The sequence below is a fragment of the Fusarium coffeatum genome, assembly GCF_003316985.1.
Source record: "Fusarium coffeatum strain FIESC_28 chromosome Unknown BRIP53273_contig_55, whole genome shotgun sequence".
NCBI lineage: Eukaryota > Fungi > Ascomycota > Sordariomycetes > Hypocreales > Nectriaceae > Fusarium > Fusarium coffeatum.
In genome coordinates this window covers 1-136,939 of record NW_022157852.1, presented here as the reverse complement: position 1 = coordinate 136,939, position 136,939 = coordinate 1, and the positions used below count along the sequence as shown (strand labels likewise).

The 136,939-nt window shown below is 49.1% G+C and overlaps 40 protein-coding genes across 40 annotated transcripts in view; 21 read left to right on the top strand and 19 right to left on the bottom strand.

Moving 5' to 3' along the window:
• FIESC28_02566 (uncharacterized protein) overlaps positions 1-334 on the bottom strand; it is a gene marked incomplete at both ends in the record, with an annotated part of 2,997 nt that extends 2,663 nt beyond the window's left edge. The window contains 2 exons of the mRNA XM_031156715.1: positions 1-121; positions 209-334. The exon at positions 1-121 is cut by the window's left edge and continues 2,663 nt beyond it. Coding sequence (XP_031019224.1) covers positions 1-121; positions 209-334 — 247 coding nt within the window. The remainder of the gene's footprint in view (positions 122-208) is intronic.
• An 852-nt stretch (positions 335-1,186) lies between these two features.
• Positions 1,187-2,977, bottom strand: FIESC28_02565 (uncharacterized protein; the record flags this gene model as incomplete). Its single annotated transcript, XM_031156714.1, has 1 exon — positions 1,187-2,977. The coding sequence occupies one exon, from the start codon at positions 2,975-2,977 to the stop codon at positions 1,187-1,189; it is 1,791 nt and encodes a 596-aa protein (XP_031019223.1).
• Positions 2,978-4,756: 1,779 nt separating this feature from the next.
• Positions 4,757-6,667, top strand: FIESC28_02564 (uncharacterized protein; the record flags this gene model as incomplete). Its single annotated transcript, XM_031156713.1, has 7 exons — positions 4,757-4,949; positions 5,003-5,195; positions 5,247-5,370; positions 5,422-5,512; positions 5,563-5,623; positions 5,676-6,036; positions 6,086-6,667. 7 exons carry the CDS (start codon positions 4,757-4,759, stop codon positions 6,665-6,667), a joined length of 1,605 nt encoding a protein of 534 aa, XP_031019222.1.
• A 2,261-nt stretch (positions 6,668-8,928) lies between these two features.
• Positions 8,929-9,806, top strand: FIESC28_02563 (uncharacterized protein; the record flags this gene model as incomplete). Its single annotated transcript, XM_031156712.1, has 2 exons — positions 8,929-9,105; positions 9,153-9,806. The coding sequence occupies 2 exons, from the start codon at positions 8,929-8,931 to the stop codon at positions 9,804-9,806; spliced, it is 831 nt and encodes a 276-aa protein (XP_031019221.1).
• Positions 9,807-10,551: 745 nt separating this feature from the next.
• On the bottom strand, positions 10,552-12,262 carry FIESC28_02562 (uncharacterized protein; the record flags this gene model as incomplete). Its single annotated transcript, XM_031156711.1, has 2 exons — positions 10,552-11,547; positions 11,636-12,262. 2 exons carry the CDS (start codon positions 12,260-12,262, stop codon positions 10,552-10,554), a joined length of 1,623 nt encoding a protein of 540 aa, XP_031019220.1.
• Positions 12,263-13,735: 1,473 nt separating this feature from the next.
• FIESC28_02561 (uncharacterized protein) lies at positions 13,736-15,322 on the bottom strand (the record flags this gene model as incomplete). Its single annotated transcript, XM_031156710.1, has 1 exon — positions 13,736-15,322. One exon carries the CDS (start codon positions 15,320-15,322, stop codon positions 13,736-13,738), a length of 1,587 nt encoding a protein of 528 aa, XP_031019219.1.
• Positions 15,323-16,597: 1,275 nt separating this feature from the next.
• FIESC28_02560 (uncharacterized protein) lies at positions 16,598-17,954 on the top strand (the record flags this gene model as incomplete). The annotated part of the gene is made up of 3 exons (XM_031156709.1): positions 16,598-16,651; positions 16,828-16,945; positions 17,116-17,954. The coding sequence occupies 3 exons, from the start codon at positions 16,598-16,600 to the stop codon at positions 17,952-17,954; spliced, it is 1,011 nt and encodes a 336-aa protein (XP_031019218.1).
• A 14,067-nt stretch (positions 17,955-32,021) lies between these two features.
• FIESC28_02559 (uncharacterized protein) lies at positions 32,022-34,548 on the top strand (the record flags this gene model as incomplete). Its single annotated transcript, XM_031156708.1, has 3 exons — positions 32,022-32,066; positions 32,260-32,449; positions 32,588-34,548. The coding sequence occupies 3 exons, from the start codon at positions 32,022-32,024 to the stop codon at positions 34,546-34,548; spliced, it is 2,196 nt and encodes a 731-aa protein (XP_031019217.1).
• Positions 34,549-37,556: 3,008 nt separating this feature from the next.
• On the top strand, positions 37,557-40,549 carry FIESC28_02558 (uncharacterized protein; the record flags this gene model as incomplete). Its single annotated transcript, XM_031156707.1, has 3 exons — positions 37,557-37,840; positions 37,908-40,377; positions 40,433-40,549. 3 exons carry the CDS (start codon positions 37,557-37,559, stop codon positions 40,547-40,549), a joined length of 2,871 nt encoding a protein of 956 aa, XP_031019216.1.
• A 1,147-nt stretch (positions 40,550-41,696) lies between these two features.
• FIESC28_02557 (uncharacterized protein) lies at positions 41,697-45,501 on the bottom strand (the record flags this gene model as incomplete). The annotated part of the gene is made up of 3 exons (XM_031156706.1): positions 41,697-44,746; positions 44,801-45,293; positions 45,442-45,501. 3 exons carry the CDS (start codon positions 45,499-45,501, stop codon positions 41,697-41,699), a joined length of 3,603 nt encoding a protein of 1,200 aa, XP_031019215.1.
• A 1,372-nt stretch (positions 45,502-46,873) lies between these two features.
• FIESC28_02556 (uncharacterized protein) lies at positions 46,874-47,547 on the bottom strand (the record flags this gene model as incomplete). Its single annotated transcript, XM_031156705.1, has 5 exons — positions 46,874-46,899; positions 46,961-47,026; positions 47,085-47,235; positions 47,409-47,423; positions 47,500-47,547. 5 exons carry the CDS (start codon positions 47,545-47,547, stop codon positions 46,874-46,876), a joined length of 306 nt encoding a protein of 101 aa, XP_031019214.1.
• Positions 47,548-47,863: 316 nt separating this feature from the next.
• Positions 47,864-48,587, top strand: FIESC28_02555 (uncharacterized protein; the record flags this gene model as incomplete). Its single annotated transcript, XM_031156704.1, has 3 exons — positions 47,864-48,042; positions 48,107-48,211; positions 48,278-48,587. 3 exons carry the CDS (start codon positions 47,864-47,866, stop codon positions 48,585-48,587), a joined length of 594 nt encoding a protein of 197 aa, XP_031019213.1.
• A 349-nt stretch (positions 48,588-48,936) lies between these two features.
• On the bottom strand, positions 48,937-49,757 carry FIESC28_02554 (uncharacterized protein; the record flags this gene model as incomplete). Its single annotated transcript, XM_031156703.1, has 2 exons — positions 48,937-49,416; positions 49,596-49,757. 2 exons carry the CDS (start codon positions 49,755-49,757, stop codon positions 48,937-48,939), a joined length of 642 nt encoding a protein of 213 aa, XP_031019212.1.
• A 1,906-nt stretch (positions 49,758-51,663) lies between these two features.
• On the top strand, positions 51,664-53,574 carry FIESC28_02553 (uncharacterized protein; the record flags this gene model as incomplete). The annotated part of the gene is made up of 10 exons (XM_031156702.1): positions 51,664-51,849; positions 51,920-51,997; positions 52,066-52,115; positions 52,186-52,330; positions 52,388-52,430; positions 52,487-52,572; positions 52,622-52,691; positions 52,740-52,971; positions 53,021-53,488; positions 53,532-53,574. The coding sequence occupies 10 exons, from the start codon at positions 51,664-51,666 to the stop codon at positions 53,572-53,574; spliced, it is 1,401 nt and encodes a 466-aa protein (XP_031019211.1).
• Positions 53,575-54,400: 826 nt separating this feature from the next.
• On the top strand, positions 54,401-56,485 carry FIESC28_02552 (uncharacterized protein; the record flags this gene model as incomplete). Its single annotated transcript, XM_031156701.1, has 1 exon — positions 54,401-56,485. One exon carries the CDS (start codon positions 54,401-54,403, stop codon positions 56,483-56,485), a length of 2,085 nt encoding a protein of 694 aa, XP_031019210.1.
• Positions 56,486-56,770: 285 nt separating this feature from the next.
• FIESC28_02551 (uncharacterized protein) lies at positions 56,771-58,140 on the bottom strand (the record flags this gene model as incomplete). The annotated part of the gene is made up of 2 exons (XM_031156700.1): positions 56,771-57,935; positions 57,986-58,140. The coding sequence occupies 2 exons, from the start codon at positions 58,138-58,140 to the stop codon at positions 56,771-56,773; spliced, it is 1,320 nt and encodes a 439-aa protein (XP_031019209.1).
• Positions 58,141-58,658: 518 nt separating this feature from the next.
• On the top strand, positions 58,659-59,593 carry FIESC28_02550 (uncharacterized protein; the record flags this gene model as incomplete). Its single annotated transcript, XM_031156699.1, has 6 exons — positions 58,659-58,705; positions 58,757-58,782; positions 58,841-58,929; positions 58,980-59,109; positions 59,209-59,487; positions 59,538-59,593. 6 exons carry the CDS (start codon positions 58,659-58,661, stop codon positions 59,591-59,593), a joined length of 627 nt encoding a protein of 208 aa, XP_031019208.1.
• Positions 59,594-59,992: 399 nt separating this feature from the next.
• Positions 59,993-60,898, bottom strand: FIESC28_02549 (uncharacterized protein; the record flags this gene model as incomplete). The annotated part of the gene is made up of 2 exons (XM_031156698.1): positions 59,993-60,438; positions 60,496-60,898. 2 exons carry the CDS (start codon positions 60,896-60,898, stop codon positions 59,993-59,995), a joined length of 849 nt encoding a protein of 282 aa, XP_031019207.1.
• A 1,008-nt stretch (positions 60,899-61,906) lies between these two features.
• Positions 61,907-62,766, top strand: FIESC28_02548 (uncharacterized protein; the record flags this gene model as incomplete). Its single annotated transcript, XM_031156697.1, has 2 exons — positions 61,907-61,948; positions 62,029-62,766. The coding sequence occupies 2 exons, from the start codon at positions 61,907-61,909 to the stop codon at positions 62,764-62,766; spliced, it is 780 nt and encodes a 259-aa protein (XP_031019206.1).
• A 2,055-nt stretch (positions 62,767-64,821) lies between these two features.
• FIESC28_02547 (uncharacterized protein) lies at positions 64,822-69,889 on the top strand (the record flags this gene model as incomplete). Its single annotated transcript, XM_031156696.1, has 4 exons — positions 64,822-64,867; positions 65,066-65,214; positions 65,422-69,807; positions 69,863-69,889. The coding sequence occupies 4 exons, from the start codon at positions 64,822-64,824 to the stop codon at positions 69,887-69,889; spliced, it is 4,608 nt and encodes a 1,535-aa protein (XP_031019205.1).
• Positions 69,890-70,534: 645 nt separating this feature from the next.
• On the bottom strand, positions 70,535-74,172 carry FIESC28_02546 (uncharacterized protein; the record flags this gene model as incomplete). The annotated part of the gene is made up of 2 exons (XM_031156695.1): positions 70,535-71,700; positions 71,751-74,172. 2 exons carry the CDS (start codon positions 74,170-74,172, stop codon positions 70,535-70,537), a joined length of 3,588 nt encoding a protein of 1,195 aa, XP_031019204.1.
• A 2,271-nt stretch (positions 74,173-76,443) lies between these two features.
• FIESC28_02545 (uncharacterized protein) lies at positions 76,444-79,325 on the top strand (the record flags this gene model as incomplete). Its single annotated transcript, XM_031156694.1, has 2 exons — positions 76,444-77,622; positions 77,673-79,325. The coding sequence occupies 2 exons, from the start codon at positions 76,444-76,446 to the stop codon at positions 79,323-79,325; spliced, it is 2,832 nt and encodes a 943-aa protein (XP_031019203.1).
• Positions 79,326-79,717: 392 nt separating this feature from the next.
• On the top strand, positions 79,718-80,636 carry FIESC28_02544 (uncharacterized protein; the record flags this gene model as incomplete). Its single annotated transcript, XM_031156693.1, has 2 exons — positions 79,718-79,760; positions 79,816-80,636. The coding sequence occupies 2 exons, from the start codon at positions 79,718-79,720 to the stop codon at positions 80,634-80,636; spliced, it is 864 nt and encodes a 287-aa protein (XP_031019202.1).
• A 679-nt stretch (positions 80,637-81,315) lies between these two features.
• On the top strand, positions 81,316-82,225 carry FIESC28_02543 (uncharacterized protein; the record flags this gene model as incomplete). The annotated part of the gene is made up of 2 exons (XM_031156692.1): positions 81,316-81,637; positions 81,693-82,225. 2 exons carry the CDS (start codon positions 81,316-81,318, stop codon positions 82,223-82,225), a joined length of 855 nt encoding a protein of 284 aa, XP_031019201.1.
• A 1,050-nt stretch (positions 82,226-83,275) lies between these two features.
• Positions 83,276-84,727, bottom strand: FIESC28_02542 (uncharacterized protein; the record flags this gene model as incomplete). The annotated part of the gene is made up of 1 exon (XM_031156691.1): positions 83,276-84,727. The coding sequence occupies one exon, from the start codon at positions 84,725-84,727 to the stop codon at positions 83,276-83,278; it is 1,452 nt and encodes a 483-aa protein (XP_031019200.1).
• Positions 84,728-87,623: 2,896 nt separating this feature from the next.
• Positions 87,624-89,057, bottom strand: FIESC28_02541 (uncharacterized protein; the record flags this gene model as incomplete). The annotated part of the gene is made up of 1 exon (XM_031156690.1): positions 87,624-89,057. The coding sequence occupies one exon, from the start codon at positions 89,055-89,057 to the stop codon at positions 87,624-87,626; it is 1,434 nt and encodes a 477-aa protein (XP_031019199.1).
• Positions 89,058-96,774: 7,717 nt separating this feature from the next.
• On the bottom strand, positions 96,775-98,067 carry FIESC28_02540 (uncharacterized protein; the record flags this gene model as incomplete). Its single annotated transcript, XM_031156689.1, has 2 exons — positions 96,775-97,629; positions 97,675-98,067. The coding sequence occupies 2 exons, from the start codon at positions 98,065-98,067 to the stop codon at positions 96,775-96,777; spliced, it is 1,248 nt and encodes a 415-aa protein (XP_031019198.1).
• Positions 98,068-99,273: 1,206 nt separating this feature from the next.
• Positions 99,274-100,738, top strand: FIESC28_02539 (uncharacterized protein; the record flags this gene model as incomplete). The annotated part of the gene is made up of 3 exons (XM_031156688.1): positions 99,274-99,300; positions 99,353-99,947; positions 100,005-100,738. The coding sequence occupies 3 exons, from the start codon at positions 99,274-99,276 to the stop codon at positions 100,736-100,738; spliced, it is 1,356 nt and encodes a 451-aa protein (XP_031019197.1).
• Positions 100,739-103,789: 3,051 nt separating this feature from the next.
• Positions 103,790-105,018, top strand: FIESC28_02538 (uncharacterized protein; the record flags this gene model as incomplete). The annotated part of the gene is made up of 3 exons (XM_031156687.1): positions 103,790-104,084; positions 104,146-104,510; positions 104,566-105,018. 3 exons carry the CDS (start codon positions 103,790-103,792, stop codon positions 105,016-105,018), a joined length of 1,113 nt encoding a protein of 370 aa, XP_031019196.1.
• Positions 105,019-107,016: 1,998 nt separating this feature from the next.
• Positions 107,017-108,376, top strand: FIESC28_02537 (uncharacterized protein; the record flags this gene model as incomplete). The annotated part of the gene is made up of 2 exons (XM_031156686.1): positions 107,017-107,113; positions 107,169-108,376. The coding sequence occupies 2 exons, from the start codon at positions 107,017-107,019 to the stop codon at positions 108,374-108,376; spliced, it is 1,305 nt and encodes a 434-aa protein (XP_031019195.1).
• Positions 108,377-110,376: 2,000 nt separating this feature from the next.
• FIESC28_02536 (uncharacterized protein) lies at positions 110,377-111,396 on the top strand (the record flags this gene model as incomplete). Its single annotated transcript, XM_031156685.1, has 1 exon — positions 110,377-111,396. One exon carries the CDS (start codon positions 110,377-110,379, stop codon positions 111,394-111,396), a length of 1,020 nt encoding a protein of 339 aa, XP_031019194.1.
• A 620-nt stretch (positions 111,397-112,016) lies between these two features.
• FIESC28_02535 (uncharacterized protein) lies at positions 112,017-112,807 on the top strand (the record flags this gene model as incomplete). Its single annotated transcript, XM_031156684.1, has 3 exons — positions 112,017-112,049; positions 112,335-112,398; positions 112,452-112,807. The coding sequence occupies 3 exons, from the start codon at positions 112,017-112,019 to the stop codon at positions 112,805-112,807; spliced, it is 453 nt and encodes a 150-aa protein (XP_031019193.1).
• A 905-nt stretch (positions 112,808-113,712) lies between these two features.
• On the top strand, positions 113,713-115,101 carry FIESC28_02534 (uncharacterized protein; the record flags this gene model as incomplete). The annotated part of the gene is made up of 1 exon (XM_031156683.1): positions 113,713-115,101. One exon carries the CDS (start codon positions 113,713-113,715, stop codon positions 115,099-115,101), a length of 1,389 nt encoding a protein of 462 aa, XP_031019192.1.
• Positions 115,102-115,455: 354 nt separating this feature from the next.
• FIESC28_02533 (uncharacterized protein) lies at positions 115,456-117,641 on the bottom strand (the record flags this gene model as incomplete). Its single annotated transcript, XM_031156682.1, has 2 exons — positions 115,456-116,857; positions 116,908-117,641. 2 exons carry the CDS (start codon positions 117,639-117,641, stop codon positions 115,456-115,458), a joined length of 2,136 nt encoding a protein of 711 aa, XP_031019191.1.
• A 749-nt stretch (positions 117,642-118,390) lies between these two features.
• Positions 118,391-121,201, bottom strand: FIESC28_02532 (uncharacterized protein; the record flags this gene model as incomplete). The annotated part of the gene is made up of 2 exons (XM_031156681.1): positions 118,391-121,021; positions 121,082-121,201. The coding sequence occupies 2 exons, from the start codon at positions 121,199-121,201 to the stop codon at positions 118,391-118,393; spliced, it is 2,751 nt and encodes a 916-aa protein (XP_031019190.1).
• A 3,976-nt stretch (positions 121,202-125,177) lies between these two features.
• Positions 125,178-126,252, bottom strand: FIESC28_02531 (uncharacterized protein; the record flags this gene model as incomplete). The annotated part of the gene is made up of 2 exons (XM_031156680.1): positions 125,178-126,172; positions 126,225-126,252. 2 exons carry the CDS (start codon positions 126,250-126,252, stop codon positions 125,178-125,180), a joined length of 1,023 nt encoding a protein of 340 aa, XP_031019189.1.
• Positions 126,253-127,161: 909 nt separating this feature from the next.
• FIESC28_02530 (uncharacterized protein) lies at positions 127,162-127,497 on the bottom strand (the record flags this gene model as incomplete). The annotated part of the gene is made up of 2 exons (XM_031156679.1): positions 127,162-127,193; positions 127,248-127,497. The coding sequence occupies 2 exons, from the start codon at positions 127,495-127,497 to the stop codon at positions 127,162-127,164; spliced, it is 282 nt and encodes a 93-aa protein (XP_031019188.1).
• A 342-nt stretch (positions 127,498-127,839) lies between these two features.
• Positions 127,840-131,052, bottom strand: FIESC28_02529 (uncharacterized protein; the record flags this gene model as incomplete). Its single annotated transcript, XM_031156678.1, has 10 exons — positions 127,840-128,106; positions 128,161-129,354; positions 129,404-129,835; positions 129,885-130,304; positions 130,361-130,438; positions 130,508-130,585; positions 130,634-130,783; positions 130,834-130,905; positions 130,954-130,998; positions 131,050-131,052. The coding sequence occupies 10 exons, from the start codon at positions 131,050-131,052 to the stop codon at positions 127,840-127,842; spliced, it is 2,739 nt and encodes a 912-aa protein (XP_031019187.1).
• A 1,267-nt stretch (positions 131,053-132,319) lies between these two features.
• Positions 132,320-133,843, top strand: FIESC28_02528 (uncharacterized protein; the record flags this gene model as incomplete). The annotated part of the gene is made up of 4 exons (XM_031156677.1): positions 132,320-132,434; positions 132,483-132,555; positions 132,617-133,127; positions 133,175-133,843. The coding sequence occupies 4 exons, from the start codon at positions 132,320-132,322 to the stop codon at positions 133,841-133,843; spliced, it is 1,368 nt and encodes a 455-aa protein (XP_031019186.1).
• Positions 133,844-134,042: 199 nt separating this feature from the next.
• FIESC28_02527 (uncharacterized protein) lies at positions 134,043-134,891 on the bottom strand (the record flags this gene model as incomplete). The annotated part of the gene is made up of 3 exons (XM_031156676.1): positions 134,043-134,086; positions 134,141-134,393; positions 134,445-134,891. 3 exons carry the CDS (start codon positions 134,889-134,891, stop codon positions 134,043-134,045), a joined length of 744 nt encoding a protein of 247 aa, XP_031019185.1.
• Between the last annotated feature and the right edge of the window lie 2,048 nt (positions 134,892-136,939).

Here is a 136,939-nt window from a genome sequence, read left to right as displayed (position 1 = left end):
GGCGAGCTTCCGAGTCAGATGTTTTGTCATCGGTGGTTCCTTCAAGCAGACGCGCCTGCTGTGTTGCCGCGTCGAATTGTGCACTGATTAACGAGTAAAGACCGTTCTCGGAACGAAAATCCTAGAACGATTAGCTACCCAACCGACGATTGCGTATACCAAAAGCATCTCCATAACGCAGGCTGGAGTGCCCATCGAGAAAGCTCACAGGAATGCCCGAATTCGTGCTGATACCAGCACCAGTCACAACGATAACCTTGCGCGCCTTGAGTAGTCCATTGGCGATTTCCCTTAACTCGTCCTGGGACTCGGGAGAAACGTGTGTGGTCGGCATTGTTGAGGAGGAAAGGGTGTCGGCCGCGTCGCGGTATCGTAGCGGGCGGGTGTAAGCCGCGATCGCGTGGAGCCGACTGCGATATTGACGAGCTTACAATACTGATAATTGAATATGGCCTGTTGTCATTGTAGTACGGATATGTGTCGTCGATGAAGCGTAGGGAGCACTGAAGGCGAGGTCGTTCGTGGTGTGAGGTTCAAGTTTCTTAACTTAGTAAGGTTGTGGCGGGCGAGAGGTGACTTAGATTTGGAGTTAAGATTCGAGACTGGGGTCGCGAAGCGGGAGGGCACCAAGCTGCCGAGAAAGTGATTCAAGCGACGGCCAATAGAAATAGTGATTGAATAGATAGCAGGGCAACGTCTCGAAAGGTCAGAGAGTCATCTAGAATGATTGATTGATGTTGATTCAATATCCCTTTGTAGAGAAGAATTGAGTGGTCCCAAAACAAACCCATGCATGAACGCGCTCCAAGTCTGGACCTCTAAAGTGCAAGTGCCCGCTCCTGTAATGTCGGACGCGCTTTTCAGAGGCTGGGTAAGGATTCTACAGCGGGCAGGCACCTATCGATATGGAAGGGGCCCGGGCGGGACCAAAGCGCCTTGCGAAGAACCACTGGCAGTTACCCAGTAAGGTAGGTAGGGACGGGAGCTGTAGGGACAAACCGCTAAATTACCCGCTGGCTGTCAACTCCCCACTCAGTTAAGGTGACTTTAAACATCACCTTACATCGTCCCACCCTCAGATGTCCAAGCTGAGCCATCGCAACACGTGAGTGTTTACTCGTATTATAGTATTAACAGCTTTAAGATAGTATACATTTTAGAATGATAGACGAACAACTAATCTAAATTAAACAGCAACCAGCACATCAAAGAGCTTCTGGAAGTCAGCTGGAACTCCCAGACCGGTAATCGCATCCCAACCCTTTGCTGCTGGCCAGCCTGCAGGGCTATGGCCCTTTTCGAAATCGCATGCTCTGCTCTCTCCTACAGAAACGTCTGAGAGCACTGCCTGAACCTCATCAGAGTACAGGACCTCGTTGATCCAGCCCAACACATCCTTGCCCTTACGCACGCGCGCATCGTTGATGAGCGCAATCATGGCTGCGACCACGGGTGTACTGGCACTAGTACCTCGGAGAGCGACTTGCTGGCCCTTAAGACGGGTAACGAAGCTAGTCGCGGTGATAGAGATGTCAGGAACTCCTCGGTTGCTGGCGTTGAAGTGGCCCTCGAGGTGACCGTCGAGCGTCTTAATATAGTTCTCAACGGAAGCATCCTGCCACTTCTCACGAGGGAAATACTGAGAGAAACCACCTCCACTGAACTCTGCACCTTCAAAGGGCTCAACACCAGCTGCAATACCACCGATGCTAGTGACCCAAGGGCAAGTTGCAGGGAAAACAGCCATGGTGACATCCTTGTTGGTACCATCGTTGGTGCGGCAAGTTGAATTAGAACTTCCCTTTGCACCTCCATCGCCGGAAGCGGCCAGGACGGTTGTACCACGGGCTGTCAGAAGACCAAACAATGAGCAAACACGCTCAGCGTACTTGCGGGGGACTGAAACCTCGTTATCACCATAAGAGACGGAGAGCACGTGAGGGACCTCGTCATCAGAAAGGTCAAGGAGGTAGTCGAGGAACTCCAGGTAAGGCTCGTTATCGTTGTACTCCTCAGGAACTTGCTCGCCGTCATCGCCCAATTGAGGGCCACGACCGTCGGCGAGATAGTAAGTGATGTTGGTAGGATAACCAAGTGCCATGGCGTACTGGACATCCAAGGCCGCCTCATTACCCGAGTCAAAGAGATCCTGCGAGTTCTTGGCACCATTGATCAACTGGGTTGAGAAGTTGTAACGGGCTTCATAGAGAGGCTTTGCATAGATTCTCAAGAAATCCTCGGCGTCTGCGTAGTTGGCGTACTCTTCAAGGAAACCGGCAATACCGAAGCGGATTGGCGAGGTACCGTTGTAGGCAGGATAGCTGATATTGAACTGCTCTCGAAGGCAGTCGGGTTTGACAGCTCTGGTGCAAGGAATGCTGGCGCGCTTGTCCAGCTGCAAGCTTTTGAGCATATCGGGAGTGAAATCCGGGTCGGGAGTGGTAAGTTCCCTCGTAGGTCGCATGAAGTTGGCGATGGGATGGATGAAGTGGACGGAATCGGCCAAAGACTCAGGTACCGAGTAGTCTCTTGTTCGAAGAACGGGCTCTTGATCTCCGAACTGGTAGAAGCCAATCTTGGCGTCAAGGAGATCTTGAGCCTCTTCCACGGTAGTCTTGACATGAATCCAATCCTTGTCAGACGTAGCCTTCGCCGCTACACCTTTGCTCTTCAACCATGACAACACTTGGTCGACGTCCTTGTCGTCTGGGTTTCGGAGAGCGAGTGCTTCCTTCTGGCTGAGGTGTCGCTGGATGTATTTTCCACAGGTAGCGTCGCGCTTTCGCAGTCCGGTCTCGAGGTTCTTGATATCGGGCTGCCGCATAGCAATAGAGAGTCGCAGGACATGACTAGGATCAACAGCCTGGTCGATCTTTTCCCAGCCATTCGGGAGGACGGGGGTCTCTTCGACCTTGATGTTCTTGGCGGTACCAAGACCAGCCAAAGCCAGGGTGGTGAGGAAAATGGTGGATATCATGATTGCTGCTATTCAGAGACCAGTGTGCAACAAGAAGATGAAATGAATTAAAGGGAGGGAATCTTGAGCGAATGCAGAGGACCTCTCAGAGGTTAAATGAATGTAAAAACGGAAAGTGCCGATTGTCAAGTTTCAACCGATGGTTCCTTCCTTCACGAATAGTAACACCCGATCGCTTGACAGAACCGACGTGACCAGTCCATCAAAAGCGCGGCGATGATGTTTATAATGTACCGACTGTCCTACGGTTGACTCCACAACCCAAAGGGGGATCATCTCTATTATGCCGTCATATTAACGGGGTCCAATGGCTAAAAATGGCGGATCTGAAACCTCATTCAATCTCGCACGATAAAGCGGGTTTAAAGGGAGCATTTTTTTCTCGTGTTGATGGTTGCGCATCGCAATTAGACCGGCGGAAGCGGCAGAAAAAAGTGGTCACCTGTTGTAAGCGAGCAGAACAGAGTTTGATATGAGTCGCGTAAGGTAAATAGCTGCCAGCTACTGATTCCAGATGAGGCCTTTTGCAAAGAAGGTTTGTTGAGTTTTTGATAGTGTCTGCTTGTTTTGTATAAATGATGCCATTTGTTAGTCGATATGGAGTCTTGAAAACGGACGGATGTCAATGCTTAACGCCATCCGGCGCCGGCTCCACCCGTGAAAGCCTCACTTCGAGAAACAAAGGAGCACGTGAGTCTCCACGTGATGATCTTTGCCGACTCCCCGGCTGCAAGTGTAACCTGAGGTTTCAACGGCAAGAGATGGACCGATCAACTCCCCGTAGTACAGCATCACACCTCTCAATGTTCTGATTTTATTCTCCACTCGGAGACTTGTCTAGCATTACATTGCATTACCATTACAAGATGACAACGGCGACACAATCCATGTCGTACTTGATATCGGGCTTAATGGTTTCACAAACGCCGAACACTGAAAATCCCACTCTGATCTTTGCCGAGCTTGAATAGAGACAAGCTACTTCAGTCATCCGCTTGGATCTCAGTGCAGTACATGCATTGAACTTGACGAGCTAGACGAGGCGAATTGTTTCCTCCTTCCTAGCCAAGACTCAAGAGTCAAGACGCACAAGAACCTCCGCTTATTTGCCGCTAGCACTCAAGTGAGAGCTCTCTGATTTGTTCTCTTACAAGTTCAAGACTTTGACTGTTCATTCAGACCCGTTTGTGCGCAGTAAAAACTCCACTACGTTGCATGACTGGATATCCACAGCCGATGGTCCGAAGGGACCAGGACTCATGACGACGACCCGAAAGAACGCTACTGCATTGGAACAATAAGAAATCTTGAAATTTTACTAACAAGTCCCATGGGGTTCGCAATTGGTCAAAAGAATCTGCCATACCCATACCGCAATTTATGTGCATTTTGCCTGGCATTCTTATTCGATCTCACATGCGGTCTACACTTTGGACTCACCAATCAAGGTATCACTCGGTTCAATAGACTTGTTCCCCGGAGTTATTCACGGACTGAGACTTGTTCTTTCAGCCCATCATACGGCCTGTGGATGTGATACTAGGATTCGCACCTCCGCTATTGACCCAGAGAAACGTGGGTGCAGTTACTGTCCAGCGGGGGTTTGACTTGGTTAACTCGCCTCGAGAATAAATATTCAATCCCTTTAAAACTTGGATCTAGTCGATTCAGTTTTTCTTTCTTCTTTCCCTCTATCGTCTGTGCCTCTTGTGTGTTTTTGTCTAGTTGTCTTCATAATTCACTTGAAACTTTGATCTTTACAAGCAATACGTAACCAATATGACAGGCTCCGAACATCTCAATGTCTTCAAGGGTCCTGAATCCGTTCGCAACTATTTCGACCCTGAGCAATCACCTCCTTTGCCTCTAGTTGAGATTCCCGATTGTCTCAACCCTTACCGTCAGGATGGCGTTCGCATCTACGCCAAGATGATGACCATGCACCCTGCCACCAATGTCAAGGTGATGCCCGGTTAGTCTGCAAAACTACAACAACCACTGGGCATGCAGCTAATCATCGTGCAGCTATGAACTTGTTGGAGAACGGTGTTGAGCCTGGCAAGACAAAGACCATCGTCGAGAGCAGTTCCGGTTCAACTGTCATTTCCATGGCCATGGTTGCCCGTGCTTTTCACGGTATTAACGATGTTCACGCCTATCTCAGCAACAAGACAAGTGAGACCAAGCTGCGCATGATGCAGTTCTTTGGCCTCAATGTGTAAGTCACACTTACCCTCTTACAAGGGAATGCTTGCTAACTGCTGTGAAGTACCCTTTTTGGTGGCCCTGCTCAACCTACGCCGGTTGATGAGCGAGGTGGTATCAGAGCCGCAGCCCGAAAAGATGCCCAGTCTGAATCTGTGTGCAGTCCTAACCAGTACATCAATGACGATGTAAGTCTCCCATTATGCAAACCCCCACACTCATTTACTAACGAACCGCAGAACTGGAAGTCACATGTGCGATGGACTGGTCCTCAAATCCACCGCCAACTCCCAGAGATCAATGTGATTGTAGCCTCCATGGGAACTTCTGGTAAGATATGCTCATCAATTACAAGTATTATGCGCACTAACTCAATTCAGGCACCATGACTGGTCTCGGTACCTACTTCAAGGAGGCCAAGCCTGATGTGTACAGAATTGCGTATGTTCTATTGACATCCTCAACACCCTCGAGTAATTCCTAACCTTGATAGTGTATGTACCAACGCAGGAGAGCGTGTCCCTGGACCTCGCGAGTACTCCTTGATGAGCGAGGTGGGGTTCCCATACCTAGCCTCTCACGATGCCCTCGAGGAAGTCGGCGCACCAGACTCATACTCCCTCTCATTGGACCTTACTCGCCAGGGTATCGTCTGCGGTCCTTCCTCGGGTTTCACTCTGAAGGGTCTGTTCCAGCGCCTTGAGAAGCTGAAGCAAGAGGGAAAGCTATCGGAGCTTGCTGGATCTGATGGCGAGATCCACTGTGTGTTCATGTGCTGCGATCTCCCCTTCCAGTACTTGAACGAGTACTTCTCTAACCTAGGTCCTGAGAAGTTTAGCCCTCTTCGTAATGAGGTATGTAAAATTCAGAACCTGGTAATGGGACAATACTAACATAACCCAGCGCTTGAGGAACGTCGATCTCTACCGTTATGATGACGCCTGGGAGCTCAACTCTCTGACTGCCCTATCAAACTACTTCACCATTCACCCCCTAGGAACACATGACACCGTCCTCTCCCTCGCAGACCAAATCGACAAGGCCCTCACTCCCTCTATCAACACCCAAATCCTGGACTTCCGCCGCTCATCAGACTACGACGCTTTCCACCTCCCCAACTCTGTCAACATTCCCCTCGAGGCTCTTCGCAACGGACCCGACAGTGGCAGCCCCTTCTCCAACCCCGCCGACGAGTGCGCCATGCTCGAGGAAGTCTGGCTTGAGCTGGAGAGCCTCTTCAGCGTCAAGGACAAGAGCGGTAACCGAAATGCTAGCGCTGAAGCGCTCATGTCTATGCTCCGTGGCAAGAAGGTCTTGACTCTATGCTACGACGGTGATAGCTCTCGTGTTGCCAACAGTGTCCTTCGTGCCAAGGGCGTTGAGGCAGAGTGTGTTCGTGGAGGTTACGGTGCATTGGCTAAGTTGCAGATGCCTTGCAACAACACCTGCGAGGTTGTCTCTATCCCCGTTCCTGTGGAAGTCTAAACACAAAAGCTGTTCTTGATGGCTTTAAGCTACAAGTTTGTGCACTTTCATTGGTAGCCATAAGCTACAATACTGTCCTTTTCGCATTGAAACCGGCCGGAAGTGCAGTGGGCATCCGGGGTCGGTCGATATTTTACACATTCGGAGTTTTCTTTTTTCTATTGATACGACTTATGACTTGAACACGAAGAGATTGGCTTCAACAAAAACGTATGGGGAGGGAAGGCCTAAGCCGGAAGTGCAGTTGGTTTCTGGGTTTGAGGCAAGGGTGATAAAATTTGGTACAGAATATACGAGTTTCCAAACTAAATGTCCTTCATCGCAAAGTTATGAACCTTGAGGAGTGAAACTTAGGTGTACAATCTCAATTCAGCGGATGCAACACGTACCATCTGTTCCTGGTTCCGGGATTCTGGAATTTCTTCAGAAGCAAACAAGACAATAGAAGCATTCCACGGTAGCCCTCCGGCTCATTCCTCTGGTATCAGTTCCCATTGGAAGACGGGTATTTAAACTTCTATGGACGTGGCTCTAGTCTGGATGCTGCCAACTAACACGGCAATTCGGGAATTCGGGAATAGCATGCTGAGATAGGAATGTGAATGTCAAACTTCTTTTGTGCCGAGACCCTGAAACCCTTCATCCCCTGTTGATCACCGATCGACGACGTTTCTAGTCTCAAGTTGCAGTATCACGACATGTTACAGAATATGCGATCCGGTATATCCATCCACCTCGGGCCCGTTGATCTTCTTCAGTAAAAATGACGAAAGAGGCATCGAAGCTGAAGAGAATCCTATCGAACCTCGGTGCCGCTCTTGTCACAAACCCACCTACAAAATCCAGACCGGGCGATGGTAAAAGGTTATTGACACAAGGAATGCGGAGCGGTTAGACTAGTACGCCCTAGATTCCCATACCACGGACAGTTACCAAGTCCACGGTACAGTAGAAGATCAGTTGAGGCTCATGTGACAACTCTTGACGCCGCATGTTGAGCTTATGGAGAAATCAAGGCTGTGATTGAGCGAGACGCCTTGCGTAACAAGATGGGAGAAGTAGTGGATGGTAAGTTGTTCGGTACCGAGAGGAAGAAGCTTAGTATCATGGTTGGTTGGCAGGTTGGTAGACAGATGTTTGGGTTGAAAGAGAGAATAGCGCTTCTGCAGGAACAAAACTTAACGGTCGGTTGACCTGCATAAGAATTCCGAGTCGGTAGACTAACTACCTACTAATTGCTGTACCTGCAAGGAACGTTGAAGAATGTCTCGGGAAGAATCCTTGGCGCTTCGAGAAGAAGTTTGACAGGTCTCTCTCGCATGTCTTGAACTTATTTAGCAGCCTACTTGATTGCATCTCGATCAACAGGTAAATCTTAATGATAATTCTAGTCTTGAGAATATACATTTTGTCCAGTTGTGTTTGATTGTTGGCCTCGGAAAGTGTCCATCCGTATCCGCATTCGACAAAGCTGGTCCCAAGGGCGTTTAAGTTTCTCCCATCCATATCCATAGCGCTGGTACCAACCACTACCCTATGCTCTGCCCAGCATCACCCTTCTAATCATACGTTTTGACAAGACCAGACTACGCTAGAACACGCATAAATCCCCTCGGACGTCAGACCAATCTATTCACACACGTGTTCAGGAAGGTTGTAAACTCGAGACGAGATGAAAAAGCCAAAAATAGGACAAAAAATACTCTGTTGTAAGACATAGATCAGCGTCTCGTCCAGTCAGGGGTCTACGTCCAAGCGGCAAAAACGAACCAACAAGGCGTGACTATAAGTCGATACCCGAAACAAAGTGGCATTCACTTTGTACATTGAATCATGCCAATTCGTTGTCATTAACGAGAGGCGCACGTCTACACACCACTATAAAATCCAATGTTTCATTTTCTAGACGGGCGCTGTAGCAAACAATTCATCCAGTGGCGTTCTTCGGTCGGGGCCGTATCACACATCCAAGTTCCAACAGGCGTCTAATCACTTAGTCCAAAAGCTTACGTCCATTGACCCAACTATTGAAAAGTAACGTTAGTCTACCCCATACTTGAGACTCTTGTGGATATATATATAAACCTGTGAAGCTTAACCCCCCCGTCCGGAGTTGCCTTCGAAGTGAAGCGAAACGCCGTCTCACTTTGATACATTCATTCCACTTTTAAGCATTCATTTATTACTTCTGTCTGTCTTTTCCAACTCAAGCCTTCAGACATTCTCTCTTCCCTCTTTTGAAACATCTTCGGCTTGCAAACATGAAGTCTCTTCGAACTCATCGCTCCAAATCCCTCCCAAGCAACAACTCATCCAAAAAGTCTCTCTTTTCCAAAATCTCCCGTCGTCTATCTCTCAGTTCTCGTAAACGCTCCGACTCCGTTCGTCTATACGACGAGAGCGACAATGAAAGCACAATCCAAGTGATTCCTCAAGAGGTAAGCCCCCAGATGCCCTCTTCAAACTCCTGACTTACAAGAGATAGTTTCAACAGCCGCCCACACAATCTCGCTTTGCTCGACGAGCTTCCCGATTCTGGTCTGTTTCCTCAGCAAACCAATTCGACGACGAGTACTCTATGCCTCAATCGCCGACGTACCCTTCACATGGAGGCGCTTACGTACCACGCCATGCAGCAAGCGACTTTTCAAAGACTGCTACCAACCGTCTGACCATAATGGTCGAGGCCGATGAGACGACGCTTTGTTCATACAACTGCCGCGCCGACAGGATGGGCAGAAACCACAGTATTACGGACAGCGAGCCCGACGTTGATCATCGCGAGCGAGCGCTTCGAGCGTTGACTGCAACACGCAGTAGCACCCTCTCAAGTCAAGCAAGCAGCGACGACTACACTCTCTTCCTGGCCGACGCCGCAACAAGTACAGATGCTCGACGCAGAAGATCAGCAGCAGCTTGGGCTGAGCTCGAGCACAGAGCATCAATGATGAACATGAACCACAGAACCAGTGGCACTGATCATCTTATCCCTCGACAGAACCGCGCGCAGAGCGCTTATCTGGGTGTTCCTAACAGCCCATATGAATCGCCAAGACCTGTGAGCTCCAGACCTGGAAGCTCAGTGGCTATGAGCATCCATGAGTATGTTAGGCCCGCGCAGGTTGGCAGGGCTTGGTAGCCAATAGCTGCCGTGTAAAAATAGCGAGTTTCAGATGTGATATGATTGGGATTTCCGAATAGGCGTTCAGGGCAGGCGTTTATACAATATCAGAGTGTAAATACAACTCTCAAGTCAAGAGTATGAGGCCTGGACTGCTTCAAATCACAACAAGCGTAGTTGCGCATAACAAATAAACCACTGTTTTGTTGACCTGTCTGCATTTCCAACCCTGATATCAACGTGACCAGTATTTCCAGGCGCTACCAGGCCCCCGACCTTGATGGAATATACAGTAGATCAGACAATATCGTTGAATGCACTAATGGAATGGTGGTATTGACAAACAGCCACAGTCGTATATATAAACTGAAGCAATAGCCCAAACGCCAATTTTCTCCACGCGACCGATCATATCGCGGAACACATGGCTCGTCTCGTATCTTCATGCAAGAGAAACCGCCTTTCCGTTACGCTCAAATCAGAAACCCCTGCCCGATGCACCGTAGTAAAACAATTCTGTCCGCAGACTGATATAAACCAACGAGATATCCAAAGCATACCATGCTTAATCAACCGACGCCAAATCACTGGCTGTTCTTGCATCATCTCTCCTGGCAAAAACGATTTGCAAACAAGACTCCAACAACGCTGTTGAGAAAGATCATTGTACTGCAGATGCATCGTCTGCAGGCTTTTATAGCTGCCCGGATGACCCAAAATAACCAATGTTCATTACCAATGTAAACAGAACACAAACGCCACTTTATGACTGCATGACTCCGGCGACTGGCCTTCTTGCCGGTATTAGAATCTCCTCGTCGTCCGAGCTATCGCCTGTCTCTGCGCTGGCCTGGTCAAGCATCCTCTCGATGTCTTCATCGCGTAATGTTTTTCTTGTCTTTCCATTCCCTATGCCAATACCACTGGGTAGTGAAAGTGTCCCTCGTAGTTGACTTCGACCACCAATCGTACGTCTTCTGGGCATGGCTCTATGTTGGCCACCATATTGTTGCTGCGGTGAATCTAGATCCATTGGTGAACCAGGAGGCGGACCCATGGATGCGTTTTCGTAAGGAGATCTTCGAACTTGCTGTGTCTGGCGCTGTGAGGGTAGTGGCTTTCTAGGTCCCGAAGGCAATGCGTGACGCGGAGCTTGGGGTCTGCCCATGACATTAGGTGCTGATGAGCTTGGGGGAGAGAATGCATGTTTCAAGTTGGCCGAGTTTCCCGGACTACTCATAAAGAGCAAGGTCTCAATAGCATCTTGTTCCCTCACATTTTGATGTGGTGACATGAGAACTGGGTCGCCCGAGATACGAGACCTGGCCCCATGATGCAAGGCAGACGGTTGGCCAGGTGTATGAGGTGAGGCGGAATGTGAGTGTGATAGCATACCCGGCGTTCGATGGGGATGAGAATTACGACGCGGGTTCACGTTTGGTGCAGGTAACGCAGAAGGTCGAATAGGTGCTGGCGGTGCGAGAGAAGGCTTGGACCAGATCGTTTCCGGTGGTGTGTGTGACTTCCGTCGTTCAGTAGCAGAAGCTTGTGGTAATGGAGCTGAGGACGAGGGTGGCTTGCTCATGGCCATTCGAGGGCTTGCGGATGAGCCTTGTCGGCGATGTACAGTGGATGTACTTGAAACGGGAGAAGCAGCTTGCGATGCCATGTTTTCAACTTCTTCGAGCGAATTTGACTGCCAGCCGTTGTTGACTTTGACCATGGCATACGAGAGACGCGTTCGTAATTCGTTGGACAACTAAAGCGGGCGTGTTAGTCGTCATCCCACGCAGACCAGATAGCAACTAGAGCAAAGACGCGGTCTTCTACCGTCGCGGTTGACATACCTCTCCAATATGACCACCCGCTGATGTTCTGCTCACAGCACTCGGTGTTCTTGAATGGCCTTTAACGGGACTTTGGCTTTCTGTACGGCTTTTAACCACACCGTCGGCCATTCGTTTCCGTGTGTTCGAGTAAATCCTGTCCTGTGCAGCAGCAATCTCGGAGAGCTGTAATAGTTGGCTATCCTGGCTAGACGGTCCAGGTGCACAGTTACTGGCGTCGCTCGCTGGCGGCGTGAATGTGGGATCTGTTGTAACGGTCATGGTGGTGTCTTGCGACCCGGTATTCGAACGAGGATGGCTCTGTGTAGAACCATCGTCGCGGTCGGTAGAAGGTTTGCGCTGCATTTTGGCGATAGCAGCGACAACAACTGCATGTGCTGTTGTAGTTCTGGTCGTTGAATCAACAGCAGCACCGTCGTCGGGCGCAGCAGTTATCGACGCAATCGGGTGGGAGGCTCGCGAGAGCGCGTCGGCCGGGATTGGCAGTGGTACCGCGGTATCCCCACCTTGTCGCGCTCCCGTTGCTATCGCTGTACCAGCAGTAGCGTCGACTGTCTTGAACGGCGGAGGAGGCGCGATACGGTTGTTGTTCAGCGCAATCTCATGTAGAGGCTGGTTTGGACTCATGACGGATCGTATTGAAGCCTCCAGAGAGGAGTTGTGAGAGTTGTTAGGGTGAAGTTCCAGGACCACAATTGGAGGGATTCCAGAACGTATAAGCCTCCGCTGTACAGGTGAACCCTCACTTTAACTTAGGCGCTGTAGACCGACAACTGTCCGGGAGTGGAGGTACACGTTAGAGGCCCCAGAACGAAGGGTCTAGGGTCTAGACGAAACAGCGCGGTGGGAAATCCGGGCTATCTCAAGGGAGCTAGAGAAAGAACAGAGACAAGGGAAATAATTGGATTTGACCAGGGCGCGAGGGCGATGATATTTATTGATTGTTTTCTGTTTATTTGTGGTTGTTGGCCATTATGAATTCAAGATGAGATGGGTGATCCACGTCGAATATATTTAATTTTAAACACGGAGCCACAAGAGACCCAAACGGCAGGTAAGGTTAAAGTCGTTCCTGTTTTGAACAGAATTTGAGGCTGCAATGGATCGGGTTTGTGGGAAAGAAGATACAGATTCAACGCGATCTGATACGCGACGTTTACGACTTGACTCGGTCAGTGCAAAATACCTTAAAGTGTGCGCCTGCATGGAAACGTTCTGTGCTCACAAGGTTGACCGAGCCGAAATCTGCTAAAGATACACTAAAGTTTTAGTGGCTGCAGGGTGGTTCCGGGGTCTCTTCCAGGGCGTTCGTCCGCTGGAGGTTTAATTGATGTGCTGAACCGTGGACAGACTCTCCTGGTGAACCGTCAACGGGGATACAAGTCATTCGTGTCGCATGAACGTTACCTTGAGGCGAATTTGAGCTTATGAATAGGACACCTCTTTGGTGAGGTGCAGATACACCCCGGTCATGATCTGAGGTGTCAGTAAAACACTCATTCTCGGTCATGCAGCTCGAAAATATTAAAAGCCGCGTGGCGCTGCAAGGTTTTGTGAGGGCTCGACTTACGAGCTTGCGCAAAACACATAGGCATCAGTACAAGATGGTTCAAGTATCTAGATGCCTAGAATCACGCATCAAAAGGTCGCAGACTTGCAGCGAATTCGTTATCATAAATCAACCCTCAATGAATGAGTGCAACGGGAATGACCTCACCCCTGTAATCCCAAATTGCTTTTCCCCCTCCTTCCGTGGATCGTGGGTGACAACCAGACCCATGACACGCTTGGGCCAGAAAAAGTCAGTAAAGCGTTGATGACGCGAGATCACGTGCGGCACAAGCCGCAGCTATCGATTGTAAACAATTGGAGATTGATAAGACAAGGATGTAGGGATTCCTGATAAATGATAAATTCATAGATACTAGTCTTTGTGGTTATTGCAGTGAATCAAAATCTTAGATCATTCTGAATCTTTTTGGCCGGTTTTCTATTAATGATGCTCATAATACATGGTCTATATCGCTTCAAGAAGTCGTCTATCTTATCATGATCTCAACACCATAGTTACGCTGCGAAGCTAGCTTGCTATAGAACAACTCATCCACATGCTGGCTCATCATTTCCAGCATGTCCATAGACACCGCCATCCAAGATGACTCCCTCGTTGTTATCAAGATCATGCTGAACGCGCTGCCATCCCTTCTTTTTTCGTGCCTCCCGTCCCTCTACCTCAGCACCCTTGCCCTTGGCATCAAAGACAGGCTTAATTAATGATCCAAGCAGAGGATTGCCACTGAAAGCGCCTCCATTTCCTTCACTACCCTTATTCGTAGATGAGTCCTCAAAGCCACCGTTGTTGGCCTCATCAACGATCTCATCTTCGGACTCGGGTGTAACGGGACGTTCGACAGCCGCCATCTTGCGGACGACCTTGCCTCCCACTACATCAATGCTAACAACTTGCTTACGCTTCTCGTAGTCTGGTCGTGCGTTCCATTCCATCTCTCGCAGGACCTTTTGTTGTCTCTTCAATTCGCGTGCTCGCTCTTCAGGAGTCGCCCACATGCTGCCCGTTCCTGTAAGTGCTCCGCCCACGTCGAAGTCAGCCGCCTCATCGCGGACGGTAGTTCGCTTTGCGTTCTGGGCTTGGAAGTTGAGAAGCTTGTCACGATGAGCACGAGCCTTGGCTTCGGCTTCGCTAAGTGAAGGGCCGTCGTTACCGCGGGGTTGAGTAAACGGTGCCGGTGTCTTGGCTACGTCAGCGCGACGATTGGCATCGCGGTTAGCGGCCTGTCGTTCACGCCCTCGCTCATCCTTAAGCTCTCGTATCATCATTTGAACATCATCCGGTGTTAGGAGAGGACTGCCGCAGAAAGTACAAGGTCCCAACCCCTCTTTCATGCATATCACCTTGCCACAAGAGAGACAGTTTGGTGCTGCGCCTTGCAGAGGATGTCTCGTAGCAACACAATTACACTTTCTAGACTTGGAGTTTTCCAGTGTGGGGTTTGTGGAGATCTCAAGCGCACGGATAGCAGCATCAAGATCAGATATGGCAGTTGAGGCGCCAGCCATGGGCATGCCTCCAGCTATTGAAATCTTGGTAGTGGTTGCAGCTGGCTTTGGTGTGGAACTGCGCGAAGCGGGAGTCGACTTGGATTTTGACTTGGGTGGTCCCTCACCAAGCATGTAACCGGCTGAAGCATGTTGTTTAGGAGGAGGCTTCGCGACAGGCTTAGGATCGGGTTTCGGAGTCGATGATCTCGAAGCATGGTTACTGCTAGGAGCGCTCGACCGCTGAGGAATGTAATCAAGACTCAAATCCTTCTTGCTGTACGTCGTACCAGCAGGCGCAGCATATTCGCTAACTTGTCTAGCCTGTGGTGTGTGTATGTTTGCCTTCTTCTTTTTCGGTTGGCGTTTCGCCTTGGGTACGGCCTCGATATTCTGCGACTCGGGTTCTGGCGGTGCAGCAGCATTGGAGTACGAGGAGCTACCGGGCGCCGATGTTTGTCTCCGGGAGTTGAACGACGATATAAACTCGATCGCTTGAGGAGAGTCTCCTAGTAGATTTCCAAAGTGATCCGCCGCTTCGGCTGTGGAGAGAGTAGAGGCGTAATCGAGGACCTGCTTGAGCTCCTCATCAGGAAGCGGTAACAGCTGCGAGAGCTGCGCGATGGACATGATGGGCGTTTTTCGCTGCAAATAAGATTTTTTTTCCTGGTGTCCTGATAGATCCTGGGCCGTGAATATTTCTTCTTGGGGGTTTTAAGGTCGAAAAAGTCGAGATCGGATTGTTGACGTCGTTGAAAGAGACAGCTTGGAGCTTCCCCCACCAAGCCGCCTTAGCCCCTCCAAAATCTACATTCTATGCTGACTCACTCGCCGACCTTGACCTGTTCAGGCTGCACCCCGTGTTTGATCAGCCATGAGCGATGAGTTATAACAGTTTTAAAACGAAACTTGGTTCCAAGTTATCGGTGATAGACTACCTACCTAGGTACTAGAAAGTGATCAGTGGCAGTGAGGGATGTGCCATGAAGGGTCCACTGTGTGGCTGAAGCATGAAGGACCCTGTGTATGATCTGTCCCGTCTGCAAAGAGAATCAATAGGTGTGGTGCTCGGGTTATCTTTCCGTTCTCCGTACACGTGCTTCCAGCATGGGAACTTCAATTCTTCCCGAGGTATCCCGTACTTATGATGTGCAAATATTCACAGATTTCTTTGCGATGTTTGGATACAAGGTGGAACTACCGGATGAATGGATAAGTCAACAGCTTTGAAGCGAGCCAACCACGAACAGCGACAGCTCTGGGGACTTGACGATGATACGGACATCTCCCATTCTCCACAAGATCGAGAGATAAGATGAAGGGAAATCCACTAGAATAGCCAGTGTGAAATGGTAGACTACGGTTGCAGTAGTGCTTGGCAAAATGTGGTTACTTTGGGGTTGTGCAGGTTGTCATACAACACCTGATCAAACATTTTCGGGATGGAAGCTTAGTAGGTAAGTAGGTTGGATCTTGAAGCTGGTTGTGAGCGGGCAGTATGAACGCAATACTTGTAAAGCACACGGAAGACTATTGTTTCAATTGAGAGTCTTGAACGTCAAGGCACTCAATGTTTCCAATATATCGTAACTACATTCATGTTCATGCCTTACAGTTGCTACCTATTTCATCATCATTGCTTGAACTTAAACCCCCCGTTGCTCCGTGCTTTCAAAATACCGAGTGTCCTCCGTGCTGGCCAGTCAGCTCGATGCGCTAAACCCGATAGAGTCTAACCCGGCGTTGACTTGCCTTGCGTTGGATGGAGCTTCCCCATCCTGTCCTCCTCCTTCCGGTTATTCCTCCCCGTATTTAAAGTGCTCATCGCCAACTTCTTCTTTCTTCCACCCCCATCCCGTCCTTTTTTACCCTTTTCACCAATTGAACACTTTATCAATCGCAAAAATGTTCGCCGCTTCTCGCATTCAGCGCCGTGCTTTCTCCGCCACCGCCCGGGACGTAAGTCAATACCCCTCTTGCATTGCGCAATGCTTTGTGCCGCTTGATCTTTTTTTCCTCTTCACCGATCGAGACCGGCCCGGTCGTTGAGAGGCCATCATGAAGCCCAAGAACGACTTCATGATCGCCAATTCAGCTTCAGTTCTCTGTAGACATGTACTAACTGTCATGTATAGCTTTCCAAGGTCACCGTTCTCGGTGCTGCTGGTGGTATCGGCCAGCCTCTCTCTCTTCTCCTCAAGATGAACCCCCGCGTCACTGACCTCGCTCTCTACGATATCCGTGGCGGACCCGGTACGTAACAACATTCGCTCCTTATGCTTTGGAAAGGTTATCCTGGGTTGCGAACGCCTCGCTTGCGATGAATCGAGGAACAACAGCCTCGGTCGAGCTATCCCGAAACCCGACCAAGCTATGATGCCACCTCAACCAGTTCAGAATCGACCGGCTAACAATTCTGCTAGGTGTTGCTGCTGATATCTCTCACGTCAACACCAAGTCCTCCGTCAAGGGTTACGAGCCCAACGCTGCCGGTCTCAAGGAGGCTCTCTCCGGCGCTGAGGTTGTCCTCATCCCCGCTGGTGTTCCCCGCAAGCCCGGTATGACCCGTGACGATCTCTTCAACACCAACGCCTCCATCGTCCGTGACCTCGCCAAGGCCGCTGCTCAGGCTGCCCCCAAGGCCAAGCTCTTGATCATCTCCAACCCCGTCAACTCCACCGTCCCTATCGTCAAGGAGGTTTTCAAGGCTGAGGGTGTCTACAACCCCAAGACCCTCTTCGGTGTCACCACCCTCGACGTTGTCCGTGCTTCCCGATTCGTCTCCGAGATCAAGGGAACCGACCCCAAGGACGAGAACATCACCGTCGTTGGTGGCCACTCCGGTGTCACCATCGTCCCTCTCTTCTCTCAGTCTAACCACCCCGACCTTTCCTCCGACGCTGAGCTCGTCAAGCGTGTCCAGTTCGGTGGTGACGAGGTCGTCAAGGCCAAGGACGGTGCTGGCTCTGCCACTCTCTCCATGGCCATGGCTGGTGCCCGCATGGCTGACTCCGTCCTCCGCGCCGTCCAGGGCGAGAAGGGTGTCAAGGAGCCCGCTTTCGTCGAGTCTCCTCTCTACAAGGACCAGGGTATTGAGTTCTTCTCCTCTCAGGTCGAGCTCGGCCCCGAGGGTGTTGAGAAGATCCACCCTATCGGCAAGGTCGACGCCAACGAGGAGAAGCTCATTGACGCCTGTCTCACCGACCTCAAGAAGAACATTGAGAAGGGTGTTGCCTTCGTTGCCTCCAACCCTCCCAAATAAATCATCTAAGCTCTCTTCGAGCTAATGGAGGATCTTCTAGCTTAAACACTAGACGACGTGGTGAAAAGGGGAAAATTAAAAGACGGAAGCTCTGTCATGACACGGGTTCCTTGCTTGTGAAGATTGGGTAAGAAGACGAAGGCGTATAAGCGATTGATATACCTATGTTTCCTTTCCCACTGTTCTACCACCTCCATAGACTTGGAAATCCAGTCTCTGTACCATAGCCATAATGAAAAAAATACCCAACATAAACTTCGCTCTTTGACATGTTCTTACGTGAATCATCAGGTGACGGAAACCCATTCATTATCAACAATGTCTATGAACTTGAAGGTACTGGGAGTAGCCGCCTCGAATATTGCGAAGCCTTAATACCAAGACCTTTAGGGGATATATTTGTTATAGCAGGAAGTTATGATCGGTACCTTAGTTCTTCGTATTATTCTGCTCCTCTGACGGGCTGTCGATGATCACACACCGAGCCAAATATTGTTCAGACCCAAACTGCTTTATCATAGAAGCTCTCTAATTAATTCCTACAAAGTAAGCATAGCCTGGAATTTGGATGCCGGCCACCCAAAGACCGAGCGCGATCTCGAGTAACCTTCCTGCACATGCTCGTCCATTGTTTCAAGCCCTACAAGTAGTATTGTTTGTCCTTCTCCAAGTAAACACTCTAGCACATGATTCACTCATGATAGCTCTTCCTCAGTCCCAGTGCCTAATTGCCGCGTGTTGTATTGATGCCAAACTCATATACTTCCTACAATATCGGGTCCGTCGCGAAGACGCAACTTGCCATCATGGACGTTATGATATTCTTCTCATGAACCCCAAGGCAATTTCAACTATCTCAACTCCTATCATGCCGTACATCGGATGTAAGGACGAGCAGCGACATCGGAACCGCAGTCACCTTTCCATGGACGACAACACCATCGCCCGCGCCTCTCAATCAACTTCGACACTTTTGAGGAGAGGTAGATCCGCATCTAGCGTGACAGATATATGGTCCACGTTTTGTCTTCTACTTTCGAACTTAAGAGAAAGTTGCCAAATGGCGAAAGGTACGCTCCTACAAGAACAAATAGGGCGTATCCATCATTGTAGTATGGCTCTGTAGAGCAGACCATGTCTACAAGGCACGTGAACTAACCCACAAGTTTACCAGAATACAGCTGAAGACACTCCAGTAAGTGCAATTATCCCAGTATCACGAAGATGAACAACTCTTTAGAAGAGAAGTAGGCTAATGAGACCACACAATCTTTACTATTCAGTGGAGATGGTCCCGATAGGAACGAGTGACTTCCCCTCTGGATATTGACAACGAGAAGAACCTTTACAGCTTGATGATTCCAAACCACTCCTTCCACTTGGGGACTAGGATACCATCTCAACTGACACCTGGTGTCCATACGAGGAGCTGAGGAATCTCACGTGGCATAGAAATGCTCTCAACCTATCTGCCTTAATACTTGTGATCTGCGCCCATCCCATTGCCAGTACTGGAAGGCGTGATCTGACCTGGCATCGGGTTGATCATTGTAACTTAGATGCCAACCTCCATTGCTCATATTAACTATAGTTAGTTTATTAAACTGAAGTTATCATAGCGATGATGCGAAGTGGTTATAAGCCAGTGCACCCTTCACTTGCTTTGCTCAGGGGTTTCAATACGCTATGTCTAAGCCTTGGAGGCCATCCGCACGCTTGTTCCGCTGTCGAAATGGTATCAAAGAGGCTCATAAGTTATGAGCCCATGTTCTCCTTCTATAATTCTTATCTGACTCCAATACATAAGCACATGGCTGGTTGTATGGCCGAAGTGTGAGCGTTCCGAGTAGGTATTCTTTATCCTCACTTTCATTTGAGATGCCAGGGATCATTTTGGAAACACGATCAATTTTTTTGAGGAAAAGATATAGTCACTACACATTTACGGAGTCACCCTAGCCTATTACTCCTTCTTTGTCTGTTCCATATCTTCTGGTAGATATATCTCGTCAAGAAGTCGTACACCAACGATGCTCAATGCTATCACCACCACTCCGTAACAACAATACTATATATATTGAGACATCCCTTTTTCGTGTAAATAATCATGCCAGCCCACCCCTCTCAGTTATTTCAGGTCCCTATGAAAGGAACACGCCACATGTCTTCTATCGTCAAGACTGTTCAGCCTACCCTATGCCATAGCATTTGACCCCTTCCTTCTGTGACATTGCGCTTGAGCAGCCCACGTAGACGTCTGATGCCTCGATCCAATCATTGATACTATCACGCTTGTGACGCTAGGGTCTTTAGATGAAGTTTGGAGTGAATTACGCTGTGCGTAGGGTAGTTGTCACTGGGCATCAAGAGATCCAAAAGCGCTTTGAATAAAAGGCCGTAAAGGGGCACAAAGGAGAATTGTAACATGTTCACTATCATCAGTACTCAAATTTTGGACTTCTTCTGTAAGTTAATTCTATTGGCATAAGTTACATGTGCTAATTGGGGGCTCTATCTCCCATTACTCACGATTGTCAACATCGCGAGCTACGAAGACACCCGAAGTCGTACTGCACCCAGCTCACGATCAAATGTGAACTCTCCCATAGTAAGATCGAAACTTGTCGCTCATTTCTGCAGTCCCGATATCATACGGTAGCAGAGAAGTGCTTGCCATACAACTGATGCCCCGTGTCAAGCGACTACGGCTCCCTTACGGCAAAGTCGAGACGACTTCACAAGGTACATGCCTCGAAGCATCTCGCCGCATTCGTCTTTCACAAGATATCAAGTGACCTGAACTGCGGTATCGAAACAACAAATACATTCCAACAACTTGACCGTAACAGCACAGGTCTCACCGCCAAAGAGCCTCAACATAGCATCCCGATAGACGAATAAGCGACAGACAGATCTGTAACACTTGCATTGCATTCTACAGATGTCTTGCCTCAACCATTTCACACTGCTTCAGATCTTACGTTCGAGACTCATCATATATGAGCGGTGAAGATCCTGATAGTCTCATGAGCAACCACGTCTGTAAAGAAGATGCAATGTTCTCTGAAACTGGAAGGCTGGAGTAGCATCGCTTGTTCTAAAATATGGGAATATACATGTGCATGTCGACTCCTCCTCTTTTCATCCCTATTTAGTGATTGTGCGTATGCAAATTGGGGTAGCTAAGGTGAGGCCATATCAACGAACAGGATGCCCTCAATTGCGAGGCGGTGAGCAGTAGGATGCAGCATATGAAGAGCGATATCCAATCATGTACGCGAACGCGTTATGCCTCACAAGAGGTTAGATTTACGAAGATTAATTCTGGAGGCGAAAAAAGAGCCTCTGATGTACATGGTAGGGAACTGGGATCCAAAGTTGGGGACCTGATAAAGCAACGTCCATGGCCTAATTGAGAAGTGTAGACAAACCAACACCACTCCGGCAGGGAGGTAGACATGACGAGATGAGACGAAATGCAAGTCTTACGATGCAGCCTCATTTTTGCAGATCAGGGCAGATCGAGCATTGCATTCGAAGGGCCCATGCGTGCAGTAGTAATAATACAGACGATTCAGAGTTACAGTACATGATGGCCCAGGATAGGGATGCGATATTGGGCATATCATTATGGCAGTAAGAATGTGCTGTAAGCAGCACAGTTGGCAGTCAGACTTGGCCATTCACTAGTCTAGATCATTGCCAGTCTTGTTAATTAGAGCAAGGCAAGTCAAGTCAAGTCAAGTCAAGTCCTGGCCCGATCTCGACTTAACTTAGTAGAGAACGAGAACCCCGGTTGACACTCCCGTGTCTCACTTTGGGGGTAGATGCTGATGCTCACAAGGCAAGACAAAGTCCAGACAAAAGGGGAAACGGAGCATTAGCCTCTGCCAAGATCCCCTCGGCCTCATTTCCCTTGATCCCCGTGGACACTAGTTATATCCGTGACTTTCACCATTTTTTTCGATGCGCAGCATGGATGAGGGGATGGATATGCAGTCGGCTTAAAACAGAAATACCCCCAAAGGGGATCATCTTCCCGTCCACGGGATAGATCATAGACCCAGACCACATGGCTTAGTCTGGAAGAGAGAGGGAAAAAAGATGGCGCCTCACCTGAGCCCAGCCTTGTTCTGTGTCAAAGCGCGTAGCGTCCGGTGGGAGTTGACCACCCAATAAGAGCTAAAATGTGATATATTTTTGGGTAGCAATTGTTCGCTACTAAAACAAAAGAGACAACAGCAGGGCTTAAATCCCCTCCACTGCTTCAAAGGGAGAGAGATCGGCGTAGTCCTTCCCCCCACGCCCTTCATCCGGCAATATCCATGACTGTTCCTTGCAAGTACAGTATGCAGACCATAACTTTACCCAGATGAACGTCCATTGGTTGCATATTTGCTTTTTATTTCACAATGCCCAGAGAACCACCAACTTTGCTTTTTCGATGAGCGCGCTCAGGCCGCCCGCCTTTTGCAGTTGACCTTCAGTCCAGTTTCCGAAAATATATGGATTAAACTGTACGCATACAGGTGTTGACTCGTGTGTAATGTCGGTCTGGAGATGCCATGCCGGAACATGATTCATATTTCCAGTCTCTGATAGGACCGATGCCTATCTTTTCGAGCTTGGACTGTCCGTCTATCTGTAAGCACAGTATCCGTATCCGCGTTTGGTTGTCCAGTGCTATTGGATATTGGAGCCTTACACAGGTTCAAGGCTGAGAATCGACCGTGATCAACCGGACTAGACTGCTGAACTTGCAATCGTGGCCCAATCATCAGCTGCCCTTGTCTTTATAAACAGCTGAGTATTGCAGGAGACTGTAGATCTGGCGAGCAGCTAGCCCTACAGATTCTAGAATATCATCTGCGTACCATATCCCGTGGCAATGCATATCAACGACCCGATATACAGTCGCAACATTTTCTTTGAAAATATCAAGGCGGTGCAAACTGAAGATGTCATGGCGACTTGGTTAAACCTGCCCCTAGAGTATCTTCGAAGACACAAAATTCGAATGACTTGACAAACAGGTCATTCAGCCATGTTTGAGTTGCACATGCAGTTATGATAGATGTGAGCCCTGTCATAACTCATCATATAGATTGAAAACTGCCATCGAATCATATTTCATTCTCGATTCACGGTTCCTCGCCAGTCCTTGACGCATTTAGAGGTCGCCTTTCTCCACGAACCTTGGTAGTAATTTCATCTTTATCATGCTGTAGACCGAGTGATCTTCAAGATTGCCGAGGAGCGAAGGTAAAGTGTTTCTGATACTTGTCTCGTCGAGACTTCGGATACAGTTTCAGATCATGTCTTTCTCCAAATTCGGTACCGTTAATACGTCATTTGGAGAGGTCCCTGTTTTGAATGTGCAGAAGCAAATGCACGACACTTGGAGTCAAGTGTTGTTTGCTTTTTTCTGCGTTGTTACGGTGTGCGAGGAAAACCCTTGCCATCAGCCTCACTCAAAACCCACTGCGAAAAACCCACCTTAATACGGTTGCTATATGTCGATAATTTCGACATATCAGAATGACAAGTTGCTGGTCCCGGCGATCCATATAGCCACGCGATAATGGACATTTTGGTGGTTCATGGAAGATTCATTGGGCTTAACTGCTATTGGATCATGAACGCGGCTTGAAGCCCAGCATGTCGCTAGTCCAACAGGGATCGGCCTAGCCATACACATAGGCTTGTCGAGCCGGGACTATCGAGCCAGCTGAGGATAATTCCGTCAGATCATTGCTGCCTCATTGTCCGGCTCCCCGAGTCCCTGACTTGAGATTTTATCATCCGTCTTAGTTATTTTATCAGCCAGTTCGAAGCGGGAGGCTACATATCCGACGAACCAGGGGTCGCGATCCGGATGACTGTAAAGTTCGAACAGTGCCTGAAGTGCAATAGTCGGTCCCAGGCCTATGGTCGCGCAACTCACTCCTTGTTAGCGGCTGCAAGGAGACATTGTACCGATCCGTTCTTGAGTCCCATTTACCAGTCATCCGTGGATGCAAGTGCGCGAGGACTATTCCCCTCCATCGTCGGTAAGGGAGTAATGAGGAATAGCTTTGTTGATTTAGCGATTGAAGCGCAAAGGCCACAATAAAAAAAAAGCTTGAGTGGTCATCGCCGAACTAGAAGCACTCCCCTTCGGCCTTGTGTAACACATCTCCATCTCATCGTCTTGGAAAACGCTTCCTTGCACTTGTTGTACGATATAGTACGACGTGAAGAAGCACTGCTGCGTTACCGTACCCTGTAGAAGGGGCGTGTATTCTGTATCGTAGTACAGAGTAGCGAGCTTTTGCTCCAATGTGGGCGGTTACAGGATGTAGAGCTAGGATCTGGATCTTGAAAATCACACATCGCCCCTTCACGGGATGCTACATGTATAATGCGTGTACAACCAATCAACAAGACCCGGCATGGCCGACCGGCGGATCATAGATAGGTACATACCCAATCGCTTCTTTAATAATTCTTGGGCTGTCATTTTTCTCTTTTCTTTTTCCTTCGCCGACTGGATTGCGGGTTAGAAGCTCACCGATGAGGAGAAGTCGAGGGGAGAACTTTGTCGTTCTTGGCTTGGCCGGGTCAGGACAGAGCTGGGCCTGTTGCAGGTCAATACCGAATCGTGTTGAAACTCCAAAATACAGTATTAGTACTAACCATAGATTGGTTTCACCACCGTTGTCATTCGCCATTACCGCAGTGCAAGGCCAATATTGGGGCAGTATCCCCTCTCACAGCGTAGGCAGTAGAGGTAACGCAGTGAGGACTCGAGCCAGAGGTTTAGGGTAGCATCTATGCATGGCAAGAATACATGAGGTGGTCTGTTATGAGTTGCTTCGCGGCAAGATCCTCACTTGGAAGTGGCTGTTTCTATGGCGAGCATTGCAAATTTCTTCCCCAAGTTTACACATAACTTAGGTAAGTCAGTTCCATGTGAAGAACTGCACAATACCTGATTTCATCTTACACTGCGTCGCATCTCTGGGCATGAGCTGTTTTCTCCACTAATCACTTTGGTAAACGTTGGCGGTTGCATTTGTGAAAGGTACCGTAACAGCTCGAATCTTTGGTCGTGATAGAAATATGACATTGAGCGATATTTATCTTGAAATAATAACTACCCATACAGAAAACTTAATGAGTGGAAGGAGTATTCCTTCTCCACGCACCTGCCGATTGACATTGGATGTACAAAACAGAGAGAAGGAACTGTCGAACGCAAACGGACTGGAAGTGGGGCGGCCTCTCTTGCCTCAACCGTATACTCTACCAACGACACCAGAATTAGAGAAATATTTTTGCTTCCATTCGCAACAACAAACAAATGTATTCGGACTTGATAAACGCGTCTGAACATCAATCATTCAACTGTCGATTTCTTAATGCTGTTAGATGACACATCACACACGAATAAACAGTCGCAAACGCGTCCCCAAACAGACCTATTAGCGAACTTCAGACTTTCAACAAAGGCTCGTTAATTCGACTTTTTCACCACCATTGACGGCAATGATTGTACGGGCCAAGTGTCGTATAACTCAAGTTCCTCCTTGTTGATCAGAATGAAGACCTATGAGCTTTTGCACCAAGCATCAGCCTGCAACGCTGGTAATACGCGAACCATGACGTCTCATTGGCAGCTTCACCAACACAAGCACGCACTTCTTCAGAGGCGCAGCTTTGTGCCACCGCACCACGCTGTCCATAACGAGGGATGCCGTGCGATAGGACAAGAAAAGACGACGTTAGGGAAAGTGCCAGATCTATAATGTGCAATGTGCGATGCTTGTGCAACACGGCCTGCATGATCTCAGAAAACCAACAACCTCATCGGCGCCAGCCCTCGCTCGCTTGTTTTCCGCCTGCAATGCACGCTTCCTCAACTCATCGCCTCAGGATTACGACAGCGGGAAACGTGAGGCTTTTGTTACTCTCCGAATACCTTTCACGTTACGCCGAGAGACGGATAATCAGCTCGCAGTGCGGCTACACCAAATCTTTGCTTTTTCTTTTCTCTTGGGTAAGAAGCTCAAACACATTGATAAGACTTTAAACTTACCGGTAACAGGATATCACATAAGCTGCCCCCTGTGCGCCTGTCTCAGCTTACTTGCCCAGTCTTTTGCGTGGGGTTGAGTTTTCTTTCGGCCTGGACCGAACAACTGCGACAAACCATAGCAGTTATACAAGCATCGTGCAATACCGTTCCCACGGAACCTGTAATTTGCATGCGCTCAGGTAAAAAGGATGAGCTTTAATACCCCTGACCAGATTCACAACATGGTGTTCTTCGCTGCTCGCATACAAGCCTTCAATTTGGTCCAAGCATAGCCCCAGAAGCCATGGGCTTAGCCAGCCATCGCTTGGCTGTTCCATATTCTTCTATCATTACCAGCTGATACTCAACAGATCTCTGCATCAACGGGATCCCGGGTCTATTGTTGCAGGCCTATTACATGGCATTGCTATCTAAAACTTTGACCATAACGATCAATTTCTGACAACAAACACGGGCCCCTAACAGCATTTCGTTGATTCAACGCTCTGTTAAATCTATTCAACGCTGCCAAGTGGATTCCATTGGCCTGTACGGATACGTCAAGACACTCACTGAAACATGCACGTGTCGAGTCCCTGGAACATGCTCTCGCTGTCTAACCCTGGTAGTCGGGATGGTCTCCAGTGAGCACCACATACAAATCTCAACAGTTTAAGCTGATCCCGCCGAACATATTTTAATAGAGTGATGGCGGACACCTGGCCTAAGAAACCTCAATTTACATACTGGAAATGGAGAATGTGCAACCTTGGTTGCGGTAGAGACAAGTGAATCTGTGAACCGTCGCTGAAGATGTCTCACAGGCTACTGTGCAACAACTCTCAAGCGAAGCAATGGGCGACAGTTCACATAGACTTGTGAACTCGCCCACCCCGGGCGGGTTGCTTGGTACATCGAGGTCTCTCAACCAACCACTGCCGTGTATGAGCCAGCGAGAACAAGGCGGGGTAGGAGAACGAGATGTGTTTCGCCTCCACGAGTGTCGAGTTGAACAGATTACTTCCTGGTTTCGCTTCGGGTAACCGCCTCATCTCGTCAAAACCCAAGCCAGAGGTTTGGATCAAGGCATCCAGAACCACCCTGACGGACTTTTGCCACATGACTTTATTATCATCCTGAGACTGAGTGCAGTGAGTATTCTCTGGGAAAATTGTCGAAACTCTTATTATGAGAAGCCATCCTTGTGTTGCACCAAGATATACACCTTCGACCTCGAATTTCTCTATTGACCGACGAGATTCGGCCTTGAGTGGGTGGTGGGGAGGTTAGGCAGGGAATAATGCGCTAATCAATATCAAACTTCGCTGCCTCGAAAGGGTTGCGACAACAGAACAAAAGCCCTCCGTCAAATGTTTAACTGGTCTCCATGATCCAATCTTTGGATTAGTACAAGCTCACCAGAAACTTTGCGCTGTAGGGCGGCTCCCTTGCGAGCGGCCCGCGCGCCATCTTTTTCGCTAGTATCCCAATAGCAACTGCAGGATCTTAGAACCTAGTCTTGCTTGGTCGCTCGGTTGATCAGCAGGCCTGAGCTATTAAACGCTACAAGCATGGGCGATCCCTACAGCTTTTGGTACACCCCTGAAGGGAGGATCCTGGTCCCCTGTGCAGATCGCATGTCCGCACCTTTTCACAAAGCCGACTCGTCCTTTGTCCAGAAGGCTCGTACTGTGAGTTATGATAAACATCTGGCACGATATGCAGCGTGATATTCCCTTGGCTTTCCCGTTGAATGTCTGGGAGCCCTTCAAGAGCCGAGGTGGCGTTCTCTCAAATATTCTGTTGAACCGAACCCTAGAAGTATCATCATCCTCATCATCGCGACCCACCCCCTAGCTACTGGCGTACCAAGCGGTTGGAAGGCAATACATACTGCACTGTACATCTATGTTCTTCACCACTGGGAGCCGTTATTCTACGTACTGAGTCCCCCTATGACTTCTCGGGTAGAGCCATGAAATGGCTCGCAAGCCACTCCGTTCTCTTATCAGATGTTTAGCTGGATGCTGAGTACATGGCTCGTACAGAACATCCCTGTCTGTATCGCTGCGCGATGCTTGACAACAGCTACGGTCGGCCATGCAATCGCATTCTTATATGCAAATTGCTATGATGGGAACACAAAGCCAATGCCTCTTGTTGGAAAGCGAGAAGATCATATAAGTTAAGTGACACTCCCGCCCGAGTATTAATGAATATTCTTCGATCCGAATAAAGAAACAACTTGACAAGGAGTTCCGACACAGCCATCTTCATCCAAACAAGGCCTATACTTACGACTCTCGCCCTCGCATCGAACCTATTCGTGTGAGGACCCATCGCTTGTGTCAGTGCATACCGAGACAGGGCAACTCGGACTCAGGAATCCTAGACTCAGACTTAGAGTTACCACAATCTGTCAAATCAAGGTATGCTTATTATAACCTCATTCTTAGTGCTTGTCCATTATTGTTATTCTCTGGCTATTTATTCCTTCCTTCACCTCAATCCGCACGGCGTAATGGAGAGCACTTTTCGATCCCAATCCATTCTGTCGCCCGAGAGTCGACGGGAGTGGCGTCTTGATGTGCAGCCAAACTTGTCGACTGCGAGGGGTTTTGACGCCAGTGTGAGAAACTTCAACAACCATCTGCAACCTATGTGCCTCATTCGCCCTTGCATTATTTGATCTTTCCGGTCGTTCCTCCGTACCTTTTCCCGAACGAGGAAAAGTTGCTCAAAAACGCCGGTGGGCGTTGAGTCGGTTATGAGAGATTTGTGAAGATTGAAAAGTCATTATTGTCATAACACGGAAGCATCCCCGGAGGCGGCCAAAAGCTACTTGCAGTTGCGACCAGAAAAAGCAAAAAGGAGATGAAGTAATTGACATGGAGTTGACAGATTTGACTCAGAAGAGTGCCGGGAAGGCGATCATTGATCATCCTACGACAGAAGACCGGGATCTCATTTTAATTAGGCTTAACCCTTGCTCAGCGACACGGAACTTCAGCACTCCCGAGGCACCAGTATCTTGCTTGGTACAGATTTGCTGACGATTACAAACCTATTCAGGCTTGTTGGGGCATTTTCACCTTGGCGAAGCGACCGAAGTGGTGGCCTACAAAGTTGGGTCGTTGACGCGAATACGGTCGATTAATGTACGTGGTGGTTGTTTGATACAGAGAAGTTACTCTTTCGGCAGACTGATCATCGGGACATTGCTGTTGGAGACCAAGCTGCACGTCGAGCCCCATCGCAATCTCGTTCTACGGTGATCTGGAATTTCGGTGGTTCGGTACCCGAAGATCTCTTTTTCGGACTTGCTTTTGGAGGTGAGTGAGTACGACTTGTTCTGATCTCCTTCTGCATATACACCTTGACCCGGTGCGGACAGAACATTCTTTGCACAAGTCGGAGACGAGTTAGGACTCTGATCTGGCCTGTGCTACTGCACAGGACAAGCAAGGCACCCTAGCCGCCCTTATTAGAGGAGCTTTCAAAAGAGAAAACAAATGGAGACGGGAAGACGGGAGCGGACCCAGTACGGTTAGAACCGCGACCTTTCTTGGACTGGACCCTCACTTAGGCCTTTGCTCCCTTGAGGTCCATAACTGTTACTGGGTAAAGCTCTTCAGCCCTTAGAACGATCTTGGCTTGCCCTGGATACCCAGCTGATGCCGCCTGCGCCGTGCACCGCGCACTACCGGCACCCCTGCACACCACTATTGATTTCCTTTTCGAAAGACAACCAATCACTGGCTTACATGGCTAACGACACACCCCTCCCTAGGCCTCCCGATAGACTACCGCACGCGCATTACGCACACATCCATATTATTCAGGCACGTTTACAAACCGTTCTTTTTTTGTTATTTTTGCTTGGGCTCCCAAATTGTTCCTTTTTCTTTTTTTCGGTGTGCTCCAGCTGAGCCGGGGCATGCTTCCAAGAGAGATGTCCATTTGAGGCTAGTATGCCTCTTCTCCTTACTTCTGATTCCTGCTCTCAAGCCTCCTTGCCCCAGGTCTCTTGTTCATGAGTGGCCTGCGACGTCTTGTCGAAGAGGGGTGTACCCTGGCTTGCCATAGTGCCTTCTACCACGGATGTACGGTGTCTGTCTATACCACCTTGCATCGCGGCAGGGCTCTGAAGACTTCGGGATGTGTGTGGGTGAATGGTGAGGAAGCAAAGATCTTGTTTGTGTAGCAGATGATGGAGTCTTTCATTCAGTCTTCAAGTCATGCCTCCTGCGGATGGGTTAGCACCTGGCACACAGAAACAACTTAGATCAAGCTTCTCCACCATTTCCCGAACCCATGATGTCTCCTCCCCACCAGTTGACGCTGCCGTCACCCTTGCAGGAGGCTTTGAGACAGTCGAGGATCTGGCATAACGGCCAAAGGTGGTTGATTCCTAGCCTCCGCAGGTCACATCCATGACCTTTCCCTCAAGCATTGCGTTTACCTTGCCTAGCTTAGCCCCATCTGCACTGCACTACTCTGCGCTGCGCGGACAACGCTATTGCTATCTGACTCCAAATGTATCCGTATGCACATTGTTCTTCCCTCGCCTCTGAGCTACTTTTTTAGATAGGCGAGTGGGGGTGGGATCGTCAAAAGCAAGGGTTGAACAGACTCGAGTTGACAATGTCCAAGGCCAAAAGCAGCCAGGCGACGCACTTTCTCTCTTCCTCCCCTACCCTGGCACCTCGTCCCCATTTCTCTCCTAGCTGAAGGCTTCTTCATCTTCATTGGCTTATTGTAATGGAAGGGATGGAATAGATACCTACCTCAATCCATAAGCTCTAGCTACTGGTTTTGTTTCGCCCTTTTTCCCTTGCCTCCCTGCCCTTTGGCCGAATACTTTCACAAGAGACATCTGAATCATCATTATCTCCTCTTGACGCAGGGCAAATATCTTGCATGCACTGTCCAGTCCTCCCAAAAGGAAATGGTCTTTCGTACTTCGTCTCCCTCTTCTGCCACCAACACTCACATCGGCATTCACGGCCAGTGCTTTCTCCAAGTCTAAACCGACTCACACCCGCATTGAATCATCTACCCGTTTGTCTGTCTTTCCTCCACGCCTTATCCACTCCAAGTCAAGCCAGATCCATAGGTTTACGGGATCTCGCGAGTCTAACACCCTTAAGCATCGCTTAGTGAAGTTGTTCTGACCATAAACAGGCTCAAGCGCCCTTGCAGTTGTATATCTCGTACAACGGCTTTGGAGACATCAGCTTGACCCTTAGTCTCACCCTGTTCCTGTTGATCACTTATTGGAACTCAAGTCTGCAAGGTACGAATTTCTTGATTTCATGAACTGGTGTTTCTTCAAGCCAGTAACTTTCGTGGCAAAACAACGCCATCGTTGCCGTTGATGTGCAACTAAGAATATGACCTGACAACGGTTTCCAGAACCCTCATCAAGACTAACACAACATTCTTCAGGCACAACATTACATGTCTCTGTAACCTATCTTCTGTTATTATTCCTCGGCGTGTTTTGATCCAAATTTACCACGCATACCTGAGCACTTCTTCCCGCGTCAAAGAGTTCACTTCCCCAGCTTATCGTCCTCCCTTTGCCCAGGAAACCCTTTGCTTCCAAGGGCAACATATTCCGCCCTTTTCTTGGAATGCAAGTGTCTCTGGACTGGATTGGAACCCACGACTACCCCTCTCAGATTCGCCAGTAGGATCCCCGCCATCCACTTCATCTGTTTCAAAGCGCCACCTCCAGCACGCAAAAGCAATTTAAGGGAGAGCCTGACCGACAATACCAAGCATTCAACAACATCATTACTGCATACTGCTGCATGCCCTGTGTTAGATCAAATCTCCGAGAGTCAAGACCTGTACAGAGATCACTGTCTTGGTAGACCCATAAGACCTCGTCCAGACCTGGTTTTAACTACGACTGCGACCACTTTCTGTCCAAGACAACCGACCTACATTCTCGAGTCGCCCTGAATAGACCCAATTCCCATCATCCTCCCTTGTTGACAGCTTGGATGTCTACTGCCAAGTTCCAGTGTCCTCCCTACAAGCTTTTCGAGGTGAGTCGCAACTTAGACCTTGTTCCAGCACTCCCGTGACACGACAGATCCCTTTTGTTCTTCGCCGCCGCCCATAGGCCTGCACAGCGTTTCTCTTTTGTCTCCCTCTATCGACATCTGCTTGTCTTTCAACAAACGTCTCGTCTCCATAGTGTTTCGGGACTTCAAACACTGACATCAAGAACTCCAATAGCCCGACTACCATCCGCAAAAGCCCATTATCGTCGGAGTTGACGACAGGCTTGAATCGCCTGACACTATCGCGCTTCGCTACGAGGAAGCAGCCCGAGCAGAGACCGGAGGAGGAGACCCAAGAGGGGACTCCCCTCCTAGGCTTTTGGAGATGGCAACCTACACTAAGGCCCAGCTGCCTTCTATGCATGGTAAGTTGAAGGTTGTACTTGACTCCTACGAGATATGACGAGTTGCCGCGCGCCGAACAGTGTTTATGCTGGACTTGACTCACTGGAAAATGGCCTCTGATACAATTCTTGAACCGAGTCTCACTAACACTACAACAGCTGGCTACGATGTGGCAAGATACCAAGATGCAGGCTACGAACAATACCCAGCACAGAACTACCCAACTCAACAACAGTCCGACAAGTTTGCTCAGCTGAACCAGCAGTCTTTCGCCAACAACAATGCAGCCGTAGCATATGCTATGCCTACGGGCATTGCTCCAGCACCAACTGTTCTATCATGCCAACCACCAACAGGTGTCTTTGGCACCAAGGTTTATGTCAAGCTTTCATCACAATATGACCTTTTCTCGTTATCGACACCGATGCCACAATTCTCCTTACTGTTTGGATCTGAAAAGTGCTCTGCCCAAGATGTCTCTCGAGACCTGCAAGACAGTACTGGCTTTATCTACAGCTGCAGCGGAGACGCACCTCAATTTTTGGTCACAAACTGTCAAAGCAGCAATGTGCCATTGTCACTCGTCCTGGACGGCCCTTCAGGGGACGAAATTTCTCGCATTCCCGTTGGTACTTTTCAGTATCTTGAAGGGTCCGGGGATGACATCACGAGGTCAACCAAGATGCCTAAGCATGAGGACACAGCACCTGCCCCTACTATTGATCAGCCGAGTACCTCACCTAAAAGTGAGCCTCAACTACCAGCAGAGCCCGGTACAAATACCTATGGATATCCTCCGCAGCAGGGACAATATGCCAGTACCTTCCCGCAAGCAAACAACGACATGATCAGCACTTATAGCCGAAGCACAAGCTTCACGGACCCTCACTACCATCGCCGCCCGACGGCAGGATGGAGTCCTTATCCGAGTACACTGGGCAGCACAGGGAGAGGACCGGCAGGCTTGGATGCTTCAATGGTTGGACGTCCACCTTTGACGCCTCTCGGCATGTCATCACCGTCTCACTCTAACGGCGCCCCCCAACTAGTTCGAACAAGCACTATCGCTGCTAACCCTGGCAACAACTCCAACTATCACCCTATCTCTCTCTATTCCGGTAAAGCAATTTTGAAGATTGCTGGTAAGCTGGAGACGATGGCTGAGAACTGGACCTCAGAGGAATGGGCCAATCGTCGCCGGATCGTCCTCTTCCGCAAGACACAAAAGGGATCAACCGTCAACGCCACCTGTCAATCGGTAAGCGTCAACGACCGACCACCTAACAGCATCTGCATTTCTTGCATATGGTGGGCTGAAAAGGGCGAGTGTTATGTCACATCGGTCGACACTATCTATCTTCTCGAGCAGCTTGTTGCCGCGCCAGCCCGTTTCAGTGTCGAGGAGAAGAACCGTATCCGCCGTAACCTGGAAGGATTCCACCCCCAGACGGTGTCCAAGGCTAAGCCCGACAGCGAGGAGTTCTTCAAGATCATCATGGGCTTCCCCAACCCCAAACCCCGCAATATCGAGAAGGACGTCAAGGTGTTTCCCTGGAAGATTCTGGAGTCTGCCCTCAAGAAGATTATTGGAAAGTACAGTGTCAGCCCCAGCAGTACTGTAGGACCGCCCAGCATGATCAGCCAGCCTAACGGACATTATGCACCTTTGCCAACGCCTCCAGGACAGGGCATGGCCCCAATACACCCTGACGCCCACCCACAATACTCTCTTCCTCAGCATCACGACTCGATACCCTCACCACGATCACTTTCCGGCTCACAGCCTAGCTGGACACCATACACAACGGCACCTCCAGGATACTCTGCAGCAGCCTCTCGCACATTAAGTCCCGGACTCCGTCACCACAGCCCTCAACAACCGCCTTTACGTATCAACACAACACCTCTGCCAGCAGTTTCAAGCTACGACACTCGAAGCGGAGGTTATGGAACAAGTGGTCTACACACGCCTCTGAGCCATCATCCACCGACCGCGACTCCTCCACGATGGGATCCCACACCAGCGACATACCCAGACAGTTACCCCAGCCTGACATCACAAACGGCCCAGCCAGTGTACGGCGCAACGGCATATGGTGAACCTGCCCCCAGAGCATGAAGAGGCTGTGGCGCTCTGTCGCCTAGGTCATAATCGGATGACCACTGGAAGCTCGTGTTGACGCCTTGGTTGTGTCTGACGGTCGTATTGGGCAGCCTCGTGAACATGGGGAGGAGGGTCGTGGGGCAGAGTCAGGTGTTGTGGCGCATACCAATGACAGACGTCAGCAAGACACCATGTTCCCTCGAGGCAGCCCTTTCAGCTCCATGTTTGCTTCAAAGCTCCCGTTGATGATGGCGCCATTGGACGTGCAGATGGTGGCTGTGAGCTGCGACGATGCTCTAGGCGCCGCACCCTGTCTCTGTCATGGAGTTGAGCTCACAACAATCAACAGGATCTACGGCTCGGGCCCTTTTCTCGGGGATTATCGCGACTCTTTGGTCTTGGACCCCCATCTTCTTTTTTCTAGCGTGTGCCTCGAGAATGGTCATGCGCACAGAGTATGGAGACTCTACAGTATCATTCCACCACCCCCTCCTCGAGGTCATGGATCAATTGGAGCTAAGCGGCCTAGGGCCCAACCATGACTTGGCGGGTAGATCCGTCGAGCGCAAAGCAGGGATCACCTGTCGACCTATGGCCGTTTGCCCAATCACGAGACGCTTCACTTCACCACCACCAACATATACGCCACCTACGCTACACTTTGTCTTCGAGCTTGCGCACGACGTTTCTAGGCGTCCTTCTCCAGCTTCTCTTTCATGATGCTTGAGCTTTTTTGTCAATCTTGGGTCATTGTTGTTGTCGCCCTCACGAGGCACGCACACCATGGCATTTATTTATCTTATGTCTCTATCAAGACGGTTGCCCCATTTCGCCCAATAGGCTATTTACGGTAGTATAGACTTTGGCGCCTACTTTTTTCCTTTATTCCCTGTTTCTCTTATCTTTTACGGACACGCGTTTGTTGTACTGGGTCTACACGATAGACTTTTATTGGCTTGTTATTGGCTTGCTATTGTTTTTTATCTTCAATGTTTACAGGATAGATGGGATGACCTGACCTGGATTATGGATACGAATGGAATGCCAAAGTAGTTGGCACGGCACTTTTTTAACGAAGGGATGTCAGGAGACTGTATGGGGCCTCTACTTATTATTTACGTCGAGTTTACACCCTAGCCCGCTGGGATATATCTGGTTTGGATGGATTTTGGTCAATAGGCATTATACCCTTTGTGTGCATTCCGATGCCCTTGTTCTGTATGGCTCTCTCACTCTTCACATCGTCTGTAGACAGGCAGGCGTTTTACTTTTTTGCATATAGGTTAAAGGTTAGGGTAGGGTAGGGTAGGAATGTATATCATTCTTGCAGACTAGGCAGGCTAGAATAACGGATAATTATAATCTTGGAAAGCCATGACCTGATTGTGTCCCATTCCGTAGATAGTGACCAAGAAACGGACGGGTTGTTGCCGTGGGTGACTTCAGTTATTGATCATCGTTGGCCCGGTAGATAGTCATAGTGATGGAGCTTCGGCATGCGTTAAGATTACATGTGGACAGTTGGGGGGCGTGAGTGTCACAAGGACCCTGCATTAGAATCATGTTGAGAGGGATGACTCACTCTTATTGCTGACTGGAGCGCTATGATGTTTGTGTTGTATTGCATTGCATGTTTTGTATCAGAGGATCTGCTAGCGTATGTTACGTAGGTAGGTAGGTATGTTTCAACCGCTGCCGTTGAGATAGGGTTCGGGCATGGCTGGCCGTTACCTGCAACGGTGAACTTTTTATCTTCTTACTTTCTTACTTGCTTTTCTAGCTTGGTCGTACCTGGAGCTTGGAAAGTTAAGATTTGATCAGTACAGTACATCCACATTAGAGTTGCTTGTGCCGTGGTTATTGCCGAGTTCGCTTGAGTTTGGATATGTGGGCCAGAGGGGAGCCTGCAGCATGACGAGGTCTTCTCCCACTGTCAGCACCTTGACTAAGTAGATGTAGTTCGTATTTAGTACAAGCAATTATGTGTCTGCATCCAGGTAAAGTTTATGGATGTAACAATAATACCTAATAAAAAGAACTTGATGGATTATGTGTTTCTTTGAGGCAGGCCCCTGCCCTACACATCCCACACCTCCAATTAATTGTCTAGCCAAGCAGATACTTGCTAGATAAAATCAGATACTTTGTATACTAAGAAACTACTAATATGTGAATAGGTAGTTACAAATACCTGATGATGGAGTGCAGGTTGGTCTGTTAAGAGAAACAAGCAACTTTATTCGCATCAAATATGAGAAACTGGAAACCGTTGCTGTTTAGACGTTGCAGTATGTATCTTTGTTCCCCTACAATTCATCATAATTGATCGAATCCACTGTTCAATCAACATCCAGTTACAACGCAATAGCCAGCGATCCTTGCAGCGTTTTGAACTGTGTTGAAATTCTAGCTTTATGTCTGCATCGCATGTGCTTGCCTATTATCTAACCTCCATTATGCACCATAACTGAACACTGTAATAAAGGCTCATATACTTGGCCTCGAAGATCCATCTATCATTTTGAGTTCTACAACTATGGCGGTATAAGGTTGAGGCTATCCCGAGTGAACATGGAAGATATTGTTGGACACAGATTCACATATTGCAATTCTTCACTAGATAAGCTGCAAGTTACTGGAGAACACTAAACATACTCGTATCCTTAGTATTCGAATCAATCAATTGGTGATACCGAATTCATGTATAACCCGAGATTCCAAGAATGACACCTCATTGGATGATATTTAAATGCAATCAATTAAAGTCGCGACACGTTGATAACCCCTCGACGCGTCAGAGCGCGTCGCCCTGTAATAAGCAGTAGTGCCATTGCTAACCCCACAAAGTGCCCGTGCCTTTGCCCTGGCAACTAAAATCTCCCCCTCGATAGGTGCAGTACTATACAGTATTCAACAATCAACCAACCACCAAAAGAGTCAATCATTCAACCCAAACAAGTGCATCGTCACCTCTCTCCTTTCGATACCCCTATACCAGACGATCACTTCAACAATCTGCCGCAATGGCTACTCCTTCGAGCGATGCCGGCTTCATGATGTCGGATGCCCCCTCCCGGGCTCCTGCCACCTCCAGACGCAATTATGGCTTCCCCTCGTCTTCTGCATCGCGCCCACGAGGTCCTCCTTCGGAGAGTATGGGAGGCGCACCCAGTGATGATGAGGGTGATCAATTTGCAGACGATCAGGTTCCTAGGAGTTCAAGGATTAACAATACTGCTGAGATTAGCCGTGTCGAGGACAGAATTGGCCTGCTGGTTCAGGAGCACTTCGAGTCCTTCATCGAGAAGTATGTCCCCGGTGCTGCATCAGCAACATCAGAAAACCACCAACTAATACTTCTACTCGAACGATAGCTTTCAAGAGGATCCCATCAGCGCTCCTACACCGAGTGCCCCTACACCCAGCGCAGTCACTACTGACAAACACTACGTTGCCATGATCAAGGGCATGCGCATCAACTCCCTCTCAACCTTCTACGTTGACTATAGACATCTGGCTTCATATGAAAATGGCAGTTTGGCAGACGGTGTGATGCGACAGTACTATCGATTCTTACCCTTCCTCACCGCTGCTTTACACAACATGATCGCCAAATACGAACCTCTATACTTCCGTGAGCATCGCCAGCCTACCGCTTCGAGCAACCTCACAACCTCTGCAGCCAGTCATCTGGGCTCCGCCGACCAAACTGAGTCGTCTCACCGAAAGAACGAGCATCAGCAAACCGATAAGCTCTTCTCAATTGCTTTCTACAATTTACCCCTAGTGTCAAGAGTCCGTGCTCTTCGAGCTACCAACATTGGCCAACTCCTTTCCATCTCTGGAACCGTCACCCGAACATCAGAAGTCCGACCCGAGTTGTCTTTGGCCACTTTCACCTGCGAGGCCTGTCGCACAGTCGTGCCCAACGTTGAGCAGACTTTCCGATACACTGAACCTACACAATGTCCCAATTCGACATGTCAAAACCGCATGGCCTGGGCGCTCGATATCCGACGTAGTACTTTTGTCGATTGGCAAAAGGTGCGAATTCAGGAGAACAGCTCCGAAATTCCCACAGGTAGCATGCCTCGAACCATGGACGTTATTCTGCGAGGTGAAATTGTCGATCGCGCCAAGGCCGGAGAGAAGTGTATCTTTACAGGTGCCTTGATCGTCGTCCCCGATGTCAGCCAACTCGGTCTTCCTGGTACACGACCAACTGCCATGCGCGATGATCGCAATGCGCCTCGAGGAGCGGACGCTGGTGGAAGTGGAGTCAGTGGTCTCAAGGCACTTGGTGTTCGTGACTTGACATATCGCCTTGCTTTCCTTGCCTGCATGGTCAATCCAGACACATCTTCAACTGGCCAGTCTGCCACCAGCGGTGCTGCCGATATAGTCAACTCGTTGGTACAGAACTCCGCCAACGATGGTGAGCAATCTGTAGAAGAAGCCCAGGCTGCTGTTCTGGCATCCATGAACCCATCTGAAATCGAGGACCTTCGAGCTATGGTGCACGGCGATCACATCTATTCGAGGCTCGTGCAATCCATTGCCCCCATGGTCTATGGGCACGAGGTTGTGAAGAAGGGTCTACTCCTTCAACTAATGTCCGGTGTTCACAAGAGTACTGCTGAGGGCATGCAGCTTCGAGGCGACATCAACATTTGCATTGTCGGTGATCCGTCCACTTCCAAGTCTCAGTTTTTGAAGTATATCTGCTCCTTTGCGCCTCGTGCTGTTTACACCAGTGGTAAGGCTTCATCTGCCGCCGGTCTCACGGCAGCGGTTGTCAAGGACGAGGAGACAGGAGAGTTCACCATTGAGGCTGGTGCTCTGATGTTGGCAGACAACGGTGTTTGTGCCATTGACGAGTTTGACAAGATGGACATTGCCGATCAGGTTGCTATTCACGAAGCTATGGAACAGCAGACTATCTCCATCGCCAAGGCTGGTATCCAAGCCACGCTCAACGCTCGAACAAGTATTCTCGCTGCTGCCAACCCCGTTGGAGGTCGTTACAACCGCAAGACAACTCTTCGTTCCAACATCAACATGTCCGCTCCTATCATGTCTCGTTTCGATCTTTTCTTCGTCGTTCTCGATGAGTGCAACGAGCAGATCGACCGTCACTTGGCAGAGCATATCGTCGGCATTCACCAACTTCGTGACGAGGCTGTCGAGCCTGAGTTCAGCACTGAACAGCTTCAGCGGTATATCCGTTTCGCCAGGACCTTCCGCCCCGAATTCACTGAGGCTGCCAAGGAGGTCCTCGTGGAGAAATACAAGGAAATCCGAGCTGATGATGCTCAGGGAGGCGTTGGCAAGAACTCTTACCGAATTACCGTGCGTCAACTGGAGAGTATGATCCGTCTTTCAGAAGCCATCGCCAAGGTCAACTGTGTTGAGGAGATCAGCACTGAAATGGTTGTGGAGGCCTATAATCTTCTGCGCCAGAGTATCATCTCCGTCGAACACGATGATGTTGAAGTTTACGATGAAGAGCCTGTCGAAGACTCTGAAACGCTGCTCCGCGCCGCAAGTGCCGCTCATGGCGAGGATCTCGAGGGCGATGCCTCCATGGCGGAGGACGACCAGCCTGGCCGCAGCAGCGTCGCTCCTGAAAGGAAGAAGCAAACCATCACCTACGATAACTACATCAAGATGGTTAACCTGTTCGTTCAGCGTATCAACGAGGACGAGGCCACTATTGCCGAGGGCGTCGAGGGCGAGGAGCTGATCAACTGGTACCTCGAGCAGAAGGAGGATGAACTTGAGGGCGAGGAAGACTACCATCGTGAAAAGGCCCTGGCCAACATGGTACTCAAGAAGATGGTCAAGGTAAGTTTGACATACATCCCTACTTATTTGAACAGCAAGACTAAATTGGCTCCAGGAAAATATTCTCATGGCTCTACGAGGCGAGGGTCTTACAGATGGCGAAGCAAGCTCTTCAACAGCTGGCCAAGTCGTCTACGTTCTACATCCCAACTGTGCCCTGGAGGAAGTCTAGTTCCCTGTCATTGATTTGAAAAGAGTATAGAATTTTGTGTGGTTAATGCGCTTGTCATGACTAACGCCTTGAAGGAAGGGCGTTTTTGGAGTTTATGATAGTACACCGTCGATGATCTTGCTGTGAGCGACTGTACATATCATGGTCTGGATGGGACTTTTAGAATGGATGTTGTTTACGAGGATGTTAAATGATAGATACCTAGGCATTAATGTATGGGCATGCAGTAATAGAACGTCGCACTCCTATCCGTATATACGATCTCATTCATAACTCTTGCATGGTTGAATCAAGTTGCTGCATACATTCACACTCATCTGGCACATAACATTCGCTTAAATTTGTATGATTGATCAATTATCTGTCTGTCTGTCAAAGCCTCGTACGCACCCATTTCAGTCTGCGTCGAAACTCTCATCATTTCCCCATCCATCATCATGAGTCTCTCCATAAGTCCATAGTGGTCGTTTCTGAATTGCGGCTGTGCATCCGATCCAGGTCCTTTCATACAAGAAGAATAAAAATAAAGTAAGAATTTGATAAAAAAAAGGCCTCAACACATCAATTATCGCGAAAAGCACCCAGTCCCGGACCCAGAGTCATTTGTATTTTTGTTACTCAGACGCCATCTCTATCATTGAGAACATGGCGTATGTTCTTCCATTCGGTAGGGGTTATTGTAGGTAGTAGTAGGCCTTCAGAGGAGGGGGGTCTTGTTAAAATTCCCGGTTCCGCGGTATTGTCATCGTTTCCATTAATAGCTAAGCTCGCCCATGTATGCTGATAATGTGAACGAACAGACCGCCGTTTGCTATAGAAGGGAAAAGAAGAACAAAAAGTAGAAAGGGCGTATCGCGTGTTTGGCCTAAGCATAAGATAAAACAAGTGCCAACACGATGTATGAAGCCTGTATGCAGTATTTGAATACACAGGCGGTATAGGTGAAAGCTCGTTCCAGTGGTATGCCGGGGCGATCATCGATTGGAGATTTCGTGAGTTGGTATGTACTGACTGAGCAAGGAGGCCCAAACGTCCACAGAACATGGGTAAACTACAAGATGCTCTGCTCTTGTTGCGTGGCAGAATCACTTTATTGTGATACTATGCAGGGCATCTCGATGGGGGTCCTCCAGCACGTACTGATTTCCTAAGCAGTCAACGAGGCCGAGTTGCTACGGCCCCAATCAGAGCCTCGACCACGGTAACTGCCACGACCTCCTCGGCTTGAGGTTGGTGCGGGATGCTCGCCTCGCGAGCTTGACACATCTCGTTTTCCACCTCGACGTTCATAACCGGGGCCTCGACTCCTAGGGCCACCTCGATTGGACGAGCCTCGGCCGCCTCTAGTTGCGGAAAAGGGTACGGTGACAATCTTGGTCTCCTTCATTTCAGGTAAACGAATTCTCATGGCATTACCTCCACCTACTACTTCAGCAGCGAAGTAGTATGGTTCCATAACAGTTGGTTGAACCGTAAACTTCTTCGGCAACGGCTTGTTCTGTGCCGGCGCTGGCTGCCAAGCGGCTTCAGGAGCTTTGTGAGGTAGTCGGATTTGGGGGAGGGATCCCATTTCCTGTTCTTCGAAACACTCCTCAGCCATAGGCTTGCTGACTGGTGACGATTTACCCTTAGCAAAGTGAGCTGGGGCATTGTTGCCAGGCAAAGACACTGTGGCAGAGTCGTGGTGGGCAACCTGATCTAAAGCGCTCTTGCTAGCAGGGTCGACGCCAATTGACCTTTGAGGTGGTGATCTCGAACTTCCAAGCAAGCTGTTGATTCGATTCTGCCATTTCTCTTGCGATGTCTCGCCGGCTGCCAAGGGGAGACGGTTAGGGCTGACAGGGCCGCGTGCAACATCTTTAAAGCTAGGAGGTTGAGCCCAGCCGAATTGCACGCGACTTGCAGGAGTTTGCGAGGCTGCCAGAGATGGTGGCAGTCTTACTACTGGCTGTGGTCGGGGAAGTGATACATGAGGTCGATCTGCATTACCCTCGTAGGCCGGGTGGCCCTCCATGGTGGGTGGCGGAGGGGTTGGTGATTTCGATCGTGATGGCTCGTTCTCATTGATCCTGTCATAAGAGTCCCTTGTAGGGAAGAATCGTGAAGTGCGACCTTGCGAGGCCGCTGCTCCAGGCATTCCACCAACCGCACCAATACTAGCAGGGTCCTCGTGTATTTCATCGCCAGCAGTCCTCCAGGGACCAGCAGACTGTGAATCTTGAGGACCAACAGATTGACGAGTACCATCTCCAGGAGCATGAACCTGGCGCCAGGTATTCTTGATAACCGGTTGAGCATCTTCGAGGGTTAGACCGCGCTCAGCGAGTTGCCGATCACGCTCAACCTTCTCAGCTAATCGCTCAGCGCTCATCTTTCTATCATTCTCACTAACAGCGTTGATCCCCCATTTGCTCGCCACGTCAGAGCCTTGTGGGGGGCGAGGGCCGGAGGCACCGTACCGGGAAGGTCCGGAGCCAATAGGTGCCGGAGGCTGTTGTCGACCTTGTGGGGGCTGTTGTGAAGCATGAGGAGGAGCAATAGGTGACGGTCCCTTGCTTCCTTGGGAGCCTGGGCGATCATCCAAAGGCAAGCGGCCAATATCCGTGTTAAATGTACCGTTGCCAAGGCCTCGGTCGTTGTTAGGGGAGCCCCAGACATTACGAGCCACTGGCTGCGAACCTGTACCCCAGGTCGAAACGGCTCGGTCCTGTCTTGAAGCTGCAGCTGCTCCCCAAAGCTCAGTAGGCTTAGCTTCCTGGCTATGTGATACGCGCCTGGCAGCGGCTCCGGGGCCTTGGGGAGAGTGTCCTATCTTACCATCGGGGTCCTGTGGTTGCTGTATAGTAGCTGAGTGATCGCCATCCGTTTGGGCCTGGGCCGAGGTTTGTGTCGGCACTCCGGGACTCTCTCGCTGTTGAATATGTGTAGGATGCACAACCTCCTCGGACTTATCTACAGACTCCTTCTTCTCAGTCTTCTTCTCAGGTGCAGGTCCCATGGCATCCAGCTTCTTTTGAATGCGCTCTCTACGCTCAGCTTCTTCACGAGCTTCTTCCTCCTGTCGTCGCTTTCTAGCCAACTCAACGCGTTCTCGCATGAGCTTCTTCTGATATTCGACCTCGTCGCCGGCAGGGTGAACTGGAGGGGGCGGTCCAGCAACCTGCTCTGGGAGAGGCCCGTTGTTGTGTGGTTGCGCAAAAGCGGGATTGGGGGAAGCGCGGGGAGGCATCCAATTAGGTTGATGCTGTCCCCTTGTCGGTCCATGTGCTGAGTTTGAGAGGTTTGGCGATAAAGGACTGTCAACAGAGCCAACAAAAGACGGTCTGCGAGCATCATGTAGTTCTGGAGGAGGAAGCGACCCGTCGCCTCCTTTGTTCATGCGCGCGAACGAGCCACTTCCACCGCTGACATTAGAAGATCCTCGTCGTCTACCAAAAGGAGGTTCCTGGGTGTTTCTGTTCGTTTGGAACGCGCCAGAGGGCTCAGCTGGGTAATCCGGTTGAGGTGGTCGTTGTAACAAAGATGGATGGTGCCTGGGATGCTGCTCCATTCTCATCGAACCACGTCGATTGTCTTGCACAGGCTCATAGCGTCCAGAGTGGGAGTTATACAACTCTCGGTTTCCGTGGGGTGCGCTATCTCTCCATGCATGTCGGTTAAAGTCATCGGCTGCGATCTCCTTGGGTGGAGGAGGCGTCATGCCTTTGTTGAAAGGTGGTCTAGCAAGGCTGGCGTTCTCCGTAATCGGTGACGCTTTTTCAACAGGAGGCAATGTCGCCCACGGGGATTTGACCGGTGCCGGAGGTGCTGGGGGTTTGGCAACAAGAGTTGGCTTATCCTGAGAGCCGCTCTTCAGCACAAGTCCCTTACCTTGGGCAAGATTACTCGATTTCGTTAATGGGGAGCTGACAGATATCGGAGGAGCTGGAGATCGTGGTTTCTCGAAGGTCTTGCCTTTCGAGGCAACAGATCCACTGTCGGATGGTGGTGGGGGATGTTCATCTGGGTGAGGAAGGGTTGTCTTCGTGCCATCACCCCAGGTGATAGCTTCAGGGGCCCAATCATCATCATCATCGTCAATGTCCGCCCACTTGTTTTGTCCTTGCGCATCATCTTCATTCAGGCGACTGGCCATATGAATGCCATATTTCTTTAGCTCCTCATCAGTAAACTTTTTGGGTTCAGGGGGAGGTACAGCTAAATATGAGTTAGTACATCAGGGGTAAAGTTAGTAATGGGAAAACCACATACGTCGATTTTTGTTCCACACTGCACTTGCATCTGGCACACTACCAGGCTTCCCGCCATTAACACCACCGGAAAGCCGAGGTGATGAGTCTCGCGTGCTGCTACCCGTCTTGGCTATAAGTCGAGGTCGCGAGGAAGACAGGGTGGCCGAGCTTGTTGGGGGGGTACTAGAGCCGGCAGGCTGCTTCTCGGCGACCTTGGCTGAAGCGCTGTTGGCAGCCGCTTTCGTCGCGAGGAAGGTCTTGTTGACAGAGACAGATTTAAATGTGGCGGGTTTCTTAACCGTTGAGCCTGCGCGACCATGCCCTTTGTCTTCATCCTTGCTCTTTGAACCATCGGCACGCGATGCCTCCGTATCTGACCCTCCGCTGGCACTAGCATCGGCGGAAGTGAGTTGATCTTCGACACTCGTAATGTGCTTGTTCTCAATATCATCGTTGCCGGCACTGCCATTCAAATTCGAGCGGACGGGGTCGACATTATGAGCGTCGGGCGCCTAAGTTCATGAGAAAGTATGTTAGTAAGGTTCCATAGCTCTGGTAGCTCGAGCTCTCAGCCCAAATAAACAACAAAGAGCCAAAGTTTGAGGTCAAACTCCGACCGTTGCAAACGGCCATGAACATAACGGACAAGATGAAACGTACAGGCTGGGACTGAGAGGCAGTGGCATCGGCAGCTTTATCAACGGCAGCCTCTGTTGCCATCATACGTCGTAAGAATGCGCCGGTCGTGTGGTAAGCGAAAGAAGCCCTCAAAATGAGTTTCTCCGCCTAGTCTCGTTATACTTCGGTCGGACTAGCGTTTAAAAAAGTGAACGAAATGTCGTATCTCGAAGTCAGGATCAGCTGCGACAAGTCACCGCGGGGCGGGGAGAGAGAGATGTCGAGTTGCGGGGGAGACGAGGGGATATTTCGGATATAAAGGGCCGATCGTCGTTCGGGCGCAATGTAGCGAGAATGGTGCTCGATCCGAAGTCGCGAGAGAGGAGATATGAGTGAGGAAGGGAATCACCAAACTGCGATGCGTGTCAGTTACGAGGTGTAAGGTGAGGTTTCAATGTACCCGGAGTAACTGCGGCTGAAGGCGTTGTGATGTGGAAGGTAGAGGGACGGCCAGTTTTCAGCACGATGTTGGGGGCTGGGATAGGTCTAGCGCTCGAATGACAGGGGGCTGACATTGGCCAGCAGGTCCCGTTAATCCATTAAAGTCGCTCCCGGTCCCTGGCAGCCAGTGGCAGGGCTGTCACAGCTGCCAGCTGTAAGGCCCTGGAGCTTAGGGGATTCTCCAGGGCTTCCATGTCTAAGTTACGATTGGATTATCATCAAGCATGGAGCCGTATGACTCGACCGGCAATGCAGCCTGACCAAAACGAGTCAGATTGACATGATCCTGAACTAGCAAAAGCAATGTGAATAGGTAACATTCAGGAGACTCACTGAACTTGTTCATTAGCGTAGCCCATTTGTTCGCTCGACCATCATTTGCGCCATCTGTGAAGGTAGGTAAGACAAAAGCTCTGGTTTGAGTCAACTACAAGTGTCCTGTATAACTTTGGTGGCTTCCACCAGACCAGACGTCATATAACGGTTCCCGAGCTCAGAATGAAAGTCTGGTTCCAGCCTGGTATGTGCTTTCCAAACTGCTTCAACAGGGATGCTAGAACAGTTGAGTTCGTATTGCTGATGTCACATCTCTGTTCATAAGATGGTCATGACTGAACACAAGGACAAAACATCGGTGTCGTCTTCTTCACCTTTTCAGGTGAGTTTGTGGCCAGAAACTTCCCTGTCAAACACCAACGAGTATCACAAACAAGTGTTGCTGAAAACGCTCACAGATCGCATCAGACCATGCACACAGGGGGAAGCTTCCCTAAGCACAGCCAGCTTCATGGGTTCATATAGAGACCAGCACATAACCAAAACGTGATAGTAGTGTCACTTCACTTGCTTGTTAGAGATACATAGGGAAGCTAAGTCGCGTATTCGACCGCGAAGTTTCCGGAGTTTATATGTACACGACCCCCGCTCCCTCTCACACAATGATCCGTCTAAGGTATCGAAAAGCCACTATTGCTTAGTGGGCGTTGTTCTTGTGGTGGCCTAGGTGATTCCTGCGTTAGCAAACGATATTCATTCCCCGTTTCATCCTAGAGATACTCACGAAGGTGGAAGTAGTAGTTCTGGACGTAACCAATGCTGACAAGGAAGACAATCAGATGAATGATAGCTATACAATAAAGTCAGAATCCGTGAATCATGTTCGTCTTGAGTTTGGGTATCCGTACGCTTGGCAGTAGGGTTCTTGCCGAAGTGCTTGGCCTGGTATCGGCCGAGGAGACCCTTAGCCTTGACCTCGGGGGCGGCACCTCGGGGAAGCTTCTCGTAGAAGCTGACGACACGCTGCATGCGGATGGCATCAGGAGCGGCGCCAATGGCCTGTGGTGAATCGAACTCGGTCAGCCTTCCAAATCTTCGTCATGGTGGATTTTCCCTCGCATCGATATCGATCGTCCAGTAAAAAAGTCCTCATCATATCTCGCCCATCCAAAAAGTCGTCGGGATCGAAATCGAAGCTCCAGAAGAAAATAATATTATCGTGTGTTGCGTACCTTGGGAGAAGCGACCTGGATTTTTGATGTTAGCAACGGAATCAATCGGAGCACCGGGCGTTTGCGCCCATAACCGAAGGGGCTCGCTCACCTTGGGGGGGATGAGCGTCGAGAGCGCTCGGCGGGTGACGAAGCTCATGATGTCGGTGTTTCGGGGGATTCGAGACTCGGGAATTTGTCAATTGCCGCGTTGGGTCCGTCGAGGATCTGGATGACGCTCAATTAAAGGCTGGAGAATGAGGTTCTGTCGAGATGGATCTTGTCCCGCCCAGATTCAGGTTCTTGCCGAAAAGCACTCGTTCCGCGACCTCGGCGAAACTACTGATCCGCTCCACCCAATCAGCAACCCGCTGTTCAAGCTTGCTTCAACCTCAGAATATCGCCGCAGCCCACCATCACTCATTCTAGAAACGTTACGCCCACCATCGCCAATTGAAAGCTGAAGCCTTGCAATTATGGCCGCCCTCCGATCCCAGAGTGCGGCTCGCATGCTGCGAAGCGCTACCGCTCCCCGAGTCGCCCTCGCCGCCGCACCTCGACGATTCCAGAGCAACGTCACACAGGCCAGCGGCACCATCACTGGTCCCGTTACCAGCGAGCCCGACTACAACATTCAGGCTGACAAGGCTACTTCGTACGACTCCTCGATACGCGATTGAATATTGCCAAATGGAATTGGAGTACTGACATACCGCCAGTACCTACACCCCCGTCCCTCGAAATATCCAGGATGGCAGCGAGGAGATCCTTCCCGCCGCTATTATCTCAGGCGCTCCCATGGAGCTCCAGGCCCGAACAGTTCGGTTCGTCAATACCATCTGAGAATTCGATGTCGCCGTAAAAGTACTCGGAGCTGACAACAACGATAGCATCTACCAGGAGGCCAAACCCGCTACACAGTCTGGTGACTGGCGCGGTCGACGCTGGCGAATGGACTGGGACATTCTCCCCAAGGGACACCGATGGGAGAACCCTTTGATCGGCTGGCAATCTTCGGGCGATTTTATGCAGGGCACTCACATCAACTTCGCGAGCAAGGAGGACGCCATTCACTTCGCCGAGAAGCAGGGCTACGAATACTTTGTTCAGGAACCCAACTCTCGCAAGTTTGCTCCCAAGGCGTATGCCAACAACTTCCTGTACTCTGCCAGGAAGCTCAAGCACATCAGGACGAAATAGACGGCTTGGACAGCCTGGCTCTCATGTAAATATGTTTTATTTTTAAAGGCTCATTTTCGTTGTGTTTCAGGATCGAAGTCCGTTATATGATTGCATAGAAATCACCGTTGTATAACACCATGTATCAGCTCATGATTCATTGTTTTCCCGAATGCTATGGATTCTAACGGTGCGGTAGACGACAACTATCAAGTCGCTCCAAACACCAGTGCCTGATACTGGTTTTGCACTCTAATCCTTACCAGGATAAAAACATTAACCCAAACGCCGAGCTAAGAACTGTTACGATAACCAGCGCTTTACCACTTAACCAGACTAGTCTGACCATATTTTCAGGTCGGGTATTATGTCACGTTGTAATCATGGGGTCATGGCCATTGCCTGCCTGGGAAGTCATTCTACCATGCCCAGACAGGTCGGTGTTCAAGCCAAGTTCCAGATACTCTGGGATACTTTTGCCCTTGTCGCGAGCAATATTTTCGGCCCAGACGCGCATTCTCACTAGCTGGCGGATTGCCGATTCGCGTCTTTGCGATTGGCGTTCCAGGATCGCACGGTTGACGTTATCAGCTACTTCTAAACGGAGTTCTGGCTTCAACAAAGCTGCTAGTTCCGGCTCAAGATTGTCAGAGGGGAACATAAGCAATGACATGGTTTTCTCGAGATCTCCGAGAAATTTCTGGTTTGTTGGTGCTCTGGGGCCCAGTTGCTCAGTGGCAAACTTGAGCGCAGGCCCAATGTCGCTACCAGGCGTATTACAGGTACGAATGAGTTCGACAAGTTGAAGTCGTAGCAGCGAAAAATGCAGTGCTTTGTCTTCATCTAGAATCTTTTTGTTGAGTCAGCGACGGCTTGGTCAAGAATGGGTGATAAAAGAGTGGAAACAAAGGACAATCATAAAAAAGTGGTTGTTCCTCATCAAAGGCCCGAAGGCTCTATGAGTGGTGCATGTAAAACTCGAGTTCTAATCATATAGGCAAAAGGTGTCGCTTGCTGGAAAGTTCTTACCTCTGGATCAAAATCATTCAGTGTTTCAATAGCTGTTTGAATGTTGCCGCTATGTATACAATTTTGGATCTCCTGTCTGGCAATGATAGACGGGGTCTCCTGGTGAGGGGCCAGGTTGGCCTCCTTGGAGAAATTGGCTGCTGCGTTAGGATAGCCCTCCATAGTGAGATAATCCAGGATTAAGGCATTGATATCACTGTTGAAATCGTTAGCAACTGTTGATATAACACAAGTGCAAAAACGAGATGTATGTTGGTGATTTCAGACAAGAAGATTGATATCGTATCTCCGCATTATATATTCTAGGAGAGATTCCCATTGATAGTGCGATCATCACTTCACCAGGGGGCATAGTGTTGGAGTAGTAGGGGGATTGTATCGTACCTTTTAGGAGATTTCACATCTTCAACACGCCTGTCAAAGGCATGCTTGGATGGAGTAGCTGTAGAAGCAGATGACGTCTGATTCTCGAGTCAGCGCCCAGCTTTACAGAAAGCTTGGGCTGAAGCTCGGCTTGCCAACAATAAAGCTCACCATTTTGATCAAGTATCCCAACCACACGACACGTTTCGTTTCGACTCGAAGCTTGAACAGAAACTGTTAATCGACGGTACGATGGAGAAGCAATAGCCGAATAGAGGCTGGTCAGCGATTCAGCGCATGGAGAATCGAGCCCAAAGATCTTTTGTTAAGATCTTAATAATGCTGGCAGAAAACTTTTCTGAGCGATGTAAAGAAAAGAAACAGAGAAGAAAGTTTGATGGAAGATGGGAAGAGAAGAAAAGATGATTGGGGGCTGGAGGAAAAGAAGCCCCGAGTCGTGGGTCAAAAACCTGCAGCCTCATTACAGGGTTTGGCAGCCAATCACAAGGCCGTCATGATCCACCAGATCTCATGCCCTGTGTGCCTCAGGTCTCCATCGATGACCGCCCCGCCAGAGACGAAAGCAGTAGCAGCGCTGCGGGGGAGGCTTGGGTTAAGGTGCGCCGAAAGCACAAGAGACGAAATAATATGGTCATCTTAAGCTAGCTTGGCATGGCATCCAGACTACTTTATTTTGACTTCACAAGCTTCGATGAACAGCTTTTCTGTTACCCACCTGGCTTGGTCCCTGAAGATGAGCTACCCATACAGTTCGTGGGCGGTTGATGCCGCGGCTTAGCATCCATCCATCTCGTCGCACGGCTTTTACCAATATCAACGTGGGTTGTTCAAGCATTACTTCCCATGATATGACCCTCATGACAACCTAGATGTGACAGTTCTCAACTCAATAGCCAGAGAAATACCGATAAAGCTACCAGGTTGCAATCAAAACACACGTTGTCATGGTCATGGTACCGTAACCCAGACAGGGCGAATGTCTGGAGCCAAGCCACGCTGCCTTCAACAGAGGTCACCATGACATTGAGCTAGAGGCGTGATGGCTACGGACACGGTAGAGCAGGACAGGACTAGACCTAGCTTATCTCTTGACTCTTGTGCAGTAGCACTTTGGATCGTGCGGAGAATGCAATGCGCCTTCGGCCATCGCCGTCTTTCGACAGATACCAGCCAGATATGAGGAGAACCCTGAACAGGTCAGGTCGATCGTCAAAACCGAGAGCAGGGCCTGCTTGAGCTTAGCTGATCATCCCTCTTTCACTCTTGATTTACCGCCAACTTTATCTATATATCTCTATCCACTTACTTGTTTTATATATCGTCAACAGCTGCACCAACAACTACTCATCCTCGACCTCGAGCATTTCACTGAAGCTCTGTCCTGTCTCTGTTCCCGCTTCTTGCTGGCCCTCTGTGGATCACACACGCGACAGGGCCGTGCTCAGGCTGCTCCACCAAAGAACGGGCGAGAACCAAACCCTCAAAATCGAAGTTTGAAGACGCTGCACTGCCCATACAGCTCGTGGACATTGCAGGGCTAGTTTTCGGAGAGAGGAGAGTTTTTGTAGCTCTTCTGCTGTCGAACCGTCCATCGGCCCTTTGTTTATCCAAAGCCTCTCTACTTTTTTAACTTCACAGCCAAAGTCAGGGTGACGGTGACCTCATCGAGAACTAGCCCACCGCAATGTCCGCCTCTCCAATCCCTGAAACCAATGGCGGCGGACTTGAAAGTCATGTCACGGTTCAGAAGCGAGCCTACTATTCACCTCCTTGGGCCGATGTCAGCATTATCGGTGTCGCGGGTAGCTCTGGTTCGGGCAAGTCGACCTTGTCCCAGGCTATCGTCAAGAAGCTGAACCTACCCTGGGTCGTTATTTTGTCCATGGCATGAAACCCTTGAAAACTCTATATGTTAAACAATATGCTTATTATATGTCTAGGACTCTTTCTATAAGACCTTGACTCCCGCGCAGTCTAAGCTGGCTTTTGCCAATGAATATGACTTTGACTCTCCTGATGTATGCTTTTTGTCTTGCATGTGAAGATATGAAATCTTGGGGCAGTAACTGATGGTCTGCTTATATAGGCCATCGACTTCGATGTTCTGGTTGAGAAGCTAAGGGATCTCAAAGCTGGGTACGTCTAGCTGCCAACAGCTCTGTCCGCGGCACCAAGAAACTCAACTGACGTCTCATCATACTCACAGAAGGCGAGCTGAGATCCCCGTCTATTCTTTTGCGAAGCACGCACGACTGGAACATACAACATCCATCTACTCACCTCACGTACTTGTCCTAGAGGGTATCTTTGCTCTATATGACCCCCGAGTAATTGAGTTGCTTGACATGGGTGTAAGTTCAAGCTGCTGCAAATCCTTGTAAGGTGGTCTGGCTCTGACCATTGATAAGATCTACTGTGAAGCTGATGCCGACACATGTTTATCACGAAGACGTAAGTTCTAGATCTATTGCGGTTGACATGAAAAGATCGCTGATCAATCATGATAGTTGTGCGTGATGTACGAGAACGTGGTCGAGATATCGAGGGTATCATCAAGCAATGGTTCGGCTTTGTCAAGCCCAACTTTGAAAAGGTACATCTGCCGCCTCAGAAATGTCAGCATTTCGCTAAAAACTTCCCAGTTTGTTGAGCCACAGCGTAAGGTGGCCGACTTGATCGTGCCGAGAGGTATCGAGAACAGAGTTGCCCTTGGTGAGTATTGTCCTTGATTTTAAGGTGTCCCATGGCTTACTTTTGTAGATATGATGGTTCAGTTTGTCGAGAAGAAGCTGTTCGAAAAGTCGAGACATCACCGAGAGGCCCTGTCCAGACTTGAGGTCGCAAGTAAGGATTCGCCTCTGTCTGATCGGGTTGTGGTTTTGAACGACACACGGCAACTCAAGTTTATGAACACCATCCTCCAGGATATCGACACGGACCCTGAGGACTTTATTTTCTACTTTGATAGACTGGCTAGCCTGATCATCGAACAGTAAGAAACCGATGAAACGTGAAACTGGGCAATTACTAACGTAGTAAAGGGCTCTTAACAACGCCCACTTCGAGGCCAAGAAGATCGTTACACCCCAAGGATACGAATACAAGGGTCTCGTGTCAACAGGCGAAGTCTGCGCCGTTATCGTACTCCGAGGAGGATCAGCATTCGAGCCGGCACTACGAAAGACAATTCCGGACTGCCGAACAGGCCGACTTCTCATTCAGTCTGATTACTCAACGGGAGAGCCGGAACTTCACTACTTGCGATTGCCCGATGATATCGCAAGCCAAGAGAGCGTCTTGTTGCTCGACACCCAAATGGCTACCGGTGGTGCTGCCTTGATGGCGGTGCAGGTCTTGGTCGACCACGGTGTGCAGCAGGATCGCATCGTCTTGGCGACATACTCGGCAGGCAAGGTCGGTCTTCACAGATTGACATCTGTATTCCCGGAGATTACTGTGGTGGTATGCAATATGCTCGACTACCAACAGGAACGATGGGTAGAGAAGAGGTATTTCCGTTGCTAGTCTAGTACTGTTACATGAATAGTATAGTATATATCTTTCCACAACGAAAGAGCTCAAAGGCAAGGCATGAGGAACATACCACAACATAGTCACTACCCTAGATTGAGTCAGTATTGACGGGGAAGTCTGTAGTGGAAAGGCCGATGGCTAAATTGCCAGAATATACGTAAAGCATAAGAAATAAATGGATAACAGTTGCTACGTCAGTTATCATGTCCCGAGATCCACCATCTGTCATCTCATCAGTAATCGATTGATAACAAGGATCCATGGGACAGAAATGGCAGTGCCGCAGCTAACAGCAGAGCTTGGAAAAAAGAATCCACTCGGTGATACTATTTATTACTTGACGCAATGTCGGCCGAAGCGGCAGCCGAGTTATCCGGATGAACAGGTAACCCAATAATTGAAATGCCAATTAGTATTGTATGAATTCTCTTTGTGATCATGTTTATTAATGACGAGAAAAAAGAGTGAAATATTGATGTTTAAAGTGGTATTCTTCAGTGGAGTAATTAGCGTATCATGGATCGATTGCCATGGATGGATCGCCAAGAACTGGCTTTGTGATGAGCGACAGCTCTAACCATGACGTAGCTGAACAATCGTGGAGGTACACCACAGTACAGTACCTGGACTTTCAGCTGCCAGCCCACGCTATCCCTGGTTGAACAGCTCCGTAAACGGGAAGATCCATTGAATGCATTACACAATACCATAGTAATATTCATCGAAACCAAAAGACACTGATTTTCCTTTCTCTCTTTTCTCTTTACCATCTTGCACACTCCATTGAGTGCTTTCTCTCTCATCTGTTTCCATCGTCTCATGAACCAAGCGTCCAAACGCTCTCTATCTTTCCTTCCCAACGAATAATTCCAGCTTGGGCATAAATCATGCCTGTATCTTCCATGATGGCCGCGCGACTGGCTCGCGCTGGTCAAAGTAGAGTCATTAACAGCTCTCTTCGCATTAAACCATCTCTATCTCCTCGTCCGTCGCAATCGCGAAGCTTCGTCAAGCTCACAGGCGCTTCTCCTTCGATCACCAAAGGTTCCGCAGTAACCAGCCGAACAGCCCGCCAGCTCCCCTCCCAATTCTTCGTGCGCAACCTGTCCGGAAAACCACTGCCCCAAGGAAAGTCACGACTTGTTAACTTCTGCTATCGTGCAGCTGCTTGGGTTGGAATTTCGATATCCGCCATTGGCGTTGGTGTCGTTGGTTTTTTCATCTATGATGCGTCTACATATTTCGAGCATCCCAACCAGAGCGATATCGATGTTTCAAAGATTGCCCTACAACCTCGCAGTGGAGGTAGCAAGAACCTACCAATTGCCGAAGTATACATCGACGACGACGACACAGAAGAGCACCGCCGTCTAAAGGACAAGCCAAGACTGGTTATTCTTGGCGGTGGATGGGGTGGTGTTGCGATGCTCAAAGAATTGAACCCAGACGACTACCATGTCACAGTTATTTCGCCAACCAACTACTTCCTTTTCACCCCCATGCTTCCCTCTGCAACAGTTGGCACTCTCGAGTTGCGATCGCTGGTTGAGCCTATTCGAAGAATTCTCGCCCGTGTCAATGGCCACTTCATTCGTGCCAGAGCTGAAGATGTAGACTTTTCGCACAAGATGGTGGAGGTGTCCCAGACCGACGCAAACGGAAAAGATATCAGATTCTATGTGCCTTACGATAAGCTTGTTATTGCTGTTGGTTCTACCACCAACCCCCACGGTGTCAAGGGTCTAGAGAATGCTTTCTTCCTCAAGGATATCAACGATGCGCGCAAGATCCGAAACCAGGTTATTCAGAACTTCGAGTTGGCTAATCTGCCTACCTGCCCTAATGAGGAGCGCAAGCGCTTGCTCTCATTCTGTGTCAGTGGCGGTGGTCCTACTGGCGTTGAGTTTGCCGCAGAGCTCTTCGATCTCCTGAACGAGGACCTTACACGACATTTCCCCCGCCTTCTACGAAACGAGATATCCGTTCATCTTATTCAGAGCCGCAGCCATATCCTCAACACTTACGACGAAACTGTTTCACGATATGCCGAGGACCGATTTGCTCGGGATCAGGTTGATGTCCAGACCAACTCTCGTGTGAAGGAGGTTCTTCCCGATAAGATCATCTTCACACAGAAGCAAGAAGGTGGTAAGACCGTTACTAAGGAGCTCCCTATTGGGTTCTGTCTCTGGTCTACTGGTGTTTCGCAGACTCAGTTCTGTCAAACCCTGGCTGCCAAGCTGGGCAAGAGTCAGACAAACCGACATGCTCTCGAGACCGATACTCACCTCCGTCTCAACGGTTCGCCTATGGGTGATGTCTACGCCATTGGTGATTGCTCCACCGTTCAGAACAACGTCGCCGACCACGTCGTCACTTTCCTTCGCTCCCTAGCCTGGAAGCGAGGCAAGGACCCCGAAACCCTGCAGCTTAGCTTCGCCGACTGGCGCAGTGTTGCTGATGATGTCAAAAAGCGATTCCCACAGGCTGTCGGTCACCTTAAGCGAGTTGATAGGTTGTTTAAGGAGTTCGATAAGGACAAGTCCGGCACCCTTGATTTCGACGAGTTGACACAGCTCCTCCGTAACGTCGACAACAAGCTCACATCCTTGCCCGCAACCGCTCAGCGCGCTCACCAGCAAGGGCAGTATCTCGCTCGCAAGTTCAACCGCATGTCACGCCTGCATGAGGGTCTGGACGCCAACGACATCCGCGATGGTGACGTTGATGCGGCCGTCTACAAGGCCTTCGAGTACAAGCATCTCGGCAGTCTTGCTTATGTTGGTAACTCTGCTATTTTTGACTTGGGCGAAGGTCGAAGCATAGCCGGTGGCCTCTGGGCCGTCTATGCTTGGCGATCTGTCTATTTTGCGCAGAGCGTGAGTCTGCGAACACGCCTCTTGATGGCTATGGATTGGACCAAGCGAGGTCTTTTTGGACGTGGTTCGTATCTTCCCCTCCCCTCTCCGTGAACATTACTAACAGGAACAGATCTTATGAGCTTTTGAAATATTTTCTTGCCTTACGATACGATTAATATGCTGCCTTTCTAGATTATGTGGCGTTGGAGCTTAGTATGGAGGTATTAGATGCGTTGCAAAAGATTATGTTGCTAGACATGAATCTGCGATGTGGGAGCCATATGTCTGGATTCAGTCAGGGGAGTTGCTCACGGTGCGTTCTGGGTCCAATATTTGTAGCAAAAAGTCGCAATATTATTTTCTCGCTAAATCTCCCGGACGCCGGTCTATCGTCTATTATATCTTGAAGTCCTTGTATGTCCACTTCTCCGTGTACTTGCCCTTGGCCTGCTTGTGGAAGGGAATGTGTCTCCTGCTCTCGACCTTTCCGCGCACCAGCAGGCTTCGGTATCTGTCTCGAAGCAAGTTGCCCTCAGGCTTCAGTCGTCGCAGTGAATCCTCCAGCTCGTCTGGAAGGACGAGCTCAAGATCGTGCTGAGGAAGCTTGTACTTGCCAAGCTGCTTGCGTCGCAACTTTTCCTCGCGGAGTTCGTCGATGGGGTCGGTTGCGTCGTCATCTTTGGAAACCAGGGCCTTGTTGCGCTCCCTTTCCTCAATCTCCTCAGCAATCTCCCTGATGCGCTGCTCTTGGCGGCGCTGTGCCTTGATGGCAGCCTTGTGCTTTAGAAGCTGCTCTTCCTCCTTGCGACGCTTAATGCGGTTGCGCTGAGTTTGCGTCTTTCTCTGCGGGCGCTTAACGGATGGCTTGCTGTCCTCGGCACCACTCTGGAGTCCTTCCCATTCAGAATCTTCCTCCCACTCTGAAAGATTGGCGCGAGCCTCGGCGGCCTCTGCTTCAGCTGCTGATCGGGCGGCAGCCTCTTGCTTCTCTCGCTCTCGCTCTTCCTGTTCGAGACGTTGCTTCTCGGCCTCACGAGCTTTCTCCTTCTCCTCTTCTAGACGCTCACTGTAGTCCGTGAAATCAGGGTTATAACTGTATGCGCCACCAGGCTTAAGAACAGCAGGGATCTGTTTTCCACTCTCGAGTAGAGATAGGGGCTCCTTCTTCATCGACTTCGGCACCTTGGGCTTGACCTCCTCGGCCAGGAAGTTGTCGACCTCCTTCTCCTTGGGCGCAGCGGGCATATCCCAGATATCGTAGGTAGCATCCTGTACTTGGACAGTGTTGTCATGTTGGCCGTCGGCAACTCGCTTTAGTCGAGAGAGCTCCTTGTGAGTAACCCAACCGGCTTTGTGGCGCTTCGCGGGGAGGATTCCGTCGGTTGTCTTGTCGCCTGGTCGCTTGCGCATAGAGACAGCGGGAACCGGCGATCGAGCATTGATAATCTCGTCGGCCTTGAGGCCCTTCTTGATGTGCTTGTTGAACTTCTTTTCGAGAGCAGCATCGCCCTTGACATCGAGCGAGAAGAGTTGTTCCGAAGGTCGCTCCTTGATGACACCGCTATTGACGTATTAGCTAGAGATTTAAAGCGCGACAGAATACCATCTTACCCTTGAATAATCTCCTTGTTCAATTCTTCAAGACCCTCCTGGACGTCTGTAACATCAACATTTTTTCTCCACGCCTTCTTGCCCTTTCGCGAAGGCTGACTATGTTGCTTTGGCGCAGCACCATTGCCGGCATTCTTGGATTCTAACACAGGCATATTTGCGAGTCCTTTACCAAAAAAGGATTCCTGGTATTGTCGATAATGAAGAACGAAAATGCTGCTTGTCGATAAAATTGGTGGGGGACCGATTTCTTAATTTTTTAGTGGGGCCGAAAAGTCTCGACCCGCTGCGTCCAGTAAATACGGAGAGAGTCACGCTTGACTTGTTGGGGACGCCGTTCAGGAAACGGAGATATGCTCTTATCGGCACGTGCACCTTCCTTGAACTTGTTCAGGGTGGCCTCCATCTCATACGCTCCTGCCGAATCTAGGATCTAGACGCTCCTTTCTCCAGATTCCAACTGGTAATTAGCCTTTATCCCTATACAATCCAGTTGCCACTCTCAAGGCTGCACCGTTCTTTTATCTTTTTCTGTGTCGCCAAGGCCAGGTTCCTCTTCTGATAGCAACGACAAGATTGTATCCCTCCCAGTGACATATATCTCTTAGCTTTGACAGCTGTCCCATACACCGTCCTTGCAAGAGACACCGAACAAGACAACACAACCGCAAACATGGCGCAGGCTGGCGGCTCTTACAACAACCCCTTGAAGAAATTCAAGTTTGTATACCAATAGCTGTATTTATATCTCATTTGCTAATGGCTTAATAGGTTGGTGTTTCTAGGAGAGCAGAGCGGTACGTCCATGACCGATTACGGACCCCTACGATCCATCACTAACAACAATTCCAATAGTCGGCAAGACCTCTTTGATTACACGATTCATGTACGACTCTTTCGACAACATGTACCAAGCGACGATTGGCATTGATTTCCTCTCCAAGGTCAGCACCGTCATAACCGAGTCTAGGCGCAAGACTAACACGACACTTAGACCATGTACCTCGAAGACCGAACCGTGCGATTGCAGCTATGGGATACCGCTGGACAAGAACGATTCCGAAGTCTGATTCCCTCATATATCCGTGATTCAAGTGTAGCCGTCGTTGTTTACGATATCTCCAGTACGTGCCCTTTGGGCTGACCCCACCACCTATCAACCCCCTCGCCTCCAATCGTGGCTATGCATGAATCGTGCTAACACTGCACTTCTTTACTTACAGACGCTAAGTCTTTCCAAAACACCAAGAAGTGGATTGACGATGTACGAGCCGAACGAGGAAACGATGTTATTATTGTGCTAGTTGGAAACAAGACGGATTTGAACGACAAGCGAGAGGTCACCACACAGCAGGGCGAGGAGGAGGCCAAGAAGAACAACCTGATGTTTGTCGAGACAAGCGCAAAGCTTGGTCATAACGTCAAGAACCTGTTCAAGAGGATAGCACAGGCTCTACCCGGTATGGAGGGAAGCGACGCGGCGGCGCAAGCTTCAAACCAGAGTAAGCACATCGCTCGCGAGACTTAATTATCAGCTAACACATCGTCTTAGTGATCGACGTCAAGACGAACAACACGCAGCAATCACAAGAGGGATGCGCGTGCTAAATACCCATACGCCGGATCAGAAATGGAGTACAGGAGTATCTGGGAAAACGCAAGCCTTGCTCGAAACGCGAAAGAACATTTGCTATGTTGCGCATTTGACAGGATATCAAGCATAGCGTGCGGATTTTAGTGCGGGAGCTTGTATAATACAACCAGCTACGAGCCTGCGATCGTTAAATAAGACACTTTAATGCCTTGGTTCGACTGGTTTAAGGCTGGTCAATCATTTCGCTTCTAAACTACCGCTCGATCTAAATCAGGGGTGACATTCCAAAATCTCTGAACATGCGACGACCCAATCGTCTTTTGCGACAGTGTACTTTTGTCTTCTGCTGGCCAATTGTGGTATCCCAAAAGTTGTTATTTTATTTACCACAAACATTCCCTCTTAATCTGGATTTAGGCGGCGTTCTGTACTTGCACTTCGCCATTGGCGAGACCGAAATAGGCCGCAATGGGCTTTTGCGCTTGGTATTTCTTGCCCAGCTCGACAGCTTCGTTGCCATTGAAGCCGTGGAAAAGACCAATTTCAACAATACCAGGCGTGCGGACCAATTCCTCGGCAAGAGCGCTGACTTCCCAGGCACCATCTTTTCCGCGACCCTCGGTCTCGGAATTGATATCCTTGAGGAGAAGCAAGGGGGAGAATGGCGCGTCAATCAGCCACATGCCGTTGTCTGTTACACATTCTCCAGCTTTGGCAGGGAGGCCTGAACGGATGGCAGGGTTGGAAGAGCCCATGGCTCGAAGACGGGTCAAAACGTCAGGTGCGGATAACGGAAGAACCTCGATAGGAATGGTCTTCCATGTGGTACAGAGCCTGGGAGATTGCTTTCGGTAATCTGCTGTGCGTCAGTGGTTTGTTCTAAATTCATCATAAGATGATAATAATTGGTGCATACCAGCTACAGCAATGAACTTTTTAGCAGCAATTGCAACCAATTTCTCTTGGAACAGACAAGCACCACCACCCTTGATAAGATTGAGATCCTCGTCCACCTCATCAGCGCCGTCAAAGGCAACGTCAAGAGGAACAGGAAGACCATTGACCATCGGCCTCTCATCCAAGTTTACAAGATTCAAACCAGCAGCACGAATGAGACCCTTAGACTGGCTTCCAGTAGGGATAAAAGTCATCCCACTGTAAAACTCGGGTCCCTTGCTGACAATGGCGTCCACAACGTAGACGACGGTGCTACCAGAGCCAATTCCAACAAACTTGTAAGAGGCATCGAGGTGGTCATTGACTGCCTGATAGGCAGCCAACTTTTTGGCCGACTCGACTAGGTTTGCTGCTGAAGACATGGCTCTTGAACTGCACCTGTTGCTGAGGCTGAGACCTTGGCTGTGTTTACAGCTGCGTATGTGGATTAGACTGAGTGGGATGTGCAGGACCCCGCGGTGCAAATGACGAGGTGTGGGGAGATTTCGAGAAGTATAGGGTAAATGCGTTGAAAAGCCTCTAGCGCCAACAAGAGAAGAAGGGAAGGTTGAGGGGGATACTCGTGTTTTAGTATTGAAGTTCCTTAGAGAAGATGGAGGAGGGAAAGGTAAGGTCTCGACCAGAGTAGTTGACTTCCTGGTGGAGAGATGTGTAAGCCACTTCATGGTAAAGCAGACGAACCCTTCTGCCAAGGGTAGGCCGTGAATAAAGTTGGAAGAACAACACGGCAAGCAGAATGTCAGGGTATCAATCAGGACACGAATGGGCAGGCACAAAACGATCACATGTGAGTGAGTGACTTCTTTCAGCCAATTCAACTCTTGTCAGATCAGAAAGATGGCCGGCCTATCGTGTTTTGCGAATCAAGTGCGACAATTTACTGCTATTAGCGGGCCAACGAAACGGGATCCGGAGAACGTCAACAGACCCTGCAGGCTTGTTCTCTTGCAGAACATCAGTCTCCTAAGATAGGCAAGCACAAGCGCTTCTTAGAGTGTCATTGATGGCTTGAAGATCGAACAGCCCTGCTGAGGCGCATTTGGGGTTGCAGTCAGTGACGTGATGGGTGCTGTCAATGCCCAGAACTCCAAGATGAAGCAAGCATGAGTAAGCATTATGATTGGCTGACGAGCTTCCACCCAGCATGACTTTTCTTAAAGGAGTACACGTGATTTAAGATTACACCGGCAGTCTCGGGCGCAAACTTCTTGGATACTGACCCTGGTTGCATCATATTCCGTCCCTGTAATTTCATCGTTCTCCTGCGCGTTTCCTTTTGAGCCTCATCATCAACTCACGAAGGCCATCAACAGATCGAGACTTCGAAGGCTCAGGAAACGAAACATCTTCTTTGTCAAATACGCGCCGCCATGTCTCGACTTACTCGATCTCTCCGGGTTCCCCGGCCCAAGGTAAGGAGCACGCGACTTGGACTCGATTTCGTCCTACGCGGGTGAAGTGGTCATCAAATACTAACAAGAACCGTTTGTAGAGCCTCTTCGGTATCACCAGCCTTCAGACCGGTACTGAGCTTATTTCCTTGGCCCTCGTCTTCAACAAGATTACCGGTGTATACGGACTTCTCGCCATCCTTACTGGATATCAGTTATCTCTCCTCCAACTCTCGACTTACGTCTACTCCATTGCTGTTCTGGTTGGACTTGCGATTCTCACTCCTCATGTTCGACGACAAAGCCCCTTTGAGTGCCTGGCCCTCGCCTGGCTTTACATCATCGATACCGTTATCAACGGAGCGTACACCGCGGCTTTCGGCCTAGACTGGTACTTCTCTACTCAACTCAACGAAACGATCGAATCCAAGAAGACGGATCTGCCAAATTTCGTGGCTGAGGGTATGCAGGGTCTGCGCAAGGAGGCTGCCATGCATGGAAAGGTCGTTCCTCAGGAAACGGCTGCGAGCATGTTGCTGATTGTTGGCGCGACGTTGATCCGCATCTACTTCAGCTTCGTCGTCATGGCTTATGCAAAGCAGGTGCTGCAGAAGTACATGCAGCTGATGATTCTAGAAGGACCAGGCGTTGATGATCAGGAGGGTCCTTTCGCCGAGGATCTCCCTGACGGCGAGGGCCGCCGGGGACGCCTTGGCCGTTTAATGGTTTCATGTGGCCGAGCTTACTGGTTGGACACCCGAGAGTCTGACGAATGGGCCCCCAGCCTGGGAGGACCTAATAAGCCCGCCGCCGCGGGTACACTCTCCGGCGAGGTCTAGAAAATCGTTTGACACGTGGGACCTGCCGCGGACTGTTGAATGATCCTGAAAGATATATACGGAAACCTGGAACATGAGTACTGGCGGCCAGACCGGTTGGCCTGGTGCTGCCCTTTTACATTTTGCGGTGCAAGCTATCATTGATTATTGATGTTTTGCGATTCATTTTCATGATAAATGGACCAACACGCGATAGACGGAGTTTTATTACGGAGACAGGTGATGCACGGAAGCCTAGATGGAAACAAGAAAGAAGCTTACACCGGGCACAAAGCCGATGAACTCGGCCGGCGCGGAGGAAGTGCGGCTTGTGCGGCGAAAACGCGGCATGCTGTGGATCCTCTGAACGGCGGCTGCGGATGGTGTGAGCGGATGAGCCGACAAGAAGTTGGAAAGCAAAATTGCGTGATAGGACGATCCCGGTCCAAGTCCAAAGACGCGAGAGCACATGATGCTATCTCGTCATTGAACGTTGAGATATCGTGGGTCGTTGGAACGCAATGAGTTCTCTTGTATACTAGGGATCTGGATCATGATTGGTGCATCAGGATAGGAATTTGGCATAATGATAATACCTGCCACTCAATGGCAGTCAATAATACTTCTAGTAGATATTCAACCCGAACAAACAATATCACTCTACCATGTTTGTGTCTTTACAATATTGTGCTAGTTCCCATCTCCATAGTGATATCGCAAGACTATTCATTTAAGGAACAGCCAATGACAGTCGACCAGTTAATCAATCAGTAAGCTCAACATTTAATACAGGTACAATTAGCCTCCGTCTTCGGACACTCCCGCCAACGGAGAAGGCGACGGGGGATCTTCCGTACTTGACTCCCTTTGTCTGTGCTTTTTTATGAGTCTTATCTTTCCGATGGGCCACCCGGAGGAAGCATCGTGAACGGGGTAGGCAGATTACCAATTCTCGCCGTCTTAGATGCGAATGTCGAAATGGTATACTCATAGACTCCAGGATCCATTTCCATTGGGACACGGAGAGAAAATAAACGGGCACCGGCCGGTAGTCGGAGCCATCCCTGCTGAATTGCAAACTGTCTGGGGTTTGTCTTGGAGAAGAGGAGAAAATAGGTCATGCAGTTTCGAGTTACCTGCTGCAACGCCAGCATCTCTCATCATTTTTGGTGATTCTTGCGCGGACCGTCGGTGGCCCAACAGCATGCCTCAGCAGGAACTCGGGGTGGATCCCTCTCGATGCGGACCCCTGTATGTATCTCCTGCCCAATGCCGGTGTTCGCGGGGTGAAGTTTATTGGTTGAAACCATTATCTAATTCAGTTTCTACCAATTAAAGAACATCTTGAAGCAAATCCAGAGCTCCTCATTCGTTATCGGTGGTCGCGGAGCAGTGCACAGGCCCTGGTTCCAGCGGAAGGCGCGACCCTGAGGTAACACCCCAAACTGTCGACAGGACGCAGTGAGCCCCGCCGTCCGGGGCATAGCATCCCGCTAATCGATCACGCAATCGAGGGCGAGGATTCATACAAGCCAATTTTTGCTGCGTTTGGATGGAATTCGCTGCCTTTTCGCTAGGCTGCTAACTAATAATGGCGCGGGGAAGGGAAAAAATCCATCGGCGAGTGAGAGGAGAAGAATAAGACGTGCGAATGAGCAAAGCGCAAGTCGAGCCGAGGGACCGGACTACGGACCTATCCTATCCAAAAGAGACCAGACGAGGGGCGTTCTTCTAAGTAAGACCAGAAAGGCAAAAGGGCGTGTCTTTCTTCTGCTCGCTCCAGTTTACAAACTTCTTTTCCTTTCTTTGGACGTTGAGCCAGAGGGAAGAAACCTTTGTCTAATACCCATCCATCTATAGAAAAGGAAGAAAACCACTCAAGGCCCCGGATCCCGCTTTGAGCGAGTTCTAGTCATTGAGATTTCTTTCCTTTCTCTTCATCTCTCTTTCTCTCCTCCACCCTCTTATACTTCTTGTGGAAGAGAAAGCAGCTTGTCTGCTCTGTTCATTATAGAACAGCACGAAGCTCGATCATAATACCCCGCGAGACGAAGTCGAAGACGAAGAAGGGACATAATGGACGCTGCTTCACAGCACCAGGTCAAGACTCCTGAGGAGGCCGGTGAGTTTATTCCCATGTTGGATTTTCAGATGCGGTACTGGGATGCTGCATGAGTTGGAGATATAACCTGTCATTCTGCAAAGCGGTCGATCTCAACCGGCGCAACGGGCGAGATCACGGCTCAGACTGAACAGCAATCTCATAACCGCTAAATTGAGTTTGCGCAATACGATCGGATCGCTAATTCCTTAATCCCAGTGGCTCGAATTGCCTACCTCTCCAGCGATGTTATTGTCTCCGTCCAGCCCGCCATTGGCACCGACTCCGAGTTCTCCTCTCACCTGAACCGATACGCAGGCCGCAAGGACAGCAGCTTGGTCGCTCAGAGTGCTGATACAGTTCCTGAGGTGAGTTTTGATTCACAGCAAATTACCCCTCCCAAGTGCTCTCCGAAAAATCTCCGGCCTCTTTTTTGAGGGTTTTCAGAACTACTACCATCTATAAGTCAATGAGGGCAAGGGTATATGGAAGCAATGAATAATTACATACGGATTGATCAGGAGCAATTGGGCGGTTGAACTTCAATATCGAACAAAACTAACAATTCAATATAGGTTGTTCCCGTCCGACACAACACCGATCCTCTTCTCTCAGTATATACCCCCATCCGAGCTGGCAAGCTCGTCTCAGTCACCACCACATCCAACATCCTCCTACCATCCGTGTCACACCTATACAAGTTGGCCAACTACCCTGTTGTCCTTCACGTCTCTCTTCAGCCTCGAACATTCCCCGACTACTCCGTCATCACCGCCATCCGTAACTCGGGATTCACATTTGTTCAGTCCGAGACCCTCCAGGAGGCCCAGGATTTGGCTTTGACTGCTCACGCTCTTGCTATCCGAACTGGCAAGGGTGTTGTTCACTTCTTTGCTCCTTCCACATCAGCAAAGGACAAGCCTATTACCGTCGAGGACGCTTCAGTCGTTCGTGATGTTCTCGACATTGACTGCGTTCGCCGATACCAGGCTGGCTCTGCTCCCTCTTCTCACAACGGTATCTACGCCGATGATGGCCACATTGCCGTCTCTTCAGACCACGACACGCCTGTCGTGAGCGGTGCTGCTGAGAGTGGCAACCTTACCGTGCCTCCCAGCGCCAACGCCTCCAAGGCTCCTTCAACCGGAACTTCAGTCAAGTCCAGCCAGGACAGTGAGTCTAGCACTCCTGTTGCGTCTTCATCGGTTGCCACCACAGTCGAGTCTGCTCCTCCTCAGGTTACTTCTGAGGATATCTACAAGTCTGCTGGCCGTATCTGGGCCCAGCTTAAGACATCCGTTGGCCGGGAGTACAGCGCTTTCGAGTACTCTGGCCCTCCTAACGCCGAGAACTGTCTTTTCATCTTCGGTTCTGATGCCGGTGCTTTCGCTCAAGCAATCGATGAGGCCGACTCACAGGAGATCTTCGCCAACACGGCCATTCTTACCCCTCGCCTCTACCGACCTTGGCTCGGCTCTAGACTTGTTGAGGCCATTCCTCGATCAGTCAAGCGCATCGCTGTGTTGGAGCAGATCCACCGCAAGACTACTAAGTGGGGTCCCCTCCTCATTGATGTCTTGACTTCCGTGAAGAGTGGTCCTGGTGGCGTTGAGGCTATTGTTGGCCACCAGCTTGGCTACATTGCCCTCGACGTTGTCGTCCAGGCTCTTCGTGGTGTTCTCCAGAACCTTACTGCCGAGAAGCCCATCCAGAACCTTGAGGTTGGAAAGAAGGAAGCTTGGAAGGAGCCTACCGGCTACGATCTCCAGGCTCCTCAGCTCGAGACTGCCTACACCAAGATCCTTGATCAGCTTTTCGGCCAGCGAGCTTACGTTGCCAACGCTATCAAGTCTTCTACTACTGGCCTCTCATCTACTGTCTCTGCCAGCCCTGAGTTCGGATTCGGTTCCCTTTTGGCTCGCAAGCAGCGCCGTGGCCAGTTTGTTTCTCAGGTCAAGGATGCTGCCACCAACGGTAGCTTCACTACTGATGCTCCCAAGAGCTGGTTGGCACGATGGGCTATGAACGCTGATGATACCTCCAAATCGACTGAGATTGCCGACGATGTCATCGCTAGACTCGAGACCGACGGCTCTCCTCTGGCCGCTGAGCTTCTCTCTGCAAAGGGTCTTTTCCGAAAGGAGTCCCTCTGGCTGACTGGATCTGATGCCTGGTCCTACGATCTGGGTAACTCTGGTGTTCACCACGTCCTTGCCTCTGGCGAGAACGTTAACATGCTCATCATCGACTCCACTCCTTACTCGGAGCGAGCTGTTGCTGATGCTAACCGCCGCAAGAAGGACATTGGCCTATACGCCATGAACTTCGGCAACGTTTACGTCGCTTCCACCGCTGTCTACAGCTCCTACACCCAGGTTCTCCAGGCCCTTCTCGAGGCTGACAAGTTTGAGGGTCCCTCCGTTGTTCTCGCCTACCTCCCCTACTTCGGCGAGTCTGACTCTCCTCTTACTGTTCTTCAGGAGACCAAGAAGGCCGTCGATACCGGATACTGGCCTCTGTACCGATGGAACCCCGAGAACGAGAAGAAGGGCGAGCCCAACTTCTCTCTGGACTCCGAGCTCATCAAGCAGGAGCTCAAGAAGTTCCTTGCCCGTGACAACCAGCTTACTCAGTTGGCTGCCAAGGAACCCAAGTTCGCTGCTGCTCTTGTCAAGGACTTCGGAAGCGAGGTTCGAGCTCAGCAAAAGCGAAAGGCCAAGGATGCTTACAACCAGCTTCTTGAGGGTCTCCTGGGTGCTCCCTTGACCATTCTGTATGCTTCCGATAACGGCAACGCTACTACCCTGGCCAAGCGATTGGCTAGCCGTGGTCGCGCCCGTGGCCTGAAGACCAGTGTCTTGGCTATGGAGGACTACCCCCTTGAGGACCTCCCTACTGAGGAGAACATTGTCTTCATTACCTCTACTGCTGGTCAGGGTGAGTTCCCTCAGAACGGTCTGCCTTTCTGGGATGCTATCAAGGACAACACCGACCTTGACCTTGCTGCTGTCAACTACTCCATCTTCGGTCTCGGTGACAGCCACTACTGGCCCCGAAAGGAGGACAAGATCTACTATAACAAGCCCGCTAAGGATCTTGACCGTGTCCTGACCAACCTCGGTGGTAAGCACCTGATCGACGTTGGTCTCGGTGACGACCAGGACCCCGACAGCTTCCAGACTGGTTACCAGGAGTGGGAGCCTAAGCTCTGGACCGCTCTTGGAGTGGACAAGGTCGATGGCCTCCCCGAGGAGCCCCCGCCAATCACCAACGAGGACATCAAGCTGGCCTCCAACTACCTCCGTGGTACCATCGTTGAGGGTCTTAATGATCCCTCTACTCTTGCTATCTCGGCCTCTGACCAGCAGCTCACCAAGTTCCACGGAACATACATGCAGGATGACCGTGATATCCGAGATGAGCGAAAGGCCCAGGGTCTCGAGCCCGCCTACTCCTTCATGATCCGATGCCGTCTGCCTGGTGGTATCTCAACTCCCAAGCAGTGGGTGCAGATGGACGACATTGCCAACGAGCTTGGTAACGAGACCATGAAGCTCACCACCCGACAGACCTTCCAGTTCCACGGTGTTGTCAAGAGCAAGCTTAAGCCCGCTATGCAAGCTATCAACCGCGCTCTCATGACCACCATTGCTGCTTGTGGTGACGTGAACCGTAACGTCATGTGCAGTTCGCTCCCTACTCAGTCCAAGTACCACCGCCAGGTTTTCGCTTGCTCCCAGCTCATCAGCGACCACCTCCTGCCCTCAACCAGTGCTTACCACGAGATCTGGTTGACCGACGACGACAACAAGAAGACCCAGGTTGCTGGTGACGCTGTTCAGGACTTCGAGCCCCTTTACGGACCTACCTACCTGCCCCGAAAGTTCAAGATCACCATCGCCATTCCTCCTCACAACGACACTGATGTGTACGCTCACGATATTGGTCTGATCGCCATCAAGGGTGAGGACGGTAACCTCGCTGGTTTCAACGTTCTTGCTGGTGGTGGTATGGGTGCTACTCACAACAACAAGAAGACATACCCTCAGACCGGTCGTATGTTCGGCTTCTGTAAGACAGAGGATGTCCACACTGTCTGTGAGAAGATCATGCTCGTCCAGCGTGACCACGGTGATCGTAAGAACCGAAAGCACGCCCGTCTCAAGTACACCATTGACGACATGACCGTGCCTGTCTTCCGCAGCAAGGTCGAGGAACTCTGGGGCAAGAAGTTCGAGAACGAGCGACCTTTCGAGTTCAAGAGCAACGTCGATACTTTCGGCTGGCAGAAGGATGAGAACGGTCTTAACCACTTCACCTTCTTCATCGAGAATGGTCGTATCGAGGATACCCCCGAGTTCCAGATGAAGGCTGGCCTGCGTGAGATCGCCAAGTCCCTCAAGGGCGAAGCTGAGTTCCGTCTCACTGGTAACCAGCATCTCATTCTCAGCAACGTCGCCGACGAGGACCTCGACGCCGTCAAGGAGCTCATGAAGAAGTACAAGCTCGACAACGTCCAGTTCTCCGCCCTCCGTCTCAGCTCCTCCGCCTGTGTCGCTTTCCCCACCTGTGGTCTTGCCATGGCTGAGTCTGAGCGATACCTGCCCGTTCTCATCTCCAAGCTCGAGGGCTGCCTCGAGGAGAACGGTCTCCGCCAGGACTCGATCGTCATGCGTATGACCGGTTGTCCCAACGGTTGCGCTCGTCCCTGGCTGGCCGAGGTTGCTTTCGTCGGTAAGGCATACGGTGCTTACAACATGTACCTGGGTGGTGGATACCATGGCCAGCGCCTCAACAAGCTATATCGCCAGAGCATCAAGGAGGACGAGATCCTCGCCATCATGAAGCCTCTCCTTAAGCGCTACGCTCTCGAGCGCAACGAGGGTGAGCGCTTTGGTGACTTCTGTGTCCGTTCCGGCGTCATCGTCGCCACCACCGACGGCCAAAACTTCCACGACAACGTAAGTCCTAACAAACCTTATACATCCCATATGACATATACTAACTCTCCACCAGGTCGCTGATGAAGAAGAGGATGAATAAATTACCAAAAAAGACTGAAACGAAAATTACGGATTGGAACGGAAAGGAAGAAAGAATGAAGGATCAATGTTGGGAAGAAAAGCACTGATATCATTGCTTTTGATTGCTTTACTTGTTTTTTTGCATAGCTTGATGTTGTATTAACTTGGCCGGCGCAACTGATAGGAACGCATTTTATTCCATGTAGAAATACTCGCAAGTCTTTGCGTGAATCATCTAGATTGTTGAATTTCATAGACTTATTTTATTATCTCGATTTGACATCACATTTGCCCACACATTATAGTTTTGTTTGAGATCTTGCTTTGATTATTCTAATAGTCGATCATTTAATCAGGGGTATACACATTCCTCCTACTATGTACATAAACTTCGTCTCCAGGGGTGAATTACTTCGTATCCATCAAAGCAGAACCTTGCATTCAAAACATTCGTTTCCTCAGTCATATCCGGTATCATGTTCCTTTTCTCAAAAACTCATCTGCTACATCGTAACGATCTCAACTAATAGCTGAGAGTCCATCATTTCCCATACAGATGGATAGTGTCAATACGCCAACCTACGCCAATGCAGATGCCCATTTTCTAAATGCATAACAAAAAAGCACAACGCAGATAGTCAAAATATGAAGATGATGGCGAACATCAACTGCGTAGGTTGCTCCCCACACTGCTCATCTTGTCGTTGACTCTCTCCTTCAAGCCACCCATCCATCGAGGAGCCTTGAGAGTCAGACGGACTCGGCCTTCGACTATCATGTTGATCACGTTGAGGATGGCAAAAGTTGTGGAGCCGATGGCACGGAAGACGGCGAGGGCGGCGACAGACCAGAGAAGGAAGCGCAGGTAGTAGTTGTCGCCAATACCACGGGCACTGTAGATCTCAGAGACAGCCATACCGAGGATACCGTTACCGATCATCCATGTGAGAACGAGATAGGTTCGGACACTCTTGTAGTAATCTTCTTGCAGCTGAGAGTCGCTTGGGGGAGGCTCGGGGACTTCAAGGCGATCACGGAGGTTGCGCAGAGCTTCATCGTATCCACTGTCGATATCGAGCTGTTCGCTGGGCATCTCCAGCTCGACAGTCTCACCCTTACCCACAGCACCACCAAGATCAGTCTTCATGACGTTGTCACCCTTGGTACCCCAAGTGACATCGTGAGTATTGCAGAAGGCGTATACTTGTAGTGTGCAAATATAGCTGGGAAGAAGGATGAAGTACTGTGCGGAAGATGTGATCATATGCCAAGGATCCAGATACAAGATAGACATGACGAAGTACATGCCGATCGTTGATAAAATGGAAACAATCATGTTCGTAAATACGTTCTCGCCCATCGCTATCTCGTCGTCTTTGGATGTGAGTTGGCGAATAATGATGTAGAATGTTGCGAACGTCGTGTAAAGCATGATGATACTGTAGATGATCATACTGGCAAGATACAGTTTCCTAGATCCTTGAGGTCGATTACCAAGAGAAAGGATAAACTGGGTCGATATAAGGAGTACACAAGAGTACCGCAAGATGTGGAAGACGATGGTAGCGATGTTATGTCCGAATGGATCGATTTTTGGATCTGTTAAACCACCTGCAACGAAGTAGAAGGTGAGGTAAAAGTTGGCCAGGGAGAAGAAAGTGAAGAAGAGCTGGATGAACTGGTACAAGAACTCCACGTGCAAGAGGATCTTGCGAGCAAAGGTATGGTCTGTGAACCAAATCTGCTTGAAGTGGACGAGCGAGTAAACGGCAGCAAAGAAGGCACCGTTGAGCCATCGACGACGCTGGGAGATGAATTCGGGAACAGTATCTAGTCTTATTAGTGAAAGAGTTTGGGCTGACTTATAGAACTTGACTTACCAGGCACATCGGTTTCACCGGTACATCCCTTGACATATTTGAGAACCCATCTCTCGCCACGTTTAGCAACCAACTCCCAACAAAGGATACGATCTTCCGCAAGATACATATTGGCAGTGAAAACATCGGCATGTTGTCCATGCAGAGTCTCACCCTTGAAGTATTGACTGAGAGGGCCATGGCCAGTCTCGTCGTTCTGAAGCGCGTGGTATCGGTAGGCACTAAGAGCACCAGGCAAGACGGTAATGTAGCCGAAGACAGACTCGAGGGGCTTGTCAAGAATGTTGGACATTTTGTACTCAAAGTTCTGAGAGGCAACAAGGGGGTTGAGTAGGTTAAGACCCATTTTGCCCTTCATAGCCTTGATCTCTCCACATGCGCCAGCGACGTTGGAATCGGTATCAAAAGCCTTCCACAAATGGTAGAGCGAAGTACCACTAGGACGAGTACCAACATCAAGCAAGATGCAGACGTTAGGGTTGAGAGCCTGGCCGAAGGCGTTGAAGAACCAACGATGAGAGTTGAGCTTACGCTGGTTCTTTTCCTTAAGACAGAAAATCATCTGACAAGGAACAATTCCTTTCTCAGCACCCTTGAACTTGAGATCGGAGTCGAGAGAGACTTGAGTGGTGTATTCGTAAACGTGAGCCTGCACAGCACGGTTGTTGACAAAGTTCTTTGCGATACCGTGCTGATAGACACCCATAGCAGCGAGAGCGTCCAGAGTACGAGGGTTGATCTTTTCACGACCATCTGAAACAATACAGACAACGATTTTCTGCCATCCAGTCTCACCCCAAGTACGAGAGCGCGTACGGGAGCAGAAGTGCGAGATGTTCTTCATAACGGCGTGCATGGTTCGAGTGAAACCGATCTCATCTTCGTTGTACATGGTAACACAGATGAACAATTCGGTTTCTCGAACTGTCTTGCCAAAGGTTTGTCGTAGGGTGTAGCCTCTTTCGACAAAATCATCGGGATCGCAAGTGACAGCGGTATAACGCATGTGAGTGAATTCGATCTCACTACGTCGAGGCAAGAAACTGTACAGAATTGTCGGAATCTTACACTCCAACACCAGCTCACCATTGATGAGCTGAACCTCTTTCCTTGCCATTTGAGGAGCGCGAACACCTCTTCGTTCCTGGGCACCGCTTGGAGCAGGGCCATAGTGCTCGACCTTGTCCCAATCGTCGGGATCTCCTTCATTTAGAGTGTCTTGGGACTCCGCAGAAAGGTAGGAGCTGCGGTCAACCGGATGGGGTCGGGCATCGCTCAGGTCGGATTCAGGTCCGAAGACATCGTCGTCCATAGGATCGTGCAAGGGGATAGAAACAGTCGCGTCATCTGCAAATGGTGGAACAGGTTGTCTCGAGCTGTGGAAAAGAGGTGCAGGAGGAAGAGGTCGCCGTGGACTTCCGCCGTATCTCGATGAAGGTGTTCCAGGTCTGGGGCTTCCGTTCAAATCGGAAGGCTCGTACATGTCGTGGTTTGGTGGAGGTCTCGAGAGATCGGATCTGGTGAAGTCAGACATACGAGAGGAGGGCGTCCATGGCCGCTGAGGAGAGCCATAATCCTGAGCATCATAGCCACGCGAGTCATAGGACATGTAGGATCCTCCTCCCGGGGGCCCCAGTGATGGGGCATCATCGAAGATGGAACCAGATCTCGATGATCGAACGCTCGGCTGATAGTGGAGGTTTCGAGGACTTCGGATACTGGGAATTTTGTCATGTGAGTTTGCGTTCTTCAAGCGGCTGATAGGGCGAGGAGGAACAGTTGGGTTGGCATCTAAGCCAAGGTGTTGATGTTCTTTGTGGACCCTACGTCTTTCGCTAATCCCCTCGGGAATCTCTGGTAGATCCGTAGGTAAATCTGCGAAGGCGACATGGATACTGTTTCTGTTCTTGTTCTGCAACTTTGCAGCTGGGCCGCCCTCAACTGGCCTGTTTGGCAAGAGGGATTGGGATCCGGCCACAGAGAGTGAATACGAAGGAGGATTGGGTGAAGGCTGGTCTTGTTCCTCATTGTGCACTGTTATTTGAGTCTCATCTTGCCGATCAGGTTCAGGCCTATGAGCCCGTTCTCCTGCTTCTGAAGACATGCTGAGATTCGAAGGTGAAGTGAACAATGGGGGAGGAACCTCTACTGGTGCCATGAGGGGAAAAGGTGTTGACTTTGAAGGCGAAGCAGAGGCAGGAGAAATAGGAGAAATAGGGCGTGTAGAGGGAGTGTGAATCTGGTTGTGATTCTGGCTGGGGGATGAAGGTTGTACATACGTCTGAGGTTGAGGGTCGTAGTGTTCCTCGGATGTCAACAGTCTCACAGCAGCGGGACTGTAACCGGTAGGCGTGTGGTGAAGGTCCTCGTCATCGTAAGGCGGGAGGCTGTAGTCTGGTGGGCGCGACATATTCGGGTCCATTGTGAGTGAGAGGCTGGAATGCGGTTGACGGGTAGTTGCTTGCGACGATACGAGCTTGGCTGAACTATCCCGAAGCTCACAAGCGAAGGATACTTTGCAACTCTACGGCCACTGCCGCTTGAGAAAAGATCCGAATCGCGTAATAGTCGAGCAGCCGGGAACGTAGAAACAAACAAACGTTGATGTTGATGGCGTCGTGGTTGAAACTCTGAGTTCAACGAGGCGTTGGCTCTGTGTAAAGTCAATGGTCGGTGTAGGTTTAGTGTCGTCTCTTCTCGCTTGACAAAAGGTCTCAAGAATAAGAAACAAGCAGAAACAATAACATTCCAAATACAATTCAGTAAAGAATGAATGATGTTTAATCGTGTCTCCTTTTTTTTACTTGAGAGGTTGTAGTAATACAGACAAAGTCAAAGACGGGACAAGTAAGTAAATGGAGCGAGCGGAGCTTTGATGGTGCAAGGTACGGTAAGTGCGGGTGTGGGTATGGGCATGTAAATTTGGTGGGGGAAAGAGCTAAGCTGTCGACCCAAACAAATTACGTCGTACTGTTGGCATGGCAACGAACACATTCGGACATTTGCATCTGACACGGGTAAGCAGGTACAGCCACTGATACAGAGTCTCTCTTTCCAACTGGCCCGCATTGTTTCAGTGACTGTCTGGGAGATGTAATGGACATAGGAATGTTAATAGTGGGCGACAGTGGAGGATAGTCAATTCCTTGCATTTCTTCAACGTTGGAGGCATAATATCATCTACTCTGCTTCAATTTATTTTATTACAATCACCAACATGTCTAGATTCTGGATGAATAAACAGTCTTCGTTATCACCTGCCAAGTTTAGTGCTGTTACATGTACCTGTAAGCCTGCTACGATCACCCAGCAACAGGAACTCAGCCTTCCAAATCCATGTAAGGCGCTTAACATTTCCAAGTGGGTACCTACAACGGTCTCGATCCCAGACTCTCCAGATCTTTTGTACCCGTAAATAACAAGCAATCATAGACACGCACAAACGTTTGCTCCGAGCTCACAATCCTTTGTTCTCTATCAATCAGGTTTAAAACGCCACAAACAATAACAACACTGACACAAAGCTTTGAACCACGAACAGGCATAGAACCGGGAAGTTTTGAAGTGGGACTAGGACTAGGACATGCTATACCCTGAAGCGAAACCCATGCCACGAGGTTGAATCACGATGGCGGAAACAACAACAGGGTGAACGGACCCGGCTATCGTTCTCCCAGCTTTAGTATTGCCATCGCTTATCGTCGTGGTTATGATGGGCATTAGTGATATGGAGTATTGAGATCTTAGACTCAGTCCTCACCGACTGGACTGGATCAGTTGAGATGCTAACCCGTAGACTGTGCTTGAGATGCCTGTATCTGGCGGGGTCAGAAAGCAGCTGGGTTGATCAATTGTGCAATAACTCCAAGACTGATCGCCGTACTTCTGCTGTCAAAGTATTTTGAAGTTCCATTCCGACATCACAATTGACATATACGAGGCAGAGAAGACCCCTTAGCATCTTCTCACCTCGCACAATGCTACAGTATAGTACTAAATTACACAAGCAGCATCAACAAAAACAGCTTGGTACTGTGGTCTAGTTGGTCATGACATCTCGTTAACACCGAGAAGGTCCCCGGTTCGAGCCCGGGCAGAACCTCACTTTTTGACTTTTTACCCTCCAAAAAATCATCTTGTCATCGTATACAGCATGCAAGACGTAGCTTTCAATCTCGATTGATTTCAAATTTTATACCTGAGCCTGCCTACTGCAACTTTATCTATGCTGCTGAATTGGAGAAGTCACTTGGGTAGGTTCGTCTGTTCAGAGCCGTTACGCGTTACAGGGCTGTTATCTTAAACTCTCGAACCTTACAGTGGCGATGTTAAACTCAATAAGTCAGCCACACTGAACCACAAAATACTGGCATTCATTTCAAGCTGCCATCGTGACCTCACTTCAAATATGCTATTGAACAGATAAGTTCAAACATCACCGCCTGTTGAGAGTCCAAAGGAAGCTCACTTACAAAAGTTCCATGATGCTCTGCCCATTACAGTAGTAGAAGGTGAAATATACAGGGCCCCTGGTCTCTGTCTTCCCCGCCATAGATAGCTCGCCATAGCGGAGACCAATCACTGTAAGCTTCCGACTATCCGAGACATCAATCAGGAACTCTCTTATCAACGGGATCTTCATTCCAAAGACTCCCATCTCCTCTTTTCTCTTTCATCATACACCTTCTCAGCAATGGATGAGAAGGCTCAACTCCCGCCCTACAGTTCGCTGCCAGCGCCTGTTGGACAACAGCAACAGCGCAGCAGACGAACGTTACGTCGCTCACGCGCCATCAGACTATTTGCTCTAGCATGTCTTGCCTTCATCGTCTTTGCTCAATGGCGACAAATTTCACCAAGAGAGAAAACTACACTTTCAGTGCAGAAGCTAAATGAGAATCTTGAAACTTGCAAGAAGTTTCGTGTCAAGCCTGAAGATCCTGCTGGTCTTGGACGTGATAAGAATGCTCGTTATATCGATGGTGGAAAACCGACTTTGATTAAGAACGCTACTGTTTGGATTGGAGAGCCTGCTAAGGGGACGAGCGAGGAGGATGCACGTGCTGGAAAAGGTTGGGCGTGGGTGCAGAGCGATGTCTATCTCGAGAAAGGTCTTATCCAGCGCGTTGAGAAGGACATTAAGACTTCTTCGCTGCCTGACGACACCATCGTCTACGAAGCCCATGGTCGTCGCTTGACAAGTGGTATCGTCGATACTCACAGCCATGCTGGCGTTTACCCTTTGCCTTCTCTCGAAGGTAACTCGGATGGAAACGAGATGTCAGATAACATTACACCCTGGGCCCGCGCCATTGACTCTCTCCTTCCCTTGGATCCTCAAATCGAAGTCATCAAATCTGGTGGCGTAACAACATCTCTCATCCTCCCTGGCTCAGGCAACAACATCGGCGGAGAAGCCTACCTGATCAAACACGCCGTTGGCAAAGCTGATGGCCGACAAGAAATCAGCGCCCAAGACTTACTAGCTGATCCTGACCGCAACTGGCGTTACATGAAGATGGCGTGTGGCGAAAACGCAAAGAGAGTTCACGGTGGTGTTGGAAAAAGACCCTTCAGCCGCATGGGCGAAAGCTATGAGTTCAGACACGCTTTTGAGCGAGCACGAGATTTAATTCAGAAGCAAGATGATTGGTGTGCCAAGGCCGAAAGTCTGGGTGTTGAGAAGATGGATGAGTATCTTCCTGGTGAGATCTTCTGGGAGAGCTTGACCGCAGCGATGAGGGGCCAGGTTCACATCAACACGCATTGTTATACTATTCCTGACCTCGAGGCAATGGTCGATCATACGAATGAGTTTAAGTTCCCTGTTCGAGCTTTCCATCATGCTCATCAGACATATCTTGTCCCAGAGGTATGTAATACTCACCAGGAATCGGGTTCTTGTACTGACTTGCGTTATAGATTCTGAAGAGGACCTGGGGCGGACGGGCTCCTGCTTCAGCTCTCTTTGCTGACAACATGTTCTACAAGACTGAAGCATACATTGGATCTGAGTATGCTGGCAAGATTCTTAATGAGAATAATCTCACGGTCGTTTACGTCAGCGACAACCCCGTCATCAACGCGCAGCACGTCCTTTTCGAAGCAGCGAAGGGACATCACTATGGTCTTCCCTACCACGTTGCGATGGCCAGTGTCACTTCTGCACCCGCTGAGTTGCTCGGTATGGGCAAGCGACTAGGAAAGGTCAAGCCTGGTTTTGATGCCGATGTTGTTGTCTGGGACAGCGATCCTCTTAGTGTCGGCGCAACTCCTGTGCAAGTCTGGATTGACGGTATATCCCAATTTGAAAGCCCTGTCGAGCTGTCGAAGCAGGAGAAGGCGATTGCATCTGTCAAGAAGGTTGCTGAGATTGTTGAGGAACCAAGCAAGCTCGACAACGTTCTCTTCACCGGTGTCATCAAGGTGCTTCTCGAAGATGACAAGACCTACGAATCTCTGGAACAGCCGGTCAATGTGGTCGTTTCTAAAGGCAAGATCACTTGCGTCGGTAACTGTGACTCCGAGTTTGATGCTGCAGCTGGAACCGGCGCAAAGACCATCGCTCTAAAGAACGGTTACTTGACACGAGCTTTCACAGCTGTCGGTGGTACCTTGGGTCTTAGCGAGATTGATGCCGAGAGCGTGACCAATAATGGACCTAACCCATTGATCTTCTCCCGAGCCATTGACGGACTTGCACTTGACTCCAAGAAACTGCATGTTGCAGCTCGCTATGGTGTTACTAGAGCTATCTCAGCACCCGTCTTTGTGGGCGGCGCAACTCACTTCGGCACCAGCGTTGGCTTCTCTACTTCGGCATTAACTAGCATCGAAGAAGGGGCTGTTTTTGCTCCTGATCTGGCAGTTCATTACACTCTTGATGTCAACGTTAGGGGCTCAACTAGTTACTCTGCGGCTTTTGGTGGTCTGAGGAATAGGTTACTCACAGCTGCTACGTCTACGAACCCTACTGCCAATCCATTTTCTGAAGAAGCATTCCTTAAGAAAGTTGTTACCGGTGAGCGAGCCCTAGCTCTCACCATCAACAGCGCAGATGGAATCGCAACAGCTCTTCGAATCAAGTCCGAGATCGAGGGTTTGCTCGAAACTTCCAACGTAGCCCAGCGTCTCAAGATGGCTATCATTGGTGGCGCAGAATCCCACATGGTCGCCAAAGAACTTGGACAAGCCGGCGTCGGCGTCATCCTCTCACCTCTCCAATCCATTGGCGATAGCTGGGACTCACGCCGTGTACTTACTGGTGCACCACTTACGAACGGTACTGTCATTGATGCGCTGCTTGATGCTAATGTGACGGTGGGTATTGGACTGCACGAGGACTGGGAGCTGCGCGACCTTGGGTTTGCAGCTGGAACAGCTTACAAGAACGCCGGTGGACGGTTGGGCGAGAAACAGGCGGTTGATCTCGTTAGTAGCAATATTTACAAAATCCTCGGAGCGGATGAGAAGGATATGGGACATTTTATGGTTACAGAGGGAAGTCCTCTTGAGATTGGATCGAGGCTAAAGGCTGTTGGTCATGGAAGGGACCAAATATCTGTGTTTATTTAGTCGTACATAACTCGGATATATCTCATGATCCGGAAATATCGTCACTATTCTCTCTATCTAAGTGTATCATGACATGACATGATGTAGGATACCTATCGGAAAGTCGGAAGCGGCAGATTACAAATTGCGGTGCGGGAAACAAGTGGAGCTCCGCGCGCGGGTAATGACCAAGATCAATTCTATTGGATAGAAATGAGATGATTCCTCGGAAGTTGACAGCGGGAAGCGGAAACTGCTCCACAAGCCATGATGGCTCCTTATCATGACTGTGGAGGATAGATATAAATACCTGAAGGGTCCCCGCCATGATGAGAAGATAGCAGAATAAACTATTCATGTTGAGATATACACCACCACTATTCAAACATCTCTTTTCTCAGATACATACAACCATGTCTAAACTTGCTCCTGTGATTGCCCTCTCTCATGGTGGTGGTAAGTCACTTACACTCCATATCTTATCAATCATGGCCACAACTAACATCACCAGGTCCTATGCCCATCCTAGGTGACCTCCAACATAAGGATATCGTCTACTCCCTCAAGAACCGCGTTCCCAAGATCCTCAAGCTCGGCACCCCAGATCAGCCCAAAGCGATTATCCTGATTACAGCCCACTGGTCCACCGACAAACCCACCATTTCTTCGGGTGCATCTCACAAGCTCCTCTACGATTACTACGGATTCCCTAAAGAGACTTACGCATACAAGTATCCTGCACCGGGCCATCCCGAGATTGCAAACGAGGTTGCCGAAGCGCTAAAGCAAGAGGGTCTCACACCTGAACTCGATGAAGAGCGTGGCTGGGATCATGGCGTGTTTGTTCCACTTCTTCTCGTCAACCCCAAAGCCGACATCCCCATAGTCCAAGTGTCTGTCTTAGAGTCTGAAGATCCGGAACAACATCTCCGCATGGGATCAGCCCTCGCCAAACTTCGATCTCAAAACATTGCCGTCATCGGCTCCGGTTTCGCAAGCTTCCACAACATTCGCGCCATGATGGCACTGGGTGTTTCAGGGCCTGAAGAACAGAAACAATTCAGAGGTTTATCTGACCAATGGAGCCGTGCGCTTTCAGATGCGACAATGAAGGAGAATAAAGACGAAAGATGGAAGGCGCTCAAAGGTTGGAGGAAGTTCCCGCATGCGAATATGATGCATCCGTCCAGAGGAGGAGAGCATTTTATGCCGTTGCTTGTATGTGCGGGGGCGGCGATGGATGGGGAGGAGACTATGAAGTATAGTGATGAGTATGTTGGGGTTGAGATTAGTACATTTTACTGGGGATCAGAAGAGGTTAGCAAGTTGTAATCTAATTTAGTTAGACTAGCATGTTTATTGATTATGGTTGTGAATATGCTTCTTTTTTGTCGAGTGTCATGTCATGTAATGCCAAGGGGTGGGTTACGTTGCAACCCCTCCATTATTCCAATTCATCCTCTCAATTGGTAAATCTATTTCTCTCCCATTGGGGCAATGAGCATCCATTGACTTGCACATCCTTGTTTAGATCCCCTGATTTACAGGAACATATCCGTACAGTACTGGTAATTAGTCTGAAATACCGGAAACCCTCAAAAAAGGCGAATTCTCAACCCACTCATTCCTTGACCCGTTGCCGTCATCATGATCTTGGCATTTTGAGTCAAACGCAACTTGGAGCAAAGTATCCGTAATAGAAAACTTCGCTGACGTCAAATCCTAAAACGTTTCGCCAAGATCCAATAAAGAACCTGCATATGCAATCCCTGCTTCTACTTGCTGTGCTTCTACACAAATTCACCTATTAGAATATTGTAAAAAGATGATCAGAACTGGTATTCGTTCTTGCCGTTTAAATAGATCACTCGGTGCCTCGCAGCTTCCTTGTTTCGCTGCAACTACAACTACAACACCTCCTTCCAGAACTTACAGCACCTCTCGCCGCGCAATTACTCCCTTGCCTTTTCTTTCACCAACACCAAAGAAATTCTATACAACTACCAACAGCATGGGTCAACACTACAAGCCCACCATCGACTCTCACGTCGTCAAGATTTTTGTTCTTGAGACTGATACTCCTCACCCCGATACCCAGTACGAGCGTGGTTCTTTCGGTCAGATTCTACACCATCATTTCTCCAAAGCGGGTGAGAACCATCATCCTCCTGTGGGCGTCGAGACTGAACAGGTCTTCGTCGTCACGGAAGAAGGTGGACGTATCCCCAAAGTCGACGAGTTTGACGATTACGATGGGTTGCTCATTACGGGCAGCATGTATGACGCGCATGGCGATAACCAGTGGATTCACGATCTAATGGACATGTTGAAGCGTAAGTACCAACATCAATTGAAGTCTATAAAGCTCAATGATAATTTATTTACTAGAATTATGGACCAAGAGACCTGAATTTCACTTTACGGGAGTGTGCTTTGGTCACCAAATCCTCAATCGCCTGCTAGGCGGCAAGGTTGGCCCTTCGCCCTCAAACGACTGGGAGCTAGGCCACAACGCCATTACCCTCACACCAGTCGGCAAGCGCCTTTTCCGACTCCACGAGGACAAGGTCTACCTTCACCAAATGCATCAAGACCAAGTCCTCGAGGCCCCTACTATCGAGTCAGCCAAGGGCCTCCTCCCAGAAGACACAGACATTCACGTCTGGGGTAAGAGCGAACACACCTCTATCCAAGGCTTGTACATTCCCAACAGACTATTCACTTCGCAAGCACACTTGGCCTTTGACGAGGACATGGTCAAGAGACAGATTCAGATGCGCATTGATAGTGGTGGTATCAAGGATCTTGAGCATGCGGATAAGGCTGCTGAGACGGCGGATTTAGAACATGATGGAGATGCAGTTGCTGCGGCGATTTTGAGAATCTTCAAGGATGATGACGATGGTATGAAGTGGGGTTAAGCTACTGAGGTGAAATCTGCGTTTAACGGAACGGTTTGTTCGGAAAATTATTTTAATTGAGATACGAAAAAAAGCTTCCTTCCTTAATAACCAATCTCAGAATCATCTGGCAGTCTGGTTCAGAAGTTGATGTGAATCTTTGCTCTGGAAGCTATTGTAGGTTGTATCGATAGCGGAATTATCGTGCTGACTGCCATCTAGAGAGATCGTGTGAACTGCAAAGCAGTGAGGTTAGGCCACCTGATGATCGAGACGAGGAACGGCTTTGTGAAGGACGATATTGGCTATTAGCAGAATCTGCTTCATGTGTAGCCGCGCTCTGCATTACAACAATATGCCGTGGCAGCTCCAATGTTCTCAGCGGCGATGGACGGCGGCTAGGCACATATAAAGGATGTCATGAGAGATTTGACGAATGCGTCGTGGAGTTCTTGGTATACGTGTAAGATGTATGTAAACGCTTCAAACCAGGGGCACCAATTCTGCCCGACGCTCGCCTTCAGGTGTGATATTTCCATCTTGGTGAATGTCAAGACACGATAGGTTCATCTTCATCAAAGCGAGTGTAGTTGCTAAGGAGAAGATGAAGAAGATAGCTCGTCTGCAAAACCCCGTATCTGTCACCCCTGAGCTTCTTACAAATATATGTTATATATATATATGCTTCTCGGCATTTCGCAATATCTGTGAATCCTTGGGAGGAGGTGGTGTTTTCAGCAAAAAGTGCCGCTCGCCCCCAACTCTTTATAACGAAATGTGCACGGAAAAGAGAGATGTTCCATATATCATCAGTTAACGCGATACAGCTTCATGGTTGTCTGCTTGCATATAGCTTGCCAGTAAGTATCTCAACACAACAAGACACAATCATGGAAAAAATATTAATAAAACAAAAGTCAACAGTCAGACAAATACAATCGCCTTCACAAAACCAGGCATCACATTCAGGAACAAGCAGCAAATAAGTCATATATCATAAATTACTATTCCTAAACCCAAACACCTTTTTTGCCCACCCAAACTCGCTAAATTCACAAATCTCAAACAATATCATGCGAGTTTCTTCAACTCGGGCAAAGCCCACTGCTTCATCCACTTGCACTCCATCAGCTCCTTCGCTGTAACACGATCTTCAGGCCTGAACGTCATAATACTCTTCATCATATCGATGAACGCAGCCTTTTCGTCCTTGGACATGGGCTTCATGTTGCTTTCTTTACGGGACTTTTGGATACATCGCTCAAAGCGGGTTTCCCATGTGTTGCCGTTGGGCTTCTGTAGTGAGTTGATGTCTTCTGCTACGTCTTCAACCCAGTACTGTGAGGGCTTGGAGCCATATGCCGACCATTCTTCTGGGATTTCGCCGAGAAGATCGATCTGATCTTGAAGAATGTCGTCTTCAGAAAGGGTCCAGGCGTCAAAGAGGGGCTGTTGACCTACGACGTTCCAGAGGAGACAGCCTAGACTCCAGATATCGGAGCTAAAAGAAAGAGACTGGCAGACATCAGGGAACTGTGTCTCGGGAGCGCGGTACCGGATGGGTGCATTGGAGTATTGACGCTTCTCTTGACTGGGGAGATAAGACTCGCCAAAGTCACCAAGAAGGATCTTTGCATCTGCAAGAGCGACATCTTCACTCTTTTGACCTAACCATATTGGCAGCACAGCGTTACGTGGTGCATTGTCATCAAGGGGAAGACCGTCAAGTCTTGTGACAGGGACAGTAGTAGGATGACTATGTCTTTCATGCAGTTGATCCGGGGATAGCTGTCTGATTCGCTCCGGGAGTTGTAACAGGATGTTGTCAAGGTGGAGATCACCGTGCACCACACCGCCTTGATGAAGATAAGCCACTGATTGAACAACCTGTGCAGCAATAGCTCGGGCCGTCCTTGGTTGAAACAGTCTTGAGAGCGATGTATCCTTTGCAAGTCTCAGCGACATCATAGCCGGGTCGTTAACCAAGCATGTGTGTCTTCCATTCGGTCCATCAAAGTGGAAGTTATCCGTGACATGACGAATAAGATTCCTCGCAGGATGGTTCTTGCCAGCTTTTGTCTCAAGCTGATTCAAAACATCAACCTCTGTAGAATCCTCGCCAAAGTCCGCTAGCACAATCTTTAATGCAGCATATTTCTGTTTCAAAATATCCCACGAGAGCCAGACGGTAGAATAACCCCCATGGCCAAGCTTATTGAGAATAAGATAGCGATCCTTGATAGTTTCACCTAGTGCAACAGGATGAAACCCGCCATGACAATACTGTTCGAGGTTCTCGACATGTTCGATGTAGTTGTAGTTGAAGCCCATGTTGATGAGTCTAGTATTGTGGTCTTCCATGACCATGGGCGGTGGAGCTTGGGTCGTTTGAGCGGTGACGGTGGCTAAGCCGCGAGAAGCAGCTTTTGAGATGATGCCATTGTAGCGAAATGATCTCTTTTTCGCTCCAGAGATGAGAGTGAGAGAAGGTCGCCGTAGCGATTTGAGACTGCAAGTAGCCATTTTCTTTTTGGTTGATGCGGCGGGTTATCGTCTTTGTCTTCTTTCGGTGAAGGTATTTCTTGTTTCCATTAGTGGTTTTGAGGATTGGGCCATTCCGGTATGTTTAGCGAGGGTTATATGTGTAAGCGATATAGGTATTGATAAAAGTCGATAGTATTTAATTCATTCTAGGATTGAGTGATTGAATTGAATTGAATTGATGTAGAAAAGCAAAAGGAAAGAAGAGGAAGAGTCGAGGTTTATGAGTAACATGGAGAAGCCGAAATCCGGGGTAAGAACGAGCTAAGTGTTACTCATAGATACTGGAGCTTAACTAAACTATGGAGTCCCGGTCGGTCTCAGGCTATCCACTTCCCTTGAGCCGGAAACTCCCCATCCATCCAGGTGACCACCCCTAGCCTCAGGCACCGTTTCGGACATGTTCCGAGTAATAATAAACAACAGCTGCATGATAATCATAGTCTATCCGTAGCTTCCCCCAGATTCCTTGAAATGAACCCCAATCTCGCGGGAGTTGACGGGTCCTTGAAGCCATCGTATCCTGGGTATCCTATCTTATTCGGTGGATCATCCGCGGTTGGAATCGGGCAAGTTTAGTCGACAGGCTAGAAAAATTTTAAAGTCTTGTGATTTACTCCTGAGCAATGACCTTAATGTCTCTATAGGAACAGAAGAAACAAGAACAGTGACAGAAATGATAGAAACCGAAACAGAATACAAGATGACTGCGGAATGTCTTATCTCGGGTACTCCTTTCAAAGAGAGTGACTCTTATCTTGTTCCTGATAATGATGCCGGTTACGGCCCGTCAATCACAAGGAGCTATTTGAGGATCCACACTCCTGATCAAGTAAACACCAACTGCCAAAATCTGGGGTAACTTATCGCGAGACATTCTTATCAAGAGCTTGGCATCAAGAGATACTTCTTACCTCTAATGATCCTAAACACCTTACTATAGTTATACCATATTCCCAAGTGAAGAATTGCTCTACACGTATAGGGGATTCATCCACTCATATTGTCATTGTGTGGTAGAAGATTATCATCAAGTCTAGTTGTCTCATGAACTTCAATATGACACACAACACAGACTGATCATGCAATTGGATTCTACACCATCACATTAACTCCCAAAAACATGACGAAGCACAACTCTTACGTAGCATTACATCTCTTGTCTTTCCTGATCAAGAACACAACAAAGCTTGCTCCACTGGAGATCTCTCGGTGTGTTTCGGAAAATATCACTAGAACCCACTCGTTCTAGAATGCGAATGACACCTTAGAGCTGGGCATGCATAAGGAATCTCCCGTCTCGCGTAATAATCCATGTTTGAGTCGTTGATGTAGTTAGAAGATCCTGTGTTGAGCCCAACAGCTTCACATGAGTCTTCCTTCTTCCTACCCAGATCCAGGACAACATCGAAGTTTCTCTATTAGATGAGGGTTCGAGGACGATGACTTCTTCTCAGTGTCTTTGAGCCCGGAGTGCGCGATGCGTACAATGGTCACGTCGACGACGCTCGGTAACCTTCTCCCAGGTAAAATGAGCACAGATCAACCATCATCAAGATAGTCGGTCACCTCTTCATAGCACGTGTCCAACCTCGATCGATTCGTGGAACAATCTGAGATACCCATAGACCGAAACCCCTTCTTCGACCCCGGCCATCGCGAAAACTTGTGCAATTTAAAACTCATCACCGTGCTACTCCCCCAAAACACCGATCACGAGACCGGCACCTCTTCAACCTCATATTTACCAGCCGAGACAATTTCTGCACGCCCCTACGGATATATATTTCCAAGTGGACATTCTATTTCTGAACATACACTACGGCAGTGAGTGATCTATGCGCATGCAAAGTGGGAAAGCTTATCGGATCCAATATCCGGAGCCGCACGCTATTACCGGCAATGCATATCTTGTTTGACAACAGCTCTAATGGGCTGGTACACTCCTCCTTAGATCAAATACTAAATCCGGGGACTTGCATCAAGTGATACTGCAAAGTCGTGGTTTTGTAGGACTTGCATCGCGTGATGCTGCACAACTACATTCCTATCAAGCATCAACACCACAAAAGAGGCGCTGCACGAATTTCCATATATGGCTGGGTGCTTTGTTACACAGAGTCTAGATTGATCTTCCCGCTCGCGATCACCCCAGAGCTGACTGCTTATTAGGCGGGACTGTTGTGCTAAGATGTTACTTTGAGTGGCGTCGGTAACTTACCCCAGATGCCTCATGCTTGACTAAATATTCTGCAAAGAGAGGAAAGAGCATACTTTGATGGTGTCTGGAGGCCGTCATTGACAAAACTGAAAATTAGAATAAATTGGAAGAATAAACTGGACTGGACTGTCATAAGTTGGGTCAGTAGACTGGGGTCCAGAGGTTGCATCAGATCATAATGATGTTACACAATCATCATGGTACAGCAAAGTCAATCTTATGATGACAACATTAAGCAAAACAAAATCACTAAAGGTCCAGATTTGAGAGTTGAATAGTTCATTATTAGATGTCTTTTCGAGCCTGCTTCTTGAGCGGCCGGCATTCATTCATAACTAGCTAGATACAGAAGCTTTGATAGCTGTACAACACAGTAGGGCTCTTCTGTCCCTTTCATCTTCAATTCATTTGTAACTTTTTGTACTCCAAAACTCCAATTCAAAAGGTCATTTCCCATATGTGCTGTATTCCCTTTCTTCTTTGTAGAAAACAAAAATAGTAGTAGTATAAGTGGAAGCAACTGTAGTCTTCCTTTCAACGCTTCTGGGGTATCTTCTTTTGTGCAAATCGGATCGCCGCGTGTCTCATGCAGTTGGTGACAAAGAAAATTAATCGCAAATATTAAGCAAGAAAGCAAAATCGTTCATCTCAGTAGGATCATTGTCCTTCATCTTCTGAGAGAACAAGAGGGGAGTTTGAAAGGCTGCTGAGTCGGTGGGCGTCGATGTGCTCGAGGCTGTCGTATTGGATGGGGGATTCGATAGCAGGGTAGGCGGGGGGGCTAGGAGGCACATCTTGGTAGACGGGAGGAGCTTCGTTGTCCCAGCTGACACCCATACCGGCGTGGGCAGTCATGACAACACCGTAGTGCATACGGAGGATGCGGCCGGTGCCGGTCTGGGTAGCTAGTTGAGGCTTGCCTTCGGGAGCATATTCTCGAGAGACAACAAGCTCAATGAGAAGAGAGTGTGTCACCTCAACACCTTCCAGAGACTTAGTATCGCAAGCGTACTTGAGCTCCTTGGTGTGAGACTTGTACTGGTTGGCGAAGTAGTCGAATTCCAACTCAACATTGCCATCAGTACCCGTGAAGTCAGACTTCCAGCCATCGTGGAGGTGCTTCTCGCCCAGGACGCGGACCTCTTGACGGGGGAGGCTCTTCTTCTCGCTATCCTGGGTAGCAGCTGGAGCGTGTCGCTCGCAAGCAGGGGCCTGAGACTTGATAGTCTCCTCGAGTCTCCAGGTAACCTTCTTGAGTCGCCAGAAGTCAATAGTCTTGGCCTTCTCGTTGCGGCTCATAAGGCCATCCAGTCGCAGGCTGACGGTGTTGGTGCCAGTAGGGTGGATAATGTTGTTGTAGTGAGCGCTGGCCTTGATGTTGGTGGGAGGGAAGACGCGGACAGAGTGGTGAGGAATTTCGTTTTCGGGGAGAGATCGCTTCACAGGGACAGTTCGCTCGAATCGGATAGGTGTGACAGAGCCGCTGGAGGAGTGAATGCTCTTTGTCACGTAGGCGTCGGCCTTGAACTCATAAGAGATAGCAACAACGGGAGTGTCCATGGTAGCGGGAAGGTGACCATCGAGGAGGATAGAGAAAGGGAATGGGTGACGACCCTTGCGGAGGGTGGTAGGCTGAGCCAGGAATTGCCAGCTCTTGAGCTCAGTGTACTGGTTCTGGCAGTCTGTGCAGTGGCTCTGGTAGGGCCTCTTCTGGTAAACGTGGAGCTTGAGGGAAGCAGCAAAGCTTCCAACCTCAACAATATCCTCCTTAACATCCAAAAACATCTGTCCAGTAATGAGAGCACCAGTGCTCTCCTCGGTGTTGCCGTGGAAGACTACTGGTGGGCTCTCAATGCTCCAGTCGATGGAAACATCCGATGCGTGATCCTTGTGGGACTTGCCGAAAGGCAGAGAAATGCGGTGATGCTTCTTGACAGCATCAGCGAGTTCAGCCATCTTGACAGCGTGAATTTGAGGGCGGTCCTCGCCGTCTGATGTGTAGGGGCTGTTTGTTCGTGATCGAGCAACCTTCTTGATCTGAGCAATGTTGCCAGATGAGGTGCGAATGAAGTTAGCCACGCGGTGGGGCATGGCTGCGGTCATGAGCGATACTTTTGTAAGACGCTCTTCTATACGGATTTAGATGGTGGGGGTTGGCGGCTAAAATAGCACAAGGCGTGAACGAGTTTTCGCAAAAACTCTTCAGTGTGATGTAATGCCGGGAATAACTGTCGACGCCCGTAGTGGTGTAATAAGGCAGGAGATGGCCAGGGACAGCAAAGTCTTCTGACTCAATCAATGTTGCGAAGGGCGTAGATGAAAAGTCGGTAATGACGATCGATGGCGCTGAAGTAGACTCAAACCTGTTCCGAGATGGTGGGAAGAATTTGAGTGTCGGCTGTACCAGTCTATTTTCTTTTCCTCGAAATCTTTCGGAAAGTGAAGAGCAAGCGACTGGGATATCAATTGGTCTGAATGATCTTGTAGAAATACAAATTGAACCGTTGATCGTGGTCGTTGGTGTTTCGTTTGTGTATAAGTGGTAGGCAGGTAACTTTTTTATAAGTCGTTGTTGGCTGGGGACTAACTTTAGTCAAGTATTGTCGACCCTGAATAGATGTGAGTAAGTCTGGGGAACTTGTAATAAGCCAAGATGAGTATGGGGAAGATATGGAGAGTCCTTTCGAGTGGGAAGATCGAGGGCATCACCAAGACTAAATATCTGGACTCAGACTCTTCGACTCATGCTCCGTTCCTTGGGGAAACGATGTGTCATAGCCCATGATGCCCTGCTATGGCGAGCTTGTTAAGTGGCGCCTTTGTGGACATGCACTGACAGGAGGCTCCCGCCTGACTCTCACAGTTCTTTTTCGCGCCCTGGAAGCCCTGCAACCCCTTTGGGCGTGTGGGTTATGGTTAGGTCCTGGGCCTGGAGACCGCCGAAGGGCGTGGGACCAGCAAGGTGGGCTTCTATGACTGGACCCTCCAGCCAGAACATATGCACAGTCTGCACCAGACCCTGGCACAGTCCGTACGTGTGCTGCGGTTGGCCAAGACCAGTTTTCACGAACGGTAAGCTCCATCCCAGCCAATGCTCAGTTGGCACGATCCAACGTTTCTGATCTGATGTCCATCAGGGACAGAGCACAGTGTACCATAGCGCAGTACCTTGTGGGTCAATAGAAGGCATGTTGGATCTCGCACACTGCGATCGTGGATCGTGGGACCAGGTTCAGTCCTCATGGGTGGAATAGACAGTGACGGATGTTTTTCATCACAGGAGTAACCGACGCTGCCCGGCTGTGGCCGACGGAAGATTCCAAAAGAACGTCGGTTCTCGACAGCTCTTGAAATGAAGCATTGGAAGCAGGTTTGTTTGTGTTGGTGTAGATGTGCTAGCTGGTTCGATCATGAGTATAACTCATGCAGCATCCAGATTGTTTCCTCGGACATGCATATCCTCCTGATCTGTCTCGGCTATGCTACCGCTGACTCTTGCACTGAAAATCAGACGGGCCAAGTCTCCGAGGGCGCATCTTTTTTTTTCTAGACGCACACTAGCCTCTGGATTTCTCAGTGCGAGAACATCGGCGCAGTAAACCGAAGGCCGGCCCGGTAAGCCACAGGGTTAATCAAGGGGACCCTTTTGATCTCAATTGCTAGTCTAGTGCTCGGAAACTCTTGACGGAAATGATCGAGAAAGTGCATCAGCCCAGTAAATTATGATTCGATGTAGCGGCACATGACGCGGCAGAGAATCTCCAACCACTGTACATACAGCACAGCCAGTCTTGGGGTGCATGTATATCGTCAGATGCTTCATCTCAAACAAGCAAACAAGCATTTCAATGCAGTTCTGTGCTAGTGTTTGAGGAATAGGGTTAATCATAATGATGAGCAGGTACTTGGTGACGGCATTTGCGATGTTGTATTTTTCTGCCCATATTCGGTCGGCTCTCAAAACTTGAAAATAATGGATTTCTTCATGACAAAAACGGCAGCCACGTGCCTCTGGCCGACAGGACAAATGGAAGGAGCAACGGAGGCTGGTTAGCGGCAGGTAGCGCTGTAAACTTACCGGTTACAGCGCCAAACATACACTAAATGGATCCCCTGGGCCCTGGGGACTGCAGCCCGTCAACTAGAATTTCGCCATTTGTATCCCCAATTAGGCCAAAAATGCCGATGGAAAAGGAGAACCTGGAAGCTATTAGGCTTCAATGGATGGGTAGCTTTGCTACTACACAATTATGTGTAATTGAATTGATCCCCTCTTCTGGTCAGGACAAGTGGATTGTAACTCTAGGAAGTGTAAACGCTGCCGTGTGAAGCTCGCATTTACTCATTACAGGCGGTGTATGCGACCCAATGCCCAGCCAGAGAGGACTGTCAGGTGCTGTCTTGCAAGTCAGGACCCCTGTGAATGTCACTACTGTACTGCTTGGAATTCGGGGAGAACGCAACTCAAAGAAAACACGCCACGAAATCTGAGTTGTATTACCCGAAACAGGCAAATGAGTAACGTTATTGGTCAATAAACTTCGACAGGGCTAGTTCCGTGTCTCGGCCGACGGAGGCGAGCGTCTATGGGCAAACGAACGTACGAGGTACTGTTGTATTGAATTGAAGATGGGAAAGAGAGCACAAAGTTGAACTCTAGTCGATTTATGGTATGGCTTTCTCGTCTCACCGGTGGTTGCTAATGAGACAGTGACAATAACGCAATCTTGGACTTATCTGATCAAAGACTGATCTGATCGTGTGGCTGATGGGCTTGGACTTGGAGATGATGGGTTTGCACGGTCCGCGGAATTGGAGATGAGTTGGGGATTGCCAAGAATCGCATTCGATTTTGCATGATCCATGGTCCATCATCGTGACAAACGCCAATTATACCATGAATGTCACTAACCTCGATTCCGTTCATCGTCTAAGCCAAGTCACAGGTTGAGAGAGGGTGTTGTTTCCACCTCCGATGCCGGTCCCACTAAACAAAGCCAGCAACTAGACAAAAGAGAGTAATTTGGAGAAGATTTCTTCAGAAGGTTCCACAATAGCACCGGCCAAAACGGTCGCGCGATTGCCTCTGATCAAAACTTTACGTCTTGCCGTTTTTTCTGCCAGGTTCCAGTTCTATCAGGAAATATCAATGCACACGGTGTGGGTCACTTCCTGTTGGCCCTTTCCTTCTGCAAAGAGACGGTAGTGGCACAGTGGGTAAGTGTCTCCACAAGATGAAGAGTTTTTCGTACTGTCTGACTGACCGTATGTTAAGGTGAGGTAGCCGCGGCTGTAACTTGCCCAATGGAAAGCAAGAGCGCGACAGGTACGTACTGCACTGTGGATGGGAAACCTCTTTCCGTTCATGTTCCAAGAAGTTCCAGGTTTTAACGGTGTCATGAAAGACTCAAACATCCTGGGAAAATCTCTGAGGAAAAAAAAGTACTGACCACCTGCACTAGCCCAACTTGGCCTTTCGTTTCTTGATTCGAAGTTTTGATCTTTAGCAAAAGAACAAAAGAACCAGGCTTTTAATTGGAGATGTACCAAGCATCAGAAACGGAAGTGTTTGGGTCCTCCAGCATTATCCCTTGTCGGTAAACCGCAAAACAACACCACACACCCCCAATCATACCGTTTGTTACGACATCGTGAAAGCCTCCATCAACAGGGTTCGCCTTTTACGTTACCATAGGGTAAGAGCTTACTCACTTGGGCAGACTGTTTGTTTTAGGGGAGGTAACTCACCGAGACTAACAACGCCAACACTGTCTCGACATCAATATCACTGGTCTTGAGCAATACACGTGTCTACAATTATCGATATGATACAATTGCAACCGTCTCAACGCCAAACTTACAACAGTGGCATCAATTCGGTGTAATATTACGACGACTTTTGCGTCAAACAATTGCGTCTACATGACCCATCGATCGAGATGCCTAGCGTATTGCATCTTCACATGAAAGTAAACATCAATACCACTGTCACCATGGTGAACCTTGATGCTCATGGCGTCCCAAACGAATGCTATCGTTACTTCGCTAGTAGAAGGTCCCTGATCTTCCAAACTCTGATATTCGGCACCAGAAACGGCACCAATTCATCTCTTAGCCGCGGCTACTGACATTCCGAGGAAGCGCCCCCGCCTTCGAGATCGAAACATTAACCGGTATTCGCGGCTTCAGTTTTAGACGCTTTCTTCGTCAGCTCGTGTACAGTAGTCCAGAGTGGAGCATTGAAGATTTGGACTTGGTATCAGATTGCCACTATTTACGGTTACATACATGCGCGCCCTCTTGCGCGGCAGATCTATATCGATTCACTAATACGAGTTTTACTATGCCACGTTTCTTTTCAAACACGAGGTCAGCAAGTATCACTGCGCAAACCATCAAATTACTCGGGCAAACCCGAAACGAGAGAGCCGCATCGTCTGAGATGAGGCTCTTGACTAAAGAATACTCCCAAGTCCGCCAAGGGGCCTGGTTTGCGCAGCATTAAAGACGCATTGCTGGTTCCTGAAGATCATGCATCAGTCTCCAACCGCACAGTGCTTCTGCTATTACATAAAAATTTGGAGGGTTCAGCCAACAATGTTCGACTTCTCACTTTAGAGGCTCAAATCCCTTGTGCGTTTTCAACTCAGCCCTGTCGATGTATGTACTTGGCAGCCAGGTCGGGACCCGGGAAGGGCGCCGCATGCAATCACGAATCACCCCAGCCCAACGTGCTTCCAGGCTTCGGCTTCTAGAATTTGGCACCGCCCTCGTCTCCAATATCTCAACTTCAACAAGGCGTCGAAACCCTGGAAGCCAAGCAGCAGTAAGCTCGCCATCGCTTGCACCATTATCAATAAACTTGCAGAATGTTAATGAGAGCTAAAGATCGTCCCTTTAGACTGATCTTGGCGACCCTTGAGTTCAGCTGGGAATAAACATCGAACGTCCTAAACGGATCGTGCACGAGCGTATTGCTAGCGACACCCCTCTGGAAAATTCTTCCATTCATGGCACAGTGAAAGCGCAGACCAGTTTTGAGCCGCATCGGAACAAGGTGCAAATTTACGCTATAATTATACCATGGGATCCTCCTTGCGATGGGGCCTTTGGAGCATCACAAGACGAGTTGAGACTTTGGGTGGATTCTCTGAGCTCCCTCGACAAACTGAACGTTCCACACCACGACAATGTCGCGGACCGTCTACTTTATCCCATGTCCCGATGTCAAGCGACTCAATCCGACAAACGAGAATGTAAGGAGTTGCGAATACTCGTCACGATTCCTGAAACAAATCTCTGAAGCGGTCTGACCCTGCTGGTTCAACGTGTAATTGTTCCTGACAAGACCCATCTGGCAGCAACCGAAACATTGGGTTGGGCGTTTGGGCTCGAAAATGTCTTACTGATATCGCTTCGAAATAGAGCTTGAACTTGGCTTCAGCACGGTTGCACTTGAAGCTGCAACAGCTAGCGATCGGCGGTGTTTAATCGATGAGGCTCAAACTGATGGACTATCACAAGATCGATCGTCGTGTACCAAATTTCTGTTCCGCCATGGTCTAAGCTTAGCTTCTTCATTGAAGCACAGAGTAGACACCACGGGAGAACACCCGTCATTGATATCTCATTAACGGAAGAAGCTCCGGGTCGACCCCACGAAGCTATCGTTTTGAAAGGCAGCTGGCTTGTCACAGCTTGTCTGCCTTGTAAGGTGCTCTCATTTGTCCTTCTCACCAGGACCTGAGCCAAGACTTTTGACGAGTTTTCTGGAGCTCTCTCCTTTCTTAGCTAACACAGTGCTTACTGTGCCCCGGAAGTCTAGATCCATAATCTTGGACCGACGCCCAGGGTTACTTCTATGCCGATGGTGACCTTTTCTGGACGGGTGGATGGCTGTGCGTCATGCGCCTAAAGTCTTTTTCGACCCTTTCGAGACTGCTGCTCGGCCACGTCCGTGCAGCAATCGACTGTTTCGTGGGACACTTGACAAAAACGTCCCATCTTGAAAGGGACCTGTCACAACGACACTTTTCGATACCGACAAGATGATATGAGTAGACGGGTGATTTCGCTGTTTTCTATGCTGGAGCAGCGTGTTTTACGATGGCGATCATGAGATTTAGCAATGGGAATTCGCTTCCTGCGGATAATCTTGAAGCATGTTTGGTGTAGATATGCGACCCTCATGCCACTGACCCTCTTAACGGGAATAACATTAGAATACCGCTCGATTAAAGCCGGTGTAACGAAAACTCCCTAACAGCCTGAATGAACTATGAGATAAGTTCTCAGATCACCATCAAGCCATGATCAAATCTATGAGAATTAAGCTTTAGCTCTGCCACGATCTAATTTTGGGGTAGTTTAGAGCATTTGTGACATCCCGAAGGCTCTAACGTAGTGCTTCTACAACTTCTTCTTTCCTTCGGGAACAAAACAAGCCACATCTGACCACGATGCAACCAAGATCTCACACAAGATGTTTCCTCCGCCTTATGACCGATTGTTTGTATCCGTGCAAACCTGGACAGATCAAGATTCTAGACATACAAACCGGGCAAAAGTGAGCTCATACGAAAAACAAGCATTGCTCTGTCTTTGACGGTAGCGCGGAGCTCAACTCCGACCATGTGACCTTGTCCAGCAATGTATTGATTGCTCTTGATATACCGAAAATGGTCGCAAGGTCTAAATAAGCTATATGCAAGGCATGTCGATATACATATGTACGGACAATCAGGGGTGAATTGCTCGAGATAAGGAACGGTCCAATTGTAGAGCTGCCCAGATTTAGAGAATTGGTCTTATCTCTGAAGAATGTTCTATGAAAAGTCTGGGGTTTCTGGGGAGAGAGATAAGTTGCCTTTTCTGGGGTTGGAAGATAAGGAATTGCCAGATTTGGATGGGAGTGAGGCTGCAGAACACGCTTTGACGCTTTCTACAGTGCCAATACCTAAATGAAGGGAATTGGTATAGATGTGAGTCAAATAGAGTGAGAACCCCTTGGGGTAGATAGTCCAGTCCGACAACGGCACGACTCACGATGGTGTTTTACAACATGAAAAAAAAGAATTTGGAGAATTATCTCCGGCATCTAAATGCACAAAGCAACAAGTCCCTACCAAACAAGGAAAGTGGGTATCGATTCAACGTCATGCATCCACTAGATTGTTCCATGCAGGAAAAGAATGCACTTTTGTGTTTCTAGAGGGTGAGGGTAGGGTGTTGAAGCAGGCAGGTAGGGTATGCAGAGATTTCGGCAAGAGATGACATCGTGGGCTGGGGACTTGACCGGCGGACGGGCCGACCGCTAGGAGAGAGTTACCGTCGACCGTGATTTGAGGCTTGGAGTTGGGGAAATCCGTAGAATAGACAAGACCCTTGGTGCATGTGAATGTTCTATGTTGGAGAACTTGGCTAGTTAGTGTATCTCCTTGAGCACCCGGCTGTGCACATCCCGCCCGGGCACCTCCAGTTGCCTAGCTGGTCTAACCAGAAGCCTAACAGACGAAAGCAGATTCTCAAAATGTCCTAAAGTTTTACTAAGAAATCTAAGTATTTATGATTATATGACGACAGAGGTGCGGGATGTGCACAGCCGGGTGGCTCAAGAAGAAGAAGCATACTTTGACTAGCTCACTTCATGAAGTACATGTCACAGTTAGAGGCACTAAAGATCTTTGAGCAGCGTTGCATTGTTTACCTGTATTGAGCTTATGTGAAAGTTCTATCTACTCAGGTTTCGACAGCAGCAACTTCGCCAAGTAATTTCTTCGTACCCCCCATGATTACCTAGCATATAGGTTCAACCCATCGTGCCAAGAGCTTTCATGTTGTCTCGGAATTTTTGTTGCTGGGGATCGAAGTACGTTTCCACAGCCATCATGGAACTCTTCATCGTATGAACAGTCGTTCCCAAGTCCTGCAAGTGTTTCTCTTGATCTTTCTTCTCAACCAGTTCCAATTCCAATTCCAATTCCACTGCCAGTGAGTCGAGGGATGTACGCAGCGCGCGGGCAGCATTGTTGTATTCCGTCAATGCGGTATCAACTTTCGAGGCTTTGGTCAAGACTTGTCCTTGGGTCGATTTACGGCTGACCGTTCGGAGCTCCTCACGAAGCGACGCAATTATCTTGATGAACCCTTGATGCTCGATATCCCTTTCCTTCTTTATCTGGTCGACTTCCGATCGTAATTTGTGGAGTTGAACATTGAAATCTTGGTTTTGTTGGATGAGGGGGGTAAAATTGGCCGACTGGTTACCGCTTATCTCTGTTGAGACTGAATGGCTAGAATCAAGGGCTTGTGCAGAACTGTGGAGGGCGGTCTGAAGAGACGGATCACAATTTTCCTCGTTCTCGGGGTCATGAAAGGTATCCTGCTCAGGGCTTTCAATCGATGCAAGAAGGGCATTGCAGGCAACGGAAGTCGTGCTGTGGCCCTCTTGTGCAGGCAGGAGGGGTTTCTGAAAAGCAGGCGAGCGTAGATTGGATGTGGTATCCTCTTCATTTTTGATCTTTTTGTTTGAGATCTTCCACGGCTGAAAATCCACAATATCAAGCTGCTTTCGCTTTGGGGGGACGCTTTGCTGTTGGTGTTGGTACGTGAACTGGGAAACGCCTACTGGTCCAAAGATGCTTGGCTCGCGGTGTCGGGCAACCTAATAGTATTAGGGCATGCATCAATAGTTATGCGACGGACTCACCTGTGATGTTCCCTCTTCGAGAGTACTGCTCTTGAGAGGACTGACCAAGGATTCCGGATCAATACCCGGGTATTGCGTGACAAGTCTGTGTTGCAGTCTGACGATCTTGCTGAAGCCGTAGGTAGCTCTCAAGACAACCCAGATTGCAAAAGTCATGTTCCGGCTCAGCAGTTTGTGCTTGCAAGGAGCAAGAGCTATGCGCTCGGTGACTGCTGTGTCACCGTTGAGGACGTGATCGATGATGGCATACCTGGTGCCTCGGTCCCAGTCTTTAGAGTGCTCATCGTACAGCTTCTTGAGGTTGCGCAGGATCTGTTGATTCAAGGGGTCTTTGGAAAAGCTTGGGGTGTCCAAGGAGGGGAACTTTTTGTATCTGGCTGAAAAGCCGACCATGATTGTTGTGGTGGATGGTGAATCAAGAAGAGGAAAGGGGACCTCGAGGGATGTTGAAGTGGAAGTGGGCAGGTAGGTCAAAGAAAAATCGGGACTTAGTTAAGTGTATCATAAAGATTAGGAAACTCTCTCCTAAGCTTTAGTGCCTAAGGTTGCCTAAGTGATTTTCTCAATAGGCTTCTGTGTCCTGGTTATTTTCCGATCCGCCTGAGGGGGTAGGGGCAGATGAGGTCAAGTATGGATGTTGGATGTTGTGGATTCGACAAGGTGGAAATGTAGGCACCGATGAGCCCGTAAATCACAACTGCAACCTTAGTGTAAAGTCTTAGACAACTGATACCATCAAACAAGAACATGTATATGTGATGCCCAATATTCCACCACATGGCTGTTCGCATAGATTACTGTACGGGAGAGCGCAGTAGACAAGATGGGTTAACTAGCAAGGTACCAGGTATCGGAATACTCAGAATGGATGCGATGACAATATTCAACAGACTTCATGACAGAGGCATAGACGAGGTTCTCTGTATGGCAGTTATCGATTAAAAGAAAAGACATACCTCCCAGTCGATCCGCTAACCGACGTGAAGATAATTGCATCTGCATCTGCCATGGTCTCTTTCATCGAGTTATTGATGAACTCCTTTTTGACCCATTGATTTTCTCACAGAGGAACATACGCTACAGTGACAAACGTGACATGTCTCCTTCGGTTGTTTCTATGAACACTCGGAATCTTAGCTGCCGCTGTCCCTTTATCTTATCGATGGTTGATACCCCTGAACGGTTGATCTGTGGGAATAGCCTCATTAGAACTCTACGAGGCAGGGAGATCGTTGAACTTGAAGCTCTGGGTTTACTATGCACCAGATAATGCAGTGATCAATCACCCAAGTGACAGTGGGCTAGGAATACCTAACTTTTGATTACATGCGGGCAGTGGCTGGGAGTGCCGAGTTAGGTAGTGCCTGAGCAAGTGATTCCTTGAACAGTGAATCACTGCTGACCAGCTGGCAGGCAGTCACTCGAGCTGCTGATTTCTAGGAACGCACAATACGTTAGCGGGAGAGAGGAATTTTAAAAACAAACCAGAGGAAATAAAATTCTCTCCTCCTCATTTCTTCAACGCAAGATTTCACTCTTGCACCGCATCCTCACGATCCAACAAAGAATCATCTCGAGCATCGCTCGTAGACATTCACGATGAGCACTCGCAAGAAGGAACAAGATGTATGAAACCACATCTCACGATATCATTTTAACTCAGATCAACTAACCACAGAATAACAAACAGGAAGCCGTTGACTGGAACTATGACAAGATGGCGAACGGAGTGAACGTCAAGTTTCCGCCTCTCGACTCTGACGACCTCCCGCATGACTGTCTGAATCAGTATGATCTCAGGCGTCTCAGGAATGTCTGGAATAAGCACTCTCGACACTGGGATGTTCAGCACAAGATCGACATTATCGACTATCTCTGGGACCCGTCCGTCACCAAAGACCTCGCTTGGATCGCCAGAAAGCACCCGCTCTACCCAAAGCGCTCTAGTTTTTCCGCCTATGTCATCCTCAAATGCCTCTATCCAACGGATCCTGATCTGGGTCCTCACAGGTTCATCAGATGGGGAAAATACCCAGAAATTGACCGGGACGCAAACCAAGCAACTGACTGCAATGGAAACCCAGTGGCCTTCTGGGGTAGCTTTGAGCCTCCTGTCGCTCAGGATTATCAGTGCTCTGTCAACGATGTCGAAGCAGTCAATGAAGGAGTTCATGACTCTGTCCAGGATGAACCCGATGAGTCCTTGAAGACAAAGAACAAGGTCATTGTCCACGACCCTTGGTGGAACACGAAACACGCTTCACTGTCCCTTGGTAAGTTACATGTCTGCTTTATCTATATATATCATTTGCTAACTGACAGACTCATAGCCCTTGACCAGCAGAACAACAAGAATGCCGATGCTCCTTCCGAGGAAGCTGCTATGCCTGGGACTTGGGACCCCCTGCCAGTCCGCCAGGCATGGGGTCGATCTCAATGCTCGCCTCCTCCCGATGATCAACATTACCAACGACAATCGCGTTCCGGATGGGGCTCCAACAACGAGAAGTGTGCCTGGGGTCTTCCTGCGGCGAATCGCATCTATGCAGCGCCCGATCTAGAGTACGTCGAATCGAAGGAGATGGCTCACCAGGAGACCACCGCGGAAGATGATAGAGCCGACGACGCATGTGGTTACCCCAGACAGTCTGGCCGAAGTGCTTGTAAGGGCCACGACGCCTTCGCCTCCAAGTTCTCCTCCGAGACTGAGGATTCTGAGGTTGGTGTCATTACGCCTGCTAGCTCCAACACTGAGCATACCCCAGTTCTCTCAAGCCAGCAGATTCAGGAACTGAAGGACTTCATCACCAAGACTAACAACGACACTGTAGCTCATCTCTCTCTGGAGATGAGTCACATGAAGAAGTCCCTTGATGAGAAAATTGAGCAGATGCGCGAGGATTTCAATCTCAGACTGAACAGAGCTATGAAGGTCAATCGTTCGCTCAGGGACGACATGGAGACCCTGCAACTGTCCCTTCCGGATAACCCAACTACTCAGCAGCAAGTGCGTGAGCTTGAGGCCAGGGTCGCTAACCTCGAGCAATGGTGCCCGGACTTTTGAGCTCTGCTTGGTTTTGGTCAACATTCAAGACAACTGGCGTTGAACGATGAGATGAGGAAGCTACTGGATCACGAAAAGGAAAGTTCTAGAGGGCTTCACAAGAGAGCTTAATATGAGAGCTTTGAGAGGGAGCTTTATTAGAGAGCTTTAGAAGGAAGCTTTATACGAGAGATTCAGAGGGAAGCTCGCCATGTATTTCGAGATCCAGTAGCTAAAGAGAACAATACTCCGTAACTTTCTCCGCTTTCGAAAACGGTGCATGTGTTAAGATTGATTATACTTACCTTTCCAGTCATGATATCCGCGGAACGTCCAGTAACTCAGTATTCCTCATATTACGCAGCTCCACGATCCGTTATAATTCTCAATCTATTCGGCGAAGTCATCCAGCCAGCCACCAAGGTGTCAAGAAGTGACCATCGAAAGCACAAGAGACGAAATAACTTGGTCACCTTATGCGAGTATATGCTAGCGGTTAGGCTACCTGATTTCTGTAGGCCGAGCCGCAGAGGATAATTCTTCTCACACTCACCTGCCAGCCCAGCATCCATACTAAGGATAGGGGCACAATAATTTGCCCCTGCCTACATTTTGCCACGAGTAGGGATATCCAGAAGCTTCGGGTGAAGGGAAATGTAAGAGAAGCACCTGCCTTCTTATATAGGCTTGACGTCTCTCATACAGAAATCCAAAAAGGCTAGTTTTTAGTCTATCAGTAATCGAAGCTTGACCTTTACTTGGACCTCAGCCTCAATCTAGGCATACGGACAAAAGGGCTTGGCCTTCAGCGCGCAACGAAATTGACGTTGTCTCGGGGATAACGCTCCCGAACCAAAGAGCACGTGGTGAGCTGTACATGTGTCTGATGGTGTGTGGTCTCTAAACTATCACGGCCTAGTCCTGCACCCCAACTTTAGACGAAGAAACTTGTACCGGCTGAACTGGGCTTTCATCCAGGGGTCTAGCTGTCGTACGACTTTTTCATCATTACTGGGAATGGTACGGGTCTAAGGCGACGGTTGAGGCTTTGAGGCGTTTGCGTTTTGATGCAAAGAAGTGAGTGTGAAAGTATCGCCATGACTTTGAGGCGTTAGATTGACTCGAGTCTTGTGGTAGGGCTGTGCTCGGACTGGATTTTTCTTAGAGGGAGAGGTTCACTTGTGATAAGATGATATGATCTATTACTTTCTGTGTTTGAGATGAATCGTTTTGCAGATAGCAGATATGGTGGTGAAGGCGAGAGGACTCGTCGAATCGGAAGGCAACCAGACTATGGTAGACTAACACAGCCACCAGTTCAAGTCTAACGCTTGTAGTTTCTACACCTTGGCTAGACTTTACGGGTATGAACGACAGCCTCGTGTTTGACATGAAATCCTCGCGGTTATTATCGGACATAGTTGAACGTGTGTGGAATACTCTGTACTAGCTCTACGACTAGAGACTGAAGGATTCTAGAGCCAATTTCACTCACCCGTATACTCTGTAGCTCAGCCGTTGATACGCTGATTATTAACTAGACGAGATCTACAAGTTTGATAGAAGGAATACTTAGTCCGACGGAAAACATGTATCCGTTTGACGATGACATAGATAATCTCAGCTCAGTGGATTATATTGTTCAGACAAATCTGGACTCTATCGTTTCTTGGCTTAGGACCCAGAAGCTAAGGGCAATAAAGAGCACAGACAGCGCACTACAGGGGTCTTTACGGCCTAATTTACAGGTGATGATCATAGCCAACGTTGGGTTTTGCACCGAAGTTACCGTTGGCTGTATTTTGTAGATCAACGTTTTAGATTGCTTGGAGCGGGAGATGGAGGATACGGGCCGTTTAATGTTTGTGCGAAGGAGGCTATTTCGAGGTATCCGCTTCAGCCGCTTTATACTAGGTTTTATCCCGGAGATGATCTAGGATACATGGACAAGTCAATGATAGACAATGTGCGGTTTAAACAGTAGAGTGATTAAATAAATAATAATCTCTTGAGGACATCTCCAATGGAGAACATGCGTATCTACTCAAATGAATCCCCTGTGTCACAGCTCTAGACCCTCATGAAATAGAGTTTTGGGTATCATCTATCCGAGCTTCAACGTCTGGACTAAGAAGCGAAGGTGTCCTGTAAAAAGTCTACTCTCTACCATAACAGTATATTCAAGCCGCTTCCCCTGACCCTGCAACCAATCCTCTGGGATAAAGGAATGTCAAAGCAAAATGCGAGCCAGAACTAGTTTGGCGTTTTTAGTTGTCGATCTCAGCCTTGTGTTCGAGACCTTGACTCATGAAGACGCTAGGGAAGAGCGCGGGGATACTACAGAGGCATGCCTAGCGCTATCAGAATCAACTTCTAAAATCTCATCCGGACGTACGGAGATTCTTGTTCATCAGTATTGGATGTAAACATGGAGAGGAACTTTTATACTACGTACTAGGATGTTCCCCGGACATGGGTTAACAGTATCGTGGGTCTATGGACATCCACATCAATTACTTGCCTACAGTACCTGGTTGAGGGTCGAGATAACCATTCAGGGTTCTTTTCATTGTTGAGAATAGATTCCGAGTGGCTCTTCTAGTTCGGTTTCATACCAGCACAGCGGTCAATCAAACGCCACAGCCTCTTCTTTCCTTTCTTATTCCCTAGTTTAGTTTTCATTAGTTAGCGCTGGACGTACGGAGTAGGGATAATGCCTGCGTATCACCGGATGCAACTCCCGCCACTGAAGATTCATGCTCTAGCTTTGCTTCTGCTGCTGTAAATTGTAGTTAGTTGGCTGTCTGGGGAAGTGTATCAACTGCACGGCCGTGACTCGACTTCACCACCATGTTGCTTTTGACGGCTCGTTTGCCCTGTCTCTGAAAACCTGGCATACTTCATCTCAACTCCCTGCCAAGACTCTTTCTCTTTGATATCTGGAGTATAAACCCATCTCACCTGCCTCCCAGCATCCACATTCCTCTCGTGCTGGATTTATATCCACATCGTGAAAACTTTCTCATCTACACTCCTTGGCCATATCAATTCAGTCTCTCATTAACCGCAAACATGGGCTCCGAAGAGCGAGGCTTCCTCGTGCCTGCGCACTTCAAGGAAGAGCCTCCTTCCGACTCCGATATGCAATTCGCTTCTATTATCTGGGGTTTATCACTCGGCGTTTCCATCTTCAACTCTGCAAAGGCCGTTCGTCAAACGCAGACGGCTATCCAACGACGAAAAAGACTGACTGCTTATATCGCTTTTATCTGGGCTGAGGTTATCTCGAGTACTGCTCTTGGAATCCTGGTCTGGATGTACCTCCGGGGATTTATACAGCCTAGTTTTCAGTATTACTTCTTTATCAGTAGGTCTACATCTCTCTTGTGCTTGTTTGTGTGGGAACTCTGTGCTGACTTTATGTTTAGTCGTCTTTTGGTCGATACAAGTTCAATGTCTGATCCAAATTATCATCAATCGAGTCGGTCTTCTAATGGTCGTCCGCCGCAATGCAACCATACTCAAGTGGACATGCTTCTTCATCCTCCTAGCCATCAACATCAGCGTCTTCTCAGTTTGGATCCCAGCGCGCCTTCAAATCAGTGAGACATTTATCCATGTCAACGAAGTCTGGGATCGACTCGAAAAGGTCCTCTTTGCACTTATGGATGCGGTTCTCAACTTTTACTTTATCTGGGTTGTTAAGAAACGCCTTGTTGCGAACGGTCTGCAAAAGTACACAAGGTTATATCACATGAACATGTTCCTCGTCGGAATCTCGATTGCGTTGGATGTAAGTTGTGATTTCCGAGATATCGATGTGTTCTCTTACTAATAATATATGACAGGTCCTCCTTATTGGTATGATGTCTCTACCGAACAGCTTCGTCTACGTCCAATTCCACCCGCTCGTGTATCTATGCAAACTTCACATCGAAATGAACATGGCCGATTTGATCGGCAAGGTTGTCCGTGCCGGCAACAACTCTGGCGATGGCGAGCACGACTACAGTTCCCGCTCCCGTACGACGAACAAGAACAGCACTCGCCCCGGTCGTTTTGCAGGCGGCCTTACAAGAACGCACATCGAGCTCGGCGAGGAGGACGAGATAGAGCTCAAGCATCGCGAAAATCTTGCGGGCATCAAAAAGACTGTTGTGACACACGTCGTTAGATCGCCGAATAGCGAACCGCAGAGTGAGCAGGAGGATGAGATTATGGAACATCACGAGAGGGCTGTTAGTGAAGCCAGTTCTTCGATTCCGAGACATGAACCTTATAGCATTGAGCATGCGAAATAAGTCATTTTTTATTTGTTTTGCCTTTTAGCTGCCGAGTTTGGATATACTATACATACAGATATAAGGAGAGGCGACACTCCCCATATACAAACAATGGATACACGCACTTAATTAAAGACTACACAAGAAGACAAACATAAACTCTACCTTTCTCTTTGCATATGGGAAAATTTCAACAAGGCCATTGTAAAAACGAGGCAAATCCTTGTCGAAGGATTTCAGCTCACTTGGTCCCCCGCAAGTGAAGGCCAGGATGCTCAACGCCAGAGAAAACCAGGGGTCATTTTCCGGGGTATCGTGCGCCTGTTCCCCAAGCAAGCTAATGTCTTCAGCTGACTCGTTCCTGTCGTCCGATGTAACCAAGCAAGGGTATATCGTCATGAAACTCTAGGATTTTCCTTGGGATATTTCTTTTTCTTGAGCAATATACCAATGCAGCTCTTGAATGCCATGAATTACTTCATGTACGGAGTATTCACTCCGAGTCCATGCTAGTTTGAGGTTTTAACTGTGAATAAGGCATACCGAGAATAAAAATTGAACCGCTCTACAAGCCACAAAAGTCTAGGCTTGCATATTTGCAGCTCCGCATGCGGACGATGGGAAGAGAGGCTTGAATACAACACATCAAGCATGATGCAGGCCCTTGTATGAGTAGGGGGCTGGCCATGGCTTGCAGTTGACCATCTCGTGTATCGTTTCCCCAGATTCGACAAGTGATGTCTCACCTCATATGAGACAAGGACTCCTCATCTCTTGAAGAAAATAACGCCACATGAACCGAGTCTCTGGGTCGGGGCTGCTGTGACATTCACCTGCTACGGCTGTTGTCGGGTTTACGCCGGGCTGTTAACGTAGACCATTAATAGAGAGCTATTATGGACAACAGTGACATCCTTCACTCAGCGTGGCTTCTCTTGCGAACAACAACTGTTTGAGGTGCTATCGTGCAAGCTGATTGGTGAAGATCCATGCCAGGGGCGTAACGATGATCTACCACCAGGAAAAGCTCAATATCTGAACCGGACTGTTTTCTCCTCCAGTCTCTTCAACCCCGTCGTAGTCTAGTCTATGTATCTACTCGACATCCTTCTTTCTTGCAGTTCACCATGTCATTCGTGGGCCAGACTTAATCGTTGACGTATTCATTTCTTGACCCCGATCTACGTCTCCATTCAGATCTGACCTGAACCCACTTCGGACCTGACGCTAACAGCCCGATCTGAGTCGCTTATAAGTAACATACTCTTCTCTTTCTTTCATCAAATTACATCCGGTGTGGTGTATCGGTTAGCATACCGCGTTTTCATCATAGAAATCCGCGGCGAGCGGGGTTCGATTCCCCGCACCGGAGTATCACTTTTCTTTTGCTTTTCAGAATAATCTTTTTGTTCTCTGCTGTTATTTTGCTCTAAGTGTGATGTCTGGAGTGGTGAGGTTATTGTGGTGCATGGGGGAAGAGTACTTGAATGGGTACCAAGTGTGACTCCACATGCTTCAGCAGCTTCTAACAAATATACCTACTGACTGACCTTCTTTGTCCTGTATCGATGAGGAATCTGGGGCTGGATCGACTAAGTCTCTCGGGCCAACCCTCCTTCAAATACTGTTACTTGCTCCTAAAGACTTCTATCGATGTTGCGTCTGTTTAGTGTTTGCAGACTACCTCTACTCAGATAAAGATTCCACTACCAACCTCCCTACTAGTGTACCTATCAGTGAAAACATGGACTTATGGACAATATTTTGCCGATTAAACAGCATTCATTGAGGTTAAATACTCTATCATGAATTTGTGACAACCCGTCTGCGATTCGCAGTTCAATTTTAGAAGGTATAGGGTAAGAGTCATGACAGGTTGCCGATATTTTCCCGCCCTTACCTCCATCCCAAGCTTCATCTCACCTGCTACCTATTCGAGCTTCAGCACAACTTAGCACCAAGCTTCCGGAGTGACCAACTATCACTCTCAGGGAGGCATGATAATCGACCCTTGATATGCGCGAGTTCATGGACTATGTCCACAGCGCCTTCTACGAAGCTACAGGATGGAATCGCGATAACTCATACGCAGCGCTCAATGTGACGAGTGATGGTAAGGTCACAGCATCGACTCGAGCTATGACCTGTACTAACAATTCGACTTGCAGCACTTCTCAACTTCCAGACCCCTCTAGGGTTACGGCTCACTCTTTCGTCCCTCGCAAGCACCAATTTCGCGACATCCTACCAGCTCGGTTCGGTCGGAATCGTCGACGGCTCCATCTCATACCTCTTCTCGTCAGTCCCGCTTCGACTTCTCCTAACGCCGCAGTCGGAAACTGTCAATCTCCCGGAGCTTCTACGATCATACAAACCCCTCGCCGAACTTCCCCACCGAACGAATCCTTTCCTTCAAACGTCCAAGGACAAGCCCGAATCGTCTCTCCTCTACGGCCGCCTGTACCTACCCCAGTCCCTCCTCGAAGCTCTATTCGTCAGACGACTATCGCCCGCGCTTCAAGTCCAGCTCAGCGCTGTCTCTGCGCAGCACCTTAGGAACGGCGGCACAGCTCTAGGCTTGGCACAATATGACGTGGGAAAGTACGCACTCGAGGGTCTGGCCTCCACAGACGGAGGATTGCTCGGTTTTAGGGGTGTGTATAATTTCGGCGGTGATGCCGAAAGCCCGGAAAAGCAAGCCCATGTCGATAATGACAAGGAGAGAATCTATGGGCGGTTCAGCACCGGTGGAGAAATCTATTACGGCACCCTGAACAAGTCGGGAGGAATCAGTGTGGGAACCCGATTTGCGACATTACCTGCCCACAAGGGGACGCCTTTATCCGCGACGCTGACGTTGAATCCCTTGATGGGCAACATCAGTGCAAGTTATGCCGTAGTGGCCGGTAAGCATTGCAGCCTTGCCACTAGGATGGAGTTCAATGTTTTCAGCTACGAAAGCGCCTGGGCCATTGGCATGGAGCTTTGGCGGAAGCCATTCGTAAGACCTGTCATCGAGGACGAGCCAGTTGTCGAAGACAAAGTGGTTGTTGTTGATGAGCCAGAGGAGAAACGACCAAAGGAGCGCAGTTTCCAAGCCAAGTTGGAATGGCGTCTGGATGATCCCGAACCAGTCGCGGTCAAGCCACCACCGCCGCCTCCTCCGCCCCCGAAGAACGAACCAGAGCCCGAAAAGCCTGGTGAGGAGAGGTATGCTGGAGTACTCAAAACCCGCCTGGACCAAAACATGCGCATAGGGGTACTGTGGGAAGGGCGGGTCAAATCTCTCCTGTTCAGCTTGGGTAGTGGGATTGACCTGAGGAAGCTCGACAAGCCTTTCCGAACGCTCGGATTGGAAATACAGTTTTCCTCATGAAATGATGGCGTGAAACCATACCACGTTTTGTGGATGCGCGCACAGCAGGATGCATGCCGCTACTGCTGTCGGGCCGTGGGATCATGATTGACAGGGCCCTGTGGTAGCTCATACATATGATGCAACATGGGATCCAGCGATGGGCTCTGCATGAAACGGGAATAGCGACAGGGAGGACGGTTAGCGGTCGGCTTGTGGGGGTCTCAAGAGTTTAATATGGCTATAACTGTACGACTTCGGACGATTGAAGCATATCATTGGCGTTAGGCATTGTGTTTTTTTGAAGGTGGCCATCCATAGATTTGGAATTGATAGTGAGAGTTGCCACACAGACTTCATGTCACTAAGAACATTTTGAGTTCGATATATTGTTTATGGTCAGCGGAGTAATATTGGTCCCCCCGATGCAGCTGATGCATTAGCGTATTGGTCTTTGATATACGCCTTCGGTCGAACTGAAGGGTCTAATGTTGCCGTCTGAGCCGACTGAGAGGCCTTTTGGTGGTTATGATTGCGTGGGTTGTTTTCATGGATGAGAGTTGACCCATAAGTTGAGGGAGAACCTTGATGGCCTTCTTAATTGTCGGATGTGGCTGTTAACACGGCTGGCCAATGAGATTCGACGAGATTGATATTTCTAGGGGACCGCCACACTTTATGTTGAAGGTTCTTTCAACGTTCCTGGAACACTGACTTGTAATTGATGTTGTTCATGGTGTCAAAAAGTTGAACAAATATCATGAGATAGTCACGCAGAAGATCAAAAGACAATAAGACAGTGTTCGACCAAGTATAGAACGCTCATACCTGGAGATATGTAAATTGCAGCCACAATTCAGAATATTCTTCAACGGCCGTAGCCGCCCACCCAATGAGGCTAAAACTGTCCATCAAGGTCCTCACTTTGAATGACCCACTCCTACTTCACAACAGAGCTAACCACCACGTTCCTTTCTTTTTCCCTCAAAAGGATCAATGGCTTGGAAGAGAGATTGTGTTGTCGAGTCTCATGTCACGGTGGATCATGACATACATGCCAAGGAATGTGGCAGTTGCCGAGTTCCATGCCCTTGGGACGTCGAGCGCAACGGATATACAGGATCTCTTGTGAATGTACAGTAGTACCAAAGAAAGGATTCTGGAAGATATACCTTTGCTAAGGATTGAGTTTATGCTATAACTGTGAAAGGGAATCTCCCCGTTAGCAGTATATCAGTCACAGTAAGTGATCAACAATGATATAGCTGTATAGCGTAGTATAACACGATGTAAGCATATCTCTTCTATGGTTCTTCTTAAGCGTAAACCTTGATCATCACCATCATCACCTTACATATTTGATATATACCAAACCCCTGGTCCTAGATAAAACTAGAACCCACTCTCCATCTCCATCCCACGCTTTTGCGGCTCCCAAAATCTAGGCGACATCCCCCTCGGCACCTCGCTTCCGTCCGTTTAAGCAAATCTGGGTCCTGCCCTGTGCTGTGCTAGAACCAAAGTCAACCTAAAGCCCCGAGGGAGCGAAAATCGGGTTTAACGGCACCTTCTTCGCTGCCCACTTTCTTTATCAAGGCTGCGCGCCCATCAAGGTTCATCGCGACTTTCTTTGTCATTTTTTGGAGTGAATAATCTTGTTGGTTTTTTGTTATAAAAAAGATATCAACTCGCTGGTTTATTCGAGTTTGGATTATTCTTCAGCAGCAGCAAAACAGTTTCAGTGCTAGTACGCGTCTTGGCACTTCGAATCACACACCTCGATTACCCTTGGCCGCTTCCTCTTTGGGGAACTAGGAGTCGAAAACATCCTTGGCTTGTGCAGCTCTACGTCTTGGCATTTGACGACATCGCTCCCGGCTACCACCTCACGGCCCTCAGCCTAACCTACTACCTACTATCGACCCGCGCATCTTTTCTGGGTCGTACATTTCGTACATAAGACTATTCTCCTCCTCTTCATACCGGATTCCTCTTTCTCTCAGCATCTTTCACTCGACAACATGGCCGACGCAGCAGAGTGCAATGGCGAGGCCGTCGATCTCGGCCGTAGAGGTCTCCGAGTTGGTGCCATCTTCATCATCATGGCCTCTTCCATGATCGGCGCTATCCTGCCTATTTTCCTGGCGCGACAGAAGACGATCCCTGTGCCCAAGCTCACCTTCTTCATTTGCAAGTTTGTCGGTACGGGTGTTATTATTGCGACAGCTTTTATGCATCTTCTGGTTCCGGCCGTCGAGAACTTGGGCGACGAGTGTCTCGAGGATCGTCTGGGCGGCTACGATTGGGCCGAGGCCATTGCCCTCATGACTGTCATTGTCATGTTTTTCGTCGAAATGCTCGCCGCTCGTCTCAGCAATGCCGATATGGAGCACAACCACTCCGACGAACTCGATCCTGCTATGGAAATCATTGCTAAGAAGCAACCCAGCACGGACATCGAGACCGGCGACCGTAGGGGGTCTGGTTACGCTCCTGGAGGTGACGAACACCTTGCCCACGGCCGCGAACACAAGGAGGGCGATGCTCAGGGCGGACTTGCTGGTCAGCTTCTCGCCATCTTCATCCTTGAGTTCGGAGTCGTGTTCCACAGCATCTTCATCGGTCTCACTCTCGGCACGATTGCCTCTGATGAGCTCACCGTTCTCCTCATCGTCCTTGTTTTCCACCAGATGTTCGAGGGTCTCGGTCTTGGTTCGCGTCTGGCCGTTGCTCCTTGGCCTAGTAACCGACAGTGGATGCCTTACCTCCTCGGATTCATCTTCGCCCTGTCGACTCCCGTTGGTATTGCTGCTGGCATAGGAGCCAAGCCCAACAATGCCAGTGACCAGAAGCTCATCAATGGTATTTTCGACGCCATCAGTGCTGGTATCCTCATGTACACCGGTCTGGTTGAGCTCCTCGCTCACGAGTTCATGTTCAACCCCTACATGCGCAAGGCTCCCATCAGAATCCTGTTGCTAGCCTTTGCTTGCGTCGCATTTGGTGTTGCCGTTATGGCTGTTCTCGCCAAATGGGCTTGAAGCAATTGGAGTAGAAGAAAATGTGGTGAAAATGGTCTTTCTTCAAGTGGATATTGTAGAGTTGGAATGGGACATAATAATCTTTTTTCGCATTGCGTTAGACGGATAGAAATGATACCTGGATTGTTCATGATTGTCTTCACTAGTAATCAACCTACTTTCTCATATTTGATCCTTGGTAATGAATGTGACTGCCTGATGAACGTGATGTCGCTCGTATTTCGCATCGAAACATGGGGAGTGAACGATTTGCTGACGATGAGATATCGAGTTCAGAACAATGATCGTCGACACAGTAGTACTGACCCCGGTGATGTGCAGCCTCATCGGTCACTTACACGAACATTTCCTAATTTAGATTGATGTTCTCTTAACACCAGTGATATTCTCCGACTGAGTCTTGGCGTACAGTGTTGGTAACCAGCAACACTGTCGATACCAACTGTGCCAGCTTAGTCATCTGGAAAGTGGAGTAGGGCCGAAAACCCTACATAGCACTTTCCCAACTTTTGGCAACAACTTTAGCAAATTGCCTCGAGCTCAATCCTCGCGACGCTTCGACAACCTCACCCAACGACCAATTTCCCTCCACCCACCCAACCACCAACAATACCGCAAAAATGGCCGGCGGAGTTACTGTTCGCGATGTCGATGTAGGTACTCCCTAAAAGAAAAATCACAGGAACCGAAGGAATCGATTATTCCTGAGAAAACATACCCCAACGATCTCTACTCGACGACTTGGCAACACAATTTCCACGAGAACCGCTTGCCCGCGATGGCGCTGGCTCAGTGCGAAATATTATACATCTAATACTGAACGCTGTGTCGGCTGCTATGCGCAGTAGGGCTGGGTACAAATGGGATTGAGGAGCAGGCGCGAGGGAGTCGAAAGACTTCTGACGACGGAATCATGCTAATGGGTTTTGTGACTGCAGGCGCAGAAGTTCATCACTGCCTACTCTGCTTTCTTGAAGCGTCAGGGCAAGCTTCCCATCCCTGGTATGACTCCTAACATTCACTCTCAAACCAAAACAAATTTCTAACTTGCCCAGGTTGGGTCGACACCGTCAAGACTGGTCCTGCTAAGGAGCTCCCTCCCCAGGACATTGACTGGTTCTACGTCCGTGCTGCCTCCATCGCCCGCCACGTCTACCTCCGCAAGACCGTTGGTGTCGGCCGTCTCCGCAAGGTCCACGGTACCGCCAAGAACCGCGGCAGCCGTCCCTCCAAGCACGTCGATGCTTCCGGCTCCGTCGACCGAAAGGTCATGCAGGCTCTTGAGAAGATCGGTGTCCTTGAGCAGGACGAGGAGAAGGGTGGCCGCCGCATCACCCAGGCCGGTCAGCGTGATTTGGACCGTATCGCCCAGACCACCGCTGAGGCCGAGGAGGAGGAGGATGACGAGTAAATCTAGTCCTTCAATTCTAATTTAACTCGAGCACACAAAAAGTCTGGCGGTTCTTTACCCGGTCAATGGTAGCAATGGCAATGGATTTGGGCGTTGGGTCATAGATTTTGTCATGTATGAATGAGATTCCCCTGACTCTGGGTCATTCGGTTTGGTCAAAGGCCCGTCCAACTTGTCGTTCATCCTACGGTCGATTCGTTACTGTGAATGTGAATGTGAATGTGAATGTGAATGTGAATGTGCTTATGTCTTCTGAGATTCCAGGCAGCTGCCTTTCTTGATTTGAAATATGTGAACTGTGCTCCCTACCCCTCTTCATATCATTAACCTCCCCAACATGAGCACTCGTTAATCTCCTTGAGCACACCCACTCGCCTGCGTTTACTCTCCAAGCATAACCTTCTATTCCACTTCATTCCTTTCTCCAACCACAACATCATCATTGTCTCGTGTTCTCTTATCGCCAGCCGTTGGAGGCGGTTCCGAAGCGGGAGAAGTGAGGCTATCGCGTTATATCGCGTGCTTCTTTGAACGAGTTTCTCATTAAAAAAATCACTGTTTTTAAGTACGCCTACGACTGTCACGACTAAACCTGTACGTATTCAATCTTTCATCGTTTCTTTACATCGTCAGTTATGAGTGTGGTGTTTGAAGCAGTTTGACGGGATAACTCCTTGTTGGGAACCCCTTCCCTATTGAGCATGAACTAATTCATCTGTATTCTGAGAAGAGAGAAAGCGGTTGTGAATCATGATGCCTCTGATGGCCCGCTTCTACTCTAAAATCATCATCTAAAGCAGAGTGAGCTGTAAGTGCACACCATTAACATTCCAACTCGATTCATTCCTCTTCTTCAAACAGCTCACACACCACTCACTTTTAGATATCACTCTTTATCAACAATCATGTCTTTTGTTTCAAATCTCATCTCAAACAATGAAAGCTCCGAAGAGGTAGCAGAGCTTCTTCCTAAATTCGTTTCATCAATCAGCAAATCTTCACCACTCATCTTCTTCTACCACATGATCGACGCCGAAGAAACAACTCTCACTGTCCAGGTGCTCGGAGCTAACATCTCCTTTAAATTCAGCCACCAGAGAGCTAAACGCTTCATCTCCCAAGGGGGAATTACAAGGCAACTCGAGAACAAGACGACGGGCTTCATCGCTGTTGCGACACCCCAAGCGCAGCGTATTGTTCTAGCTGCCGCCGAATCTGGCCATGGCCTCGGACAATATGGCGATCTTCTCGACAAAAAGAAGGGCGTCCTTCCGAATAATGTTTGGACGAGACGAGTCATATCCATGGGTAGGATACTTGGTATGAAAATGGGGAGTCCCTACGACAGGACAAGCATCGATGAGAATAGGGATGGTATCTTTTTGGGATCCCATGTTGAAGTCAAACTCGCAGTTCACGGCATCTGTGTTCTCCTCGAGTCCTTCAAGATCACGAAAGACCTGGACAAAGTCACTATGGAGGATCTGCACAAACTCCGTACTGTTCGCTGGCAAGATGGCACTCGCCCGCTCTTTGAAGTGTACTTCTCCCGAAAGCACTGCCAGCGTTGCAAGTCGTTAGTGCGCAGGCTATCAGACGCGACGAGAGTCACCATCAGGCTACTCTGGAGAGATCGCTTGATCAAGAAAGAGTATGTTCTAAGAGACATTCATAACAACAGTCCTAGACGTCCAGTCCAAAGCGCAGCTTTCGACCCCCAAGATTTCGATTTTGGTGACATCCTCCCCGACGATTCAGGCATAGAAGTCATATCCGACGACGAGGAGGTACAACACGTCGACCAAATCGATCTGACAAACATACGATCCACTTCACCAGCAGGCATGTCTGAAGAAATTGACAGTCTTATAGATGGCCTCGCCTATCGAGTTGGCCAGATGCAAGACTGTCCCGAAGGAGCGACATCCGCTCTTGTCGGTTTCGCCAGGACCATGAGCGCTCATAACAGGAGGAAGAATGCCGTTCATGTAAGCAAACCTCTTCCCGCGACGCCGGTGATAGAAGCACCTATCGAAGTACTCGAGGGCAATGAACGACAGCGACAGACGGTCCCTCGTGTACAGCGGACTCTGTTTGGTCGATCACGCAACAATGGAGGCCCGCAGAGAGCAAGGAGTGCCTCGCCTTGCAGAAGGAGAGAGAGGCCCGTTCGGGATCGTTCACCGCGACGATATCTCATGACGAGACCGGAGAACGGCTCAGCACGGATCTTGGAAAGGGTGCCTAGCAGTTCGGTGCCCTGTGGCCTAATCCAAGGGGCCGAGCACATCTGAGGCGCGAATGCTCTTACGAAGGGTGCATGCTGTATTGTTCAAAGCGATGTGGAAGGAATGTCACCAATTCCGTGAAAGCTTCACATTTTTGGAGGGCTCGAGCCCGGAACACCATGTCATGGAAAATTCGGTACACTCCAGGGACGGGGTAGGATGGCAGTCTGAAGATCTAAGGGGGGAAGTGTCATGTGTGTCACATCGAGGGATTTTCATGTATTAGCGGGCTTATCATCCAACATTATCTTCTTGGGAACATTTGCTATGAATCTCAATGCTTATAACCCAATGCAACTATCCTGTATTGCCTCTATCGTGTTCGTAACCCTCTACCAATGATGTTCGTTCCGCGTTACCTCAATTCTTCTGCAACAGCTTCCGGAACCCATCCGACATCTGCTTAACCACAGCGTCTACATTAGGTGCCTCAGGCCCCTCTTCAGCTTCTTCCTTTGCCGCCTTGAGCGCCTTCTCCTGCACCACTACTGTACCCTCAACTCCGATCTTACCCATAGTGATCGTATTCTTGACATCTTTGCCATGGCGAACAGGTCCCTTGGGCGCAGCTGGTGTGATGGGCGTGTCTTCAAGGAGACTCTGCCAGCGGGAGAGATACATGCCTGGACCAGACATATTGCCGGATTCTGAATCGTCGGAGTCGATGATGCGTTGAAGACGACACATGGAGAGAGCTTCGACCTGTGCGAGGTATGCGGCGTGGTTATCCAGAGCGCTTAGTACGTCCTTGTGAGACTTCTCAGGGATTGACTGGAATAGTTTGTTGAGCTTCTCATCCATGGTACTCATCTCAACTGTCCCATTGCTCATCTTGCCTGACTCCTCGTTCTTAGCGTCCTTCTTGACGCTCACAGACTTCCGCTCCTGACGGAACTTGAGAACAGCATCTTGAGTCCACTTCTTCATCTCCTTCCAGACATCAGGGCACGACTTTGCAAACGCGTGAACCCACCTGTACATGAGCTCTCTGTTTCTCATGAACAGGGAGACATAGTCGTCGACCATTGGCAAGCTGCCCGACTCCTTCGGTTTGCTGGTCTTGATGAACTCGTCGATGAATAGCTGTGCTGACTCCATGTGTTCGCGAAGATCTATTTGAGAATGCACCATACGGATCATGGGCTCATATGCCCCAAATAAATCCTTGATAGTTGCAGTAAATAGATCGGGAGGTTGGCGACAGAAAGCTGTCGTTATGCTCTCGCGGTCACGAACGGAAAGGAGGGCAGAATAATACTCAAGACACTGCGCGTGTTTCTGCTCGTTGAGTTGCGTCGCCAAGGTTGGGTTAGAACCGTTAAAGATAGCCGTGATGATTGACTGAGCGTGCTCTTCACTGGCGTGTCGAACAGTCTTATGCTCATCGCGGTTCAGAGCAATATATTGCCGAATTGCCTCGAGCATCTCGTCACTGGGTCGATCCTTAGCTTTCTCAACCTTATCCGCACTCTTGCGGAACTCGCTCGCATCCCAGGACAGCACCAGAGAGATGATACGCTGCAAGACGTTCATACCATCGTCCGCATTGGCGGTCAACCCAATCCAGTTGGTAACGCTCGTAACGCTCAGCTTGGCCAGGAGTAGGCGCATCATACCGTTGATCATACCAGAGGTACTGCCCATCCGTAGCGTCTGCTTGATCATCTTGTAGGGAATGAGATTGTGAATGTTCTCGAGAAGTTTGAGAAGATATTGGCCTTCAGGGGAGAGGACGAAGATGTGGTGGATGAAAGTTGCAAGGCTGTGGTTGGGTTAGCTACAGTCGTAGGAGACCGGCAGGGTAGAACATACTGGATGATGGCGTATTCTGCTGCCGCGCCGATAACAGGAGAATGACTCTCAACGTCCGAAGTTTTGCTGAATTGATCAAACATCTCATCCACCAAGCCTCCATAGACTAATCCTTCAACGACGTCGTCCCAAGCCTTGATTAGATCCGTCGCCTTGGTGCGATCGTACTCAACTCTCTTCGCATCTTTCTTCTCTGTTTGATGCGTTCTCTTGACACCGCCAAGAAATCCTCGACTGACCATCTCAAGCAAGCCACTTGAACCCGTGGCCAACACCTTTCTCAGCCCTAAAGCACCTTTATCATAGCTTTCTGAAAGTTCAGCTTCTCCAAGTCTCATCAACAACCCCTGTATTCTCATAGACCAAAATTCTCGAGGCAAATCTTTGATACCGGGAAGTTTCAAGATGAATCTAGTTAGCATGCCGTGAAGAATAGGCGATGTAGAGGGCTTGTTGTCATCTTCTGCACTGTTTGTTGTCTCTTTTGTATCCTTGCTGCCCTTTGGCGTCCCAGGTCTTGAGTTCGCCGGAGTTCCAGCCCAACTTCTCCATCCTGAACTAGATGGGGCGCTCTGTGTAGTCGATGATTCAACAAACTTTCTTGTGAAGGGGTATCCGTAGCCTGTGACAGCATCTGGATATTTAAAGGCTTGGATTTCGGAGTATGTTTCGTGGTGTGTAAGGATATCAAATAGAGCGTGCACCTGCTCGGGTGCTAAAGTCACAGACGTCATATTGTCTGCTGTCTCATCGAGAGACTTTGGTATGTAGGTAAAGGTGAGAAAGAAAGATGAGGAAGTGAGGTAAAGTCGAGAGTAAAAGTATTTTTTTGGTGGTGACGATAAAATGTTTGTTACGGGCTTTACTGGTCAGTGATTATGAAGTATTTCAGCAAGTGACTGCCACTGATTAGACCCGCCAAAAAGTATAGGATTTGTTGCACGTATTTTAAGCCATGCATCATTCAATGAGTGCTTCTTTAAGGGCGAGATCCACGGCAAGCTGGTCCCTCCATGGTGACGTCGTCCTGAGGTTCTGCGCCACTATCCCTTTTCTGTACAGACCCCACTTCTTCCAGTGCGGCTCATACCTGTGATTGACTTCTATCGTAACTTCATATCTACTACCCATCATTTATGTTAACTACCTATCCTTCCACACTCAACATTCAAGGCATCATACGCAGTCACAGATAAGTCATCGTGTCATGGTAATCGGTGATTAAAGGTAAAGAATCAATTTAACTATCAACCAATCGTGTATACCCTCAAACAAAGGAAAAGGCCGTCATTCACTAATTAATAAACCGTAATTTTTCTTAACCAAGCACAGTCTTGTGCTTTATCCGCCCATCGTCGTTGCTGCCAGTGTGGTATCAAAAACAAAGAGAATAAAGACAACTCAAGCGCGTGATGGGTATAGCATCAACAATCCTCCACAATTAATTTTCCTGTGTCTAGTTGGCATCCTCGCAACAAGGATCCTAAACAGTGTTCATGGTCTGGCCAACCATAGGGTTCTGTCCCATTTGGACGTTCTGGCCATTGTTCAGGCTGTTTCCACCAAGGTGCTTGCTGTTAACACCACCGTTGATGCCATCTCCGTGGCCAACGTGGTAGCCGTTACCGTTCATGGCACCGTTACCAGTGTGCTGGTGGCCGTTACCGCCAGCAGGGTAGAAATCGTAGTCCGACCCGGTGTTCTTGGGGCCAAGGTTGGAAACGGGGTGAGCCTTGCGCTGGATCTTGGGAGGAGAAGGAATATCGGTGCTCTTCTTAGCAGAACCGATGGAGAAGACAGGGCTCTCCCACTTGTCACCCTTGCGGGCAAGCTCCTTGTACTCGGTGGCCTTGGTGCTGATGCCACCAGGAAGGTCGATGTTGGGGAAGATGCTGTCCTCCTTGGTCATAGCAATGTTGGCCTTCTTGTCAGAAGCAACTTCCTGGGCCTTCTGCTTCTTCGCGGTGAACTGCTTCTGAGCGGCGTTGTAGTAACGGTTGTAGATGTTGGGAGCATCCTCAGGGTTGTTCTTGGCCTCAGCAGTAGCACGGTCAGCCTCCTGCTTGACCTGGTAGCAGATCTGGTCAAGCTTGTTGCACTGGTCCTTGATAACCTTCTCAACAGCCTTCTGGAGAGGGGCTCTGATGACCTTGAGCATGATAGGCTTGAGGACAGAGAAGAGCAACTTGTGGTTGGACTTCTTGACCTTGATCTGAATCTTGTCAAAGTCCACATCAACCTTTTCAACCTTGAAGTAGTTCTGGCGATCCTTCTTCTCAGCAGTGGAGACCTTCATCTTAAAGGAGAAGCCATCGCCAGGGAGGACGATGTCAGCAACACCGGTGTCGGTGATGGACGGGAAGCCCTGCTTGCGGTTGACGTAGAAGCTCACGTCGCGAAGATCCATCTGGATGCCAGCAACCTTGACCTCCATGGTCTGGTGGTTCTTGTTGGCAATCTTCTTGCGGCCCCAGCGGAAGTAGTGCTCGCTGGAAACCTCGAAGACGTTGGGAGCGAAGTTGTCGCTCTCGAGGACAAGGTTCTCGATGACAGCATCGAACTGAGAGTCGGTGTACTCAATTCGGGGAATGGGGATGTATGCGATGTTCTCGAGGGCAGCGGGAAGGATGACATCCCTCAAGTCCTTGAGCAGATGGGGCTTGAAGACAGGCTTGCCATCCTTGTCGTTGCCAAGGTCCTTGAATAGCTTGGTAAGGGACTCAGCGAAAGCGTGGTTCTGGGGGTCATGATCGAACTCCTGGGCGAGGAACTTGATCTCGTCAACGACGCGGTCGGTGTGGCCGCGGTACTTGTTGCGGAGGAGGTATCGGCCCTGGTCATAGAGCTGATCCCACTCGCGGGTAGACTGCTCCTCGAGGATGTAACCCTGCTGGAGGAGGCATCGGCGGATGTAAGAGTCCATAGACTTGAACCAATCCTTGAGCTCGCGGTCGTTATCAGCGTCGCGGTAGATCTGACCAATAGCCTCCCAGAGGTCCTCAGTGGATGTGCCGTTGGCGAATCGCTCAATGATAGTACGGAGATCACGTTCAGCGGCACCAAGGCCTCCACGAGCGTCCTTAGCAGTGCTGGTGGATCCCTGGCCAACAGTGCGGCCGTGTCGGCTGTAAGTCTCAGCCAGGCGAAGAAGAGTCTGGATGGCCTGGGAGTAGTCTTCGTGCTGCTGGCACTCAAGAATCATCTTCTTGAGGCGCCAGATAGTCTGGTCCTTGCGCTCCTGGGGCATCTTCTTGTCGAGGTAGTTGCGTGCCTTCTGGCGGTACTCCTCGTTGCGCTGGAGGATGTTCTCCTTGGTCTCAGGGTCGATCTTGTTGTCAAGCTTCTGCTCAGCAACCTGCTTGGCGGCGCTCTTGCCAGCCTGGGGGTCGGTCTGGCGAGCGGTGTCGCGGGCAGCATCAGCAGGGTTGCCAGAGGTGGAGGCAATGTTGCCAGACTCGAGGCCGGTAGTGGCCTGAGGGTGAGCACCCTGGTTGGGCTGGAGGTTACCCTGGTGGTCCTGCTGAAGGGGCTGCTGCTGTCCGGGGGCAGCAGAGTTGACACCGGCGGAGGCAATGTCCTTGGCGTCCTGCTTGGGGTTTCCACTGTAGATACCCTTGGCCTGGTTCTTGAAGTTCTCCTTGGAGAAATCAGGGGCCTCGTGCCAGACATTGTCCTGAGCGGGCTCGTCGAGCTGCTGAAGCTGCTCCTGGGAGGGGCGGACACGGGCAGCGGCGTTGGTAGCGGCGTCACCGGCCATGTCGCGGAAGAGAACAGTAGCATCAGACAACAGCTTGCGGAACTGACCGTTAGTGATGAGGAGCTGGCCGAGGGTTCTCAAACCCTCGAGCGCCTGGTCACCATCCTGCTTGGCAGCATCCTTGCTAACAGGAGCGTTGGGTGTGTTGACGTTCTTGGGGTCGAATTGGGTAGTTTGGTAGATGAAGTCCTGGATCAAGTTGCCGTCGTTCTTGGAGAGAAGAAGATACTTGGCTTGCTTGATAACGTTGGCAGCATCCTTAACCAGCTCCTGTCCCTCAGTGGAAAGCTTCTCATGGTTGCTAGAAAGAGAGCGAGAGGCGAGGAAACTGCTTAGGGCGACATCGATTTGATCGTTCTGAAGTCAAACGCGTCAGTAGGCTGTAAAGATGGATGTTTATTCGGCAGGAATACTCACTGAAGGGACCTTGCCGCTCTGGAAGGCAGAAATGATTCCGTAGAGTTGAAGCTTGCGGTTGACGTCGGCCTCCTTTGTCTTAACGTTTGTGGGTTTGTTGACGTTTGCACCGGTAGACATGATAGGCAACGGTGTATGGGGTATCTCGTTATTAAGTCGTTATGCCACCGAAAAGTATGACCTTGATTTGATAAATGGAATAAGAGACGATGCAAAGGCCGATCTTATTACTGAGAGGGGATGTTTAGACGTGACGTATTCGTAAGAGTAGCGTTGCGTTGCGTAGCGTAGGTAATAAAAGGGAAAAAAGCTGTTTGTTGTTTGGTATCCTAGGGGATGGGTATCACAAAGCAGTTGGGTATTGTATTAGGTGAGGAATTTGACAGTAGATGGAAATGGGGAAAGAGGAGCTGGTGTAAGGCAGGAGCGGTGATGGATATGATATAGTTTTTTGATTCAGGAGACTCCCGTGACAGGCAGGCACGAAGGGGACAATTAAGTAATGGGTAATGGGGAACAGCCAAGCCAAGGTTCCATTACCATTACCCTGAGTTACACGTTTTGGCTGGATCCGGGCAAGATTTGGTGGTTGGAAGGGAGCCCAGTGACGTTGACGTTTGCTAAGGGCGACGACTGTGATCGAGGACGTCATCGGCCAGACGATTGTCAATCGTTGGCCAGGTCAGGTTCAGGTCAGGTCCAGGTCCAGACCAGCGCTATGAGGTACCTACCTACCTACAGTTAGTACCCAGGTACTGACACGCGCTATCGGTTTAATGATCAAGGCACTCAAACGCTGGGAGGGAAAGTATTGGCATTGGCACTGGATGGATCCATTATTGATTGAATCACTGCCCTGTCGTTTGCTTGCTCGTTTCCATGCTTGCTGGTCGCAACCACCCCTGCTTGGCTATGACAATGAATCCGGAGCGAACCCTACGGCTAGCAAGGGTATCCCTCTAACTAAGCAGGGGTCAGACAGATCATCCTTCCGCAGTCCATCACCATCCTGCCATCCCATCGCCAAAAGAATTGAAGGAAGGAATATTGCAAGGGCAGCAGCTGAAAGGAGAAATCAAGGTTGCATCGGTTTTATTGTGATGAAGCACTTTGATCCCCAATTAGATTACGGTTTGGAAAGCGTCAGGGGGGATTTAGAGGGCGGTCAAGCCTCAGCGTTTACACTATCCCTTGTTGTCATGATATCTTGGCGACGATCAGGCCTGGATCGTGAATAGGTAGCAACGAGATGAAATAAAAGCCGTTGACAATTGCAAGCCACACCTGTTGAAGGAACTATTCACTGATATTGTTTATTGCATTCACAGACAATGAGCCCATAAAGCAGGTTGTCCTGGCAAGAATCCATCAAATGTTGCAACATGTCTTACAGAGCCCTGGCTGGTTCGCTGAATCGAAGCTAGGTAAGACAGCACAGCACCAGAACAGTACTATTTTTTTCACTGCTTGCGCTGCCAAGAATTGATCAGTGGTACAAGTCAGACTCTGTGCGTCCTTTCACCCTGGCTTCTCTGTGTTTGTTGGTGAATCGACGATAATGGAATTTTGACATGATGGATGTTGACATCCTTTTTGACCCTATTCCCGATATCTCCCTGCTCAGATCTGCCAGAGTGGAACTCTCGCTTCGGCGGAATAAAAACAGATGATCTGCCAACTGCCTGCATCATGATATAATTAATGGGTTACTACCTTGCAGAGCTGAGCGGATGTGTGATGTGATGTCGACCGACCAAGCAAGGATGCCGATGAGCCTCCGATATTGCATCTCTCTTTTTTCTTGAAGAAGAAAACAAGGATAGCTGTTCTTGGCTGGAATGAATCTGGAGAAGTGCCCAGGAGGTGGACAGCTCTAATTACAGCTCGGGCAGCACTAAAGAATTAGAACTAGAGCTCTTCCCCCAGGTCTCCACTGAATTAAAAAGCTGGAGCCATCATGGACGGGAGCTCCATGAGCTGCACATCGTCATAGCTCAATTTCCAGACCCAATGACACGTAATTGTCCAATTTGACGGGTTTGTTTGATTTGCAGACTCGCGTGTTTACCCTGTTTTTCTCTTCTTGTCAATTTTAGTTAAACTGCCTACTGTACGGTACAGCCTACTACAGAACTACTAATACAGGTGGGACTGAGAAATGGAGCTCAATTAATCTGCCGCGTGGGCTGAGCTGATCATGATCGCAGCCAATGCCGCGATGCGATCGCGTCAAAGCTTTCGTTTCGTTAGCTCGACGTTAAGGTGAGCGATCCATGACGTCACATCGTCGACATGAAAAAAGCAACATTTACGTCAGTTTATTTCCTGTACAGCGCAGTGCAACGCAGTCTAGTCTAATGTAGGGTTGCCGTCAAGACCAAAATCGGCATCAACATCCATCAATTAGGCAATTCTTCCAACAAAGATGGTGTCGAGTGATTTCAAGGATGGTATCAAATCTGGATACTGTACAGAAACAAAATGTCAATGTCTGTCCCTATAGTCATCCCTCCGGATGCTTTAATCTCCGTATGTCTCTTCCCTCTGCATGCATTCGCTGGTGTCGAGGCAATTCCCGAGTAATTAATCAGATGTAAACATGTGAGAGCAGCCAAGCACTGAGACTGAAAGCCGAGCCCTGAGACGTCGATGGCTAATGACTTCTGTAACCAAGGGTGACGTCTTGACTGTGTTTCGTCAGTATTAGCCTTTGAGCCACTGAACGCATCAATGCATCCATCCCAATCTTTCCATCCACACAGAACATGTCTCTTTATTCTAGTGCTTGGCCTGTCACTCGGTTCTTGTTCCTGGTAACTTGAAGAAGAAGAAGAAGAAGTGAAAAAAGGACCGACCGTGAATCTTTTGACAAGAAACTCAATTCTATTCTGAGTAATACCGATTGATCTCCCCCCTTCCCCTCATCTTTAAACTCATCACATCACGCCTCGCTTTACCTTCTCTGGGTGCTCGTGTGCTCGGCTACTGGTTGATCGTTGCCCAGTCGAGCTCGAGCCACAACGTGCTCAGTCGTACACGCGTAACGTCTAGATCCCCATGGACTCATCATCTCCGTCTTGTGAGCTTCCATCGGTAGCACTGCCGGGCATGTAACTTCAAACTATGCGAGCTTCCATCCGCCACAGGGACGAAATACAGTGGTTTCTTTTTACGTCTCTACCCGTGAAGTAACGGGTCAAGGCAACCCAGTCACATACCTTTCTCATGTCGAGCTGTAGGGTATCTTTGGTTGCCAGGCAGGTGGGTAACAGAAGAATTGTCCTTCAAGGTTTAGGCTTTCATTAATAAAGTAACCTAACTACTGGTCTAAGCTAGCATAAAGTGACCAAATTATTTCGTATCTTATGTCTTTAGGGGCCAATTCTTCTGACACCCTGGGGCCAGGACAGGAGGCCTCGAGCATGGATACCCCTTGATAAAGATCTTCATAGAGTAAGACATTGCCTGAATTGGCACGGGGGAGAAATGCAAATAAATATTCATATCATGTGCCGGGCCGTAGATAAAGCAACTGAATCATCCATCCATTGATGTTGCTATGCAGGACATATACTTGACTCAACTGCTGTTATCGCAGTCACTGACTGGGACCAACCTTATAACAACCCCACAACCCATAATATATAGCCAGTGGAAATTATCGTGATAGTATGACAGCTCCATTATCAAGCTGTCGTTGATTTTACGCCTGTTGATAAAGTCGACGATCCTACGCCCGGCCGTTGGACCCACCCGGTCCGGGTTTACCGCCGGACAGAGCGGAAATGGTCATCGAGAACCTCCGACTGTGGGGAGCTTACAAGCAGAATTCGGGAACCATCCAAGCCGCCATTCTTTCTGAAGAAAACGTGCAGGGGAAGGAGGCGCAACAACTAGACTATCGGCAACAAATCGCCTTTGTGCCAGCCAGGACCTGATACATCGAAACATGCACGTTTGTATCCATACAAGGGACGAGATATCAAGAGAACTAGACAAATGTCGAAAAAGTAATGATTGCTTATTGACCTCTGAACGCCATCTATGCCGAAATCGTTATGCTACATGCATTCCCATAAACACAACCCGTCATGCCTCATTCCGACGTAGGATTCTCCTTTGACCCGAGGTCATTGAAAAGACTAGCCTTGACCTCATTCGCAATAAGACCAGATCGCTCCTTTGATGCAATCAGGTTTGCTTCCTTGGCAAGCTTGTCCATGGCTTTATCAGAACTTTTAGAGCTTGCTCCCATCATCATGCCTTGGCCAGCTCGGGTTCGAGTAATGCCTGTCGTCGCCTCCTTGATCTTTGAGCTCAAATCGAGCATCTGCTTGTTTCCATAGTCGCGGTTCGTGATGAGCGGGTTCTGGCTAAGCGTCTGCACCCAATACTTGTGCCAGAGAAGCTCTAGTAGGTGGGCGTCGAGTGAACTCTTGAAATGGGAGACTTCGAGACTATAGTAGCGGCTTGCGTGGGCACCAAATTCGGCGGCTTTGGCGAGAGGTACTGCTTGGAAGCCGTCAGAGGTAACGCCGCCAGCGGGTTTGTAGTCCGCTGGGTAAGTTCTGAAACCGCCAATGTCGACCTTGCCGGAGTTGATGGTACGGTCGGGATCGATAACGACGGCAAGGAATGGATCCTGGAACTGCTGCTGCATGGCTTGGGTGTCCACATCGATACCGCTTAGCCAGCATCCATAACCTGGATGACTATGGTACCAGCCCACCACGTTCTCCTGTCGCCCTTGCGCTCGGCACATGTCGAGATACTCGACAATGTATTCGTTGGCTTCGTCTTGAGCATTCACCCTAGTCTCGGTTCCCTCGACGGGAAGTCGGAAGGCGTCGGTGACGATGAATGTGTCGCCTTGGGTGTAGCCTTGCATCAGGCCCATGACCTCGAGATTGCCGCCTGAGCGGGCGTGCATGGTCATCTTGATGAGAGCGATGGCGCTTATTCGGACATGCTTAAAGTGGCCTGGGTCTTGTTTCCATGGTTGTTCATTATTGATGGCTTTCTGAGCCTCTGGGTCGAAGTTGTAGAGAGCGTCGCGTTTGGGGTCAACTAATTGGACGTTGTTGTCCAACTCTGTCGCATTCGTTAGCTTCTGGATTGTTTGAAGGTATTGAGGCGAACGTACCCCAAGCTTTGAGAGCCGATGCCTCCATTGTGACGACCCGGAGTATTTAATGTAATATGTAGAATCAGAAATGTTATAGGTAGTGCAACAGTTGATGTTGGATACTCCAGGCAGCTGCCCCGCCTCTTATCGATAAGAGCTGCACGTCAAGGGTGCCTCGCCTCGTCGAGGTGGGTTCCATCTCAGTATTTCTAGGTAATAATCCAATCTGGTTTATCAATTACACACGCAGTCATCTTTTTAAATTATTGAGTTGTAGATGGAGATGAACATGATTGTTACAAGTGTCTCTGTGTTAATGCTAAGACAGTCCAACTCTAGCCAAGCTTCATAGCCAGTTATCAACGACCAAGGTGATTATAAAAAGCTAAATACTCAGTAACAAAGCAAGTGCAAGAAAGAAAAATATTTGATGCTGATGTGCCTCAGATAGTTCATCATCGGCGCAATTTTACCCCGTGGTAACTTTGAAGAGTACAAGTGCCTGTGTATGCCTCAGATCCTATAATGACGATCTTATGAGAGTATATCCTGCGCACAGGCATATCTAGCTATTGTCATGGGATAGGTTCATCATCGGTATTGGCAGAGTTGCTCTTTGTGGTGATTAATATTGGGGATGCAAACCACTTGATTTGCGGTTCGTATCGTACGAAATCTGAACAGAGGTAGTATTGGATTTGACTGTGTATGTTTCCTACCTAAAACCTGACTTTTGAGTATATCGCGTCGTCGAGTATGGGTCCTGCTGTAAAGTTCGCATGTTCCAAAGATATCCCTAAACGAGCATTGTGATATGAAGCCACCACTACTCTGCAATGATCCGCCCTTCCCCCCCAAGGGCACAAGCTCAAGATAGTGTGAGTGATGGACGGTCAAATGGCCGGTATATCTTACCAAAAGCCGAACCGGACATAGCTCTGTTCGTCGGGAAAAGCTAAGGATATGTCTTTTTGTAGTACTCCTGCCCTGTCATAAAGGTCAGCAAGCCCTCCTCAAAGTGTGACCAGCGCTTCATCGTACCTTCTTCTACTTCTTGTTCTTTTGCCTTCTTCTCTTCGTACTTCTTGTTACCCGCAGCCAAGCCGCCGATGACACAAACACAGATGCCGAGGGCGACGGCCCAAACGGCGACCCCCAATCCGTCGTGTTTCTGGAAGATGGTTCCGCGGGCAAACTTTTCGCCTCTTCGTTGGAGGTACTCCATCGGTATTCCGTCTTGGTTGAGCTTTGGTACCCGGGATCGGGTGGTATTGGGTCTGAGAGTTGGCATCGTGATGGTTGTGGGAGTGTTGGTTATGATTGTGGTAAAGGATGGCATCTCCCTGATGGATTTTTGGGAGGGGAATGGGAAAAGAGTGACGGGGACAAACGTATGATTTGTGAATATTAATTATTTTGTTCCTGTCACCAAGTTCAGAATTATGGAAGGAAGCGATGTCGAATAGGAACCACGCATGAAGAAAGCTATTCACGTGTTCAAGAGTAGACTTTATATAAACATAAAAAGGTCGATTAGATAGACACATAGTATTATCTTCCAGACACGCACCCAACCAGACAAAGAGGTGGAAGAAAAGGGAATAAAACCTCCAGTAAAGATCAAAACCTTAACTTAAACGGCGCCTGTGATCGGAGCAGATGGATATACAGGTCGCTGAATACCCATACGGAACCGAGGAACACGATCCATGCGGTTCAAAGCAGTTGTAGGCATCCTCAAGACAGTCTCACGGAACATAGTTTGAGTCTCCCACTCATAAGAGCATCCAATAGCTCGTTGCATACCACCTTCAGTGGCGCAGAACATGAGAGTTACGGGTGGTCTGACAGCCTCGAAGAGGGTCAACTCCATGTTATACGTATCAACCAGAGTGAAGATCTAATAAATTAAATTAGTTAAGCGAAAAGCAAAGGTAAAGAGTGTAGGGCTTACCCTCACGTCACCGGGGCGAGCTTGTTTGGCTGTCTCAACCTTCATTCTGATTTCGGGGTCTTTGCAAGGATCGATGCCGACCCGTTCGCCGAATTCGTTGACGACACTGCGACTCAGGGGACTGCCATTGGTGGTCCAGGAGAAACGACCAAAGTTACCACCAAAGATGGCGCGCTCAATGGTTGGTGCGTTAAGATGGCCCTCAAAGCCAAACATTTCAGCTTGAGTGTCAGCAAACTTTCCACCGTAGATAACACGGACCAAGTTTGGTGTAATAAGCCAGATGTACAGGAAGAGGAGAAGGAACATGACACCAGGAATGATCATAGCTGTGCCAGCGTTGCTAGTGTAAGTCGTGGTGGTGAAGCCATCACTGACAGTAGTAGAGGTATTGGCAGAAGCTCCACTTGCGATGAGTGCAATTGCGGCAATGAAGAATGCTCCGTTCCATTCTACTGCAATGGCCGAGAACCATCTCTTCCAAGAGGGACCGGTGGACCAGTAAACTGGATAGAAGGTCTTCCAGCGAATGGAGATGCCCCATGCGCCGTCAATGATGATGGTGTCGTTATCAGCGATACCAGCGACTTGACAGTATGGTGTGATGTCCCAAAGGGAGGACTCGTAGGCATCTGTCATGTCGTACCATGGCTGTTCCTTTGTCAGGGGCAGAGTACAAATGTATCTCTCGAGGAGTCCATCAGAGTCGTTGGCCAGAGATAGTCGTGAGAAAGCCTGGAAGGCAGTGTCTGTTCGATCAATCTGTGGTCGAAGTCTCAAGAGTCCCATAAGAGCGTAGGCCTGGTCACCTGGGAGATACTCCGTGGTACGGCGACTATAAAGACACTTCAATGCCAGAACAGCCTGTTCAAGATGACTAAGGCTGATGCTGCCAAGGTAGTGGTCGATAAGGTGACGAGCCACATCAGGTTCCATGTATGTCCAGACTTGAGCAGCGAACTGGTTCTTAGCCACGACTAGGGGAGACTGGAGGTTGCCATCGCGGGTGTAGACCGAGATGGTACGACCTGGGCTGAGGAGAACTTCTGGGAAAGTCCACATTCTGCTACCCCATTCGCGGAGGAGAGATTCTGTGTTGGCTTTACCTGAGGAGCCGGGCTGAGAGTGCTTGCCTCTTCCGACGGCGATGACCATTCTGTCTGAGCCACGAAGAACATCTGAGATGCGGTAAACCTGCACATGTTAGTCAGAGAAGATATCGATACTGAGTGGCAGCACTTACATCAGACTCAAGTTCTTTCTCGTCGCGCATACAGCTGCAAGCAATCCAATACGCAGGCAACTTCGCAGCACGACAAGCAGTCTCAGCAATGTGATGAAGAGCCATCATATCCTCCTGAGAGCTATGGCTGAAGTGCTCAGTCGAGTAAGCGACAAAGAGATAAGAAAGGTTGACATCTTGGCCATCGCTGTTCTCCCACTCTTCGACGCTGCGGACATCGACTCCTCTGTTCTCATCGTTGAAGGCTTCACGGAGGAAGCACAGATAGCGAGGTCGTAGCATGCGATAGACGGCATTGTTACGTGCCATGAGGGAGAGACCCTTACGGTTCTCGAGAAGGTTGCTCCAGACCTTGGCATCGCCATGATATCTGTAAAGAACAGGGGCGTAGCAAAGGCTTCGATGAATGACAGTTGGTTTACCATCCCAGAACTACAATCGTCAGTATTTATAACATACCCGTCACCTTCGAAAGACTTACAACAAGAGCCATAGCAATAGCAGCAGGCAACGTCCTCAACACCATAATTCCCCAATCTCCCCAACTCTGAGGATCATAGCTAAAGTCAATGATCCATGTCGCAATGCGCACCTTCATAGGTGCAACCTTACGAACATATGTTCTCTTCCAGGTAGACGTACCCGGACCTTCATAAATGTCGTCCACGCATGCGACGTACATGTTACGGAGGTAACCATCGTTGTGGTGAAGATAGCGATCGGAGCGAGGCTTGAAGGAGACCCGACCTGCGTAGTCACGGTGTCGTATCTTGACCTCGTTGTTGGTGAAGTTGTAGCCAGGCTTTTGGTAGAGAACAGGGTTGCGCCAGCGGTAGATGGAGCGGGATTCGAAGAAGTGTTTGCTTCCTTTGAGTGTGACGGGGAATTCCTTTTCAGCTCGCTGAAGGCTGTTAGTAAACTTGTACATGAAGATAATAGGACAAGGGGATGATTCACTTCTTTCTCATCTTGGTTGCTGTTGGTGGTTGTGAGACGACGAGTGGTAGTTACAGGGACACTGGCAACTTTGTTCTGCTAAAAAGAGAATTCAATTTAGAAAATGATCTTCAACTAGAAACAAAAGCATCCGCGGAAGAGCTTTACCATTGGCCCGTCCTGCTGACCGCTGCTCGAACCCTGTTGTTGATAGATAACGCCTTGTTGACCTTGGCCATAGTGGGCCTGTATTTGTGAGCAACTGACGATAGCGAAGGTGACAGGTATACTAACCATGGGCTGCTGTTGGTACTGCATCGTGGTTTGAGTTTGATGCTGTGAGATAGGGGAGGTTATGTAGCTAGTTGATTGTGCTGAGAGGGGACTTGTAGATGGAGAGACTTGTTGTTGGTGAGGATGGGGGTATGGTTGGTTTTGGTAGGACTAGAAGGAGTGAGAACGTTGAAGAGCAGACGTATGTGGGAGAGACATACCACAACAGAGCTTCCCGGGGTATATGCACCTCCGTGTGCTTGGTGAGGTACAGCAGGTGGTGTATGAGTGTACTTGATCTTGTTAATGTCTTTGCTTCAGGATACAAGAGTCAAACTCACATCGCCGACAGAGTTGGGATCCCAGTATCCTCCGTGTGCGTGAGCCTATACCATGTCAACAACTGAATGAATCAAGGGATTTATAAGAGGAAATACCATGGTTCAAATATTAAATGATTACTTGTGTTGAAGAAGAAGAAGAGAATATAAGACACAGGATGAGGAGAAGAAGAGTCCAAGGCTTTGAGATTCTCAAACGGTTCTCCCTACCGCTAATAAACGGAAACGTGTTTGTGAAGAGGCTGCCACAAAGGAGCTCTCAGCCTAGCAGAGCTGAATCTAGATGCCATCCTATGAGGGGAGAAGGACTAGACGCCGATATCTCGATGCAACGCGCCCCGTTCCTTTCGCCACCGGAGGATGCGACCTAGAATCAGATCCTCCACTAAATCAGGTCACCCGTTCATGTGACGCTGTGACTATTCCTGACCTCCTGCATTCAGCCTCACGATATCGGACACTATCAGGGGAAACGGCATCTTCCGTGGCATCCAACTCTGGGTCAATTGTTAAGAGCGGCTGAGGTACGGCATGTCATTTGCATTAGATATATTGGTTCGCTCGAGGGCGGGACTGCAGCCGTGGCTTGTCGAGAATGCCCTGCCGTCGCACTAACCCCTGACATATTGTCGCAGACAAAGCGTTGGGAGAGGTCGCCTTGTAAGGTTTGACGCCCCCAGGATCTGAGTCTCCCCATCTCCCTACCTTATACAAGGCCGCCCGAAAGCGGAATGCTGGGCGACAAGTGCAGATCCTGACGAAATTAAGTACGAATATTATTAACAAAATGCAAAATTGTGAAACCCTTCCGGAGATCATATGAGCTGAAGATAAGAAAAGTGCATGCAAGTTGCATACAATAGCGTCAGCTCTGATAGGTCGACAAGCATATAAAACCCCTGGCAAGAAGAAGCGCCTATTTTCAGCCCTGGGGAGCTAAACTAACTCGACCGGTCCGCGCCATGTAACCCACGGGAAGCTTAATAATTATAAGTCTAATAGTTAAGTGACTTAACTGTACGGATACAGTACGAGGGAATGAGGGGTTTAAGTTAGTGGTGGCATTTCCGTTAAGAGACGGCGATGAGGCTTGAGACATGGCTGGGGTCTAGACTCGAGGCTTTCGATAACCCCTAAATAGATATCAATATGAAGTGGTGTATTATGACAAACGCCATTGGTTTCGAGACAATCAGGCTGGCGCTTGAGGGGTCAGTTTGGTTCATGTAGGACTCAAGAGCTGAAGGACCCCTGCCAAGAGGGGGACTCACAGAGGTTGTCTCTCTTAAGGTAGTTAAAGTGACAATCAATTCATTCTGCGTGATTGAATCGAAGCAGATTTACTTGGCAACCTTGAGTATTCATCATGTCTTGGACTCAGAGATCGAATCCGTATGACGCTTTTGCCCAGGAGGCTACTCAGACTCCATTGTCTGTTGCTTTTCCACAATGGATGCTCAATATTTGGGAAGTAACTCACGGTGAGCCGCAATTTTCCACGCTCTAGATGCAATAACTCATAGTTGCAGATCATCCTGAAGGTCGTTGGTTTCTCGATTCAAATGCCCGATGTCTGCGACAGAAGGCGAGTTTGAGGATTGTGTAAGTCTCAACTCAAGAGCAGAACGATATTCATGGTTCAGATCAGAGACTGACAATTCAGGTTTGCACCTCTTGATCTCCCCAGAAGAGACGCTCTTTCCCAAACCCTCGAACTCTTCAACATTCTTAACATACCCAGTGACTTCACAAAAGAACGTCTACAATCCGTGAGCCACAGCTTCAACCATGCGACAGACTCCAACGGTTCATCCTCTTGGTTTCACTTTCTTTGTAAAAACATCGACATCAAACAAGCACCAGGTAGCGCACCAGAGATTGAAAATCGCGCTGCAGCGATGGGCTATCATGCCTCCAATCTTCCGCAGGCGGATTATAGTTGGCATCGCGCTGGTTTCTTCTTAAGAGTTGATAATGGGGGCTCTGTCACTTTGGTTTGTTTCGGAGCTACGAACAGGATTAGACAGAGAATTGGGGAGTTTGTTGCTGCGAAAGCGTGGGGGGATGTCAAGGTTGATGCCTATATTTTGTTTGATCTACTGTTCGATGCGCTTTATTTTGAGGTCGACGACACAGTTTGGAAAATGAACACCGTCTTTGGTCCTCTTGAGCACGTAAGTTCCTCTCTCCATCTCTTGGAGCAGCTGGCTAATCTGCATAGTTAATCCTCGAGTATGCCAACTCCAAAAATATCCGCAAGATGAGCAGCAAGGTACCCTTCTCAGCGATGCACAACTGCGCCAAACACATAATCCACATCGCTGAAGCAATTGAGTCATGCCTCATGATCGTCGACTCAACAATCCACAACGTGGGCAACCATCAAACCACGGAACAAGTAACATCCAGAGAACCAGTCCTCAGGCAACTCCGCGAAACCCTCCAATACCGCCGCTCCCTTTTCAAGTCAAGTCAACTCCGTCTCAACAGTCTCCAAAAGCGCATCGACAACGCCATAACCCTCTCCTTCAACCTCGTAACGCAGCAAGATTCCATGGTCATGATCCAGGACTCCAACTCCATGAAGGTCATTGCTGCTATTACCATGATCTTTTTGCCTACGACGGGGGTGGCAACTGTTATCGGGTCGCAGCTATTCACGTCGGAAGTGCTCAAGGATGGACAGACGTGGGATGTTAAGCTCACGCCGCTGTTTTGGACCATGTGGTGGATCGCCATTCCGTTGACGGTCTTTGTGGTGCTTTTGGCAATTATTTGGCATTGGTGGGTTCATACTGAATCGCCTACTGGAGAGGTTGTGGAAGTAGTTAAGAGGGCTGCTACATTTAGTTCTTCAGGGACGAGGACACCTCCGACAGAGAACAAGTAAGTTTAGGATATACAGGTCACTGTCAGGCAGAACGGCAAGTTTGTTTGATCGAGGACAGAGGATATAGTCTGATAGCCTGGTCAGATTGTGAATGGGACTATATACCACTTATGTACAACAATGCTATATGTTCTCAAATCAAATATACGTCAAGCAATAAAGGCCAACTAGTGGAAAGAAGAAACATCATTCAAGCGATCTAGCACTTGAACACAGCAGGGCCGGGAATCTTATAAGTGGTAGCTACACACCAAATTAGTAAACGTTATAACAAGGCTCTGAACGAGAATGACCTACCCTGGTAGGGGTTGTAAGTGACACCAGGGTCGCTGCTAGCATAAGCACCCGGGAATGCGACGAGGTTGGAAGGAGTAGCGCTGCCACCTCCAGTAACCTTGAGCTGATGGCATCCAGGGTAGAACTGAGCTCCTGGGTATCCGGTAGCTGAGTGAAGAGCAATGGTCTCATGACGGACGAGGTAGTAGCCTGGCTTGATGCATGAGGGGATGGTGTAGTCGACGCCCTTATTGCCAGCCTTCATGATAACAGACTGTATCACAATTAATAACTTCCTCAGATTTGTAGTCGTATGTATACTTACCGAAGCCCAGTTGTTGCTGGTTCCCTCTCGTCCAGCCTCCTGGATCTTGAACCACACCTTCTCAGTGCCAGGCATCCACTTATCACATCCCGAGTCGGGACATCTGGCCATATAAGTAATGACAGGTCCAACGTGGGAGTCAGGCCAAATAGTCCACTTCAAGTTAACGCTTGAGCCAGCCTTAGCCTCAGCGTGTAGAGCAGCGGGCTGGCTGCCCTTGATACCTCCAGCAGTGTATCCATTGCACTGCATGTCAATGGAGGTGACGTCCTCCACGGGGCCATTTCCGGGGATTGCACGGGAGACGCGCTGAGGAGGAGGGTTCATGTAGGGGTCGGCATAGGGATTGTAGAATTGGTAGGTCTGGCCTCCAATGGTGGCTGTCTCGACGTAGCCGTGAGCTGCGGCCAGGGCGGCGGTGCAGAGAAGGGAGAGAGTAATCTGCATAATGAGCTCTTTTTGAGGCAGATGAGATACTATTGAAGGTGATGGGCGTGACGAATTAGAAAAAGATCTACTATTGTCGTGAAGAAACGTCCAAGTTATATACCGAGTTGTATAGCATCACTTTGGTCTTCGGGAGGGAAACTCCATTTGGAAAGCAAGCTTGAAACGGCAATGTGTGAATGAAACGATGTTTAATATTCCCACCATTGAAACGAAACTATTCAAACATTTAACTTTGAGGTTGTCGATGTTGAACAAGGATTCTCTTGGCGAGGACGAATTGGGAAACAAAATGTCCGGAGCTTCATCAGGTTGTCCTAATCCAGCATCGTTTTGGGTGGTTTACCTCACGATCATTGGCTTACGGATAGACGCGAAAACATTCCTAGCGCTTGGATTTTCTACGTTAGTGCTTCTCTAGTCGGTAGGCTTTGTAAGATAAATAGATATTGCTCCTCGATATATTGTATTCGACCAACTCTGGGGTTAAATGCTGCTCGAGCAACTAAAAGATAGCACCAAACAAGTAGCTTTGGGATTATGTTTCTATGTACGAATTGGCCTTTAGTATATCTTGTTAATACTCTAGTTATGGTTACATTCATTTTATACTGAGCATGTCAGTCATCATGGGATTTGACTTGATGTTGAACATTTGGTCAGCTCTGAATTCCGCCAACAAAAGTGAATAGAATAGAGGCACAGAACAATGCCATTACTTATTGAACCTAGTTGTTTATCCTGATGGTGTCGAGAGTTATCCATTTGCCTCTTCTACTCTTTAGAATTTGTTAGTCATGTGAATGCATTCCCCTCGTTGGCGTATATATCTGCATGTTGTGAGCCGGACCGTCGATCCGTCCCAGTCGTTTGCCAACGGAGCTCCCCTCCGAAGTGTCTCGTGACAGACCTTCAGACTATTTATGATTTGGCCATGTGCAGAACATCCCATTCATCCGAATGATAGGAAAAGAATGAGGCCTTCGTTCTATCCTATGATATTTGAGAACCAGACGCTATTCTGGGGTCTGGTCCAGAAACAACTCCCACCAAGGAGAAGATTTCCCATCCTCGGATGCTTTTTTCTTAAGTCCTGATGACTGGTTAGTCTCTCTTCCATTCAAATGACTGTAAGAGTGTAAGTACTCGAAATTATTCCAGGACTACATGACGTGGGTTCAGAGGACGAGATTCAACTTCAAGATAACAAGAGGCAATGCTTCTTAATCTTCTTTATCTACCTGCATTCTCGAATGCTAGAGTAGAAGTAACTACAAGTATCAAGATATAAATATATCCGATTTGCATTGTCTAAGACGACATTTAGTTCGAAGTTCTCTGAGTATGAGCTGCGTTCTAACCAAACAGGGGAGCATCGACATATAGATATGTAAATCTTATGATATACACAGTCTGCGTTAGCTGGTGCAGCACAGGCCCAGCCCAGTATTCCGTGAGTGTATTGACAGTGCAGTGTTGGTACCCTCTATAGCATTCATGTCAAGACTTGACTCAAGGAAACCCTCGTCGGGCTGCCAGGAGAATTGGCCGCTGATAAAAGCAGAGACGAAACAACTTACTTATGTTAGCTTAGACTAACACTTGGGTTGCTTTGATTCCACATCCTGAGCCTTGGAGGATATTTCTTCTGTTACCTACCTGACTCTCGACAGGATTAGCCAGCGCCTGATACTGAGCGCTATCCTGCAGGTTCTTTCCTCTCATTTTTCTCAGAAGATTCATTTATAGATTGGGTACCAGGGTATATCCATCTTATTCTTTATGTAAACATGGAGGCGTTGTTTCGCTCTTAACGTGGATCTCATATAAACCCACAGTTCCACTTAGTCTATCATCAGACGACAATAGCTACTATTCAAATGCTCATCAATAAATCAGATTTAGAACAATTAGGTGAAAGAATGAATACAAACGAATTAGATACAAATGCAAAACTAGTGGGCAAAGGATGTGCTGAAGTGACTTAGTTACCTCGTCGGCTTAACATCACGATTAAAAGATAAAAAGGCAAAAACATACAACAGCGG